Source organism: Lepisosteus platostomus, chromosome 5 (genome assembly GCF_059453375.1).
Source record: "Lepisosteus platostomus isolate fLepPlt1 chromosome 5, fLepPlt1.hap1, whole genome shotgun sequence".
Taxonomy (NCBI): domain Eukaryota; kingdom Metazoa; phylum Chordata; class Actinopteri; order Semionotiformes; family Lepisosteidae; genus Lepisosteus; species Lepisosteus platostomus.
Window position 1 is genome coordinate 65,140,939 of NC_142615.1, and position 144,179 is coordinate 65,285,117.

At 42.7% G+C, this 144,179-nt stretch overlaps 5 protein-coding genes, 1 long non-coding RNA gene, 7 other non-coding genes and 1 pseudogene across 13 annotated transcripts in view; 7 read left to right on the top strand and 7 right to left on the bottom strand.

Annotated features, from left to right (window-relative positions):
- Positions 1-7,959: 7,959 nt before the first annotated feature.
- On the top strand, positions 7,960-8,072 carry trnal-caa (transfer RNA leucine (anticodon CAA)). The gene is made up of 2 exons: positions 7,960-7,997; positions 8,027-8,072. It is a non-coding gene; the product is annotated as a tRNA-Leu (tRNA).
- A 3,692-nt stretch (positions 8,073-11,764) lies between these two features.
- Positions 11,765-11,883, bottom strand: LOC148671375 (5S ribosomal RNA; annotated as a pseudogene).
- A 537-nt stretch (positions 11,884-12,420) lies between these two features.
- Positions 12,421-12,539, bottom strand: LOC148671376 (5S ribosomal RNA). The gene has a single exon (XR_015938721.1). It is a non-coding gene; the product is annotated as a 5S ribosomal RNA (ribosomal RNA).
- A 537-nt stretch (positions 12,540-13,076) lies between these two features.
- On the bottom strand, positions 13,077-13,195 carry LOC148671377 (5S ribosomal RNA). Its single transcript, XR_015938722.1, has one exon. It is a non-coding gene; the product is annotated as a 5S ribosomal RNA (ribosomal RNA).
- Positions 13,196-15,707: 2,512 nt separating this feature from the next.
- Positions 15,708-15,872, top strand: LOC148671378 (U1 spliceosomal RNA). Its single transcript, XR_015938571.1, has one exon. It is a non-coding gene; the product is annotated as a U1 spliceosomal RNA (small nuclear RNA).
- Positions 15,873-29,128: 13,256 nt separating this feature from the next.
- On the top strand, positions 29,129-30,150 carry LOC148671379 (zona pellucida sperm-binding protein 3-like). Its single transcript, XM_088631790.1, has 5 exons — positions 29,129-29,253; positions 29,331-29,448; positions 29,647-29,745; positions 29,814-29,887; positions 30,055-30,150. Exons 1-3 carry the CDS (start codon positions 29,129-29,131, stop codon positions 29,695-29,697), a joined length of 294 nt encoding a protein of 97 aa, XP_088487916.1. The 3' UTR covers positions 29,698-29,745; positions 29,814-29,887; positions 30,055-30,150.
- Positions 30,151-32,596: 2,446 nt separating this feature from the next.
- Positions 32,597-32,669, top strand: trnaf-gaa (transfer RNA phenylalanine (anticodon GAA)). Its single transcript has one exon. It is a non-coding gene; the product is annotated as a tRNA-Phe (tRNA).
- A 108-nt stretch (positions 32,670-32,777) lies between these two features.
- Positions 32,778-32,850, top strand: trnav-aac (transfer RNA valine (anticodon AAC)). The gene has a single exon. It is a non-coding gene; the product is annotated as a tRNA-Val (tRNA).
- Positions 32,851-65,892: 33,042 nt separating this feature from the next.
- Positions 65,893-66,786, top strand: LOC148671382 (uncharacterized). Its single transcript, XR_015936665.1, has 3 exons — positions 65,893-66,104; positions 66,355-66,464; positions 66,675-66,786. It is a non-coding gene; the product is annotated as an uncharacterized LOC148671382 (long non-coding RNA).
- Positions 66,787-71,305: 4,519 nt separating this feature from the next.
- Positions 71,306-72,455, bottom strand: LOC148671383 (uncharacterized). The gene has a single exon (XM_088631777.1). The coding sequence runs from the start codon at positions 72,386-72,388 to the stop codon at positions 71,432-71,434; it is 957 nt and encodes a 318-aa protein (XP_088487903.1). The 5' UTR covers positions 72,389-72,455; the 3' UTR covers positions 71,306-71,431.
- Positions 72,456-72,458: 3 nt separating this feature from the next.
- Positions 72,459-84,658, bottom strand: LOC148671384 (uncharacterized). Its single transcript, XM_088631045.1, has 3 exons — positions 83,970-84,658; positions 72,555-73,029; positions 72,459-72,465 (listed from the first exon to the last, which is right to left on the bottom strand). Exons 1-3 carry the CDS (start codon positions 84,547-84,549, stop codon positions 72,459-72,461), a joined length of 1,062 nt encoding a protein of 353 aa, XP_088487171.1. The 5' UTR covers positions 84,550-84,658.
- A 3,405-nt stretch (positions 84,659-88,063) lies between these two features.
- trnaa-ugc (transfer RNA alanine (anticodon UGC)) lies at positions 88,064-88,135 on the top strand. Its single transcript has one exon. It is a non-coding gene; the product is annotated as a tRNA-Ala (tRNA).
- Positions 88,136-90,887: 2,752 nt separating this feature from the next.
- Positions 90,888-116,609, bottom strand: LOC148671386 (antigen WC1.1-like). The gene is made up of 10 exons (XM_088631046.1): positions 116,552-116,609; positions 100,362-100,679; positions 98,900-99,214; positions 97,248-97,559; positions 96,143-96,286; positions 94,506-94,604; positions 94,042-94,113; positions 93,488-93,574; positions 93,021-93,107; positions 90,888-91,006 (listed from the first exon to the last, which is right to left on the bottom strand). Exons 1-10 carry the CDS (start codon positions 116,607-116,609, stop codon positions 90,888-90,890), a joined length of 1,611 nt encoding a protein of 536 aa, XP_088487172.1.
- Positions 116,610-142,800: 26,191 nt separating this feature from the next.
- LOC148671387 (uncharacterized) overlaps positions 142,801-144,179 on the bottom strand; it is a 3,165-nt gene continuing 1,786 nt past the window's right edge. The window contains exons 3-4 of the mRNA XM_088631791.1: positions 144,169-144,179; positions 142,801-143,450 (exon numbers count right to left, since the gene is read on the bottom strand). The exon at positions 144,169-144,179 is cut by the window's right edge and continues 103 nt beyond it. Of these exons, the coding sequence (XP_088487917.1) occupies positions 142,992-143,450; positions 144,169-144,179 (470 nt within the window). The 3' untranslated portion in view covers positions 142,801-142,991. The remainder of the gene's footprint in view (positions 143,451-144,168) is intronic.

A 144,179-nucleotide genomic window follows, 5' to 3' on the forward strand; every position in this document is an offset into this window, starting at 1 on the left:
GTTATCAAAAACGACTTAGAATCGATCATGTTGCGATATTTTGAAATATAAAAGTCAATTGATTGTCCATAATATCGCTATTCTATTTTTTCGAAGAAATGTTTGTTAAGAATATAGTCCAGCACTGGCTGGATTTGAACACACAAGCTGTGCATTGTTAGTCAGGCACATAGACCAATAGGCTACAAGACAACTCGCATGAGCAGGGAGGCGAAACAGCCCTACACAGCCCTGTCGCAGTACACGAATATAATCATATCGTCATTAAATTCTTTAGATATGCGATTCCATATTATATTCCCTATTAATCTCTTTAGTTAAAGACTTCGATGCTTAAAATGTTTAGGGAGAAATGGAATACTGGTGTGTATTTTTTTCTTTAAAGTACCAAGACCAGCTATACACAGTACTGTATGTTTATGTTCCAAAATTAATATAGTTTATGGCCTTCACACGCGTTACAGTATGCTCCTATTCTTTTTCTGCTCAGCTACTAAGATTTCCCTTCAGTGGTAAAATTCAATATCTACAACGGGCACAGTAAAGACATTTACTGTACAGTAAGTCTTTCTACGACAGATCAACGGACCACGAGTGCCCCTGTCGGTCAACCGATCACGCACCGCGGTACCCCGCGTCATCTTACGTCATGATACGCGACACCGCAGCCAATTACCTGTGGTACGTGTCTGTACCGCTCACTTTGAATGGCTGCATCTGTATAGTGAACAAAATAGCACCCCTTCTGCTGAATTACTTTTTCCCTCCTTCCTCGTTACCAAAACATCTTAGTATTCTGACACTAAGGTAAGAGAGACAAAATCACTCATCACGAACATTTGTAATTACAAAACTTCACTGTTGCATTTCTGCGTTGTGACATTCTGAACATGGCATGTTAAAGTATATAGAAAACCTAGATCAGAACAGGCTAAATGTAATTCATAGTGATTTATATTTTTTTAATTCTTTCTAAATGAAAAAATATGTTTTTCAGTGATTATGACACTTCGGTTTTACATAAAATATGCTTCAATGCCAAAATAAATAATAATGGAAAAAATACCCACAGTGGACATTCATAGTTGTGATTATAGGAATGTTATATATCAGGTGGGTAGCTGTGTCAGCATGCGTAGGCTGCAAAGGAAAAAGTAAAGGATTATTCCATGCTGAAAAGAGAAGAAAGGAAACATAACGTGTTGGCCGTGGAGCCTTCTTCAGGTGTGAGAAAGACAGGGCAGTAAGCAAAGATAATTTCCTTTATCTTTGCTTGCTGCAGTTTATCTTTGATTACAACATCAAGAACGTTAGGAATTTTTACGGCTATCAGCTCCACATCAACTTCCTTTTATAACTAACCTCATCAGATCCCTTTACTCCCAACTCTTCCAATTTCTCACTTCAGAGAAGGATAAAAAACTCAATCATCCTCTACAAAGAAAAACCACCTACGACCTCCACCAATCCTAACCTTGTTTTTACTATACCCTCTGACCTTTCCCTTTCACCCCTTTGCATCCTCAGCTAACATATTTTAAAATTACAATATACTGTATAGTATTTATGTTTAAAATTAAGGTAAATATGTCAAAATATCAAAATCCAACTGCACAGTGCTATCGTAACAATGCTTGTCAAGTTCTCAAACAAACCTGCATTGTATTTTTAAAATATTTCAGCAGAGGATTCAACTGGAGTATAAATGAAGATTCGACTATATTTTTTCTTGGGTGAATATGGTTTTCTGGGGAGTTGCAATGTTGGGCATTATTGGACATTTCCCGGTGACCCTGACACGTGTTAAACACTCGCATTTCCTGCAAATATTAAAATGGTTATGGCTTCGCTGAGAAATCTAATTGACTGAAGACAACGTTTACATCGCAGAAGAAACGCGTCCCCGGGTGGACGCAAACCACCAACCTTTCAGTTAACAGCCAAACGCGCTAACCGATTGTCCCACAGAGACTGGCGGATGGGTACTTCTCTCGAATCACAAGTTTTCGGTTAAAAAAAATATCTTACCGTTTATTTTGCCAGCCGGTAATATTTCTTCTGCACTGATAACCAAGAATTGAATTTCATTTTTCGCAAGCTGTGTGAATTTAATCAAAAACAAGTTTTCCAGAAAGGAAATTAACACCTGCATTTAACGAAATTAAGCCCTTTGTGATTGCCCGAAATGGACCGGGGTAAAGTTAGCTCGAAGTTCGAAAATGATTTTGGCACGCCTGTAGCGCTTTCACGAAACCTCTTAGAGTTGCGAGAATGCTTGTTTTGTGTATAAAATACATTGTGGATGCTTTCTCAGCCTTTACTTTTTCGATTTTATGACATTTTTTTGACCATGCACGAATATTCTTTTGTCCATATCTTCGCAATGGAAGCACAGAACGCCGTCAAACCAAATGCATTTTAAAGACCACGACTTGTGGATATTTCCACAGCCTTTACATCAAACTATCAGTGAGCTAATTATCTTTTTTTAAACCTCCGGTTTTTCATCGATGCGTAATTACGCACGAACTGGAACCCGGGGGACCGCTGTGTGCACACGTTCACAACGCGAGAAATACTGTTCAATACGGCTTCATGCCAAAAACCCGTATATGACCATAGGAAGCAGAACAGTGCAGTCTCCCATTACCCAGACTGTAAGCACGGGAATAAAGCTTTGTTTGATTTCTGAAACCCTTCCTTTACGCCCTGTTTTCATTCAGGTAAGGGTCAACTATATTCACAATACTACTGACAGCAGGAAGATTAAAATATTCTTTTCTCAGCAGCTTATTAAAAACAGCTCCCATGATGTTCAAACCGATTTTTTACACAGAACACTGACACAGCTTTGCATTTTGAATCTCTTTTCTCATGCTTTTATTTAATATGGCACAATGCACTGGGATAGGGGTATTCTGTTCACAAACCAATAGCATTTAAACCACAGCACCCACAATGCAGCAAGTGTTTTGGACACTAAGCAGGTCCTCTGACTTTTCCCAGCTTTGTTTTGGGTTGTGGAACCTTTCTTTATATTTTTTAGGATTTTCTGAAGATAACACTACAGGTAATACACTGGGATAGGTGGGTCATCTTCATGGCTCAATAGCATTTCAAATACAGCACCCGCACTGCTGAAACCAAGTGTTTTACACACCAGACAGGCCCCAGAACCTCGTACAACCTTGCTGTGGCTGTGGCCCCTTTCTTTATTTTTTTTATGATTTTCGGATCATAAGATTGTAGGTTCGACTTCTAGCTGGTTCGTGTAAATTTTAATCAGGCTCTTCAGTAATAGATTATGTAATGAACCACACCTGAAAGCGAACGTTGGGTCTGTTTCCTTAGTTTTCCAGCATGAAATAGCAAATCGTTACAAAAAGCACCAGCTAATGTCCAATAGCAGTTTTTTTTTCAAATTACATTTTCAGGTTTAAGACACTGTTTAATAAAACAGTGTCCTTAAAATCTCCAACTTTCAGGTTTGTTTTACTTTATAATAAAGGAGATCTGAAACTTCCAGGATTCCATTCTCTGATGTAGCTGTCTCTAAAGAAGGGGGTGATGATTCACAGATGTGAACCGTGCCTTTTCTCTTGTATTCAAGGGTATTCGCTGCGTAAGCTCCTAAATGCGTGTTCTTTATTACTCTATTTTGTGTAGATTATCTATGTGGTGTACAGATAGAACTCAACTACATGGTATGAATTCCATGTTCAGCACAAGCAGAACTTGAAAAACTAATAGCTGACCTCGACATGATTTGAACACGCAGCCTTTTGATGTGAAGTCAGAAGCGCTTCCGTTGTGCCACGAGGTCACGCCAAACAGCTACTTTTAAGCCCCCATCAGCGTCGTGAATTTTTTTTTCCTCCTGTGAGGAGTGCCGCTCTCCCAAAGAGAGTCTCTTCTTCCCAGACCACATTTTATTCTTGCCTCACAGCTCTTGAGCAGGTGTTGTTCTCGACAACAGATCCAGGAACACTGATTGTTTTTTTTTCATTAAGTACCCCATGGTGCAACGGTAGCACGTCTGACTCTAAATCCGGAAGTTGAGTGTTTTAAGTACATGGGAGTCAACTGATACTGAACAGGTTCTGCTGCTGAACCTGCAGCCTTCACCATAAGGTCCAATTCCCCAGCCTTCTGACCTTATATGTCCATCCCTTCTCGTCAAAACACAGAAATCGCAGTATAGAATGAAAAAACTCCAATAAATCTCAGCTGCTGTTGGTAATTTTCCTTTAAAAACAAATGAATCTCCAAAACTTTTACGGAGTGTATCACTTGCACTGAGACCGAGACGTGTTAAGCTGTACATGAGTCTTTGTGGCTCGGGTGTTAACCAAAAGGGTGGTGGTTGGAGCCCTCCCAGGGACGCTATGAGCCTTTTAATGAACACAACCTCCTCACTTCATTTCTCCACGGGCGGTCTCGTACCGCAATCAAATACAGAGCCTGTAGGGGGCAATAAGCTTGCAAATATAGCTCGCTGTGTATATATGAAGAAGCAGAGGTTAGTTTCTCATCTGCATGTTGCAGAGCCTTACGAAACTCGTACCAACAGCTGGGGTTTGATCCCTGCACGGGCTATTAGTTAAAAGGCCATTGTAAATGACGTGTAACAGATTTTCCAGCTGGCTTTTCTGTTTCACACTAAATTGCAATCTTGAAACTAAAAGAATAAGAAATATGGAACACAACTGTTGTTCCCCAAGAAGGAAAGCTGTTCTACACTGATGTCACTCCTTTTAATAAAATCCAGATTGTGAAGACATCTCCGTCCTATCAAAAGAAAATGTTATACAAAAGTTGGAAAGCACACTCTCAATCCATCTGTATATTTGATTTTTGCCATCCATTCAAGGGTGCTTGGTGCTTTACAAACAAATCATTTCAGGGAAGAAACTTAGTTTAGTGAGCTACTGTTGTATTTTCACTGATTGAATTTGATCTTTGTACTCTCTTTGCATTCTCATATATAATATTTCAGAATTACAGTTCAAATTTGTTGGAAAACTTCACAGGCATTATTAGGTTAGCACTGTACAATTGTATTTTAATATCTTGGTATATTTACCTTCATTTTAATATAGAAGTAACCATAAATGTTGTTATTTTGTACTTTTGTCGCACTTTTTAAAACATTTTAGCTGAGGATGCACGGCGACAAGTGCATGATATTATTCCTTGATATCGATGATCACTTGAAGGATTTGAAGAAACTATCAAAGAAACAGCAGCAATAGCAGATGATTTTGGTTTTTTAACCCATCTTTACACCTCAATAATCCATTTGTCCTTGAAAAAAAGAAAAGACAGGCATGTTTTGAGTTTTGAGAGGAATGATCCTCTTCTCGTTCAAAAATAAACGTATAAATTTGATTGCTTCAGTAGAATTTTGGATTTTCTTTAGAAGATCTCACAAAGTATTGCCAGGATCTATATTTAGTGTTCAGTAGTGATAACACTGCTGATATTGATGGAGTAGAAATCTATGATGTATTGACAGCTTTATCTGAAGCAAAAAGTCCTAGAACGCTGCCAATGAAGTTTTGGGATTCATACCAAGAAATACCTTTTGTTTTCCCACCCAAAATGCTACTATTACAATACACATTATGCAAACATTACCAGTTTTAGTAGCTTCTGGGTGCAATTTTCCAAACCTGAAACTAATTACAAATTATTTAAGATGAACCATGTCCAAAAATTGTAAATCAGGATTAATATAATATCAACTGAAATTACTACAGAAGAAAATATTTAACTGAAATATCAATAAGACTATGCAAGCCTAAAAAGTAGAACAATTCAATTCATATAACTTTTATTTGTTATTTTTTTACAAATGGGCTCACACACCGGAAAACACTAACATTTCCTCTTTATTAGAGAATGTGAATAACAGTTTAACCCAAAATGTTTTTAATTGTGATTTTGTTCAAATTCAATCATCTATCTATAGTGAGAAATTAATAAGAAAGTAAGAAATTGTGTTATTTCATAAACTGTAAGACATGGAGACATTGACAGGTTATAACCTTTGCTTTGTGTTTTAACATAAGTGTTCAGGATCCAAGCCCATGTTCGGACAGTTGTGTTTCTCTTGTAATCATCAAATGTCATTGTTTTGTCCGTCAGTTTCTTTCTTGAGTTGTACCATGGATATTTTATACCATCAATACTTTTCATGCTCTTTTGCATTTTCCTTCACATATGGAAAAGAACTCAAGGCGTTCTTGTCACTGTGCTACACAGTACAGGATATGCTGTGAGGAATTCGCGCAGCTTTCAGCGGAATCCAGAGGGAGGACTCGCTCGGTGAATGATCTCTCAGGAAATCCCGGGTGAGATTCAACATCCCGGGTGAGGTTTTTCTGCACCAGCCACGACAAGTTTGAAGACGTTCTCTGGATTTCCTGAATGTGACTTTAAATTAGTTCACATTCTTTGGTAGTTAACAGAACTAAATGCTTTGGAGGTACATTTAAAACTGCAGAGAACACTGTAGCACTTCGAGTTTAATTGTGTAAACCTGGCTCTCTATGAACACGAGCAAAGAGTTCTCACTCAACAGAAGACTGCGATGTGAGCACAGTAACATAAAACACTTGGAGATGCCAGAGATTGAACCCGGGACCTCATACATGCAAAGCATGCACTCTACCCCTGAGCTATACCCCCGACATAGAAGGCTGTGGAAGTGACTTAGAGATGTGCAGGTGCTCACAGAACACAATCCATCTTTTGCATCTTTTAAGTGCTCTTGATTAAACTATGCATAGAAAAACAGCGGTACTGATGATTTTCATGGACTGATGCACACTTGTTCTGTACAACTCCAGTGATAAAACCTTGTCTGTAAATATTGTAGAACGTAAAAGGGTGAAACAACGCTCCAACCGCAGGAATGGTAACAGAAAGGATCATTTTCTTATTTAATACGTCCTTTTGAGATGCCTTGTCAACGCACACAGACGTCAGAGCTGAACAAATATTTTGTACACAAGACGGCAGTGCGATATTAGAATTCCTGTCTTCTTGATGGATTCAGACTCTTTCTCAGAGGTCCATGCTTGCCAAATAACTTTACAGCTGTAGCGGCAATGCTTATTAATAAGACAGAATTAAGCGTTGCTGTGCTTTCCTAAATGAGGCCCCATCTCACTCTCCCTCTCTGTGGTGCAGCCACAGAGAAAGTATTCATGCAGGCTGATTTAAGATGTTTTCTTCTGATAAGGGACAGCTCCCAAACGGAGATCCACTTAGCTAAGCCTGGCTATCATGATCTATGGTCATCCATTGGCGCCTATCTGTCTAGGGAGTGCCGAATGGACATCTGGACTGCATTCCTAAGTGTCAGGAGTAAGTGACTCATATCTCACCTTGATCAACCAATCAGGGATTGGCAGGGGGTGGTAACACCACGTGGGTCTCCAATGCCTCCAATGTATTTCTGATGGAGCGCTATGAGCAAAGATTTAATAAGCTACTCCTGCCGATGATTCAGTTTAAAGAAGTAAAAGCTTTGCAAACAAAAGCAACTCGCTACCACAGCCAATATTAAATGTACTTGGTGGCACATTGCCATTTGCACTGGCTCAAAAGTGATCTGGCAGAGGTTGTTCCCTACGTAAAGCTGAAAGCCACAAAGAGCATTTCCATTGAGAAAAAAAAAATCTGCCTTGATGTTAAACATAGAGAGCCTGCTTTTTAGAAGTTCTCCCTCTAAACACCTTGTGCAGCCTCCCGACAGACTAACAAAAAGCGCCTTTTCACCAACTCAATTTATAATACGCCCCTCAAAACTCACAACCAAATAACAATCCACCCGTATATTTGATTTTCAAGATCCATTCAAGGCAACTTGGCTCTTCGTAAGCAAATAATTTCAGGGAAGAAACTCAGTTTAGTCAACTACTGGTGCATTCAGCACAGCACTTGCTCTTGCTTGTCAGGGTGGCCGAGTGGTCTAAGGCGCCAGACTCAAGGACATGTGTCTTTCCAGTGGGCTTGGGTGTTCTGGTCTCCAAATGGAGGTGTGGGTTCAAATCCCACTCCTGACAGCTTCTGTTTTTACCTCTCTTGAATTGTTCCAGTGCTAGCTGACAGTGAATGACTGAAATATAAAAGCAACAGAAGAAAGCAAGCAAGTCAGTGCAATTTATGAGTATTCTGCACTGTTAAAATGCACAGGTTTTCATACTTTTTGGAATTCATAGCTCAAGAAGTGACTCCTGTTTCATTTTCTATTCACCAACTTGATTTGCATTCCGCCCTCACACCTCACAACAGAATAACAAACGGCTGTTTCGAACGGAGTTTAATGTCGGTTTTTTACTTTATTAGAGAGAGGCACTGAACTTTGGGGAACGTGACATCCACCCAGTATTACTAGTAGGTTGATAAATATAAATGTTCTTTTTCCCCCCGTATGATACCTCGCGAAATATAACGATGGCCAACTCCTTAAGTCGAAATTTAAACCCTTCTCACGCTACAAGATAGTCCGTCAACATCGCCGCGGCCCGAAGCGCGACCTTCGGTATGACGTTGGCGGAAGGGGGTAGGGTAAGTACGTCACAGCCAGGGGAAGCCCCTATCACGTGAGAGGGGTGCGGCGGGCAACTAGCCCACGGGGGCGAAGAGAAGTTGATTTGCGTGGAGTGTGGAAACACTACACGACCGGGCAAGCGAGCCGTTTTTTTTTGTTTTGTTTTTTCCAGAACATCAGAACAACCGCAAAGATGACCATCGATCCACCTCCGGACGTTTCCTTTTTTGTCCTCTTTGGCCTCCAAAATAAAAAAAAAAACTGGGATCCATCGTGGCGTTGCCAAATTAAAACGTCAACCACTTTTCGGGCTTTCGTGCTGTCCATAATGAAACCGTCATGGTTGTGTAAGCATACGTTACGTCACAGACCGGCGGCGCTCGGACGTGAGGAGTGTCGTTACGTTTTTGAAATGGCACGTCAGACAAGATCTCTGACAAGCTCTCCGAAAAACCCAAACCTGTAAAATTCAATTTCAATTCAGTTTTTTTATATAGCGCCTTTCACAACAAGAATGCCCCAAGGCCCCAAACAAAGGAGTTGTTCCACACCCCCGCCACCCTCTGAGTACAGTAGAGCCCCCTGTAATGACTGGAGGAGCTCACCCAGCTGTGTCTGGAGAGAAGCCGGGGTATCGGCTTCAACCACAGGGCTGGGCGGCTTGTTCCCCACCCCCAACCCCTTCTGTGTACAGAAGAGCCTCCTGTCCTGACTCCAGTAGGAAATGTCACCTGGAGGCAACACACCGGCTTCTTTTAACAGATGACCTCGGGAATCGGGAACAACGGAGCTGTGTGCGGCCGTCTGTACGGAGGGGTTCAGCGCGGTGGGGCTCCGGGCTCGTGTCTGGACCCGGGGGGGGACTGTCTGTGTGGAGTCTGCATGTTCTCCCTGTGTTCTCCGGGTCCAAAGACAGGCTTTTGGGCTAATTGGCTTCTGGGAAAACTGGCCCTGGTGTGTGTCCTGTGATGGAGTGCTGTCCTGTCCAGGGTGTGTGAGTGAGTGTGTGTTTGTCATGTGATGGACTGGTTCCTGTCCAGGGTGTGTGAGTGTGTGTGTCTGAGTGTCCTGTGAGGGACTGGTTTCCTATCCAGGTTGTGTGTGTGTGTCCTGTGAAGGACTGGTGTCCTGTTCAGGGTGTGTGAGTGTGTGTGTGTGTCCTGTGATGGACTGGTGTCCTATCTAGGGTGTGTGTATGTCCTGTGATGGACTGGTGTCCTGTCCAGGGTGTGTGAGTGTGTGTGTGTCCTTTGAAGGACTGGTGTCCTGTCCAGGGTGTGTGAGTGTGTGTGTCTGTGTGTCCTGTGATGGACAGATGGTACCAAGCCTGGACACCCATGAGACACTGGCTTCCTCAGAAGACTCTCACGGAGGGCACACTGTCCCTAACCCGGGTCCAGAAGAAACTACAGTGATCTATAATTCCTGCGCCTCGGAAGGGTTTATGACGTCTATGTCCGGCGCCCGCGACCGCGGACCGGCGGTTTGGCGTCGCGCTCCGCAGTTCGAGCTTCGGTGCGAGGCAGGGCGGGAGGGAGTCGATGTGGCCTCGGTGCCATCTTTGCTGGTGAGTCAATTGTGACCGTTGCGGTACAATAAACCATCAATAAACCTTTTCCCACCCCGTCCAGTATTTCTGTCGCGGCCCACGTCCCTTACAATCGACAAACTATTAAAAAAAAACAGTAGCCCTTCGCAACATTACACGCCATTTTTTTTATTTTAAACGTCCACTAGATACGCAGGTGGCTCGATACCTGTCTTATCCTCGCCGGCGTCTTTATACCGGCAAGTGAATTTTATTTGGGGTCCCTCAGAATTGTGACAGAAATGTCAGTGAACCACAATAAAAAACGAAACTTTTTTTTTAAAGGCGGTGAATGGATTTTCTGAGTAACCGTGTAGCGACTAACATAAGGAAAAAAAAGTTGTCTTTTCCTACGAAGACGTTTTGGTACAGGACTTTCTTTAAATATCAGTTGTGCATAGCGTTTTACAAAAAGTTGATGATGATCTTGGAGATAATTGCAAAGGAAAATTGAGATAACTACCAAAACGTTACGTGTGAAACGACAGGACAGAACTTTGAACCCACAAAGAAACAAAGGTATGAAATATTGCCTCGTCATGGGGGGTTGATAATTGTAGTAAGTGTTCCTAATTTTCGTAAAGAAATGTATATTATGGGAGTCACACGTGAGATTTAGTGTATATACGTTTCATATTGTGCATACATACGTGGTTAAAAAGTGGAATGAGTATGATTATAAACTCGTGTGTCCTATAATCAGATAATTTTTGAACAAGCTTTGATTAGACAGGTGAAAAACAACATCAGATCCTTTTTTTAATATATTCTCACGTCTGAATATAAGCTTCTCCCCTCTGGCCAACATTTCAGGGCTCCCAGGTGTAGATCCCAAATTGAAACAAATATTAATTTGTTACCCAGTTAAACAGTTAATAGAAGTGAGTGACCAGGGTAAATAAAGGTGGGTCAGTGTAAACTGTTTATTCTGGACCAGACTTCGTCATGTGTGATATGTCATGACTTCTTATATTAAGTTTTATCTTTATATTTAGTTCTACATGTGTAATAGATGCGATGTGTGTCCATAAAAAGGTTTCTCCAGGGGAAAATCAAGTTCGTTTTAAAACCGTGTTTCCTTTTTAGGGTACGTTTGCATTCCAAGTGTGGGGTTTTTGCCTTTTTATCATATTTTGGATGTGAATCCGTGGTATTTTTGCTGAGACAAGTTGCCTTTCTAATACGCGGAGGGATCTGCTCGTGAGATGTCCGCTTGGTCCATTTCTGAGCTCAGTATAAGGTGTAGAAAGCACGACTGTCATCATCACCCGCCTCTCACCCAGGTGTGGAATAATGTTGTGACTATTGCTTCAGCAATAACATGCTGATTGCATGTTTCTAGATGGGTATAACAGAGATCTCAACTACTGAGGGGCCTTATTAATAAAGTCTCCACAGCCGAAGCGCTGTGTCTCTTTTCAGCTGGCGATAAACCTTTCCTCGATCCTTTGCTGACTTGTAAAACTGTTCCTGATCAGAATAAAAAACGCTCCCGCTAATACACAAGCACCCGTGTCTCGCCAAAGCTGACAAATAAACAGACGGACAAGCCGCACTGCACGTGTGAACAGGGGAATGAGTGAGCGAGCGGGGATAGGGCGCCTCCTGCGCTTAAAAGCTTGCAGCACCTGGTATACCCAGGCGGTCTCCCATCTAAGTACTAACCAGGCCCATCCCTTTTTAGCTTCCGAGATCAGACGAGACCAGGCGTGCTCAAGGGGGTGTGGCCGTAAGCGAGAGAAAAGCTCGCTGGCACCCTTCTTATTGAGAGGACAGCTCCGTCACCTCTTTTACGACGCTGCTTTTTTTCCCTTGCGTTTTTCTCTTCTTCCCACGTTCTCTCTCTTCCCTGCCTTCGTCCCCGCTCTATTTCACTTCAGCCTTTCACTCTTGCTTCCTTCCAATGAGGACGGAGCTGCGGGAGAAAGGGCGCTATAGAGGATTGCTGTGGAGAGCTGCTGCTGTGCTTTGACATCTGAGCTCTGTGGAAAACGATCTCAAAACAATTCTGAAAAACGCGACTCTCCGAACGCCAGCCGAACAAGTCTCCACAGCCGAAGCGCTGTGTCTCTTTTCAGCTGGCGATAAACCTTTCCTCGATCCTTTGCGGACTTGTACAACTGTTCATGACCAGAATAAAAAACGCTCACGCTAATACACAAGCACGCGTGTCTCGCCAAAGCTGACAAATAAACAGACAGACAAGCCGCACTGCACGTGTGAACAGGGGAATGAGCGAGCGAGCGGGGATAGGGCGCCTCCTGCGCTTAAAGGCTTACAGCACCTGGTATTCCCAGGCGGTCTCCCATCCAAGTACTAACCAGGCCCATCCCTGTTTAGCTTCCGAGATCAGACGAGATCAGGTGTGCTCAAGGGGGTGTGGCCGTAAGCGAGAGCAAGGCTCGCTGGCACCCTTCTTATTGAGAGGACAGCTCCGTCACCTCTTTTACGACGCTACTTTTTTTCCCTTGCGTTTTTCTCTTCTTCCCACGTTCTCTCTCTTCACTGCCTTCGTCCCCGCTCTATTTCACTTCAGCCTTTCACTCTTGCTTCCTTCCAATGAGGACGGAGCTGCGGGAGAAAGGGCGCTATAGAGGATCGCTGTGGAGAGCTGTTGCTGTGCTTTGACATCTGAGCTCTGTGGAAAACGATCTCAAAACAATTCTGAAAAACGCGACTCTCCGAACGCCAGCCGAACAAGTCTCCACAGCCGAAGCGCTGTGTCTCTTTTCAGCTGGCGATAAACCTTTCCTCGATCCTTTGCGGACTTGTACAACTGTTCATGACCAGAATAAAAAACGCTCACGCTAATACACAAGCACGCGTGTCTCGCCAAAGCTGACAAATAAACAGACAGACAAGCCGCACTGCACGTGTGAACAGGGGAATGAGCGAGCGAGCGGGGATAGGGCGCCTCCTGCGCTTAAAGGCTTACAGCACCTGGTATTCCCAGGCGGTCTCCCATCCAAGTACTAACCAGGCCCATCCCTGTTTAGCTTCCGAGATCAGACGAGATCAGGTGTGCTCAAGGGGGTGTGGCCGTAAGCGAGAGCAAGGCTCGCTGGCACCCTTCTTATTGAGAGGACAGCTCCGTCACCTCTTTTACGACGCTACTTTTTTTCCCTTGCGTTTTTCTCTTCTTCCCACGTTCTCTCTCTTCACTGCCTTCGTCCCCGCTCTATTTCACTTCAGCCTTTCACTCTTGCTTCCTTCCAATGAGGACGGAGCTGCGGGAGAAAGGGCGCTATAGAGGATCGCTGTGGAGAGCTGTTGCTGTGCTTTGACATCTGAGCTCTGTGGAAAACGATCTCAATACAATTCTGAAAAACGCGACTCTCCGAACGCCAGCCGAACAAGTCTTGAAGTGGATATCCAATAAGTAAATTGATTCTTAAAATGTAGAGAGCTTTCAAATAAATATATTGGGGCTTTTAGATAATATATTTCAAGGATGTAATTGCTGTGCTACAATACGTGCAGAATTTTAGAAAACAGTGCGTCAACAAAGTACACTGTTTAGGTTACTTTAGAAGACAATTTACCAAAACAATATATGCTGTCTGGGTCGTTAGAATTAGCTGAAAGTAACTGAAAAGCTTTGAATAACATATCTAGTGCTTCTTCTTTCGCTTTTTGATGTAATCTGTTTTCTCTTAGGGAAAGTGGAAGTTTTAGAAGGGACAAAGCGCTGAGCTTTTTTCCAGCGCAACGTCTTATGAAAACCCTGTACTGCCTGTAACAAATTGAGTCTCTGGTCGCTCCCAATATTGAAATAAAGACCTTACTCAGGTGAGAACTCTCTCTTGTGGCTTCCTTGATAGTTATATTTCCATGACACCGGTTTTAATGTCTGTAGATTGTATCTTATTTTTATTTTTTGTTTTGTTTCATGTTCATATTATGTGTTTTCACCCAGTTGACTCCAGTTAATAACAGTTCATCCAGTTAATAGCCACTTTTGATGCGCGAAAAACGGGTGATCTTTCTATCTCGTGATCAGCTTAGTATCTTTCTGTAAATTTTTTTCTGCTTAATTAAACGTTTAAAATACATGAATTTCATAAAGACAACACACGTTTCGAACAGAAAAAAAATCATATTCTGTTCTCTTCCTGGTATGTATAACAGATCAGCAGGTCTTATTTTCCCAATTGCTTTTTTCCACTGTATTTATCATAATGGCTAGCCAATGTCTTCTCTTAGCTAGGTAATGTTACTTGTGGATGTGCTTCTGCGTTGCGCAGAAGCACATGTATCCATAGAAAGTATATTATACTACTATTTGAGCTACAGTACATAAAAATAATTATATCGTTATTAATTTCTTTAGGTACGTGATTCCATATTATATTCCCTATTAATCAAATTCTAAAAGTATGCTTTTGTTTACTCCGATAACGAGCACATTCACAGAAAATGTGAATATCTTATGACTTTTCCCAAAGTATATAAAGTTAAGATGGTCAGAAGGAGCATGTAAAAACGTTTCCGAAACGTGGTAAAATCTTACTACATGTAAGACTTTGATGCTTAAAATGTTTAGGAAGAAAGTGGAATACTGGTGTGTATTTTTCTTTAAACTACCAATACCAGCCATATACAGTTTACACTATATGTTTATGTTCCTAAATTAATATAGTTTATGGTGGTGTATCGTGGTTGTAGAGGTTTGATGGGTTTACTGAGACAATTATTAATTGTAGCAGTAATCACGAGGTTGTTCGTTGTGGCTTTTAGAAAATCAATCGTCAGAACAACTAACAACGCACACACACGGGTTCAATACACGAGATACATTTATTCATATAAATTGTGCACCAAACATATACTAGTCTGCCTGGATACGAGCGGCAGACCTTACTGTGAGGGTTATCAATATACAAGGTATATAATCTCGAAGAGATGCCAACACAAAGAGATACACAACAGAGAATATATGTCAATATATATCGTTCGGTTACCAAATCGCTAATCAGTGTTATTACCCACTGTTACTCTACTCGGAAGTAAATACATTACTCATGAATTAAATTGATAACAACTTGTGTTGAGGTACAATTGAATTCTCGAGACACAATGTAGAACATGGGGTTTACTTATCCACTGTGTATGGATTTGGAATCTCCCGGCACGAACACCAAACCAGCTGAGCCGTGGTGAACAGTGGGAAAGACGCCCTGTGGAGAGTGAGGAACATGGGGCTGTTCAAAGGCATCGAGGTCCCAGTCAAGGCAGCAGGTAGCCTGGCCCTGTTCATCACCCGAGAGAACTATTACCTCAGAGATCTGTGGAGAGAAGGGAGAGAGGAAGCACGCCCCACTTTTCATTTTTTATTAGTTAAAAAAGTTTCAAAAATCCAATAGATTTCGTTCCACTTCACAATTGTGTCCCACTTGTTGGTGATTCTTCACATAAAATAAAAAATTTATATCTTTATGTTTGAAGCTTGAAATGTGGCAAAAGGTTGAAAAGTTCAAGGGGGCCGAATACTTTCGCAAGGCACTGTATACTGTTTTAAGTATGTATATTAATGTAAAGCTTTCTAATTTGTGATGTCCTGTATTTTTTTGTGAAAAGAAAATAAAGTTCTTAAAAAATCGATTCACCCAGGGCGAGGCTCGGCCATTGCACTCCGGCTGTCCTGACCCCTGCGAATTCCCCAAATGTGGGAATCTCGACTGCATAATTTCTGGTAGTGGGGGACTGCGTTCGCGCTCTCTCCTGATGTGCTTGGTCCAATATCAGATACGGGAGAGTTAGGACACCACGAGCTGTGATAGGATCCCAGTTCGAAAGGAGTCGATGCCACTGCTGGTTCCCGGTTTCTTTTAGTTAGAGGTCCGGAGAAGCATTTCAAACTGGTTACACTACTCCTTCCGGACATTCATTCCCTTTTCAAAGTCAGTCGTTTTGCTGTTGTCTGCATTATTAGGCTGATTATCGAGGTTAGCCTTTATTTGGTCATGGGGGCCTCGGTACTGTATGCTAATTCTCAAGACAGTTTCACCCGTTTTCTGATTGCTAGGTTCTGTACCAGTGCAGACATGTCAAACAGTGAATGGCTGTACCTCTATTGTATCCGTGCTCAATGAATGAAATCAGTAATAAATGAATATATGTATAGTTATACGAAAAACAAGTGGTTTATCGACTCATCTTCATTTGCAGATTTAGAGGCAGCTTCGATATTCGGGGGAGGTGTAAAACATGGTGCTGATCTTTGGAAAGCAGGAGGCAAAACTGACACGTTCTCATACAAGGAGCTGAAACCAGGCCACCTGGGTGAAGATCAGGTATCGTAACCGCTAGACCATATGGGAGCATACAGCCATGTTGTGCGTGCGTCATGTAAGCAAACTGTAATTGCTGCCTTCATGACCTGCTTGATGGAGAAAACACACAAGAGAGTTGGCACTCAGAGTGTCGAAGGGTTGATGTATACTAGGGCTCAGTTGAAATGCAGTGTCAGGACTTTTCCGACTAGTGTCACACAAAGAGAGTACATCCTTTCCTACTGGCTGTGTATGTCTCGGTAACTCGCTGTGATCGTATAGTGCTCAGAATTTGTGTTGTGGCCGCAACAACCCCGGTTCGAATCCGCATACTGGCAGAATAGGAGGAGTACTGCCTGACTGGATCGTTGATGAACGACAGAGGCCACTCCGACCTCCTCTTGGTTTTCTTCAATGACTTACTAAGGATCTTCTTCACATTCGCCCATGCAGGAGAAGCCAGTTACACCAAAGCAAACGCAGGAAAGTGCATTTCAAGCAGAGACCAGGAGGGACTTGTTTACACCGAGAGTGGTCGGAGAATGGAACAATGCGCCCAGCCCTGTTGCTGGAGCCGATTCTTGATGAGATCTTGGGCTCACTAAGAGGCCCCCGCTGGATGCTAATCTTTCTGTTGTTCTTGCAGGTCCTGCGCTGCTTTTGAGCCGACAGAGCTCGTCCTGGTCTGTCGGCACAGCCCAATTGCAAACGATCGGCTCCACGTACAGAAGGAACGTGCGTTTGGTACAAGAGTGCACGAAGGCGCCGGAAATACATTGGGAACAAATGACCGGTCGTTCAAGACCTCTGTGAAGTACATGAGCGTGCAAAACAAGGCTGCTTCCACCCGGTCTCGAACCGGGGACCTTTCGCGTGTTAGGCGAACGTGATAGCCGCTACACTACGGAAACCTGCAGGGACTGCTGCAGGGACTCGCTTGTGTTTCAGGCTGAGAAAGGGACGCGTCACTTTAGGCAGGGGGCGCTGGAGAGAGGAACAAAGAGCGCGATGAAACAAAATGCCGAAACCCGGGATCAAACCAGGGACCTGTAGATCTTCAGTCTAACGCTGTCCCAACTGAGCTATTTTGGCGGTGCGGAGAGCCCACAGCCACCTGCTCCAGCCTTCCTGTGTTGCGGCATGAGCGCACCAAGAGTAGTGGGAGAGTGTTGCAGGAACGTCACTCTGAAGGAAAGCCACCCAGGTGCGCCCTCTGAGCTCTGTCCAGCGCATCTTCCTCGCATGGACTCCTGCCTGCGACGGGCAGGAAACAATTAGCAAGAACAGAACGACACCCCATGGGTGTCTCATGACCGCACCTTAGGTTGTGACACGTGCAGGTGTGAGGGGTTGCCGGGCTACTTTGGAGCAGAGCTTGGGCGGAGGGGGGGCGGGAAAGCAGACAAAGAGGTGACACCTCAAGGTCTGCACGATCACAGCTCTCAGCCGCCCCAGGCTTCCGCTCGATAAGCTACTGGACACACCCGCCCCTCCTCACACAGACCGTGGAAAAGCCCCCGAGTGGGAGGGCTCTCTCTTCCTCCCAGGAGCTCTTGGACACGACGCACAGACAGGGCGCGGGGAGCTGCCGCCTGCAAACACGGCTCCAGGCAGGACTCCACTCCGCAGGAGCCGCAGAGCAGAGGAGATGGGGGCAGCTTAGCTCCTGTTCAGAGACCTGAGCTGTTGTTGCTGCGGACGCTGTCTTTTCTGCACTCGGGGTAGGAGTGAATGTTGAGTTGCCCTTAGAAATGAAGCAGAGCACTTCAACGGCACGGGTGTGTGTGTGTGCGTGCGCCCTGGTGATTCTGGGAGACAGATCGAACCTGGGCTAAAAGAGAGGGGGCTTAGCCCTCTTCCATTTGCTAGTTCAAAGTTGTACAACCCATTTGTATCTGCTAGGTGGCGCAGTCGTCGTGCACAAAGAACGCTTTGAAAAGCGTCAAAGGCAAGTCATTCCGAGTTGGTCGTTTGTGTTTTCCGTTCAGACGCGAAATGCTGAAATGATCTCTCGGCTCCTCGGTTGTCATCCCTGACATCCCAACCCCGCCACTCACTGTGTAAAGCAGTGTCGTATGGCCCTGACATCACACCCCCACCACTCTCTACGGAAAGCACTGTCCCTGACATCACACCCCCACCACTCTCTACGGAAAGCACTGTCATATAGCCCTGACACCCACCCCTCCACTCATTGATTAAAGCAGTGTCATCAAGCCCCGACATCCCACCCCCGCCACTCTCTACATAAAGAAGTGTCGTATGGCCCTGATATCCCACCCCCACCACTAACTGCGTAAAGTAGTATCTTCAGGCCCTGACATCCCAATCCCGCAACTCTCTGTGTAAAGAAGTGTCGTATGGACCTGACACCCATCCGTCCACTCTGTGCTTAAAGCAGTGACATCAAGCCCTGACATTCCACCCCCTTCACTCCCTGCGTAAGGCACTGTCATATGGCCCTGACACCCACCCCTCCACTCTCTGTGTAAAACAGTGTCGTTTAGCCCTGACATCCCAACCCTGCCACTCTCTGTGTAAAGCAGTATCGTCGGGCCCTGACATCCCACCCCTGTCACTCTCTGCGTAAAGCAGTCTCGTCAGGCCCTGACATCCAACCCCCGCCACTCTCTTCGTAAAGGAGTATGGTCAGGCCCTGACATCCCACCCACGCCACTCTCTGCCTAAAGCACTGTCATATGGCCCTGACACTCACCCCTCCACTCTCTACGTTAAGCAGTGTTGTCAAGCCCTGACATCCCACCCCCTACACTCTCTGCGTAAAGCACTGTCGTATGGCCCTGACATCCCAGCCTCGCCGCTCACTGCGTTAAGCACTGTCGTATGGCCCTGACACCCACCCCTCCACTCTCTGCATAAAGCAGTGTTGTTAAGCCCTGACATCCCACACCCTCCACTATCTGCGTTAAGCACTTTCGTATGGCCCCGACATCCCACCCCCGTCAATCTCTGCGTAAAGCAGTATGGTCAGGCCCTGACATCCCAGCCTCGTAGCTCACTGCGGTAAGCACTGTCGCATGGCCCTGACACCCACCCCTCAACTCTCTGCATAATGCAGTCTCGTGAGGCCCTGACATCCCAACCCCGCCACTCTCTGTGTAAAGCACTGTCGTATGGCCCTGACATCACACCCCTCCACTCTTTGCGTTAACCCCTGTCGTATGGCCCTGACACCCACCCCTCCACTCTCTGCATAAAGCAGTGTTGTATGGCCCTGATACCAACCCCTCCACTCTCTGCATTAAGCAGTGCTGTCAGGCTCTGACATCCCAACCCCGCCACTCTCTGCGTAAAGAATTGTCGTATGGCCCTGACACCCACCCTTCCACTCTCTGCATAAAGCAGTGTCCTCAAGCCCTGACATCCCACCCCCGCCACTCTCTGTGTAAAACAGTATCGTCAGGCCCTGACATCCCACCTCTACCACTCTCTGCGAAAAGAAGTGTCATATGGCCCTGATACCCACCCCTCCATTCTCTGCATAAACCAGTGTCTTCATGCCCTGACATCCCACCCCCGCCACTCTCTGCGTTAACCCCTGTCGTATAGCCCTGACACCCACCCCTGCACACTCTGCATAAAGCAGTGTTGTCAAACCCTGACATCCCACACCCTCCACTATCTGCGTAATGCACTGTCGTATGGCCCTGACATCCAACCCCCGCCAATCTCTGCGTAAAGCAGTATCGTCAGGCCCTGACATCCAACCCCCGCCACTCTCTGAATAAATAAGTGCCGTATAGCCCTGACACCCACCCCTCCACTCTTTGCATTAAGCAGTCTCGTCAGGCCCTGACATCCCACCCCCGCCACTCTCTGCGTAAAGCAGTATCGTCAGGCCCTGACACTCACCCCTCCACTCTCTGCATTAAGCAGTGCTGTCAGGCTCTGACATCCCAACCCCGCCTCTCTCTGCTTAAGGAATTGTCGTATGGCCCTGACACCCACCCCTCCACACTCTACATTAAGCAGTGCTGTCAGGCTCTGACATCCCAACCCCGCCACTCTCTGCCTAAAGAATTGTCGTATGGCCCTGACACCCACCCCTCCATTTTCTACAAAAAGCATTGTCTTCATGCCCTGACATCCCAAACTCACCACTGTCTGCGTAAAGCAGTATCATCAGGCCCTGACATCCCACCCCTGCCACTCTCTACATTAAGCAGTCTCGTGAGGCCCTGACATCCCAACCCCGCCACTCTCTGTGTAAAGCAGTATCATCAGGCCCTGACATCCCACCCCTGCCACTCTCTACATTAAGCAGTCTCGTCAGGGCCTGACATAACACCCCCGCCACTCTCTGCGTAAAGCAGTATCGTCAGACCCTGACATCCCACCCCTGTCACTATCTGCGTAAAGCAGTATCGTCAGGCCCTGACATCCCACCCCTGCCACTCTCTGCGTAAAGCACTGTCATATGGCCCTGACACTCACCCCTCCACTCTCTCCGTTAAGCACGGTCGTATGGCCCTGACATCCCAGCCTCGTCGCTCACTGCGTTAAGCACTGTCGTATGGCCCTGACACCCACCCCTCCACTCTCTGCATAAAGCAGTGTTGTCAAGCCCTGACATCCCACCCCCGCCACTATCTGCGTAAAGCAGTATCGTCAGACCCTGACATCCCACCCCTGTCACTATCTGCGTAAAGCAGTATCGTCAGGCCCTGACATCCCACCCCTGCCACTCTCTGTGTTAAGCAGTGCTGTCAGGATCTGACATCCCAAACCCGCGACTCTCTCCGTAAAGAATTGTCGTATGGCCCTGACACCCACCCCTCCATTCTCTGCATAAACCAGTGTCTTCATGCCCTGACATCCCAAACCCGCCTCTCTCTGCGTTAAGCAGTGCTGTCAGGCCCTGACATCCCACCCCCGCCACTCTCTGCGTTAACCCCTGTTGTATGGCCCTGACACCCACCCCTCCACTCTCTGCATAAAGCAGTCTCATCAGGCCCTGACATCCCAAACCCGCCTCTCTCTGTGTTAAGCAGTGCTGTCAGGCCCTGACATCCCACCCCCGCCACTCTCTGCGTTAAGCACTGTCATATGGCCCTGAGACCCACCCCTCCACTCTCTGCGTTAAGCAGTTTTGTCAGGCCCTGACATTGCACGCCTGCCACTCTCTACGTAAAGAATTGTCGTATGGCCCTGACATCCCACCCCCGCTACTCTCTGCATAAATCAGTGTCAAGTAATAGGTTTATTCCATGCTGAAAAAAAGAAGAAAGAGAACACAACGTTTCAGCCGTGGAGCCTTCTTCAGGTGTGAGAGAGACAGGACAGTAGGCAAAGGTAAAATAGCGGGAGAACAAAGGCTGGGAGAAAGGAGGAGTGAAAGGCGGGAGCAGGGGACAGAAAGAGAGGCCAATCAAGAGGTTTGAAGTCAGATTGGGTGCAGAGAGGTGTGAAATGAAACTTCCAATGAATGGAGAAAATTTAAAAGAACAGTAGTCTGTCGTTAAGGGAAGGGAGAATGTGTGATCCTAGCTGCAGAATAATTTTAGTTTCGGTGGTCTTTCTGATGTATGAGTTTCTGAAAACTGTCTTTGAGAACACATACAGAGAGATTAGAGTGGTTGTGGCCGTCAGAGGTAAAATGAGAAACAATGGGCTTGGAGACATCTTTAATCTTCACAGCCCTGACGTGTTCTCTGAAGCGGTCTTCGAGTCTCCTTCCTGTTTCTCCAATGTAGATGGCTGGGCATTTACTGCAAGAGATACAGTAAATAAGGTTGCTGGAGGTACAAGATGCTGTCTGGGTGATCCGGAAATTGTCCTGAGGGGCCTTGAATGAGTGTTGTGGTGGCTGTGTACTTGCAGGTGATACAGCGAGCTCTGTTGCAAGGGAAAGTGCCTGGTGTGGATAATAATAATAATAATAATAATAAACTTTATTTTATATAGCGCCTTTAAAGGTGGCTTCTCAAAGCGCTTTACAGGATGACAATAACAATAAATAAGAAGACTACAACAATAAATAAGAAAATTTCACAAGACAGGACACAATTATAATTACAACAATACAACAATAACAATAGAGGAGACCGTGGAAGATGGTATTAAGAAGAGCAGAGGGGTGAAGAATGGAACCAGTTAAGTAAAGGCTTTTCTGAAAAGGAGGGTTTTGAGTCTGGATTTGAAGGAGTTTAGAGAAGGTGACTCTCTAATATCCTTGGGCAAAGAGTTCCAGAGCTTGGGGGCATAGCAGGAGAAGGCCCTGTCGCCCATACAATGTAGACGGGCTTGGGGGACAGTAAGGAGGGCAGAATTTGAAGAGCGGAGGTTGCGAGGTGGGGAGTAGGGCGATAAAAGTTCAGACAGGTATTGAGGTGCCAAGCCATGTAAAGCCTTGTAGGTGAGCATGAGGATTTTAAAGTCTACGCGGAATTTGACCGGAAGCCAGTGCAAGGACTCCAGGATAGGAGTAATGTGAACACTTGCACTAGACCTGGTCAGGATTCTGGCTGCTGAATTTTGGACATTCTGCAACTTGTTCAGAGTAGATTTAGATACCCCAGGGAGCAGAGCATTGCAGTAGTCAATTCGAGAGAATACAAATATGTTGATCAGCTTTTCAGCCACAGTTAATGATAGCATAGGGCGTAGTCTTGCGATATTTCTAAGGTGAAAAAAAGATGTTTTGACAGTATGCTGTACATGTGGGTCAATGTTAAGCCAGAATCGAATATAACCCCAAGGTTTTTCCATTTTGATTGAAGCTCAAGTACAGAGCCATCTACAGACAGGGTTACATGGTTGTTGAGGGCGGTCAAGGGAGCTGTGAACAAGGAGGTTACGCAGATTAGGTGGTCGGCGATATGAGATGATAGGGCGATCAGAAAAGAGGGCCCCAATGGAGGGATCATCCTGTACGATGGAAAAGTTCTGGTTAATGGTCCTGGGGATAGGAAGTGTGTTAGGGTGGTAAGGAAGCACCAAAGGAATGCAGTTTTTACGGCGGGAGTTCCTGATCGGGTTGATGGTCCGGGGGGTGTTTTTGGCTCGGGCAAGGGCCTTGTCAATCACATTGCTGGGGTATCCTCTGTTGATGAAAAATGAGTACATTTCGAGGGCTTGGTTCTCGAAGTCGATGTCGTCGCTGCATAATCGTCGTAACCTAAGGAATTGTGAAAAAGGAAGAGAGTTTTTAGTGTGGTTGGGGTGAAATTAGCTGTACAGGAGGTAGCTGTGTGAATCCGTGGGTTTGTAATAAACTGAAGTGGACAGTTGGTGGTAGTTGATAGACAAGTGGATGTCTAGAAACGGAAGAGTGGTGGAAGATATGTTAACCGTATATTTGAGGGACGGGTGGAAGTTGGTGAAATGGTGCAGGAAGAACTCAAGCTGATCGTTGGAGCATGTCGCGGCACCGACGCAGTCATCAATATATCGCTTGTAGAGGTCAGGGACATAGCCAGTGTAGGAAGCGAAGAAGCGTTCTTCTACCCAGCTGACAAAAATGTTGGCATAGCTGGGTCCCATTCTGGTGCCCATGGCAACTCCACTGACCTGTTGGTAAAAAAGATTATTGAAAGAGAATGCGTTTAGTGCGAGGACCAATTCTGCACGGCGTACCAGGGTGTGGGTGGGTGGATCAAGCACTGTGCGTTTGTCCAGCGTGTGCTTGAGGGCTGTAAGGCCGTCATTATGGGGAATGACGGTGTACAGAGATGTGATGTCCATGGTAAAAATGTAGCATTCGGTACCCTGAAATTGGAAATCATTAAAAAGTTGGAGCGCGTGGTTGGTGTCTTTGATGTATGAGGGAAGATCTTCAACCAGCGGTCTCATGAGGCTGTCGAGAAAGGCTGAGATGTAAGTAGTTGGACAGTTACATGCTGATACGATGGGGCGTCCAGGGGTGTCCGGTTTGTGGATTTTGGGGAGGAGGTATAATTGAGATACCTGTGGATGTTCCATGATGAGCCGGTTCGCCTCCTGGGGGAGCTCGTTACTGCTGATAAAAAGGGAAATGGTGGAAACCACTTCCTTTTGGTAGTCAGTGGTAGGGTCCTGTTGGAGAGGGAGGTAGCAGAAGTGTCAGTTAGTTGTCTAGAGGCTTCAAAGATATATAGATCCTTACGCCACACCACAACAGCACCTCCTTTGTCCGCTGGTTTGATGACAATATCATCCCTGTTGCGGAGAGACTGGAGCGCCTGATTTTCTCCTTGGGTGAGGTTAGACCTATGTTTACTGGGTATAGGGAGTGCCTTGGGAGCTTGATTAGTGCATTGGTTGATGAAATAATCAACTGGTGGAAAACGGCCAGAGGAGGGAGTCCAACAGCTCTGTTTGGGATTAATGTTGTTAATGACATCAATAACCGGGTTGTTATCAGCTGCCTGTGAAGAGAAATTGTCGGCAAAATGTGCTCTGAGACGGATCCTTTAAGCGGTTAAGGTCGACATTGGTCTGGGTGATGTCCAGTTTCCTGGGAACTGGTACAAAACTGAGCCCTTTGCTGAGGAGGGATCGCTCATCCTGTGAAAGGGAAAGGTCAGAAGGTATGGTGACAACAAGGTTAGGGTTGGTGAGGGTGTTCGGGGTGTTGATGGTTTTCTTCTGTAGAAGATGACTGAGTTTTTTGTCCTTCTCTGTAGTGAGAAACTGGTAGAGTTTAGAGTTGAGAGATCTAATGAGGTAAGTTATGAAGGGAAGATGATGTGGAGCTGTCAGCCGTAGAAATTCCTTAGCCTCTTTGATGTTGTTGTCGTAAAGGATAATCTGTTTTTTGAGGGAGAAAATGGTAGAGAGCATTAGTTTCCTAGAAAATTGTTTTAGAAGTCTCTGAGTGTTACTCTGGGTGGTATCAGAGTCAAAAGAAAAGGTATTAAATTTAAGGCGAAATCCTTTAGGGATGATATTATGTCGACGACATCTGTAAAGAAATAGAAGGTGGTTAGAAAGCCTGGTCTTGGAACAGATTTTTCTCTTTTTTACATAACACGCTTTCGAGAAATAGACTGTCTTGTAATGAAAGCTGCATTAGAAAATGTGTATCTAAATTAAAATCGGGAATATGTCTTTTGCGTTATTCAGCTTTCTTAGCGCTTGGGTCTCGATTCAGATATTGCAATGAAAGCAACAGGGGAGTAAGTTTTCCTTTTCTAAATCAAAGGTGATCTGCTCACAAGGAAGTATAAAAACTTCAGCGTTTACTTTTTGAAGACCGCAAATTGTCGAAACACTGTTGCTTCATAAGCTAATAAGTAACATTTCTGAGCACGCATTGTATTACTAATGCTATTATTAATTAAAAAAAAGCTTAAATTCACATAATGGAATTTGGACGGCTCAAAGTAGTCTATTCCTTGTACACCTTTACTTGCCCGCTGAGTAGAGTTTTAACCAACGGCAGCAGAAGTAGCAGTAATAGCAACATCGTGGTTAGAGTGTCACAATACACTCTATGAAAGAATTGCGGCTTCAGATCGTTTTGTTCTGTTGAAGCTGCCTACAGGCTCCGATTTGCTGACATTGGCTGTGATCTTTTTCATGAAATTCTTCACATATTTGAAATATTTAATTCGGGTTCGCCTAATACACGGTGCAACCCGTACCTGCAGCAGAATGCTGTGGCACATGAAGCCGTTTTGTTTATCGGTTGTAAGGATTGAGGAGCGTACTACAAATCGAGCAAGCGAAAAGAAAATTAAACAGGAGTCAGGAGTTTTTGGATTGCTAATCCATTGTGCTCTGCTCATCTAGGTTCAAATTCCATTCTTGTCATGGTTAAGGCCTGAGACGTGTGTGTTTTTTCTAATCGGTGTTTGCATTTGTTTCCTCCTTTACTCCTGTAAACTCAAGATTTTTTTTTCCTTGGTGGCAACAATATGCTTCTGCAATACAGTAAATGGTAGACTCTGCTTTCAAATTAGCTGCACCAGGCATTCGGATACAGAAAAACACAGGGATTTAAAATTCAGGAATATGAATGGCCAATTGCTTACAGCTAGGGTTTTTACGTTTTCTTATTTAGCGATTTGTGTATCAATCTTTTAACAATTCATTAAAATGCTAACAATATGTAAAATCAAAACAACAGCACCTTTAAATGCTGGGGAGACAGGTAGTTGTTTTTTTCATCAGATGCCAATCTCTAATGCTGTGTGTGAGAGCTTACGTACCTTTCCTTTTCTCACATTTTCTGACAACTATTCCAAAGGGGCACCCTGTCAGCTCCTAATACTTTTTAAAAGTCTGCCTGCATGTTTGATTATTGTCGTTTTATTTAGAAAAAGTTCAATATTGATCATAACTAAAGAAAATTAGGATCACGAATAAAAAAAGGGCTGAAGATGTGAGTCGCTCTTGAATCAGAGCTGGGCGACACGGGCTTCTGTTCTGATATGATTGTACGAAAAGCAGGAGGAATCTCTTCTCTCCTATGGAGCATGAGCTGAATCAGGAGTGACACATTTCGTATGCTCGTGCATATGTTAACGCATGACCTACATCGTAAAACTAAATTAAAAACTAACATTAAGTTGTCAAAGACATTCATTTATATACAAACAAGAGACACACATAGTAATCATTCTACATTAACTTGTCCTGCACTGATCAGACTACTTGAAATGTATGAAAGCCCGTTTCCGCCAGGGAGTTACAAAAAAACGCGCTATGGTATCGCAGAATTCCGGTTAAGTAACTCAGAATTGCGACTTAGTAACTCACAACTCCGACTTTATATCTCACATTTGCAACTTCGAAATAGCCCATATTTCATTGTCTGTCCTTTTGTTATTGTAACGGATTCGGGTTCTAGCCAGCAAGACCTGGGTTTGAGCCAATACGGGATTTGAGGCACGAAGTAGGGTCGGAGCGGCGAGGGCACAAGCCCTAGAACCCGAATCCGTTACAATAACAAAAGGACAGACAATGAAATATGGGCTATTTCAAAGTCGCAAATGTGAGAGATAAAGTCAAAATTCTGAGTTTTTAGGTCGCAATTCTATGATTCTAAGTCACAATTCTGAGATACCATAGTGCGTTTTTTTTACTCCCTGGCGGAAACGGGCTTCCATAGGTTCTCAGTGCTGCGAAGCAAAAGCAATCTCTGGAAAATCAGACAAATTATTATCAGATCATGTCAAAAGCTGATCAGTATTTCTTTACTGGGAAGCAAAGAAATGCTTGTATTACACATTTTAATATGACATGCAATTACACATGAAAAATAGTAAAATTATTTTCATTGCGGTACGTGTTGATAGAACAGCCCCCTCGATAAAAGAAAGTGTGGACGGACGTGTCGCATGTTCCGTACTCTGTCTGACAGCGAGTTTAACACACTTTCCTCGGAAATTAGAAACTAATTGAACAATAAATTAATCTGAGCAAATTTTACACGTGTGGGTGATTTAATTCTGTCGAAATTGCGTGGAACTCCTCCGCTGAGGTCAGATACACACGGGAAAGTGTTCAGGCGGCTTCACGGAGTCCCGCCTCAGACTGGAAGCAGGTTCTAATTAGACGCTGAGAACAATCCGGGTCTCTGTGTGTAATTGTGTTGATTGAGCGGTAGTGTGACCAGGTGTGCGGTAGCAGGTCCTGCCAGTATAAAAACCTAGTCACCGCGTTCACACTTTATGCTTTCTTGCTTCAACACGGTTTTGTGGTTTACTTATTTTACTCCTGTAGCAATTAAGCGCGACGTTAATTTGGCGATGCGCTCGTTTCTCTTTGTGCTGTGCCTGTGCGCAGGGGCCGGGCTCCCTGCTCCTGAAGACGCAGCCCAGTTGGAGGACTTGAACCTGGCAGATGCGCCCTCCGAAGACCTGTCTGCAAGCGAGAACGACTCGCAGTCCTTGGCTCCCGACTTTCGCCGCCTTCCCGTGTCCAGAGACGCGTACTCGCCCTACTTCGACAAGGAGAAGATGAAGCCCGAAGCCGGCAGCCGCCCCTTACCCGCCTACATCAAGAGCGTCCTGTTTCCTCCCCAGCGAGGGCGGCAGCCGGCTCGCCCGGCCATCGGGGGCACCCGAGGAGTGGCTGTGTGGTGCGACTCCAGCAGGATGTACGTGGGGGTCAGTCGGCTCCTGTTCGGCTTCAGCTGTCGGCCATCGGAGGTGACCTTGGGCAACTGCAGCGTCAGCCGAACCACACGCCATTACTTCTACTTCATCTACGGGCTTCAAGAGTGCGGTACCGAGCGATCGGTAAGCGGGTCTTCATCTACAGGCAATGTATCGATGTGAACTGTAGGGCTAGTGTCGGGGTTGCCTTTCCTGGGAATACCCCTTCCTCTGTGACCTTGCAGGTTGTCCAGGGCTGCCTGGTGTACTCCAACACTCTCCGCTATGCCCCACCCTCCTCCAGTGCATCGCTTCATTCCCTTCTCTGTGCCGGTCAAGTGCTCCTACAACAGGTAGGCAGGGCTCTGCTGCTGCTGCTGAGAAGCCGCTGGGAAAGTGTCCAGAAGCCCCTCCTCTCCTCTGTCCTGCAGGTTCCACTACTCCTACAAGGTTGGCTATGTCCCCACGTGGGCCAGGAGAAGGACCTTCTTCAAGGACCTGAAAAACAAGCACAGCTTTGTCCTGCTCACCACCAACTGTAAGCTCCTTGAGCGAGTGGCTCCTCCTGCCAGCAGGGGGTGCTGTGTGCAGGTCTAATGCTGCCTCTTTCTCTCCAGCCCACTGTGTCCGGCTCTCTCCTAAGGATGAGTACTTCCTGGGTCAGCCCATGTACTTCCAGGCCACTGCCTACTTTGCCACAGCGGAGCAGAGGCTGTACATCCACTCGTGTTGCATAACCGAGAAACCGGACCAGCACTCGCAGCCCCGTTTCCCTGTGATCGATAACTTGGGGTACGGCCCCTTCTGGGAGGGGAGGTGGGCAGGAGCCCTGAGAGCCTGCAGGGGTTCATCCTTGTCCTTGTCCACCATGCACCTGGGGACAGCAAGGCAGATGGCTGCCTGTCCAGGTTTGTCCCCTCCAAGCAGAAGGATGTGCTCCGCTTCACAATTGATGCCTTCCTCTTCCAGAAGAAGCTGTCCAGGAAGGTACTGCTCTCAAAGGCTGCTCAGCCTTCTTGCTCTACTGATCCATTGTCTTCTTTTCCATCCATGATCTAGATGTGAACCAGACTGTGGCAGCTGTAGTGCCTAGAGCTGCCAGCTTGCCTTCACTGATGGCAGAAGGTCTTTCTCTGTCCCTCTATTGGCCTTGATCCCTTAATGCTGTGACCTTCCCTCTTGCAGCATGAAGTGACTGAGCTGTACATGCACTGTCATGGCTGTGGCTCCTGCTAAAGCAACACCAGGGACCAAGTCCTGCACCTACAACAGGGAGGCGAAGAGGTACTTCTGCAAGGAGCCTGCTCTGGGACATGCCAGGTGGAGGCCTCACCTGTCCTCCTCTCCTCCAGGTGGGAGGAGCTGTATGGTGACCATGAGGTCTGTGCCTGCTGTGAGTCCAGGTGTGCTGGCAGTCGGAATGAAGGTGGGTCTGATTCTCTATCCCTTGTGGATGCATCTCTGCCCAGGAGACAACCATGCTTGGATAAATGAGGAATGATCCCATGCTGGACAAAGGGACTGTTTAGATGAGTAGACTGTGGGTCTCTGGGTATAGCAGATCCCTCACACCTGGGTGTTACTTGTCCACAGGTACCAGGAGCCTGGTGACCAGCAGTCGGGTGGCTGTGGCACCAGTAGAAGCTCCTCTGGATGTGGGAGCTGACTGGACTAAGGATGAGGAGGGAGACCCTCCGATCTCCAGTGAAGATGCTGAGAGCACCAGTGAGGATGTGGAGGGAGCAGAGGACTTTGGAGATGTTGGCCAGTGGACAGGTAGGGTCTGGCAGGAGGAGCCCCAGTAGGGGTGGGTGTCCTGCAGTGTAGCTGGATTGTTCTCCTTCTTCCTCCCCAGGTGCCTGAATGAAGGCTCCAGCCTGGCACTTGTGACTCTCCTGCCTCCAGTCGCCTTGTAATGGCAACATTTCAATAAAGCTGTGAAAGACCCTTCTGCCTGCCCTTGTTTCTTTATGGTTTACAGGTTTGAATGGGGTGGAGGAATTCAAGGGAAGTGAGACCCATTAATAAATTAAAGTACTGTATTTGTGGGGGTTCCACTTTCAAGAATGCTTCCTGTATTGCTGCCAATGAGGACTGAAAATAGCTGGAGTTATAAAGCATTGTACTGGGGGAAGATGGCCGCACTATTCCTTTGGCAGGTCATTGTGACTTTTTTTTTTTTTACTGTGGGAGCGACAGAGGTGTTCAATATACTGGAAATCCTCCCGTTTCCGAGAGGGGTAGTGGTTATGGAGTGAGTTGCTACTGTAGTGCCCAGTAAGAGTGAGATCTGATGTCCTATTCTGGGCTGCACAAACTGACTAAAATAAACACAAGGAAGGAATTGTCAACAGGGGCTTGGTGTAAAGTAGGCCTTCCTTCCTTAGCAGAGGAACAATACTGGTGTGTGAACATCAGTGAATAATGGTACAGTGAGAATCTCGGAGGTCTTATGTTATGGGTGTCGGTTTCACAGCAGTGGTAGTGGACAGTCATGAGAAGTATTAGGATTGAGACTGGAGATCCCAGTACTTGATCCGGAAGACAGGTGTTCACAACTACCTCTACCAGCAGCACAGATGGTGTAGATTGAGACTGAACGCTTACTACACAAAGCCTCTCCACTGCTTCAGTGTCCCGTGTCATGGATTTCAAGTGAATCCTAGTCTTCCTCTGTGACTACCTATAATTTGCACCTCCGGTTTTTCATTGATGTGTAATTACGCACTAACTGGAACCCGGGGGACCGCTGTGTGCACAAGTTCACAGCGCGAGAAATACTGTTCAATATGGCTTCATGCGAAAAACCCATATATGACCATAGGCAACAGAATAGCGCAATCTCCAATTACTCAGACTGTAAGCACGGGAATAAAGCTTTGTCTGAATTCTGAAACCCTTCCTTTACGTTCTGTTTTCAGTCAGGTAAGAGTAAACTATATTCACAATACTACTGACAGCAGGAAGATTAAAATATTCTTTACTCAGCAGCTTATTAAAAACAGCTCCCATGATGTTCAAACAGATTTTTTACACAGAACACTGACACAGCTTTGCGTTCTGAATCTCTTTTTCTCGTGTGTTTATTTAATGTGGCACAATGTACTTGGATAGGGGTATTCTGTTCACAAACCAATAGCATTTAAACCACAGCACCCACAATGCTGCAAGTAAGTGTTTTACACACCAAGCAGAGAGCGATGTCTTCCTCGTTAGTATAGTGGCAAATATCCCCACCTGTCACGCGGGAGACCAGGGTACATCAGGACATGCATTGAAGTGAAAGCAGGATGCGCTGCGACATCCACTGTGCAGATCCCGCCACACTAAGAGGTGAGTGGGTCTGTTCGATCACAGCACTAGGCGAATCCTCCAAACAGTCTGCGTGGCAACAAACGAAAAGGGCCTGTTTCCGCCCGGTTTCGATCCGGGGAAATCGGGCCCAGTAGTGGCGGGATCTGTACAGTGCATGTCGCAGCGCTTCAATGTGCTTCCTGATGTCCTACCCCGAGAAGAGAAAGGACAGCGTACACAGCAACAACAGATCAGGTCTCTGCACTGGATCTAAGCTGCCCCCATCTCCTCTGCTCTGCGGCTCCTGCGGAGTGGAGTCCTGCCTGGAGCCGTGTTTGCAGGCGGCGGCCCCCCGCGCCCTGTCTGTGCGTCATGTCCAAGAGCTCCTGGGAGGAAGAGAGAGCCCTCCCACGCGGGGGCTTTTCCCCGGTCTGTGTGAGGAGGGGCAGGTGTGTCCAGTAGCTTATCGAGCGGAAGCCTGGGGCGGCGGAGAGCTGTGATTGTGCAGACCTTGAGGTGTCACCTCTTTGTCTGCTTTCCCGCCCCCCCTCCGCCCAAGCTCTGCTCCAAAGTAGCCCGGCAACCCCTCACACCTGCACGTGTCACAACCTAAGGTGTGGTCATGAGACACTCATGGGGTGTCGTTCTGTTCTTGCTAATTGTTTCCTGCCCGTTGCAGGCAGGAGTCCATGCGAGGAAGATGCGCTGGACAGAGCTCAGAGGGCGCACCTGGGTGGCTTTCCTTCTGAGTGACGTTCCTGCAACACTCTCCCGCTACTCTTGGTGCGCTCATGCCGCAACACAGGAAGGCTGGAGCAGGTGGCTGTGGGCTCTGCACACTGCCGAAATAGCTCAGTTGGGAGAGCGTTAGACTGAAGATCTAAAGGTCCCTGGTTCGATCCCGGGTTTCGGCATTTTGTTTCATCGCGCCCTTTGTTCCTCTCTCCAGCGCCCCCTGCCTAAAGTGACGCGTCCCTTTCTCAGCCTGAAATGCAAGCGAGTCCCTGCAGCAGTCCCTGCAGGTTTCCGTAGTGTAGCGGCTATCACGTTCGCCTAACACGCGAAAGGTCCCCGGTTCGAGACCGGGCGGAAACAGCCTTGTTTTGCACGCTCCTGTACTTCACAGAGGTCTTGAGCGACCGGTCATTTGTTCCCAATGTATTTCCGGTGCCTTCGTGCACTCTTGTACCAAACGCACGTTCCTTCTGTACGCGGAGCCGATCATTTGCAATTGGGCTGTGCCGACAGACCAGGACGAGCTCTGTCGGCTCAAAAGCAGCGCAGGACCTGCAAGAACAACAGAAAGATTAGCATCCAGCGGGGGCCTCTTAGTGAGCCCAAGATCTCATCAAGAATCGGCTCCAGGAACAGGGCTGGGCGCATTGTTCCATTCTCCGACCACTCTTGGTGTAAACAAGTCCCTCCTGGTCTCTGCTTGAAATGCACTTTCCTGCATTTGCTTTGGTGTAACTGGCTTCCCCTGCATGGGCGAATGTGAAGAAGATCCTTAGTAAGTCATTGAAGAAAACCGAGAGGAGGTCGGAGTGGCCTCTGTCGTTCATCAACGATCCAGTCAGGCAGTCCTCCTCTGTAAAGCGCCGTTCGTTCACATCGATTGGCTTTTTTTTGCCTTCATTTGTGCAAGTAGTAAAAGCAGACGCCCCTTTAGGGAGCCTGTCAGCATCCGGAGTTTTCCCCTTCTGTAAGCTCTCCATAGCCTCTCAGCTCTTCTACTGTCAAATCCTCCTCAAATACTTCCCCATCTTCTTCACTCAAAACGTTTTCTAGCTTTGAGGTAAAAAAATGAATTTCTTCATCCTTTACCTCTGTAGAGCTGTACAGTCTTGTGTAGAAGTGTCACGCCCTCTGCAGCCAGAGGGCGGTCCTCCTCTTACCTGTCCCTAGTTTCTGGTCTGCTGTCCTTCCTGTCCCTCTCTTTCCCTTGGGCTAAATATTTCCGGGTCTTGCACTCTGTCCTCGCTCAGCACTGACGTTTGGATGTCCTGAGACCCGCCTAGCACCAGGGCGCCCCACGTCCGCTCCTTGAGGGCACAGGTTTCTATACGGCATTCCTGAACTCTTTGCACTAATGAGCCCGGGCCTTTTTCCCGTCTCGCCGCTACGCATATGGGTCTTTTTCCGCCCTCCTGCTCCCCACGGTTAGGCCCCTTGGACGTCCGTGACAAGAAGGCCTCAATGCAGGAGAGGATAGCACTCAGCTCTGTACTCTCTCTTCCCTCCTCATCAACTACACTTTCCATGACAGACTTGGAACCTACCACTTTCCTGAAAAAGAAGTGAGTACACTTCTCATTTTCTTCCAAGAACTGCACTCAGCTTCTTAACAGCACTCCTCGACTACTTTCTTCCGCTACGCTCTGGATGTCCTTTTTTAAAAGGGTGATATCCTCGAGCACATCGAAGCCACTGTGCAGCATCGTGTAGAGACGCTGCAGCTGCCTCCTCTCCTGGCTAGCACTCCTCTCCGTCTGGCAGCCTTCCTTCCCTCAGCCATGAAAAAGGCCCTTGTCCTCACCTTCACCTCCTCCCACCACTCTCCTACTGACCCATACAGACACTGCAAGGACAGCCACTGTGATAGTTTCTCCTTGTAGCGGGATACTACCCCGTCGTTCTCTAGCAGCTTTGTGTTGAGTTTCCAGAGGCCTGGGCCAAAGACAGTCCCGCCCTGGAGTTCCACTCTACACCCTAAAGCTTGGTGATCTGAGAAGAAGTCAGGCTGAAGAGTGACCCCAACAACTTTCACTCTCTCTGAGACAAAGCAATAGTCAATTCTGGAGCTGCTATTCCTCCCTGACCATGTATATCCTGCTGTTGTGGGATATATACATCTATATGTGTCTGAGAGTTTAAAGTCTTGAACTAAGTTTTGCAGGGCCAGTGAGCTGGAATCCAATTTTATCCGCCTTTTGGCTAAGATCAAGTTCAAGTGGCATGCCCGCAGTTCCTGTCTTTCCAAAGTTCTAGAAGGCGATCGAAGATCCTGAAGAGTGCTTGAGCTGGTATCGCCCTAGGTTGAGCCTAGGGGGTTAAGGCCAAGCAGCAGCTGAGCTGGGTGGGATCCGGAAGCAACGTTCTCTCTCTCTGCTCTCTCCTCTCCCCTCCCCCTTTCTCTTGCTCCACCTCCTTGGCCTCTTGGCTGGGAGTAGGTACTCGTGGCCTGCCCGCGGTGCTTGCTTTCCACTTCGAGACTCGGAAGCATTATCCGCTCCCTCTCTCTCTCCTCCTGCGCCTGCACCTAGCTGGGCTTTGCCCTCAAGGACAAAGGCCAGGGCTCCCTCGCTGCTCCTTTAGCAGCTAAACCCTCCTCTCCACAGGACCTTGCTCTCTCTCTTTCTCTCCTTTTTCTTTTTTCTCCTTTCCAGATGGCAGACAAGAAGACACTGATCCGGTTCCACTGGACCAAGAAAACAGAGACCATGCCAACTGCGAAATCCTTTTTCATTACCTTCCTGAGAGGGATCCTGCAGTTGGTGGCCGGAGATCTCTACTGCCTGCAAGACAACAAGGCAGAGAGATACATGGAGGCCTACATGGCGCCTCATATGAAAAGGCAACGAAAATGATCAGAGAAAAAGGTAAGCACCCCGGTTTCTCTGATTTCAGGCCGGAGCCTATGAGGAAGACAAACCAGAGGACCATCACAGTCCTCATATACAACCCCTACGAACCAATGGAACTGGTAACAGCGTACCTAGGGAGGTATGTAACTGTGGTGGGCAAACCGACGGAGATCAGGGACAGTTGCGGCGTCTGGTACGGCAAACAGTACCGAGTCCTCCTGAACGAGGACCCAGAGGGTGTCGACAGTTTCCAGCACCCCCCCGACCGCTTCAACATCGGAGCCGACAGGGGGTACCTTTACTACCCCAGGATGCCACAAGGAGAACAACTGTAACAAAGAGGGGCACCTCCTTCACCAATGCAAGGTAAGCAAACCTTCGTTTGCGCAGGTGGTGGAAGCCGGCGGGCAGAAACCGGTCTCAAGACAAAGGGAGAGAGGTGAGAACAAAGAACGTGCACCTCCCCCGCAGAGAACCGAAACTGCAGAGGCCACACCCCCAGCTGCACCAGTGCCACAAGATGGCTGCCAGGACGATGGACAAAATGGCTGACCGGAGAAAGGGCCCTAATTACTCCCAGCAAGAAGGGAAAGAGAAAGCGGGAGAAGAGATGCAGGGCGGATCCACCTTCGGAAGGACAAAAGAAAAGAGTGGTAAGGGAGAACCGTTTCCTCGTCCTAGAGGAAACGGAACTTTCTTCCCCCAAGGCCCAGGAACAACCGGAGGAGGCAGCCCAGGAAATGGAAACCCTCCCCCCCGAGTCCCACGGACAACAGGAGGAGGCAGCCCAGGAAGAGGTAACCCCCTCCCCCGAGGCCCAGGGACAACAGGAAGAGGCAGCCCAGGAAGTCGGAACCCCCTCCCCCAAGGCCCATGAACATCACGAAGAGGCAGCCCAGGAAGTGGAGCCCCCCTCCTCCAAGGCCCAGGAGCAACTGGAGGTCCCCGAAACTCCTGGAGAAAGGGAAGAAAAAAGCCTTCTCAAAGCGGTGGTGGAGAGTATCCTCAAGGAAGACGAGGATTACTTTGAAGCCGCCCTGGAGACGGGACTGATGGTAGGGCTGGACCTGTCCAGCATGTTTACCTTTCAGTCCCCAGCGAGACCTGGAGGGAGCCCAGCATATTCCCCCCAGGACCCGAACGAGAGGAGTTACATCTAGGCTAAACAGTGCCCAGATGTAGACTCCCAAGTTTTCCACTGTAAGCACAAAGAGAGGAGGTTCAACTTTCACTTGTTTAATCATGATTGTGAAACTTACCTTTCTAACAACTAACGTGAGAGGGCTAATAGACCCATTGAAAAGACGGGGAGTCTTTCATGATCTGGCCTCAAAGTCTTTCTCAGTTTGTTTCTTACAGGAGGTCCACCTGAAGGATGAAAGCGACAAGCTGACATTCACCAGGGAATGGACGAAGGGAGAATCATGCTGGAGCGTAGGAGGGGTCCACTCTTCCGGAGTGGGAATCCTCCTCGGAAACCCAGAGATGACGCTGGTTTCCTCCTTCTCGGTGGTGCAGGGCCGGATCCTGGTCGCACACATCGACTGGAGGGGGCAGAAGTTGAGAGCAATTAACGTCTATGCTCCAACAGAACCCTCTATCCTGAAGGAAGTGTTTGTTGACCTGGCCAGCTGCTGCACCACCAACAGACAGGTGGTGCTTGGCGGGGATTTCAACGTCGACCGGGAGAAGGGGAGCGACACTAGCTCGGCAGAGCTGGAGTCGCTACTCAAGCAGTTCTCCTTGGTAGACGGTTTCAGACGGTGCCGCCCTAACGACGCCGGAACGACATGGAAAAACTCCCGGGGAGTGTGCAGCCGCCTGGACTACATCTTTCTGCACACAACCTGCTCCCTGGAGTCGGCGACGGTGTCCCCGGAGTGGTATTCCAACCACGAGCGCTTGACGGTGGTGGCTAACACCAACCTGCCGGCATTCGGTCGTGGGTACTGGAAGCTGAACCGGGAGATACTGGAGGAAGACGACCTCAAGGCACTGTTCCGTAAAGACTATGCGAGCTGGGTCGATCTGAGAGATGGCTACAGCTCCATGGTGGAATGGTGGGAGTCGGTGAAAGACAGGACCCGAACCCTGGCGCAGACGTACTGCAGACGGAAGGCGGCCAGGGACAGGAAGGAAGCTGCACGACTCCAGAGACAATTAGAGGAGGAGTACAGCTCGACTAACGGGGGAGGAGCCTTCAATTCAGCCCGGGCACGGGACCTGAAGGAGAGGCTCCGCAAACTCAATCAGGTCCGAGGAGCCCAGAAAAAGAGGGTGATCCACGGCCTGAGACGGGGAGATGGAGAGGAAGTGCTGGACGAAAGCCACAAGGTAGAAGCGGCCACCGCTTTCTACACGGAGTTCTTTTCAGAAAAGCAGACGGAGGTGGAGGCAGGCGATGCTTTTCTGGAGGAGCTGAAGGCACGAGTACCAGAGGAGGTGAGGGAGGACTTGGAGGGTCCGATCACGGCCGAGGAGCTGAAGGCGGCGCTCTTGTCCATGGAGAATGGCAAGGTGCCGGGGCCGGACGGACTCTCCAAGGAATTCTACACCTGCTTCTGGGACACCCTGGCGGCAGATCTGGTGGAAGTGGCGCAGGAGATCTTCCGCCGGGGAAACTCAGAGACACCATGAGGGAGGGCATCATCTCCCTGCTCTTCAAGAGCCCTTAGCAGAGACGGTGTGACGGGACCCTGGAGATACCGGGAGGCGCGGGGGAAACCCTGAAGATCTCCCATTACGCCGACGACACGACACTGTTCCTGAGGTCGGACAGGGGGTTGAGGAGGGCCCTGCAGGTCATGGAGCAATACTCCAGAGCCTCGGGGTCGAAACTCAACCGCCGAAAGAGCAAACTGAAGTTCTTCGGGCCCTGGAAGCACAGGACGACGGCGCCGGAGGGTCTCGAGCTCTGCACGGAGCCCCTCAAAATACTGGGGGTTTCCTTCCAGAGCTAGGACAACGAGACCAACAACTGGACCAAGAGGATCGCCAAGGTGAACGCGAAGCTGGGTCTGTGGAAAACGCGGTCGCTGTCCTACACAGGGAAAGTGATGGTGTTGAAAGCAGACCTCCTGCCGGCTTTGGTTTACCTGGCGGTGGTGTACCCGCTGCCGGCCAGACTCAGACGAGCGCTGCAAGGGATGATCTTTGGCTTCGTCTGGGGCGGCAAGTACGAGTACATCACAAGAAACCGGATGTGTCAGTCGGTCGAGGAAGGGGGTCGAGATGTCCCACATTTCCCCCTGAAACTCGACTGCATCGTCTACTGCAAGCTCTGTCGGGCGCTGCGGGAGCCCGTCGGCCACAAGTACCAGTACTTTGTCAGGCTGTGGCTCTCCGTCCCAATGAGGCACTTGGTCCAGTGATCAAACACTGGGCCCAAGGCAGAGATGCGACCGGAGTTCTACATCCATGCTGTCAAGTGGATCAGGAGGTACGAGGCTACGAGACAGCCAGAGCTCTGCACCAACCACAGAGCCCTGTACAAAGAGGTGAGGGGGCATTTGGTCACTGACGAAAGGCTGCAGGTTCCCAGACAAGTCTGGGAAAGGACGCAGCCTAAAGAACTGGACAACGAACTGAAGGACCTCAACTGGATGGCCGTACACAAGAGACTGGCTACCAGAGAGGTCCTCTACAGACACTCGCTTACCAGGAACCCGCATTGCCCCCGGGACACGTGTTTCGTCGAGGAGACTCAGGAGCACGTGTTCTGGAGCTGCCCCTTCGCCAAGGCGGTGTGGGGCAGAATGGACAACACCATGCAACTCCTGGGGACGGGTGCGGTGCTCAGTTACCAGTACATTCTGCTGGGGCTGGCACCTACCGGACTGGACAGAGGGACGCAGTTCCTGATATGGCTGCTGCTGTCCCTCAAAAAAGGCCTGTGGGATGCGAGGAACAATCTCATCTGGCACAACATCGAGTGGGGAGCGAGAGAGCTGGAGGAGAGGATCCTGGCAGACCTCAGGAGAAGGATGAAGCGTGATGTTGCTAAATGGGGTTTCCCCACGGCAAACGAGCGCTGGAAAGGCCTATGGACCCTGTACAGGGATTAATGGTTTACAGCAAACGGTAGGGTTTGGAGGGACACTCATAATAGCGCAAATCCGCCCACCCTTGCAAAGATTGATAACGGACAATCACCGCCGTTCCGCCGTTGTTTTAATTATGTGAAGTGATGATGTGTGAGATGTTTTCTTTTTGAGCTGTGTTTTTTTTGGAATAAAGTATATTTTATAAGAAAAAAAATATGCGAGCTTACTGCCTCCTACGGGCTCTGTATTTGTTAGCGATACAAGACCGGCCGTGGAGAGATGAAGTGAGGAGGGTGTGTACATTAAAAGGCTCATAGCGTCCCTGGAAGGGCTCAAACCACCACCCTTTTTGTTAACAACTGAGTCACAAAGACGCATGTACAGCTTAACACTTCTCGGTCTCAGTGAAAGTGATACACTCCGTAAAATTTCCAGAGATTCATTTATTTTAAAAGGAAAATCATCAACAGCGGCCGAGATCTACTGGAGTTTTTTCATTCTATACTGCGATTTCTGAAGGGTACCCTGTGAAAATACGAGTTTTGACGAGAAGGGATGGACATATAAGGTCAAAAGGCTTGGGGAATTGAACTTTAAGGTGAAGACTGCGGGTTCAGTAGCAGCAGAACCTGATCAGTATCAGTTGACTCCGATATACATTGAAAATGAACTTGGGGATTTAGAGTCAGACGTGCTACCGTTGCACCATGGGGTACTTAATTTAAAAAAATAGAAAAACCAATCAGTATTCCTGGATCTGTAATTGAGAACAACACCTACACAAGAGCTGCGCAGGAAGAATAAAATGTGGTCTGGGAAGAAAAGACTCTCTTCGGAAGAGCTGCACTCTTCACAGATTTTTCTTTGTGAAGCTGATTTGTCTCCTTTCGGGAATTCAAAGGCACAGACAGTTGTGACTTCATGGTGCAATGGTAGCGTGTCTGGCTCCAGATCAGGAGGCTGCATGTTCAAATCACGTCGAGGTCAGCTGTTACTTTTTCAGGTTCTGCTGGTCCTGAACACGGAATTCACACCATGCAGTTGAGTTCTATCTGTACACCACATAGATAATCTAAACAAAATAGAGCAGTACAGGACACGCAGTGTGGAGCTCACACAGGCTTACAGTCTCCAGCATTGGAGTGAAGGGGAAAAAAATAACTTTTTTTTTTAAGTGAAAAGGCACAGTTCACATCTGCTTAACATCACGTCCAACTTTAGAGACAGCTACATCAGATAATGGAATCCCGGAAGTTTCAGATAACTTTTTTTAATACAGGTTCAAGCAAACCTGAAAGTTAATGTGTTTCCGGACACTTTTGTTTTATTAAAAAGTGTCTGAAGCCTGAAAATGTAATTTGAAAAAAAAAAAACCGCTATTGGACATTAGCAGCTGCTTTTTGTAACGATTTGCTATTTCATGCTGGAAAACAAAGGAAACAGACCCAACGTTTGCTTTCAGGTGCGGTTCATTACATAATAAACATTATTACTGAGGAGCTTGAATAAAATTTACACGAGCCAGGTAGAAGTCGAACCTACAATCTTATGATCCGAAACCAGACGCGTTGTTTATTAAACCGCTGGCATTTCCCATGACCTGAATTCCCCCATAGGGTGCTTAGCTTCGCTACTAGTAATGCACCGCTCCGTCTAAAATTTCAAACTGAGAAACATGTGTTTTCTGATTTTTTATGAGTTTTAAAATATTATCTCTTTAAATCAGAAAAAGGGTTTATGTTTCGCACTGAAATTCCCATTGATTGAGAATTCAAAGAAAGACTGTTTTCTTCCACAACACCGTATAATTATCACATCCACCAGACTCTCCAACCTCTCCAGACCTTGCTGGTTGAGCATTTACTCCGATAAATTAGGTCACGTATCATGTTAAATTATTTCTTCTCAACACAACATTTCCTGGTGCACGTTTTCTCTATGAAAAAAAAGACATTTTTTCCCTTGCATGATTTCTCGTTTTTTATCAAAGCGTACAGAAATAAAAAAGAAGAAGAAATAGTGTGGCAAAAGAACTCTGTCGCCCTTGGGAGATGTCAAACGCATTTGACATGAAAATGCCAGATAAAAGCCAGTTCTCTTCGTTTCTCAGTGTCGGGGCTGCTATGTAAAAGAGGCAATTTGCTCTGAGCGCAGGTTAAGCGCTTACTGAACGCAGATGTCTCAGAGCGGTGTGTCCAAGTGGCTGTAAAAGGTGATGGGTGTCCTGTCACCGTAGCCTAGTTGGTTAAAGCGCTTCTCTATTAAACAAAAGAACCGGGATTCAAATCCCAGCCGTGTCTTTCTTCCTATCTTGTAGTACAGAACGTACCATTTCGGGCAATCACAAAGGGCTTGATTTCGTTAAATGCATGTGTTCATTTCCTTTCTGGAAAACATGTTTTTGATGAAATTCACACAGCTTGCGAAAAATGAAATTCAATTATTGGTTAACAGTGCAGAAGAAATATTACCATCTGGCAAAATAAACGGTAAGAGATTTTTTTTTAACCGAAAACTTCTGATTCGAGAAAAGACCACACCAGTCAGTTTCTGTGGCGCAATCGGTTAGCGCGTTCGGCGAAAGGTTGGTGGTTCGAGTCCACCCAGGGACGGGGTTCTTTTGCGATGTAAACGTTGTCTTTAGTCGATTAGATTTTTCAGCGAAACCATAACCATTTTAATATTTGCAGGAAATGCGAGTGTGTAACACGTGTCAGGGTCACCGAGAAATGTCCAATAATGCCCAACATTGCAACTCCCCAGAAAACCATATTCACCCAAAACAAATTATCGTCGAATCTTCATTTATACTCCAGTTGAATCCTCTGCTGAAATATTTTAAAAATACAATGCAGGTTTGTTTGAGACTTGACAAGCATTGTTAAGATAGCACTGTGCAGTTGGATTTTGATATTTTGACATATTTACCTTAATTTTAAACATAAATACTATACAGTCTATTGTAATTTTAAAATATGTGAGCTGAGGATGCAAAAGGGTGAAAGGGAAAGGTCAGAGGGTATAGTAAAAACGAGGTTAGGATTGGTGGAGGTGGTAGGGGTGTTGATGGTTATTCTCTGTAGAGGATGATTGAGTTTTTTATCCTTCTCTGAAGTGAGAAATTTGAAGAGTTGGGAGTTGAGGGATCTGATGAGGTTAGTTATAAAAGGAAGTTGATGTGGAGCTGTTAGCTGTAAAACTTCCTAACATCTTTGATGTTGTCATCAAAGATAAAGAAAATTATCTTTGCTTACTGACCTGTCTTTCTCACACCTGAAGAAGGCTCCACGGCCAACATGTTATGTTTCCTTTCTTCTCTTTTCAGCATGGAATAATCCTTTACTTTTTCCTTTGCAGCCTACGCATGCTGACACAGCTACTCACCTGATATATATCATTCCTATAATCGCAACTATGAATGTCCACTGTGGGTATTTTTTCCATTATTATTTATTTTGGCATAGAAGCATATTTTATGTAATACCGAAGTGTCATAATCACTGAAAAACATATTTTTTCATTTAGAAAGAATTACAAAAATATAAATCACTATGAATTACATTTAACCTGTTCTGATCTAGGTTTTCTATATACTTTAACATGCCAGGTTCAGAATGTCACAACGCAGAAATGCAACAGAGAAGTTTTGTAATTACAAATCTTCTCTTACCTTAGTGTCAGAATACTAAGATGTTTTGGTAACGAGGAAGGAGGGAAAAAGTAATTCAGCAGAAGGGGTGCTATTTGTTGACTATAAATCCTCACATGGCATGTTCAGAGGGTCATATTAAAAAAATGGTACAGTAAATTTTCTTATACTTCATGATTTTCATAATTTGTTACATTGTGTCTCACACCTTTGTGTCAGAATTCTGAGATGTTTTTTTTCTAAACAGGGGCCATCGCAATACAACAGAAAGAGCAATTAGCTTTTCCCTATGAATTCTCTCATGCCATATTCAGAGGGTCATATTTTAAAAATGGTACTGCAACATTTCCTGAAGTTCAGGATTTTGAGAGTCTGTTACATTGTGTCTCACACCTCAGTGGCAGAATTGTGAGACAATTTTATAATCAGGAGGGAGGGTCATAGCAATAAGCAGAAAGTGTCATCACCCTTTGCTCATCTTCGGTTAACCATATATTCTCATATGTCATGTTCTGAATGTCCCATTGTAAACTGCTATAATAACATTTCTTGCAAAATGCAAGATTTTGAGACTTCACGTTTTGCCTTTGTCTTATTTACTTGTTGTCTAACATGCCAGTTTGTGTTATTGTGAGTTTTGAAAATTGGTTTTCGATTTTCTGAAATGTGTTTCATACAAAAATGCAATTTGGATAATCATTACTTACATATTCCCCTTTACTGGGGATATGTGCAGTAATCAACTCGGATTAGTATTTTTAAAAATGACTATAGAGAGCCATCTACAGGCAAAAGGCGGCATAACATCACAGCAGCAGCACTTAAGCTGGCAAATAAGCAGCCAACTTCAGCCTCGTTAATGCAATAGGATTGGGTGAGGTAGAAAAATATTTCTTCCTCTGAATCCTAACATTTTTGTAGGTGTTCTAGGACTTCTCGCCTCAGATAAAGGTGCCAATACATCATTTATTTCTACTCTATCAATATCAGCAGTGTTATCAGTACTGAGCCCTAAGTGTAGGTCCTGTCATCATATAAAAACTTGAATGTATCGACTGCATTCACCTGAAAAAATCTGATAAAATTGAAAAATACATCGGAAACAAATTTGCTTGTTTTTTTTCAGATCCAGAAGAGAATCATCATGAGACTCAAAACAGACCTCTTAGTAGTATAAAGCGACACCTTTCGTCAAACTTTTGACAGGTACCACGCCCCCTTTTCCAGCCAATGGTCGTCTGCGGTGGTTGGCTGTCCCGCCCCCTTGCCAGCCAATGGCGTGTTGTTATTTGTGCATTTCCCACCCCCTCAGGAGCCAATGGTGTGTCGTTGTTGGAACTCCCGCCTCCCCCCCGGCCGGTCGGTCCGGAGCCTCAGGGTCCCAAAGCCCCAAGGCAGTGCATCCCTCGCTTTAGGTGTGTGAAAGTGTGTATTGGTTTGTAAGGGGACCATGTCTGCCGTGGGGTTGAGTGCGCTCTATTATAACCCTAGGAAATCGGGTAGTTACGGCGGCGCGGGGAGTCTGGTGCGGGCCGCGAGATCCCGGGGTGTGAGCGGCGCTAGCCGCGGCCGGGTGGCCGAGTGGTTGTCCGGCCAGGCTGCTTATACGCTGCACAAGCTGAGTCTCAAAAGCAGCAGGGGTGCAAGCACACACACACTGACTGCGTAAAGTCTCACGGAAAGAATTCGCAGGACAAACACCACGTGAAATGTGAACCGCTTTATTTCAACAGGGGGTTTTCAAACACAGAAACAGCGCAGCAGCACTTTTTACACAAGTTACAGACTCCAGTTTGCAAGTATGTGAAATGTGAACCGCTTCATTTCAAGTGGGGGTTTTCAAACACTGAAACAACGCAGCACACACGCGTTACTGGCTCCTGTTTGCATTCAACAATTAAATGTTGGTGCGGAAAATTAGTTCGGTACACGTAACCACCACCCCAACATTGCTGAGAAACTTTGCGGCATCTGAAAAAGCATTCATAAACCCCTTCCGCTCCCCGTGTCTAAAGCCATGCGAACCACACTGGGCGATCTGATCTAGCAGGGCAAAAAAATTTGCCTGCGTAATCAGCGGGATGGTGTTACCACAGGTTCTGTGCAAAAGACGCTGTATTTTGGAATACACACTGTAGAACCCCCCAGTGTTTTTTTCTGTTTGGGAGTGTTAAAAAAACCTTATTTTAAAACTGCTTAGCTTTTAAAGTTAAAAGCGACTGGTCTGTGCGCGGGTCTATAGGCCGTTAACCACGCCGCTTGACCCAGTAGCGCCACCACAGCCGTAAAGGAAACCGGTGTAACAACATGTCCGGGTAACTTGTTCCATTCACCCGCAGCCCTGTGTGTAAGGATGCGCCACATGTGTGGCGTTTTTATCATAGTTATCGTAGTTTTCTGATTTTGACAGTTTAGATTTCATTGATTGTTGTGTGGAAAAGTCTTTTATTTTTAACACCGTGTAGTTTTCTGATTTTGAGATGTGGAGCATTGGCGTGGTAATAAAAAGTCTTTTATTTTTTCACACAGCCGCTGTATCGACGAGCGGCGAAACAAATGTGGCGGAAACGTCGGACCCTAAGGTGGTGACTGCATCGGAGACGGCTGTTAAGACCCTGACCAAAGCCAGACGTGTCAAGCCTGCGGAGAGAAATCATAACACGCCTAAAGACTTGGTGTTGGGTGATGTGCTAGATTCAGTGCACGGTATTACACAATCACTATCAACGGCGATCAGTAATGAGGTGGCCAAAAAACGAGCTTTAGAGCGTCTAAGAGCGGTTTTAGCCGGTGTACAGACCTTGTTTCCAAAACAGATCCAGGTTTTCACCGCTAACCTCTTAGATATAATTTCTACAGAAGATGCCGCTCTAAGCTCAGGATTTCAGACCATGATGATGATATTTCATGCTTCATTGGTGCAAAACCCCGGTGATAAATGACTAAACATGCGGTCTAAAAAGTGTTTAAAAGACCGAGCGCTTGCCAACAGCAAGCGTTTGTACATAAATAAAAGAATTAAACTGGCAAAAGCATGTTTGTTGCGTCGTCAAAGATTCAGAGAGAGGCATCAGATTTCCCAAGGGCTGCCCGAACCACGCAATGAGAATGCCGTGGTAGAAAACAACTTAAGGCCCGAGGTTGTTGTAGCAGAACAGGATGTCGGTAACCGAGAACCGGTTGTACTGAACGATCTGAATCAGGTTGGTGGCGGTGCAGGGGCGAATAGAGACCCCTTAGTTTTCCTGGAGCGTATACGTAGTTATAACAGGTCTTATAATAATTTTAGAGCAACAGAGCACCATGAAGAATTTCGTTTTGTTAATCGCGACAGAATAACCTCGTATGTACAGGCTATAGACGCTGTGCATGGTGCAGTCCAGAGAATATTGGATGAACTTTCTCCAAACATCGGGGCGAATGATTTTGTACAGCTGCGTTTGACTGCGGGTGGTTTTAACAAGCCCTTGTTCTCACGCAGGAGACACCCCGGAGAATTAAATGCTGCCGATTTGTTAAGCCACATCTCGGACCTCTTACAGAGCCACACAGAGGTTCTCACCAATGACAGCCACCGCTTAGTGGTGACGATAGTTAGAAATATGCAGGGGGGTGCCCGCCGAAGATTTAAATCCGTTCTGTACAGCCGGGTAATTGCTCAGAAAAAAGCGCACCTTATCGACTTACATTACACGGGCGGTAATCTGTGTTTCGCCGGGTGTGTGTACAGTTTGTTGAATGAGGGTTGTACCGATGGGGAAATGTTACAGGGCGCTAAACGAATGCACAAAGAGTTGAGTTTTCCAGAGAATCGGAAAATTAGTTTGTCAGACATTACCGCTTTTGAAAAACATTTAAAGGTGGTCATTAAAATTTTGTACCACGACCAGGGTGATTGGAAATATTTTACAACGGGGCCCACACCACCAAATTTCTAAAATACTTTTTGTTCTACTGCATGAAGAGCATTTTTATGGGGTTTTAAATATTAAAGCTTTTGTGGGGGCGGTGTATTTTTGCACTAACTGCCATGCGGCGTATAGCCACAAGAACGCACACGCCTGTGTTAAAGCTTGTAAAACCTGTTTAGATCCCCAGTGTTGCAAAATTGATGCCGAAATTCAGAATTGCCCGGCCTGTAAGGTCTTTTGTCGTAGCTCAGTGTTTGGCGAGACACTTTCAGAATGCGGCAACGGGTGTGAGTAAGTGTGAGCGCAGGGTCTTTTGTGAGAAATGTGGGGTTTATAACCTCGCAAGTCACAAATGTAAAGAGAAACTGTGCTCGCGTTGTAACAACGTGATCGACACCCCTGACACACATTTGTGCTACATACCGCCTTTGGACAACCCCAAAATTTCAAACAAGTACATTGTTTTCGACTTTGAATGCATGCAAGAAACGGGGACACACATACCAAATTACGTCCACGCCCTTCATATTGACAATAAACGAAGCTGGGAATTTTATGGTGAAACTTGTCTAAAGGATTTTGTGTGTAAATTTATCGATAGACGTTTCAAAAACCATACGTTCATATTGCACAATGGCAAGGGATATGACAATTACCTAGTGATCAGACAGTTGTTAGCTGAAAAGATGGACGTTGAACTAATTAATCAGGGTGGTAAGATAATGTGTATGACTGTAAAAGCTCTGAACATCAGATTTATCGATTCTTTAAACGTTCTACCTATGAAATTAAGCAAACTGCTGGCCGCCATGGGGTTCCCTGGGGCTAAGGGGAATTTTCCACACTTGATGAACACTTCAGAAAACCAAAATTATGTCGGACCGATGCCGCCGCCAGAACTTTACGGCGTTAACTACATGCTGCCGAGCAAAAAAGCCGAGTTTTTGGTTTGGTAAGAAGAATGCCGGGGAAGTGTGTTTAACTTACAGAGAGAGTTGAAACGTTACTGCCAGTTGGATGTGGCAATTCTAAGAGAAGGCTGTATCAGGTTTCGGGACGAGGTCATGAATATGACCAGACAGACACGCGTGACTGAGTCAGGGGCCGCCTGTGTTGTCTGCATCGACCCCTTTCAGTTTGTGACCATCGCTAGTGTCTGCATGGCCATGTTCAGACTTATGGTTTTACAGGAAGAGACGATTGCGTTGCTACCCCATGAAAATTACCACCGCCAGCAAAAATGATTTTCTACACCCAGCATTCAATGGCTTATGTACATCGAACACACAGAGCCCGTTAAAATCCAACACGCGTTAACCACGGCCGGTGAGTTCAAGGTTGGCCCATATTTTCTGGATGATTATGCTGTAATTGACGGAGTGCCGACAGCCTTTGAGTTCAACGGTTGCTTTTTTCACGGTTGTAGCGTTTGTTATTGTGAAAACGATTTCAATCCGCTGACAAACACTACTTTTGCTTGGTTGTACAGAAAGACGATGGTTAAAATTAATTTTCTCAAAATGAGAGGTTTTAAAGTGCGTGTTTTGTGGGAGCACGAGTTCAGAGACATGCTTGTTGAAAATGGAGACTTGGGTAAATTTCTAACAGCTGCGCAGTTACCAGAGCCTCTGCAACCGCGCGAGTCGCTTTTTGGGGGGAGAACAAATGAGATTTGTTTGCATTACACAGCGCATTACATCAAACTGCATCTGAAAGGGAAACAGGAAGCTTCGGGGTTTCCAGAGGGGTGTACAGATGTCGCGAAACAACAAAGATATATCAGCGAATATTATGAAAAAGAGGGTGTCCGGCTGGACCCCGGCAACATTAAAAAGAATCCGGCCAAAAGACAGCTTTCAAAAATTGCCTTGAACAGTTTGTGGGGGAAGTATGGACAAAGAGACAATTTACCACAGACCACCATTGTGAGAAACCCCGATGAATTGTTCAGGTACTTATTTACGCCATATCATGAGGTGTCAGCCTGCAAGTTTATCAATGAAAACACAGCCTGTGTTATGTGGAAACACACTAAACACTAAACACCACAATACAGGCCATTCAAACACTAACATTTTCATCGCTAGCTTTACAACCGCCTATGCCCGCTTGGAGTTATACAATCTGCTAAATGCTTTGCAAGGCCACTGTCTGTACCACGACACAGATTCCGTTATCTTTGTGAGCCGGGAGGGTGAGTGGAATCCGGGGCTGGGTGACTATTTGGGTGAGCTGACCAGCGAAATCGATGCTGGACAACACATCACCGAGTTTGTATCAACAGGACCCAAGTCGTACGGGTACAAGCTGTCTGGTGGGAAAGCCTGTTTAAAGGTGAAAGGCATTACGCTCAATGTGAACAATTGTGAAAAAGTTAACTTTGAGAGTCTGCGGGACTTGGTTTTTGACTATGGCATTAATCCTTATGCAGAGTGCCGGGAATTTAAACACATTTCTATTCAATAGCCGATGATCGTGCGTGTTAAAAAGGATTGGCGCAGTGAGACCCGGACCTTAAAGAAAACCCAGAAGGTGGTGTACGACAAGCGGGTGCTGCAAGAAAATTTGACATTGTTGCCCTACGGATATTAAGATGGATGTCAGGTTAAAACACCCTTTTTCATGCATTTTGTCCTGAGCCTCGAATTGCGGTAAAAGTTATTTTATAAAACAGCTCTTGGAGAACAGTGATACCGTTATGACTCGTAAACCCGAAAACATAGTCTGGTGTTACAGCTGCTGGCAACCTCTATACGCTGAGTTGCTTGTGAAATTTCCATACATTCAGTTTATAGAAGGACTACCGACGTCGTTTTCCGACGACCAGCTACTGCCGCCAGGTAGAGTAAATTTGATTGTAGTTGATGATTTGATGGAGTCTGCGTGTGAAAATAATGAGATAGAAAAAGCTTTTACAAAATACGTACACCACCGAAACCTCAGCATCATGTATATCGTCCAAAATGTGTTTTGTCAAGGCCGGAAAAGTAGAACCATAGCGTTAAATACAAAGTACATGGTGCTGTTTAAAAACCCTAGAGATAAACTACAGATTACAACCCTGTCACGGCATATGTATCCCGGTAAAGCCAGATTTTTTTGGAAGCGTTCGATGACGCTACTAAAAAACCTTTCGGTTACTTGTTGGTGGATTTAAATGCCGACACCCCAGATGACTATCGCTTGCGAACACGTCTTTTCCCCCCAGATGTACCCATGGCTTATGTATTTAAAAAATCTAAAAGTCGGTGATCTCGCAACCACAGACTCAGTCGAAAAAACAAGTTCGGGGCGTCGTCATGTCTTCACGCGTTCGGAGAAACCTGACTCTCTTAAATTTTCTGGTGAAAGCCGCCCCCAAGCAGCGGAAAGCTATTCTCTGCGGGGCTACAAATGATCTTATACAGGCCATAGCTGAAATCGCCTTGAATACCTTGAAAGGGAACATACCGTTATCTGCTAAGCAGTTTGGGACCCTGAAGAGAAAGCGTAAGCTTATAAAGACTTTGAGTCGAAAGGGTCTTTCTCTTAAAACCAGAACCAGTCCAGCGGTTTTATCGGGACCCTATTGAGTATTGCAGTACCATTGATTATGGGGCTTGTACAACGTCAATAATGGAGCACGCTGAAAAATGTACCTGGTACCTCAGAAACAGCTCGATCGACTCTGAGAGCGGTCTGGGTTCGAAAGCGATGTAAGAAAAAGAACAACCCGTCAGTTGGATGATGAAATGAGAGACATTCTTCAGAACTCATGTCTGGCCGAATATGAAAAAGTGAAATTGTACAGTGAGGTGTTGCAACGGTATTTGACATTAGTACGCCAGGGGACTTCCGAAAGGGGGACTTTAACTGTTGTACTACCGGAAAATGCACCCGCCGAGCTATCACGCACGTTAGCACAACCGCCGTCATCGAGCGACGCTGACTTTGGGTATATTTTGGACAGCGTGTCTCAGCGGTTCCGGAGAAATGCCGAGATATTGTTAAAGACCATGGCCCGCAATGAACCATTAATAGCCTGGAATGAAAAGGGGGAATTTGTGTACAAGGGGGCACCCGTTGAGGGCTCTCACATGATTGGTCTTGTCAGGGCTCTCACGCAGCAGCAAGCATTTGTGGTCGGTAAGTAGCCAAAAGGTTGGGATGTGTTCATGGAGGCTATGGCAGAAATCAACATGCTGGGCACCTTGCTAGCCAACGCTGATAACCGAGAGCTACTTGAAAAACTCAAGGCTGCCCCACTGGGGTGTGCAGCATCGGTCAAAACGCCCGACCCGGTCTCTAAGATAACCGCAGAAAGGAGATGATCATTAATACCTAGACCCACATGGTTGACTTTGTAACATTTTTTCTGTGGGTATGTGTGTTTGTGATAAATGACTTGAAATGTATATTAAAAAGCGTGAGCAATGTAGTTAAAAATGTTTGTAATAAAATGGCTTGAATGTAACGTATTAAAAAAAGCTTGAGCAATATAACCGCGAATGTATAATAAAAATATTGTATTGATTTTAAATAATATTTTGCGTTCTTTTTTAAATAATAACCACACAGACAATAAAATGTTTCGATTTCATTTTTATTTTAGACGGTCGATTAACATTTATGATGTAATGTAGTGTGCTCTCTGGGGGCACCAGTTCTGTAGGGTTTGGGCATTTACTGGGACAATTATTAATTGTAGCAGTAAATCACAAAGTTGATTCTTTTGATGGCTTTAGAATCCAACCATGCGACATAACTCAAACAACGCGCACACACAGGTACTAATACACGAGGATACATTTATTAATACATAGAATATCCATATAAACCTAACAGATCTTATCGAGAGGGTTATCAGAATACAAAAGGTATATATTCAGTCAGTTACAAAGTGTTACACATATCAAGAGGACATACGTTCAGTATATCATTCATTTAGACAGGTTCGTAATTGAACTTGGTTAAAACTTCTACATTAGATACTCAAAACAAGTACATAACTCTTAGGAATTAAATTGATATCAACGGGTTGGGATAACAATTGAATTCTCGAGCAGTAATGTAGTGAAGTTGAATACTCATCCAATCTTTGGGGATTCAGATCTCCTGCGGGCACAAAGAAGCAGTTGCAGGCTTGTTGCTGTCCAATCCGCGCTCTCTGGCTCGGTGCCAGGCTGTGCTGTGCAGTTTGCGACGGTGCGCTGCTGATGCTCACTGACCGGCTAGTTAGTGTTGGCTTTAACTAGCACAGTTTGTGCACAGGAGAAAAGATGACTGTGGGTCCCAGCAAGTCAGGAAGAGGACCGGTTCGTTCCTGATGAAGAGCTAGTTCTGAATAGTGATTCAGCTGTCCACAGTTCCGACCTGTTCACGAGGCCTGCTGCTGGTGCTAACCTCGGGTGGATCCTCTGGTTACTCTCTGGCAACCTCCGCTCTAGACTCTTAGAACAAAGGAAAGTTCTGGCACTCAGACACACTGGCCGTTCCGTGGTTGTCCTGGCTGAGTCTCAGGATGGTCAGGAGGCGCGCTGCGAGAATGTCCTGCCCTTGGGAGCCTTCTGCTCCTGGGCCGTCCTGCCCTGGAATTCTCCTTTGAATTCCCTTTAGAATTGTCCACAGAATTCTCCAGAAATCCCTCAGGCTCTCTGTGTTGCCTGTTTTTACCTGGAGGAACTTCAGCTCGTTCATTGGCTGAAAGTTCCATGGGCATCAGAGTCCCACGTGGGTTACTCAGCCCTACCAGTCCCTGATTGGTTGATCAAGGTGAGATATGAGTCACTTACTCCTGACACTTAGGAATGCAGTCCAGATGTCCATCTGGCACTCCCTAGACAGATAGGCGCCAATGGATGACCATTGATCATGATAGCCAGGCTTAGCTAAGTGCATCCCCCTTTGGGAGCTGTCCTAGGAAACCTTATCAAAGGAACCTTAAATCAGCCTGCATGAATAGTTTCTCTGTGGCTGCACCACAGAGATGAACAGAGATGGGACCATTTGGGAAAGCTCAGAACACTTAATTCTTTCTTATTAATAAGCCTCACCGCTACAATGACATGTTTTAAATTGGCATAAACACCCGCATAATTGAACATTCCCAGTGGGCAGTGATTCGTCGAATATACGTATATTCTCGTCGAAAATCTGGCTATACGTATATATACGTCGCCGCGACGTATAATCAACGTCGAATTGCAACCGTAAAATCGACGACATTAATAAACGCATATATGCACTCTGCACAGTGTACGAAGTAAATTATTTTCGCAGTAATTAATTAATGTATTATATTTATTACTATATTTATTATACATGTGTAAATAAATTAATTACTGCTAAAATAATTTACTTCGTACACTGTGCAGAGTGCCGTATACTCCTAGTTGCGGCACACACGATATATACAGTAAAAAGCCTCAGGCACTGTGTTAGATGTGTTTTCGACGTTATATATGCGTTTATTGATGTCGTCGATTTTACGGTTGCAATTCGACGTTGATTACACATCGCGGCAACGTATATATACGTATAGCTATATTTTCGACTAGAATATACGTATATTCGACGAATCACTGCCCACAGCTTGGCATACAAGGGTTTTGCAGAGGGGGTCTTGCCACCTGCCTGAAAAAAACAGTAAAATGTTTGAGTGCCTATAGAGTTTCTATTTTTATTTTCTTGAGAAAAGTTGATACCATTTCCTGGACACCCCGTCCCCCATCAGTGCGCGGTGCCCGGGGAAAACTCTGTAGGGGAGTGTCTGAACTTCTGAGGGGGGGGGTGATATTTTGGTTGAAACGGAGCTGTACGGTGCAGCTACCCAAATGAAATCTCGCAGCTATGCCATTGATTAGTGCTTCATGATAGAAGATAACGACTAGCAATCTGGTATTTGCGATGAAGTTCAGTTTCACATTTTTTGTCACTCTCGTGGTTTGTATTGCCTGGAGCGAAAAGTACTATAAGCGTTCATTTTTGCAGCTACATGGAGGTTCTGAATCGTTAAGAAAAAATTGTTGTTAAACCAACAGAAAGCACAGACTGCTATAACTAGTCCTAGTTATATAACGATTTTAAGTATAATGATAAACTACTGCAAGGAATCTGTCCACCTGAGCAAACAGGATCGTAATGTTGACGCTCAATAACGACACTCCTGCACATCAAACAGTCCGAGTGACTGTTAGTGTCAATAAGTGTTGTCTGACCATTGACAAACTACAACTATTTTTGAAGGGGCGACACTCCTCCCTCACCCTGTGATGCCAGGCCTTTCCCCATCCTATTCCATAATGTCATTATACTGTATATAATACAACAGTGACCGATCCTTACTAACTGTATGCGTTAAAATTGCACATCAGCACATAGCAGGGGGCACATAGCCGCGATGTATTATCAATGTTAAATTTCAACCTTAATATCGACAACATTAATAAACGCATACGTTGAGAAAAAATCTAACCCAGCATATTTTCCAGTTATATACCACAATGCATTGCTAGTATTCGTTGGTCGCCATTTTGGCCACGTTTTTCAATCATAGAAGAAGTCCACGAATATCTCAGCAATCCTCTTTTGACGAGTAAGTATAAATAATAATAATAATACTATCTGAACACATACAGATCTTACTTAATATTATTTTGATTAAAATAGTACGTTAATAAGCAAAAAATGGCACATAAAAATAGTGTGAAGGGGAAGATTACACAAAATCGTTTTGCTGTTTCTCTAATTTGAGAATCAGAAAAAACAGCACATGTTCAACGGGTCATTGAAAATAAGTATGTAACATGTACCATTAACAACGTCAATGCTAAACAACCCTTAATGTTATAGTACCCCATGGATTTGTAAAGTATGTGATGATAATTTTCTCTGATTCTCCTAAAAATATATGGATATTCTTAGAAATTAGAATTGCCTCAGCAAGATAACGATATGTTTTTATGGGAAAAAAATAATCGCGGTGTTATACTCCTTTCTGTGTGATTTCTGAAATAATGTTATTGTTCTAAATTTAACTAGGCAATGATACATGGGAAATACCTGAGTAGTGTGACCTTTCTTACTCACCCTTTTAAAGTTAACAATGTTTTTATCGCAGTCATTTTGTTCTTTTAATCAAATTAGATTATATAAATGTAAACAGTAGAAAATCTCTGTTAAAATCCCAAAAATAAAGCTGATGACAAGAATTGCGGGAAATTACCGAGCGTACGGTACGGTCTAAAACGTGCAACAGTGCTGTACAGATGCAGCCATTCAAAATGGGTGAGGTATTTCGCGTCGCCTTGTAAAACCACCAGGGGGAGCTTAACCTCTCATGTACAGCATTTGAGCCTTTAATTTTGAACTGTGTATTACAGCATGTTAATCATCAGTCATTAAAATGTTGGTATATTTTATGAAAGCAAGATTGCTCAGTTGGACAAAAGTACACAACCTACCTTTATCAGAAATATTTATGCATCAAAGCCTTTACTGAAGATATTACTAATAGCATTAATAATGGATGACTTTGGACAAGCTGTATACTCAAAGTATAATTTCTTTAGCACATTTGTACAAGCACTTGGAATCTGTCCAAGCCATACTTTGTCAGGCATTTTGTTTAACTTCAACGGGGCATAAAAACTTCCTTGCTTTTAACAGGACGTTTCATAATTTCTAGCTACGAAAATGATTTAAAATGCGACACCTATCATTCAACTAGAGCTTAAAATATCACAAGGAAAAATCCACACCGGTATTCCATTTCTCCCTAAACATTGTAAGCTTCGAAGTCTTTAACTAACGTGATACCGGAGTCAACAAGCATACTTTTAGAATTTGATTAAAAGGGAATATAATATTCTAGGTGCGTGACTACCAACTGGCAGGTTGTGTGTTCGAGTCCAGCTGGTGCTGGACTTTTATTTTAACAAACATTTCTTCGAAAAAATAGGTAAGCGATATTATGGACAATCAATTGACTTTTATATTTCAAAATATCGCAACATGATCGATATTTGCGATATTTTGAACATATCTTCCCTTCTGACAGCGGTTCCTGCTTCTATTGTGTGTGTGTGTGCAACAGTAAATTTTTATAGAGGAATGGAGGCTGGACATGCGTTACAATATAAACATTTATATTGATTTAAATCGTGTTCTGATTTAAATCGCAAACGCGTGTTTAATTATGTGTTTTTTAATCATGATCAGGCTAATGCATTTCTACATTTTCTGTATGAACCAGCTTAGAGGTTCATATAGAAAGACAGCTTGTGTTTAAATTGAGTGTAAGGTAATTTATGCTTCTAAAGTCATGGTCAGTATTGTTGTACTGTGCTGTACTGTGTCACATTATTTTATAGCGTTTTTATTGCGTTATTAAATCCGGTGGCGCTGTGTTAGTTTCCTGACTCACATTATTTAAACTGCGACACTGATCATTCATCTCTAAATAAACTTTATTTTATATAGCGTTTTAAGCGAATAGGTAATTAGATTGCTCATAAACCTAATCACTTTTTCTACATAAACACAGCGTGATTGCTCTCTGAAAATGCTTTTCCTTTATTTTTAAAGTAGGCTCAGATTTCAACTATAGATCGTATTATTATAAACTTTCTTGGAAAAATGTATTTTATGTAAACCATGTTTGCTATTAATTCATTTAGGGCTAAAATACGTTCATTGTCTTCTAATCGAGTCGAGTTGACATTGGAAGCCTGCCACACCCGGACCATTAAACCAACGCATTAGCACGTCAAAGCCCATTGAGCCAGTATTGGCTTTAGTATCCCCCCCTTCTCCCCTCAATTCAATTCAATTCAAGGTGTTTTATTTGCATGACAGATGGGTACAAGCAGTGTTGGGTACTGTATGTATATTGTAACGCTTACGGCAGACAGGCACTGTGTAGGAGCCGACGCACCAGAGCAGCGCCTGCAATTTTTATATTTATAACTTAGTTTTTAAAATTAGTCAAGCAATACGAAGCATCTCCTTTTACTTAGTGCCTGAGCATACTGCAACGCGTGTGAAGCCCATAAACGATATTAATTTTGGAACTTAAACATACAGTATATGGCTGGTCTCGGTACTTTAAAGAAAACATACACACCAGTATTACATTTCTCCCTAAACATTTTAAGCATCGAAGTCTTTAACTAACGCGATACCGGAGTCAACAAGCATACTTTTAGAATTTGATTAAAAGGGAATATAATATGGAATCGCTTATCTCCAGAATTTAAAGACCAGACAATCGCAAACTCGTTTTCAATAAAAGTATTTTATTCATTCAGCAGTTTGTGAGAGGGACATCCAGACAGGGAGAGACACACACACACCGGTTTTCATTGACAACATTGTTTTTTTTTCAATTCCTCTTGTCTAACAGGAATGTTTTGTTTGTGGACAGACTGTTAGACAAGAGGAAAAGACCGCCTCCTCCTACGAAGCATTTCGTTGATCCGATCACGAATTCTTTTCCAGTCGTACGCAGCAAGGGTTGAGAATCTCCGATTCACCATCGTACTAATGGTTTCCCGGAGATTGCAAGGCAAGGCACTTTTGCCTCTGGACCCATCGAAATTTACAGACGTGGTCCACCCCCAGTAAATTTCAAAAGTCACAAGATTTCGAAACACGAGGGCGGCGTAGCGGTCGGCTCTTGCTTTCCCGTCTATGCCGATGCACTGCAAGTACAACCCCCCCTCCATCTCCTGGGTGATGGGTAGCAGTTGGACATCTGGGAGAATTATTTGTCCCACTGGCATCTGTGAATTCCGCTGTGCTTCCTGGGGGGAGATAGCCGGCGGGGACAGCATCAACAGATTCCTGCGCGGTGGTGAACTGAGAGGCCGGGATGGAGTGTCCTGAGGCGGTGTGTGCTCTGCGGGGGGCAGAGCTTCCGCCAGGCATTGCAGCCTGCGCGGCGGGGGAGGCACTTTTCGGGAGACAGCTGCTCAACTGTTTGACTGCTGGAACTCTAGCCTCCCAATCCTCCCCAGTAATGCATCGTAATGCTCCCGCTGCTGCCGAAATGTCTCCATACAGGTGCTGCTTCTACAGGTTGGCACCCTGGCCAGTGGCCGAGAGCAGAGACCCACGGCCTGTGGCAAAATAACATAATTCATGTAAGAAATAAAGTCACACAGTAGTATTCATCAGTCGCGGAACAGAAGTTAAAATAAACTTTTCTTTTTTTCCGTCTTACCGCTTTCTTTTTTACTGTCCTGGTGGTAGATCATTTCGCCCGTACGGTGTTTTCTTGAAGAACAGGCTACGAAGAAATAATTATAATTGAATTTAAAATTCAAAACGGCAATAATACCTTGTAATATGCGCTGTAATCGCGTATTTCAGATGAAGTCTGCTGTATTTGCTTACCCTTCGCTCTTTGGAAGCTGGGGCGGCAGAAGCACCCCGTCTCTTCCCGTAAAACGCCTTGGTCTCCATACTGTACTATGGTCGCTGTAGTGCAGGTTCGCAGTTTTTTTTTTTGATGGGAGCTCACCCAATCCCTTGGTGTCTTTTATGCGTCACACATACTGTATTTCAGCGCCATATATTTCATGGATATTATGGAATATAATGGATGGATATCTTAGTTATCTTTCTAGTTCACAGGTTTGCATGCATAATTTAATTTTGAAAGCCACTGAGACATCAGGTACTACTGTTGTATTTATGAAAAAGAAACAAAACAAAAAACATACTAACAACTGTGCCATCCTACTCCTTAGTTAATACATTTTATTATTCATAAACAGTTAACATTGTTAGCAAAATATTTTGAATTATATTTAACCCTATTTTTTCTTTAGTTTTGTATTTAACTTATTATATGATAGTCAGACTTAATGTATATTTGAACAATGAAAATATATTTTTACAAGATTTTACATTAAGCACTTAAAATGAATATGGTTAATAATAGTAAACTGTAACATGCTGTAACAAGATCGGTTAAACTGCAAAGAAAATGCTTTCAGAGAAAATGTTTCAACCAAACCTGTTCCCACACACCCCGCCCCCACTACCATTAGAATATACACATTTTAGCGTTTCATTCTGAGCAGAAGACCCTCACACCTGAAGAGTGCTGGCTGTGATGAATTAAACCGGTTTTACAGGTTTCAATCACAGACCATGTGACATGGGACTCAGTAAACTACAGTAACACCGTATTTGATAACGCTTTAAAAACGCTATAAAATAATGTGACTTGGCACAGAACAAGTTTACAGCACAGTACAAAGATAAATGCTGACCATGACTTTAGAAGCATAAATTGCCTTACACTCAATTTAAACACAAGCTGTCTTTAGCCCTCTAAGCTGGTTCATACAGAAATGTAGAGATCTAGGCTCAGAACACACAGCTTCATTAGCGAATACATATGCAGGACAACTAGAGAAGACGTTTTACAGAGGATGGATTTTTAGAAACATCCCATCAGACATCCCATCATATTCACAACGTGAAATCTAGAAAATAATATTACATAACCAAAATCCGCAATATGGAAACAGAACCTGTGTAATTGTTGATAGATGATGTACTCGTAACATTTTTTCAAGACGAACTACAACATTTAAAAAATGACTTGTATGTACTTGATATCTCTAATCAATCCACGGGTCCCAGCACAAAACGAAAGTAAAACGCATACCGTTTCGCGCATCTTATTAGTTGCTCAAAAGTAATTTGACCGTATGAAATGCATAATATAAACCTAGAAACATATACGTGAGCAGTACTTAAGCACTGTAGTATCGGTGTTAAGACATACCTCTCAAATACTGTAAATCAAGTTAAAAATATCTCAAGACCGATTCTGGTCGTAATGAAACCATGCAAGGGAGTTTTTATGTCCGTTGCAGTTCTTTTGCAACATGAATATAATTATATCGTTATTAATTTCTTGAGATACGCGATTCCATATTATATTCCCTTTTAATCAAATTCTAAAAGTATGCTTGTTGACTCCGGTATCATGTTAGTTAAAGACTTCGAAGCTTACAATGTTTAGGGAGAAATGGAATACCGGTGTGTATTTTTTTCTTTAAAGTACCGAGACCAGCCATATACTGTATGTTTATGTTAAGATTTCCCTTCAGTGGTAAAATTAGATATGAATATTCAATACTTAAACGGGCACAGTTAAGACATTAAATATACATATACATATTGTATACAGTACAGTTTGCATACGGTAATATGTTTATGTTACGCGATTAAAAAATAAATAAATAAAACTGGAAGGTCCAGCACCACCATTATGTTTATATGGTTGTTTTTGTTGGTTGGTTGTTATTATGGTTATTAATAATACGATCTATAGTTGAAATCTGAGCCTAAATAAAAAGAAAAAGCAAGTGATTAGGTTTATGAGCAATCTAATTACTTATTCGTTTAAAACGCTATATAAAATAAAGTTTATTATTAATTTGCTGGACAGAGCGGTGAACATTATTATGCATAAGACAAACATAACGATCCTGATCAGTTTAGAAATCTGTGTACGCTGTAAGGTTTTTACTTCTTAAACTTTTAAAATACACGTTTTGAATAGAAAGAAATCCTCTTCCTGGTAGTGTGTATAGCACACCAGCACGTCTTTTTTCTCCAATCAGAGGGGTGTCAGATAGTGTCAGCCAATCACCATTCTGCATTGGGTAGCAACGGGTGACTGTTCTCAGGCGGAAGATGTAAACAGCTTAATGTTCGTGTTAAATATATATTTTTTTAATTCAATTAAACGGGCACAGTTAAGACATTAAATATACATATACATACTGTATACAGTACAGTTTGCATACGGTAATATGTTTATGTTACGCGATTAAAAAATAAATAAATAAAAATGAAAATTCCAGCACCAGCTGGATTCAAACACACAACCTGCCAGTTGGTAGTCACGCACCTAGACCAGTAGGCTACAAGACAGCTCGCATGATCAGGTAGGCGAAACAGCCCTACACAGCCCTGCCGCAGTACACGGATATAATCATACCGTTATTAAATTCTTTAGATACGCGATTCCATATTATATACAGCCCTACACAGCCCTGCCGCAGTACACGGATATAATCATACCGTTATTAATTTCTTGAGATACGCGATTCCATATTATATTCCCTTTTAATCAAATTCTAAAAGTATGCTTGTTGACTCCGGTATCACGTTAGTTAAAGACTTCGAAGCTTACAATGTTTAGGGAGAAATGGAATACCGGTGTGTATTTTATTCTTTAAAGTACCAAGACCAGCTATATACTGTATGTTTACGTTCCAAAATTAATATCGTTTATGGCCTTCACACGCGTTACAGTATGCTCTTATTCTTTTTATGCTCAGCTACTAAGATTTCCCTTCAGTGGTAAAATTCAATATCTACAACGGGCACAGTAAAGACGTTTACAGTAAGTCTTTCTACGACAGACCAACGGACCACGAGTGCCCCTGTCGGTTAACCAATCACGCACCGCGGTATCGCGTGTCATCATACCTGCGGTATCTGTACCGCGGAGTCTGTGCCGCGCACTTTGAATGGCTGCATCTGTATGTAATTTATTTACACAGCTTTGCATACAGGGGTTTCGAGAGGGGGTCTTGCCACCTGCCTGAAAAAAATGTAATTATATGTTGATTTCTTTGAATGACAATATTTCTATTTTTATTTTCTTAAGAAAAGTTGATACCATTTCCTTTTATATTCCATCGTCCTTACAGTACCTTACATACAACAGTCACTGTTTATTTACTGTTTATTTGCATGTGTTACAATTATCTGTAGGTGCACATCAGCACGCAGGGGACACACCAAATCAGACTTTATGTCAAAGGACTATTTATCCCGATGGAGGAAGCGATGTGCAGAGATAAATGCTCTTGCAGAATCCAGCAGTGATGATCAAGATGACAGTTTTCACATAGATGACACCACGGACGAGAATGTGGAACAATCGTCTGGTGATATGGGTGCTTGTGTCAGTGATGACATTACACATCAGGATTCAAATGACTATGGGTACACTGAAGAAGTTATTACTTCTGAAGAAGAAATCTTGAATAAGGTTGAAAAGTCTGACTCTGATGAATCTGATGTAACTGACCCCAGTTCTGAATCTACTGACCTTGTAGATGAGGCACAGACTGATCCAGCAAGGCCAAATCTATCTATCGAACTTGTAGCTTGGTCTGCAAAGCATGGTTGTAAAAGACAGTGTTTCAATGATTTATTGGAGATATTAAGACGTCCAGGACTCTCCTACAAACACCTAATAAAGTGCAAATCAGTGATAAATGCGGTGTTCAGTACATTTACTTTGGATTAAAGAAAGGAATCCTGAAAAACAACTTCTAAAACATTCCAAGAAGGCATGCATTATGTAGACCTGTGTATCAATGTTGATGGAGTTCCTCTCTTCAAATCTACATCTATGCAATTTTGGCCTATTTTGTGCTCTTTTCACCAATTCCAGCCTTTCATAATGGCATTATTTTGTGGAGGGTCCAAGCCTGATCCAGTTGATGATTATGTGAGTGACTTTTTAGAGGAGTTAAAGTTACTCACCAATAATGGCATTCACTTTGAAGATAGAGTATTTAATGTTACTGTGAAGGCTTTTATATGTGATGCCCCTGCACACTCATATCTGAAATGCTGCAAAGGACACAATTCGTACTTTGGCTGCAAAAGATGCAAAATTAAAGGGAGCTGGGAGGGAAGAGTTGTTTTCACAGGGGAAGAGGCATGTAATGATCATACAGATGAACAATTCAAGAACTTTGAGTACAAGGAACACCAACAAAGACTTTCTCCCTTAGCTGCTGCTGGAATTGGGTGCATAAGCCAATTCTCCCTTGACTACCTGCATCTAGCTTGTCTTGGTGTTGGCAAAAGAATTCTTATTTTCTTAAAGGAAGGACCAGCTAAATGTCGACTGTCTGTCAGGCAGAGGAAAGAAATTTCTGATAATTTGGAAATTCTTAGCGGAAAGATGCCTGGGGAATTTACTAGACAGCCAAGATCCCTCTCAGAGCTTGACAGATGGAAGGCTACAGAGTTCCGCCAGTTCCTTTTGTATACAGGCCCCATTGTGCTTCGTAATGTTGTATCAAAGGAACTATACACCCATTTTCTGACTCGGACGAAAGAAAGAGAAATGCCTATCTCAACTATGCCCAAAAACTGCTTGATACCTTTGTTGACAATGCTCAGCATTTGTATGGACCAACATTTGTTGTATATAATGTGCACAGTTTGAGATATCTACATCAGGATGTGGTACAATTTAATTATCTGTATTCCCATTTGAAAACTTTTTACAGTCCTTGAAGAAACTAGTGCGGAACAGTCATAACCCTATAGCTCAAGTAGTAAAGAGAATGAAGGAGAAGGAAAGAGTTCAGAGCAACTGTGATGCATCTGGTTGACGGATGTATATTTCGTCAAGACAAAAAAACTGTTGTTTCCTGTTGGATAATGAGGACTTTGCATTTGTGAAGGAGAAAAGAGCAGACAGAAGTCTTCTATGTGTTGTTGTACGACAGACTCAGACTTGTAACTTCTTCACTGAACCCTGTGAGTCAAAACTGCTTAATATTGTATATGTTAATAGTCTGGAGGTGCATGCAAGGGAGAAATTCCTCTCTGTAAAAGAGCTGCACAGAAAAGTAGTGTGTCTCCCATATGGTGCTGGTTATGTCCTTTTCCCTCTTCTACATGGCATAGAACTTTGATTCACACAGGATGCTTCTGTCTGCTCTTTTTTCATGGTTAAGTTTAAATTTTAAAGTTTTGAGGAATTGCAAGTAGTGAATACCATCTAACTAAAAATGTATAAATAAAGCAGAATGTTTATTATTGAATTATGTGTTTCATTGAGTATAATCATTATAAGCAAACACAAGTGTAGTAATCAGCACCGCAATCTGAAATAAGACTCAAAATTAAAATGTGTATGTCTGTTTCAGGTGATGTGGACACGTGCCGTTTGGATAGAGCAGGAGTGGGAGGTTGAGGGAGTCCTGCCCTCAAACTGGGTGGATGCCCGAAGAGAGTTTGTGTGGTGGCCGAATGATCCAAAGCAGGCCACAAAACTATACAAAGAGAAGGCCAACCCTAATAAAGATACTTGGGTTACCTTCAAGCTCGTTCAAGTTAAACATACATCAGGTATAGCTTTCTTTGAAAATAAGAGCAAATTCCTGTTAATTATTATAAATTCCGATTGAATATTTACAGTAACTGTCTATGTACATGCATCAGTGCAACAATACCTTTTTCATATTTGATCATACGTAATGTAAATATAATTATTTGTAGACAAGAAATCAGAGTGTGATCACTTTGATTTAACCACCTCTGTTACGGATGCTGAAGACGAGGAGGAGACACCCAATCCAAAACGCAAAAGTAAGAAGCGGGTGTTCTCCGATTACGTTGATGGTATGTAAAAGTAACAATCTCAATAGCTATATTTTTAACCAGTTATTAATATCAACTGATGCCTCATTTAGCTTGTACCTTGTTATTGATTTTTTTACAACCCTTTAAAATAAGTCATTTTGAAAGGTGCTCTGTATGAAAATGTTAAAAATCTTATCAGATTTGTTGATCATGGAAATTGCTAAGAATTTTGGTTAGCTTATTCTATGTTAAACTAATTTTCAGTATTATATTGAAATATGATAATTTTCTATTATATTACAGACTTTGATTCTGATGCTGCTACTCCAAGTAAGTCCATTTCTCTGCCTTTAAAGTTCCCAAAATAAAGGAAATAAATTTATTGTAAAAAGTTACAGATCAAGTTGATTAAATAATTTAATTTGATATGAAATATTTTACTGCCATATCTGGTCCCCAAAACTGAGGTTCTCTCCTAGGAAGAGTGTCTCCCAGACCTCACTCAGCTGTTCAAGTACGCTTAAAGGTAGGTTATTGCAATCAAAGTTAAAATGTTTTCTTAATGTCCTTAGAAGATAACCATCATCAATCATATTTAAAGACAAGTTAACACCATTCTTTATGTTATTGAAGCCCAACCATCAAAGGTGAGAACTTCCCCAAGGAAAAAAAACGGTGCTGAGTTCTGGCTTCAACATTCCTGAAGTTATTACTACATTTTTTGCCTACATCTAATAACTCTATGAAATTGAGATGAAATTCACAAGTTAATTTTTTTTTATTACGTCTGAGGTTATATCACTGTACTTTCCTAAGTCTGGAGAACAGTCTACCATAAGCGAATTATATTCAAAGATTATTGGACTGGTGAACATTTTACGTCCATACTTAAATATTAAATTAATCTGCAATATTATATTAACAGCCCAGGTAGTCCAAACTGGGACCTCACCACGCAAAGTTCGAAGCCCTCAGCAAGTTATAATACCAAAGTCTTCAGCCGAACCCCAGAGTCACCATGCCTCCTCAGTACTTAGTACATTACTTGTATCATATTAATTAAATTATTAAATTTAAGAATAGTTTATGATCCCTCTGCAAATGATAGATTTGTTAAGTATGAGATTATTGTTAACTTTTTAATTTCTAGTATCAAACCAGGATTGGCCAGATGGCAGAAATGATCCTGGAAGACTGTCAAAAAGTATGTCTTTTTTATTGTATAAAGTAATAAATAAAACTACCCATATTACAGTTTTACACAGAATGTATTTTAATTATGTGTAGGCTCGTATACAATATAAAAATAAGTTGTCTTTTACCACAATGCTACAAACGACATAAACATATTCAACATATCCTATTTTAGATAGGTCATAATTTTATAGCCTACATCTGATTAATGATCCATCTCTGGCATACGTTCATATTTTTAGTTTATAATGTATAATCTTGCTTATCCTTTAATGGCAAATAAATAAATAAAGTGTTTTCATGTTCTAAAAAGTTACTACATTTTTTTTTACTTTGAAAAATGGTCACTTTGTATTTATAGACTGAGAAAATACTGCAAAAAAGTGCAGTTAATATGTGAAAATGTGTTTGTTCCATTGAATGTGTAAATGGGTATGTCTGATTAGTTGATTAATGAAGATCTAGTAGCTTCTAATATTATTTCTAATATAATATTATTTCCAGATAAACCAACTTCGGAGAGTAGGTGGCAGTGATGTCAGAGTGTGTTCACAGTCTTGTCAAGGTATTGCTTATTGATTTTTTAAACATGTTTTTACATTACATTTTTACTTTGATCAAGTTCAAATATCCACAGAATTGAGCTTATAGATACCTATGTGATACCTGAATGTGCAAGGTGTAAAACTGCAAAATTGTCTTTTAAAATATAAGGGTTACAGTACTACATTTGATCCTAAATATTTGAGTAAATAAATGTTGAGTGGAAACTCACTTGAAAAAATGTCTAAACTCAGTGAAAATTTGGTTTTCAGACTTATGACAAATGAACTGATGACAGAATTCAACTTCGCTGGCACAAACCGAAAAGATAAACAACAAAAGAGGGGCCTGGGAGACACAAATCTTTATAGAGTAATTAAAGGTACTCATATTCTATGTTGTACTTTCAAACTTTGGGTACTCTTTAATTAGGACAGACTTTATTGCTCAACTGCTATGATGCAAGCCAAATTTTATCCGTTTATTTCAGCTTTGAGCTTAGTAAACCTTAATGGTTCATTTTTGAGATTATACTCAAGAAGATAATAATCATCATTTATTTGAGTAGTAATATTATATAATTTTCTCCTAGCTGCAGTGCCGAAGTCCCACCCTACATCAACAGAAAAAGAAATAAAGGAGCATGCAATGTGTTACTTGAAGAATGCATATGCAAGGCAGGGAGTCAGGAGATCTAGACACTGAAAATAATAGGTTTCTGGTTCTGTTAGGACAATTAGACAGGGTTTGCAAATGGTGGACAAAAATCGTCTTAACTTCCACAGTAATATTTTTTTTTCTTGGAAATATAGAAGTTGTACATTTTAAAATTTATATTTGAATCAAAATGTGGTTTTGAGTTAGATAGTGTGTTAATGTAATTAGTTTGTGTTTGTCATTACTATACTGTATATTGATGTTACCAGAATTTGTAGCTGAAGTTTAAGACTAGTTGTGTTTTTTTATGATTATTGCCCATATGTTGATTGTTGATTGATTGTATACAATGTATAATTTTAAATACATATTTTTCAGATGTGAATGTGTATTTTCAGAATACATTTCTAAGCCAAATCATTGGCTTGGTTTACTAGTTTCTACACCTATAAAACCTATCTTTGATGTATAATAGACCTCTACCCATATACGTATAATAGTCCTCTTAAGTTATCTGTATAATAGACCTCTAACCATATACGTATAATAGTCTTCTAACCATATATGTATAATAGTCCTCTAAAGTTATCCGGAACTCCAACCATATATGTATATTAGTCCTCTAAATTTATCCGTATACTAGAACTCCAACCATTTATGTATAATGAACATATAATCATAGATGTATAATTGACGTATAATGATAGACGTATATTTAATTCTAGACGAATTGCGGACCACATTTAGATGTCTAAAGTATGCGTTTAATAGACGTATATTATACATCTTTTGCCCACTGGGTCACTCGTATTTAATACAGTCTCATTTTAATAACTTCCCCCGTTTCTCTGGTAAGTCCAGGTTTTACTGCTTGTTTCAATGTGTTTTCATTCTTTACATTTCATTAGTGTGAAAGATGTGACCCTGTACTGGATACAGCGCATAGAAACTGGACGGACCTCTGTTCACGACTGAAGACACTCAGGATAAAGAGTTAATTAATTGTAATTAATGTCATGAGCTGTAATGAGTCCCGGTGTCAGAGTAAGTGTAACTGATAACAACACAGACAGTATTATATTAGTGAGAGTAACAGTCAGGAGATCAAATCTCTTTCTAATAAAATGGGACATCACCCGACTAATCAAATTCTGGAAATTTTAAATAGTTTTCTTGAGATTGAAGTAACGGGACACTTTAATCGGAAAGTGTGGCTATAAAAAGCGAAGTTCCGGTTTTTATACTCGTCCAGAGACTCTCCCTGCTCTGACCTCTCCTCCAGGTCGTTTCTAATGTGTCTGTTCTGGCAGGTTTCTGTCTAAAAACATGTTACAGGACTCCCATCTCCTGTGGAGACACATGTAGGGTCGTGTCAGAGCAGAAATCCCACATTGTAAACCAGTTTAAACTGGGACGGGGTACAACTTGGATCAAGACAAGAACTGAGAGGTTCATCAATCAGCCTCAGGACTCTCTCCCACTGGTGTCCTTTCCTCTCTCTCTGTGCTGTTTCCTAAAAACCCCTCTAATACCCCATGTACAAAAGAAGACTCGCTCGTCACTCCTGTTCTGTCCTGGTGTCGCAGTAACTGGGACTGAAGCAGACGGAGAGGAGATGCGCACTTCCAGAACTTTCCTTCCCGCTCGGTTCTTCCAGCTGAGCCCCAGACGGACTTTTCGCCTCCTGAGGAAAGAGCATCTTCCCACACAAACAGCCCGTTTCTCTCGGAAACACCAGCAGCCCACAACACACACAGCACAGGGAGCGTTTTTACCAGCTGCACCGCCACACGGACACCAGGACTCCCCTCGTCTGTGTCAGGGAACCTATAGGTAGAATTGGAGGATCCTTATGCGTGACCGGAATCCTACAGAACGCAAAGTAGCAAAGGGATGATCCAAAGACGAAATCCAAAGGCTGGGTCGATAAGGGAGGCAAAGGGTCTGGTAATGAGAGATATCCAAAAACAATCCAAAATAAAAAATCAAGAAGGCGAGGTCAAAAGGCATGACGTGAGATAAGGAGAAAGAGGCAGAAGATTTGTAACAGGAGATCAGTCAAAAGGCTTGGAAACACGCACTGGAGAATACTACAAGAGGCTTCTCAATAGTGAGCGTGGGGATGTGTGTGTGAGGGGAGTTTAAATACTGAAAGGAAAGGGGTGTGATTGGATAATTGGTTAGGGAGTGAGAATTTGAGGAATCTGATGGGTTCAATCAGGGATGAGATTATGAAACAGTGGTTCTGGGAATGCAACGCCGTTTGCGAGGGAGAGTGTGGGGTGTGACAGGGATAGAACGGCGTTTCCGAGGTAGAGTGTGGGGCATGACACCACAAAAATTAAATATATTATTCTGCTTACTTCTCATGCAGTCTTCTCAAGTCTTTGGAAGGACTATGAATTGGCTTTCCCGCAGATTAAATGAAAAACTTCTCCGTCTCCCTTCACAGCTGCTGACCTGGGCATTACAGCTTAGTTTAAGATTAAACATCTGATAAAACACAAATAAAATGCAAGAAAGGTACATTCCAGATTTTCTCAAAATACTGTAAAACATGGAAGCTATGGAGGTGGAGGTCGGTTGTTCTGTATTGACATGGATTTTAATGGGCTTCTATGAAAATTGGCCATGGTGTGAGTGAGTCCTGTGATGGACTGGTGTCACATTATCTGCGATAGTGCTTTGCACCCACTGCTTGCCAGGATTGTTCCAGTTCCACCACAACCCTGAATCGAGTGGATGGATATATGAATGTATATTAATCATCTTACATGTTCCTGTTCTTCACTCTATAGGCATCCTCTCACGAGGCACCAGTAAATGTAGGGGTTTTGCGCTTAACTGGGACAATTATTAATTGTAGCAGCAAGTCACAAAAATTATTCTTCTGATGGCTATTAGAAACAACCTTGCAGGATAACTCAAACAACGCACACACGCGGATACTAATACACGACAATACATTTATTAATACAAAAAATGTGCGAAAACATAACAGATCTTATAGTGAGGGTTAGCAGTATACAAAAGGTATATATTCAATCACGAAGAGTTACAAACCAAGAGGGACATGCATTTCGTAATATCATTCATTTAGACCGTTTTGTAAATGAACTTTGTCACAACTTGTACATTAGATACTCAAAAGCAAGTACATGATTCATAGGAATTAAATTGATATCAACTCAGGTTGAGGTAACAATTGAATTCTCGAGCTGTAATGCAGAATGTTGAATACTCATCCCCTCTGTGGGGATTCAGATCTCCCACGGATGCAAAGAAGCAGTGGCAGGCTGTTGCCGTGTCCAATCGGCGCTCTCTGGCCCGGTGCAAGGCAGTGCTGGTTCGACGTGAGAGAAGGAGAAGGAGGGAGAGATTTCTGCTGCAGTACGCTGCTGATGCTCTCTGAAGACCAGCTAGTTAGTGTTGGCTGAAACTAGCAGAGTTTGCACACAGAAAAGTCACAATCTTTAGACAGGAAGAAGACCGGTTCGTTCCCGATGTAGCACGAGTCCTGAATACTGATATTCAGCTGTCCACAGTTCCAACCATAGTTTACTCGTTGATCAGGTGAGCGTTTGCGGTGGGTTCACGAGGCTTGCTGCTGGGCTAACCTCGGGTGGATCCTTTGGTTACACGCTGGCAACCTCCGTTCTCAACTCTTAGAACAAGGGAAAGTCCTGGGACTGGGACACACTGGCCGTTACGTGACTGTCTGAGCCGAGTCTGAGGATGTCCAGGAGGAGCTGGAGTTGTACCTGGAGGAACTACGGTTGCTCATTGGTTAAAAGATCCATGGGCATTCGAGAATCATTTTGTGACTTACTGCTACAATTAACAATTGTCCCAGTAAATGCACAAACCCCTACAGTTATTGGTGCCTCGTGAGAGGATGCCTACATTTATTGGTGCCCTGTGTGAGGATGAGTAACCATGAACTCTGACCTTGGGGTTGTAAACCACTTGGGATGAGACTCTCCCTTGGAATCTCCCAGACAGTGAGGCACCAAAGATGACCATTCATTAGGGTGGTTGATGTGTCTCAGCTTAAGGAGTTGTTCCTTATCAGAACACTCTATCAGCTAGAAAAACACCTTAAATTTGAACCAAATGGAATGGCTTCTCTGTATCAAGCACCACTTGAGATGAGGGAGAGAGAGACTGGCAAGGGAGCAGCAAACTTAATTCCTGTATTTTAATAAACCTTGCCACTACAATGGTCTCTCTCCTGTGTGAATGCGCTGGTGGGTTTTTAAGTCACTTGACCGACTAAAACTCTTCCCACACTGACTGCAGCTGAATGGTCTCTCTCCTGTGTGAATGCGCTGGTGGGTTTTTAAGTCACTTGACCGACTAAAACTCTTCCCACACTGACTGCAGATGAATGGTCTCTCTCCTGTGTGATTGCGCTGGTGGGTTTTTAAGTCACTTGACCGACTAAAACTCTTCCCACACTGACTGCACCTGAATGGTCTCTCTCCTGTGTGAACGCGCTGGTGGGTTATTAAGCTACTTGACTGACTAAAACTTTTCCCACACTGACTGCAGATGAACGGTCTTTCTCCTGTGTGATTGCGCTGGTGGGATATTAAGTTACCTGAGTGACTAAAACTTTTCCCACACTGACTGCAGCTGAAAGGTCTCTCTCCTGTGTGAATGCGCTGGTGGGTTTTTAAGTGACTTGACCGACTAAAACTCTTCCCACACTGACTGCAGCTGAACGGTCTCTCCTGTGTGAATGCGCTGGTGGGTTTTTAAGTGACTTGACTTACTAAAACTCTTCCCACACTGACTGCAGCTAAACGGTCTCTCTCCTGTGTGAATGCGCTGGTGGGTTTTTAAGTCACCTGACCGACTAAAACTCTTCCCACACTGACTACAGCTGAACGGTCTCTCTCCTGTGTGTATGTGCTGATGCCTTTTTAAGTGACTTAACTGACTAAAACTCATCCCACACTGACTGCAGCTGAAAGGTCTCTCTCCTGTGTGAATGCGCTGGTGGGTTTTTAAGTCACTTGACCGACTAAAACTCTTCCCACACTGACTGCAGCTGAATGGTCTCTCTCCTGTGTGAACGCGCTGGTGGGTTATTAAGCTACTTGACTGACTAAAACTTTTCCCACACTGACTGCAGCTGAATGGTCTCTCTCCTGTGTGAATGCGCTGGTGGGATATTAAGTTACCTGAGTGACTAAAACTCTTCCCACACTGACTGCAGCTAAACGGTCTCTCTCCTGTGTGAATGCGCTGGTGGGTTTTTAAGTGACTTGACTGACTAAAACTCTTCCCACGCTGACTGCAGCTGAAAGGTCTCTCTCCTGTGTGAAGGTGCTGGTAGGGTTTTGAAATGCTAGACTGACAGAAACGCTGCTCCTCCCTGTGCCATAATATCAGTTTGTCCACTCCATCTGAGCAAGGCCTTGAGTGATTTTTCCTCATCCTCTGATCGTGCTGGGGTCTCTTATTCTGCAAATGCTCCGTGGAATGGTCTTGCTCCGTGTGCTGAAACAGAGCTGTATTTTCTCCATCGTGTCCTTTAGTGTGCTGCTCAGCAGTGTGAATCATCTGGGACTCCATCTCCAGCTCTCTGAGACTTAAACCATCCAGTTCATTCAGTTGTTCCTCTCTTTGCCCAAGAACAGACATACTCTCCAGTTCATTAAAACTTTCAACAATTTTCTCAGTAACCAGATTATTAAACCTGTGTGTTAAGTCATCAGATGCTAAGGGATTACACGATTGTTTGAGACTGTGCAATGACAGTCTCTCCACTTGAACAGAACAAGGCCTAATTATCAATCCCTGTAGGAGCTGCTGTTGCTCCTCCCTGTACTGACTCTCCTCTTGGTGCTGTATCTCAACACTGTTCTCTTCACCAGGTACATCAGTCTGCTGCTCTGCACAGTCAATCAACTGGGACTCCGTGTCCTGCTCTGTAAGATTAAAGACATCCAGTTCTTCACTGTGCTCTTGTACAGAGACACAGCCCAGTTCATTACAACCTTGTGTAATATTGTTCGAGTCCAGATTATTCATCTTCTCTGTAAAATCATCACATACTAAGAGCCCAGGTGTCTCACTCTCAGGGTCTGTCTTCATCGTGGGCACAGAGTCCAGATCCTTGACACTCTGTCTGCTCTCTGTGTGCTGCTCCCTGAGTTTCTCTTTCTCTTGTGCGGCAGTGAGCACTGTCTCCTGCATCAGACTGGAGCCCCACTCCTCCTCACTGTGCTGCTGTTCAAGAGGAGCCCTTTCCCCAGCTTCAGAGAGAGTACTGGCCTCTGAGCCTGTAAACACAGGACAAGAAAACAAGACCTTTATAATAATAATAAAAAAACTATTTTATATAGCACCTTTAAAGGTGGCTTCTCAAAGCGTTTTATAGAATGACAACAACAAAAAATACACAATATAAGCACGATGAAAATACAGTTAGAGGAGACAGTAGATGGTGGTACTAAGTACAGTAGGAACAGAGGGGTAAAGAACAGTTAAAGGCTCTTCTGAAGAAGAAGGTTTTGAGTCTGGATTTGAAGGAGTTTAGAGAAGGTGACTCTCCGATGTCCTTAGGGAGAGAGTTCCAGAGCTTGGGGGAATAACAGGTGAAGGCCATGTCACCTATACAATGTAGACAGGCTTGGGGGACAGTAAGGAGAGCAGAATTAGAAGAGCGAAGGTTGTGAGGTAGGGAGTAGGGTGATAACTCAGACAGGTACCGAGCCATGGAGAGCCTTATAGGTGAGCAGGAGGACTGTTAAGTCGACAGGAAACTTGACAGGAAGCCAGTGCAAGGACTCCAGGATAGGAGTAATGTGAACACTTGCACTAGACCTGGTCAGGATTCTGGCTGCCGAATTGTGGACATACTGGAGTTTGTTCAATGGGGATTTTGAAACCCCAGAGAGTAGAGCATTACATCAGTCGATTCAAGATTAGACAACACTTTTCAGCCACAGTTAGTGATAACATAGGGTGTAGTCGAGGAATATTTCTGAAGTGAATGAAAGATGTTTTGACAACATTCTGCGCATGCGGGTCAAACGTCAAATATCATCCCCAAGTTTTTCAATTTAGACTGAAGCTCAAGTACAAGACCATCTACAGATAGGGTTTCACACTGATTTTACAAAGTTGATGGGTGGTGCCAATAAGCATGGCTTCAGTCTTGTCACAGTTAAGATGAAGGACATTTTGAGTCATCCAAATTCTTATGTCAGAGATGCAATTAGAATAGAGACAGCCACATCTGCGTTGGGACTGGTATGGATGTATATACGAGTAACAATAGCATAGTAATGATAGCTGAGGCGATGTGATCTTAAAAGCTTCAAGCTAAAGCTGTAAGCTTTACGCTACACAAACACACGTCTAGTATACTCGCAATCAATTTGGGTTGTTTAAGCATAGAGGAATAAGAGGGTTTAAGGGGGTTTCTGATAATACATAATTTTAGATATACAAGCTTTGTCAGAAACCTACCATGTAAAAAGTAAGACTACAGAAATAATAATAATACATTACATTTACATAATACAGACACACTGACTGCACACTACAGTACATTTACACTACACTGAGAGTGAGGGATTCATACAGACACACTGACTGGACACTCCAGTACATTAACACTGCACTGAGAGAGAGAGGGGTTCATACAGACACACTGACCAAACGCTACAGTACATTATTACTGCACTAAGAGAGTGGGGTTAATTTGCTCCGTGAAGTTGGCCCCTCTACAAACAGCACAAATGATTAAACTCACCTCATTCGTTAGTGTTACGTTTGTGGCGTTAAAAGTAGCATTTGTGCTGCTTTCAATTCCGAGATATAGAGCCTTGTTTTTTCGGGGTCGTGACATCTCTCAGCCCCCCTACAAGATCGTAGCGGAACCAGACTGGTCTCATTCGTTAGTGCTGCTTTTGTGCCGGTTTGTGCCGTTGAAAGTAACTTCCCAGCTACTTTCGTTCCTTAGATATAACATCTTCTTTTTCAGGTGGTGACGTCACTCAGCCCCCCTACAACGTTGTAGGGGAACCGGACCGGTCTCAATCGTTAGTGCTGTGTTTGTGCCGTTGAAAGTAGCGTTTGTGCTGCTTTCATTCCCGAGATAGAGCGCCTTGTTTTTCCGGTGATCACATGACCATGCACGGTGACTTGGACCTCCAGTAACACCGTCTGCCGAGTTCAAGCACTCTGTTACCAGCACGAGAGTAACAATTCTGCAACTCTGTTCCTCTGTTTGCCCAGGTGAGGGTATGGATTTTGCATTTAATATCATTATCTTCTATGCGTTTGTGTGAACAGGAAAATTAAAATTGTTTCCAATATCATACCCGTATCAGAAGAGTTGCAGGTGTAGCCTTAAAAAGCGAACATTAGCAAAATTGTATATTCTTACAAAGAGGCTTTAACGAACAAGTCTTAATACCTCGTAGCGGTGACCTTTTTTAAAAATCATAAGAAGTAATCAGTTTCGCATTGTCTCCTTCTTAAATAAACAGGCATCAAGGGACGTGTGAACATTCGACCTGTCTGTCGAGCCACGTATTTAAAAAGACTTGAATTTGCAACTTTCTGGACCACTGTTGCTCTTTTTTATGCAAAGCACATTCGCCAACGTGAAAAGGAACCAGGACTTCAGGACTTTTATTTTTAAGGGGCAGTATGTACAAAGTTTACACAAGTTCATAACACATCCTAGAAACAAGAGTCTATCATCTCACACATGAACACCGTGGCAATATTGGAAAATATTTATTTTCATAGAACAGAAGTGAACATATATCTAGGTTCTTTGAAAAATTGGCATTATCCACGTGTTTGTATTAACAAGGGTCTTATGCGCAAACATGAAACGATTAGCTCAGTCCTTTTATCTGTATTTCTGGTCAGTCCTTGGTGTAGAAAACAGCATGAGGGCACACCTTGAGCTCTGAAGACACAGATATGACTGTCTATAAGGACATTTACAGGTACCAACACACTCGGTACTTAAATTACTGGATGTGATGAAAACAATGAATGCAATTTGTTTTCCGACTTTGTCTGGTCGGGTGGGGGTGGATGTTTTACATTTTAATATAGTGCCTTCTTTTTCTGGCCGTGACGTCACTCTGTGCCGTCGGCACCATACAAAAACCACAAGTTCAAGACCACCAGATCTTTCAATTGTGATCTCTTGATCAGCTGACCCCAGCCTTTGCAGTTGATGTTTGATTTATTATCTGCATCTGTGGCGAAGACCTCTTCTTCCAAATCGTAAGTTTCTTTACAAACTAGAAATGCTATACTGTAATTATGATGCTACATTGACATCCCCACAAATTTATTTTAAAGTAAAGATATTTGAGAAACTTATTTTGTTTTATATCATGGGGAATACCACAAAAAATTAGTAAGCTTTATTTGTTGTTATCCTGATATTTCTACACATGCAAGTGAAACTTGAAATGACTTGTCACACTTCTGAATTTAAATTATAATGTTTTGTTTCTGTACATGTTACAAGGAGAATTGAACCCCAAAAAATCTCTGACATGTTACAAATTGCGGATGTGAAAGCTGAAATGAAAGAAGTGGTGATGGGCCTTGGTATTGCAGTTAAAGTGAGTAGGTGGGTCTAAAAAATATTAATTTATCAATTTCTATCTACATATACAGAAACATTTTGATGTGCACTTAAACTGTAATCCATAACAATGTAAAAAACTTAGTTATATTTTCATTTACACAGTGGAGGGAAGTCCCCATTATCTGTAGGGCACTTTCACTGGGGTTTCCAGAGAAGCACTTGTAGCGGTGAGGCTTATTAATAAGGCAGAATTAAGTGTTTCTGTGCTTTCCCAAATTAGGCCTCATCAAACTATTCATGCAGGCTGATTTAAATATGTTTTCTTTTGATAAGGGACAGATCCCAAAGGGGGATGCACTTAGCTAAGCCTGGCTATCATGATCAATGGTCATCCATTGGCGTCTATCTGTCTGGGGAGTGCCAGATGGACATCTGGACTGCATTCCTAAGTCTCAGGAGTAAGTGACTCATATCTCACCTTGATCAACCAATCAGGGACTGGTAGGGCTGAGTAACCCACGTGGGACTCTGATGCCCATGGAACTTTCAGACAATGAACAAGCTGAAGTTCCTCCAGGTAAAAACAGGCAACACAGAGGGCTAGAGTGGAATTCTGTGGACTTTTCTAAAGGGAATTCAAAGGAGAATTCCAGGGCAGGACGGCCCAGGAGCAGAAGGCTCCCAAGGGCAGGACATTCTCGCAGCGCGCCTCCTGACCATCCTGCGACCCAGCCCGGACAACCACGGAATGGCCAGTGTGTCCGAGTGCCAGAAGTTTCCTTTGTCTAAGAGTCTAGAGCGGAGGTTGCCAGAAAGTAACCAGAGGATCCACCTGAGGTTAGCATCAGCAGCAAGCCTCGTGAACAGGTCAGAACTGTGGACAGCTGAATCACTATTCAGAACTAGCTCTTCATCAGGAACGAACCGGTCCTCTTCCTGACCTGCTGGGACCCACAGTCATCTTTTCTCCTGTGCGCAAACTTTGCTAGTTAAAGCCAACACTAACTAGCCGGTCAGTGAGCATCAGTAGCGCACCGTCACAAGCCGCACAGCACAGCCTGGCACAGAGCCAGAGAGCGCGAATTGGACAGCAACAGCCTGCAACTGTTTCTTTGTGCCCGCAGGAGATCTGAATCCCCAGAGATTGGATGAGTATTCAACTTCACTGCATTACAGCTCGATAATTCAATTGTTATCCCAACCAGTTGATATCAATTTAATTCCTAAGAGTTATGTACTTGTTTTGAGTATCTAATGTAGAAGTTATAACCAAGTTCATTTACGAAACGGTCTAAATGAATGATATACTGAACGCATGTCCTCTTGATATGTGTAACACTTTGTAACTGATTGAATATATACCTTTTGTATTCTGATAACCCTCTCGATAAGATCTGTAAGGTTTATATGCATATTCTATGTATTAATAAATGTATCCTCATGTATTAGTACCTGTGTGTGTGCGTTGTTTGAGTTATATCGCATGGTTGGATTCTAAAGCCATCAAAAGAATAAATTTTGTGATTTACTGCTACAATTAATAATTGTCCCAGTAAATGCCCAAACCCTATAGAACTGGTGCCTTCAGAGAGCACACTAAATGTGTATAATTGTAACAGTGGAACAGTGAGTTTTTATCCTACACACTATATAACTGAAAGGATATTATTAATCACGTGAAAATTTGGAAGAAGAACAGTTGAAGCCAGGTTTGGTGAAATTCATTTTTTGTTACATTTTTGAGTGTTAATCAGACTTCTCTATACTTTGCATTAAACATTTCTCATAATACCCGGGCCATGGGTCTAGCTTGGGATTCAGCCATCACATGAACGCTGAGATTAAAGGGTGACATCACGGAGCTAACAAAAGAGTAGTGTAAAGCTCGCCACGATTTGTTGTTTGAGACTTCAGTTCTAACCAATATACAGTGTTTTGCATTCATCCTTATTTCTTTCTGGGGATTTAAACTACTCATCAATTGTTTGATTTTTTTTAAACCTTGAGCTTTTCAATTCCATGTACTGCACTACATATTTGTAATTTTTGATTGTTAATTCTTAATTGTGTATGAAAGTAGATATCAGACCTACTGCATGCAATAGCTTATTGAGGAGCTGTTGCCTTTCTATTGTTCCATTACCTGTAGAGAGGGGTTTATAATGTACATTGAAGTACCTGCCTCTTTGAAGTTCTGAGCATCTTTGGGAATGTTTGCACGGTTTACGTTGTTTGTATCATGTCCCAGAAGCAGCAGGCACGAAACTGGTGATTCCACTATTGTAGTAAATGTAGTAGAGTTAACCATTTGACAATAGATTATGGTCTGCCTTCACAGAGCATAGAACAGGATAAAATGAGTTTTGTGAGCTTTATTAAGTTATACCCTCACACAACAGAGTATATTAAGGAAGTACAGAGTTGGTATAAAATTGCATCATTTGGTGTGTTACACTGTTACCACACTTAAGAGACCAAGTAAATGTACTGGATTAAAGCTCTGCATTGTTCATTGTTATTCTGACATTGTTAAACATTTTACACATTGTTTGGTTACGAAAGTCGATGTGAGGACAGGATTTGTTTTTTTGCTGCCAGACATAACCTGACAAAAGAATATACCCAAGTGCTGCCGGGCTGCAAAGGTAACAAAGAATCAATGTTTACATGCATAACAGAGTAACTGCAAACTATAAAATCACACTTAAAACCTCACACTTAGAACAAAAAAATAGCAGAAGGATACGATGTTTTTCCTTCTGATGAAGTTCTAGAAGAAATAGGTGAAGCAGGGGACCAAGAGCCAAGCTGTACCCTTGATGCATGCCCGACAGCATTGGAAGACTGGGTAACAGAAATCTGTGAAGAATGCAGGTTGCTTGCTGTGGACAGTGGTGATAGAGATAACCTGCATTTCCTACCGGAGATTGTTCCTCATCTCACGAGGCTTGCTTGCTATCTCCCACTCAGGACTGGCTTAATGGTTGCACTTTTCAAAAGTGTGAACATCACTGCAAGCTCAGCCAGTGTGGAGGTGGATTTCAAAAACCTAAAACAATCAGTGCTGAAGCATGAGTTGACAGGTTCCTTATGAAGCACCTAGCACCCATAGAAGGTATGAGAATATCAATGGGTGCTCATGGTGTTTCCCAGCAGTGTGAGAGGGCCGTTATCAGTGCTACCACCTGTGAGGCAGAGACATCCAGCTCTCTAGAACAGCAGAGCGGAACACTTGTTATGAGTTCTGAAAAACAGACAGAGCTCAAAAAGGACAAAGAACTGGTGTATCCATCAAATCTGAGTTGCCTGGAAAATTGGAGAGGGCTTGCTGCACCACCTAAAAAACGGAAACCATCTTTTTATCTTGTGCCTCATTCTGAGTGGTTACAACATAGATTGTTCGGTTCCTGTGAAAAAGGCTGTAGTGGCTCTGATGAGGAACTGAAGCAGCAGAGACCTGCCCCCAGTAAAGGTGAGTGGAGACACTGTGAGTGTACTGAACACCTGTGCCTTTGATGTCAGTGCCTATGCAGTGCCTATTGCAATAGCAGGTCTTATAGCAGCTATGTTAATCAGGCTGTAGATAGCATCTACAACTGGTGAAACATTTGGCCCAGAAAGGTGTGCACAAAGATGTTTATGTTCTAAGAGCTAAAATTTTGAGGGACATTTTTGGTGCAACGAAAATAGTCAGGGCTGCAACAAGTGAGGGCTGAATGTAACATTCCAGAAATCATAGCAAAAGTGTTCTTAACAGTGCCTAGTGTGGTAGCACTGAGTCGGCGCTCATCGCCAAGTTGCCCCCTCCATTGTGGAGTCACGCAATATCCCATTTGTTTCTGTAGATTTGAATACGCTGAGAGCAAGAGGAGTAACAGGGCTATAGGAGGCTGTACAGAAACAAATTAAATTAAGCCAATCCAAATGTCTCTCTCAAATTGGTGACATGGGAGATTGGCTGAGTCATGAAGAAAACACTGTGCAGTCTCAAAATATCTTTGAGAGTCAACTTTCAGATTTTCCACATAACCTGGAATTAAACTGGAAGACCTTCAAATTAAGAGGTGTCACTGCGGTCTGCCCACCTGCCAGCAAACATGTCCTAGGTCGTTACATTGCATACTGCAAAAGACACGACTTCATCTGGGATAAATCTGATGATCTAACAAAGACAATCAAATCTGTGTCTTCAGTGGTCAAGGTGTGCCCTCACGCTGTATTCTATACCAAGGTCTGACCAGAAACACAGATAAAAATCTTCACATATCCCTTGATGCCTATGTTTACTTAAGAAGGAGACAATACGAAACTGATTACTGCTTCAGATTTTTAAAAAAAGACAATGCTATGAGGTATTAAGACTTGTTCATTAAAGCCTCTTTGTAAGAACATACAATTGTTTGCTAATGTTCGCTTTTTAAGGCTACACTTGAAACTCTTCTGATACGGGTATGATATTGGAGACAAATGTAATTTTCCTATTCACACAAACACATAGAAGATAATGATATTAAATGCAAAATCCACCGCCGCCCCCTACCTGGGCAAACAGAGGAACAGAGTTGCAGAATTGATACTCTCGCGCCGGTAACAGAGTGCTTGAACTTGGCAGACGGGGTTACTGGAGGTCAAAGTCACTGTGCATGGTCACGTGATCACCGGAAAAACAAGGCGCTATATCTCGGGAATGAAAGCAGCAAAAAAGCTACTTTCAACGGCACAAACCAGCACAATCCCAGCACTAACAAATGAGGTGAGTTTCATTGTTTGTGCTGTCTGTAGGGGGGGCAAATTCACGGAGCTTACTATTTGAATGAAGAATCTCTATCTGCTTGTTTGTTTAAGTGTTTAGAGAAAATTCCCACGACACTACTCAAAACTTTGCCCCTCTACTGAGCATATACTTTATTTTCCCAATATAGGAAACAGAGGAAATAAAAGAATTACCATTTTACTACATGCAATACCAGATGCAATCTCTTACCATCTTAAGAGCAAGAGTTCACATGATAGTAAATCAAAACCTGATAGTTTCCACAAAAAAAGTCTCTCTTGCGAGATAAATATTCAAGAAGCTGCTACAAAATATCATCTGGTACCTATTTTTCTATGTATATCACCATTCTCTCTTGTGTGTTAGACTTTCAGCAAGGAAAAGTATTTTTTGTACGATCCAGAACCTTGAATTGCAACAGAAAATGGTTTTATATATACACACTATGTAGCAAGATCTCTCAGTAACAAAAACAAAACCACAATAATTATTATAAGAAGGAGACATATTCTCCTGGTTCTGTGGCTGACCTATATATACATACAACAAAGAATATGCAAAATCTTTGTTTTAATCTGAAATTTTTTATACAAATGTATAACGCAATAACTTTTTCACACAGGGGCATGTAGGTTTGGATTTTTTTTCCCTTAATAATAAAAACCTTCATTTAAAAACTGCATTTTGTGTTTACTTGTGCTATCTTTGTCTAATATTTCAATTTGTTTGATGATCTGAAACATTTCAGTGTGACAAACATGCAAAAAAATAAGAAATCAGGAAGGGGGCAAACACTTTTTCACACCACTGTACATATCACAACCTGTTAAATATTCACTTTAAATTCATGAGCTCTTAAGCCCTATCTGGTAGTGAGGATGAATCAGATGTTAAATTGAGGAACAGTAGCTTGAGCCCCACCCCCCAGACAGACTGAGAAAGGGTTCACTGTCACACAGATGAGCACATTTGACAATGCAAGGCTCCGAACCGCAGAAGCCACAAATCCTGCTCTTGTGTCAATGTTAGAGGGTTTATAAGACATTCAACACACATTTTTGTATTGATTCATGGCGTAACTTGTCCTCCCTATTCACTAACATTATAAGAACACGTCCCAATTTTCAAACTTTACCCTAAGCCCTTCCTCCAGGTCCACACCTCCATGACACAGCGTAAATGTGGACTTCAAGTACATGAGGATTTGAGGGGCACCGTTACAAAAAGAGGGGATGGGACACCCTGCCACGTGATGTCACCGGTTTGTTACGCGGGTCAAAATGCTTCCTGTGGCTGTTGCTGCTTTTGCAGTGACTGAGTGCATGTGGACAGAATTTTGCAAAAAAAAATTCCTTCCTCCATTCGCAGGCTGATGAACTTGAATCTCACCGCGTCTATCCCTGAACCAAAAGGCAGTGACGCGTTGTGTTCATTCGTGTTGAGCAGACTTGACTCCAAATAGGAAAAGGAAACAAGGGAAAACTTGGTGATACCGCCCTGTTTATCCGCAGCTTTGCGTTACTAAATAAATTTAAACTCGACTATCCCAGTACACAAATGACAGTAGGAGGAAAATCATTCATTTGCTTTTTTTCAATGCAAACTAGGCTGGACCTCAAAGCTTTGTACTATTGAATATGTCTACTATTAAATATTCCATCTACAAAATATACTGCAGGTTAACCAATATTATATTCATCAAAATGGGGTGGCGAAATCAAATCTTTACGTCAAAACATTGTACCTAGAACACAAACAGGATGAATCTGAAAGTAATACATACTCTACAGATGTAAATAATACATACAGCATGAAAACCTAAAGTAGTTCACGTAGGGAGCTGCATCAGTATGCGTAGGCTGCAAAGGAACAAGTAGAGGTATATTCCTGTGCTGAAAAGAGAAGAAAAGAAACAACATTTCGGCTGTGGAGCCTTCTTCAGGCGTCAAAACCTTCTTCCACAGCTGAAATGTTGTTTCTTGTCTTTCCAGCAGGGAATAAACCTTTACTTGTTCCTGAACCGAAGGTAGTCGAATTTATGTAATTTTGTTTTACATAAAATATGCAAGTTTTAAAACCGCAAAAAATTATATTTTACTTTCCAATTGTGGGGGGAAAGCAAGCGCTGTCTTGATATTAGTGGTTCTATAATAATTAAGCCTGCTTTTACTACACCAGCTACATCACTTCTTCGTTGGATATTCCTCAGACTATATTCAGAAGACGGCAAAACAGAGCACAAAGCAACTCATCGTAGCAATTAACAGGGTCTAGGAAGAGAAGCTGACCGAACAAAGTTGTAATAATTTTCGTAAGACTCTTTGTGCTCTCCAGAAGATTGAAAAGGACAGCGGAGGACGGTCGGGGATGTAATTTCGCGAAAATTTTTGTTCTGTCTAAATTGCCAGTATTTAACACTGCACTGGAGTGGGGTTAATACAGACACACTGACTGGACACTACAGCACATTAACACTGCACTGAAAAAGAGAGGGGTTCATACAGACACACTGGCTGACTGGGCACTGCTGTACAATGCAGTATATTAACACTACAAAGAAGGGATAGTTACCGCCACGTCGATAAATAATCTGCCCACAAACATATTTCCAAGACTCCAAAGTCTCCTAAATTGCCTTTCACATGGAGAAAGTGTATCAATTGACGACATATTTCTGTCCACATTTAAAGAACAGTAATAACATTAATGAGAATATAACTAGACCACAACTAGTTTAGTTCGCAGAAAAGAATCCCTCGGCAACATCACAAACCTTTCCTACTTCGCTCTGCATCTCTCCACTACAGTTTCAACAGTGAGGGAGTTAAAAACACCGTTTTTAAACACAAACGTTACTAATTAAAAGTCACTGCACTTACCCGACGGCTCCGTTTCTTCATTTGTTTCTGCAGTGATTTCACAGGGAGGCATGAGTCCAACATGATCTGTCCCTCCCTGATCTCCTCCTGCTCCCGACTCCTTCTCCCACAGCTGCAATCGCACTTTAAAGGTCTCGTTTTCCTTCATTCGCGTTATTTCTGTCCCGAAACTGTCCTCCACACACTGTGTGATATTAATCACGGCCCGACTCACCAGGATCTGGGAGACGCTGCGGAGTTTGTCTTGAAACTCGTTCTCAGAGTCAGACATCCTGTTTCGGAAAACTTTTGAAACTTCATACACGAACGATTTGAGCAAAACCTCCACGAAACAGTGAAGCTCGTTTTCCTGTTTCATTTGCGCGATTTCGGCACCGAAAACATTGTCGACAGACATGATTTTAATCAAGACCCGTCTCCCCAGAACCTGGGAGATCTGGCGGAGTTTTTCTTCAATCGACTTCTCGGAATCATCTGTCCGGTTTCGGAAAACTTCCGAAACTTCATGCACGATCGATTTAAGCACAGTCTCCACGAAAGAGTGCGCCTCAGTTTCCATATTAAGCAACAGATTCTCCATTTTTTTCAGAGTCGATCTGAAAAACACAAACAATTCCTGCAGCTGCAGTGGCTGTAAACACGTGGGTTTGAACACAGAAAGCGAAACGTGGTCAAACAGAGGACTTCCGGGTTATCAGATGAACTTCCTTAGTGACCGTTGCTATAAACCACAAAAATAAATAATAATAAAATAATAATAAAAATCTGAAAAAAAAAATAGTCCAGAATAGATGTTTGCGTTATATTATAGTGTAACGTATACGGTCGACATTTTTTTTTTATTAAATGTGTAAATAATTTACAAATACAACTAGAGGAGCAGAAACAGATACAAGAGAAAAAAAACACGAACAGAAAAAAAAATTAACTGGCAGAGGTAACGGAGTAAATTATATTTTTTACATATATCAAATGTTTTCCTTGCTTAAGCATTTTTTTTCATTTTTATAGAATTTAAATAATATTTCAACTCCATCTGAAAAGTACTAAAAAGGGGAGTATTATTGGACCATTTTGATTTATGAATGTGAAATTTACTCAGAATGACTAATAAATTTGCTATAAATAAATTCTTTTTAAAAAAAGTTCTCTTACACAGTACAATATCAAAGTCCTTAAACCTAAAAAAAACACCTTTAAATGCCTACAAACAAAACTCTGCAAGTCCGTCCAAAACAACTTCACAAACACACACCTTACAAGTAAATTTAGACAGTACTTATTTAACTGGATAAAACCTATGAACAATTTTAAATTATATCTTTTTAGCTTTATTTGTAATTCAATATCCATCAGGAGTTATCCAAACTAACTTCCAATTTATATTTTCAAATGGTGCACTCCGAAAAGATCAACTTGACACGCACACCTTTCCTGTATAAAATAAAAATAATCTCTCATTTTTTTACAAAACAAATTGCTTTTCTTTTTACAACATTTCGAATACCGTTAATTTAATAGAAACATCTACCTTAATTTCTTATTTATTCCGCACATCTGAAGTCACTGTTTACATGTCTGCATTGTTTACTTGTACGTTGTCTACTGTTTGTACAGTATATTGTCTTGATGCACTGTCTGTACTTTGTGTAAAGTATCTATATCTATGCTCTCACAGTCTCCTTCCTCACCGCTCCTGCTCGCTCGACACTCAGTCTCTATACCTGGGTTCGTTGAATCTCTGTCCAAGTCTTTTGGATCTTAATGACTATATGAACAAAAAATAATTTCAGGTTAACAAATTTGACACCCACTCAATTCAGAGTGCACATGTTTCTTGTTACAGAGGGGAAAAAATGCACATGAAATTTCTCATGCTCACCTATAAGGCTCTGCATGGCTTGGCACCTCATTACCTGTCTGAACTATTATCGCCCTACTCCCCACCTCGCAACCTTCTCTCTTCTAATTCTGCTCTCCTAACTGTTCCCCAAGCCCATCTACATTCTGTGGGTGACAGGGCTTTCTCCTGTTATGCCCCCAAGCCCTGGAACTCTCTCCCCAAGGATATCACAGAGTCACCTTCTCTAAACTACTTCAAATCCAGACTCAAAACCCTCTTCTTTAGAAAAGCCTTTACTGAACTGGTTCCATTCTTCACCCCTCTGCTTTTCTTAGTACCACCATCCACGGTCTCCTCTATATATTGTAATTGTGTTTTATCTTGTGTATTTTTATTTATTGTTGTTGTCATTCTGTAAAGAGCTTTGAGAAGCCACCTTTTAAGGCGCTATCCGCATGTACCCCATGTATTAAGAAGACCCCCCTATTCCAGTATATTACCTGTAGTGTTATATTCAAAAAATCATAAAAAATAAAGAACACTTTCACAACCCAAAGCAAGGTTGTATGAGGTGAGGGGGGCTGTCTGCTGTGTAAAACACTTGGTTGTAGCATTGTGAATGTTGTGCTTCAAATGCTATTGAGTCATGAAGAGGACCTCCCTATCCCAGTGTATTGCATGTCTAAACGGTGCCGTATTGAAAAAATCATAACAAAAACTGAAAGAGGTTTCACAACCCAAAGCAAGGCTGGGAAAGGTCAGAGGACCTGCTTAGTGTGTAAAACACTTACTTGCAGCATTGTGGGTGCTGTGGTTTAAATGCTATTGGCTTGTGAACAGCATCCCCCTATCCTAGTGCACGGTGCCACATTCAATAAAACCATGAGAAAAAGAGATTCACAACCCAAAGCTCTGCCAGTCTTCTGTGTAAACAATCATGGACATCATGATTTGAACATCATGGGTGCTGTTTTTAAAAAACTGTTGAGTAAAGAACAGGAATTTTCCTGCAGAATGAAAACAGGAAATAAAGAAAGGGTTTCAGAAATAAAACAAAGCTTTATTCCCGTGCTGACAGTCTGGGTAATTGGAAACTGCTGTTCTGCTTCCTATGGTCATATATGGGTTTTTCGCATGAAACTCTATTGAGCAGTATTTCTGCGTTGTGAATGTATGTATGTATACAGCGGTCCCCCAGTGTTCCAGATGGTGCGTAATTGCGCATCAATCAAAACCCTGACTGTCAGAAAAGGATAATTAGCTCACTGATATGTTTATGGAGGGGTTGTGAAAATTTTCAAAGTCGTGGTCTTTAAAATGCATTTGGTTTGAAGGCGTTCTGTGTTATATGATATGTGATATGGACACAAGAATATTCGTGTGTGGAATAAAAAGACAAACTGAAGGCTGTGAGAACATTCACAATGTACTTTATACACAGAGCAATTGTATATACAAAGCAATTGTTTCATAAAAACGCTACAGGCATGCCAAAATCGTTTTTGAACTTCAAGCTTACTTTACCCAAAAGTGATGAAGACACAGACATTCAATGAAAACGAATTTGATTCACTCAAGGCTTCACTCTTTTGTTGTGATGTCATTTTAATTAATGTTAGCTGTGATTAGGTGTCGTTTTTGTCTCTTTTAACTTAAGAGTTAAAGAGTTTAAGAGTCTGCTCCTTTCTTCCTGGTATAGAAATAACATGTTCCATGTTTACAACCACCACTATAAATTATTTGTTCAGCTCTAACACCTGTCTGCGTTGACAAGGCATCTCAAAATGACATATTAAATAAGAACACGATCCTTCTGGTTACCATTCCTGTGGTTGGAGCGTTGTTTCACCCTTTTTCGTTCTTCTACAATATTTACAGACAGGGCTTTATCACTGGAGTTGTACAGAAGAAGTGTGCATAGGTGAAAATATTCCATGAAAATCATCAGTACTGCTGTTGTTCTATGCGTAGTTTAACCGAGAGCACTTAAAAGATGCAAAAAGGTTTCAAAGAAAACAGAATTGAAAGACAGTAGAGTAAGGAGGTAAAAAAGTACTCCCCCGTCGAGGAATTAACCACCATCGCCCGTGTGACTGGATATAAAAATAACTGATTCATTTTTGCCCGGTCCCTGGAAGCTTCAATGCGATTACTTTTCCTTCCTTATTTCTTCATTCCCATGAATTTACTCTGTAGTAGAGGAAACGCGAAAGTGGGAAATTGCAGGCATTCTCCATGAGCCCACACCACTGGGGATGTAGCTCAGTGGTAGAGTGCATGCTTTGCATGTATGAGGTCCCGGGTTCAATCCCTGGCATCTCCACGTGCTTTATATTATTGTGCTCACATCGCAATCTTCTGTTGAGTGAGAACTCTTTGTCGGTGTTCATAGAGAGCCAGGTTTACACAATTAAGTTCAGTCACACAGTGTTACAGTGTTGCTCTGCTGTTTTAGATGTACCTCCAAAGCATTTAGTTCTGTTAACTACAACAAATGATTTGAACAAATTTAACGTCATATTCAGGAAATCCAGAAAACGTCTCCACACTTGTCGTAGCTGTTGAAGAAATCACCTGTTAAATCTCACTTGGGATTTCTTGAGAAATCATTCAGCGAGCGAGTCCTCCCTCTGGACTCCGCACTAAACTGAAAGCTGCGCGAATTCCTCACTGCGTGTCCTGTACTGTTACAAGTGCTCTCGTGTAGATGTGGAGCACAGCCATAAGGACACATTGAACTTTTTCTGTATGTGAAGGAAAAGGCAAAATAGAATGAATAGTATTAATCGTATAAAATATCCATGGTACAACTCGAGAAAGTACTGAAGGACTAAACAACGACTTTTGATGATTACAAGAGATTCAAGAAACACAACCGTCCGCACACGGGCTTGGATCCTGAACGCTTAAGTTAAGACAAAGCGAAGGATACGAACTGGAAACTCTCTTCACGTCTTACCGTTTGTGAAATAAAAAAAAATCTTACTTTCTTAATAATTTCTTACTGCTGATAGACGATTTATTGCATTTTAACAAAATCACAATTACAAACATTTTGGGTTAAACTGTTATTCACATACTCTAACGAAGATAAACGTTAGTGTCTTCCGGTGTGTGAGCCAATTTCTAATAAGAATAAAAAATAAGTTATATAAATTGAATTGTTCTACGTTTTATACTTACATAGTCTTATTAATATTTCAGTTAAATATTTTCTTCTGTAGTAATACTAGTCTCGATTTACAATTTTTGGATATGGTGCATCTTAAATAATTTTGTTATTAGTTTCGGTTTTGGAAAATCACGCCTAGAAGCTACCAAAACTGGTAATGTTCACAAGATGTGTAATGCAATAGCAGCCTTCTGGGTGGAAAACAAAAAGTATTTCTTGGTATGAATCCTAGCTCATTTATAGGCGGTGTTCTAGGACTTCTCGCTTCAGAAATCCTGTCAACGCATCATACGTTTCTACTCCATCAATATCAGCAGTGTTATCACTACCAAACGCTAAGAATAGATCCTGGCAATACTTCATGAGATCTTCGTTGGAAAATTGTCCAAAAAGTCAAAATTTTCAATTGCATGCAACTGATGAGATCTCTCTTCGATGGAAGTTATAAGTACATCCAAAATACGTTTCTTGTGGATCCAGAAGAGGATCATTATGAGGCTCAAAACATGCCTGTCTCTTCTTTTTTTGAGGACGAATTGATTATTGAGGTGTAATCATTGGTTCAAAACCCAAATCATCTGCTATTGCTGTTGTTTCTTTGATAGTTTCATCAAATCCTTCAATTGATCTTCGATATCGAGGGATAATATCATACAAATTGTGGTTTTCTTTTACTCACCAATTTTATTAAAATTTCACCTTCTTTTACTGATGTCTTGCATGTATCACAAGATATAACAGTCCCCTTGTGTCCTCAGGTAAAATGTTTTAAAAAGTACAACAAAAGTACAATATACTGAACAGCATTTATGGTTAAAATGAAAGTACATATACCAAGATATTAAAATACAATTGTACAGATTTTTGAAGTTTTCCACCAAATCTGCACTGTAATTTTGAAGTATTATAGCTGAGAATGCAAGGTGAGTATGAAGATCAAATTCAATGAGTGAAAATGATTTTCTTGGAAGTTGCCGATGTTGGTCATTATTGATCATTCCAGGTGATATTGACTTAGGTCCTCAAATGTTTACTTGTTGTAGCTTGAAATGTGCAAAACACTCACATTTCTTTCAAATATGAAGATGTTTTACTGTATCTAGTGCTCTGTACTCGTCAATCTGGGTGCTATAAAATACCTATGGTTTGAGGTGCAGTATAAAGTGAATATTGGGGTGTCTCCAGTACTGTGGGATGCTGCATTTTAAATTGAGCAGCTCCTGAAGGCAGGACAAGGAGTCTTAGATAGATATTCAATTTCTTCTCATGGGATCAATAAAGTATCTATCTATCTTAACCTTTTCATTTGAAGGGAATGTAAATAACAGCCAGGTTGTCTCTTTGGTAGTGTTGTATCTGGCTCTGTCAACAGTGCCTTTTGCTCCTTGTGTGGATTAAATCATACTTATGAATTGATCACAAACATTTAGGCATTCTCTCCTTCTGGGGTTGATTTTATCATTGTGAGTGGCCAAAGGTTCCTTATATATTTAATTAAAGTCTTTAATTGTACAAAATTAAGAAATTACAAATGAATGACAAAATGGTTTTAAAAAGTTTATTTTTAAAAAGGAAACGTTAAGAAAATGTCTATACATTTCTGCACATCAGAAATGTTACATTCAGAATTCTATATCAATTAATAGTTTTATTTCAGAAACATATTGTACAAGAAAAAAGACTGAGTGGAATAGGGAACTTTAAGGTCTCCCTGTTTTAAAACACAAACTGCAGGTCCTGTAGACAAAGTCAATGAGGACAGTGACTCACTGGTCAGAGCTCTCAGGTGACAGACAGTGTCAGTGTGGAAGCAGTGGAGTGAAGTGGACTCAGGTCACAGACAGTCTCAGTGCTCAGAACTGTTGTAAGACTGTGTGACTCTGTTGGTGAAGCTCTTCTGTGTCTAGACCTGCTGGAGGAGGATCTCCCAGACAGCTCTGTCAGTCTCACAGCGCCCATCCTCTCCCTGAGCGTCATCCCACACATCATCGTAGTCAGTCCTATCAGGGGCAGGGGCTCCTTCTTCAGAGGGCAGTGTGGGCAGGACCCTGTCCACTCCAGGGCCAGGCTGGAGGACACCTGACAGAGAGACAGACTCATGATTTGTCAAATGAGCCAGTTATTGAAATAATATTGTTACAAATTAGGATTATGAAAATTGTGAATATCAAAAATGACTGAGTAGATAAATTAAAAAATAAATTAATCATAACCCCCAACTTTTAAAGATTTTGCCAAGAATATACCCAAGCATTTGGTATAGTTAAAGGCACATAAGAGATTTGTTCTTTGGAACAGCTTTATTGAAAAAAGTAATAGTTCAGACAATTAGTTAAATATTTGTTAACAACACTACACACAACATAAACATACAACACGCAATTACAAATTTGCTAACAAGGTGTTTTAGACACCTACATCCTAAACACCCAGAAAATCCTCAAACTGCTACCAAGTATTCAGCTTTTACAGAACACCTACATAAAAGAAAGAGAAAAACCAAACCTTCTAAACCAAAGACATTACAACCTACAGTTAAATCTCTTTCTTTGTGAACCCAATTGCTACAAAATGAATGGGAACCTATCTCCCTGTTCTAAAGATGCTCCCACTAGCCAGGAGAGGCACTTTTTAACTAAGGGATTATATAAAAATAAAAGTTTCTAAAAACAACAGAAAGGCAAGCTCTCTTTATGAGGTTCAAAGACTAAACTCCAGTCTGGTCTTCCCAGTTGATCTTGACAAGTAGTAGAAGCAAGAAGTAGCTCTCGCCTTCTATCATTGACAGTTGATTGACAATCATTTACCCAGAACTTTATGGTTGCTTTGATCTCTGAATCTCACACCTCAGCATCTCAGCAAACATCTCCTTGCTTTGCAGCCACTAGCCATGTACTGTAATTGGAATTGGAATTGATGACATTACCCAGGTGTACCTAGATTTTTTAAAACACTTACATAGTCACAATAGTGTAGTGAATGGGGATTTTAATTTTCTGTAACAATCAGAAATTATAGCAGTATATTTTGAGAGTACTTGTAGACTTTTAGGAACTAATCAAACATAATAATCTATAGTCTCACACATGCATTCTAACCAGACAATATACAATTTATTGATATAATCATAATTTGCATAACAAACAATAAGCATAATAAAACATACTGTATCTGAGAAGTACTCTGCTTTGATATCAATGACTATTAGTGGGCTAACAGTTATAGTATACAGAATAGATGTTACAATATTGTACTCAAAAGCGTTTAATAGGTTTTTTTAATTAAATTGTATCTTTTTGGAAGAATTGATGATTCAGTGTAGAATTCACTTATACTTATGAAGTATCAATGCTCTAAAACCACAGTGAGGAAGACCTAGTAATTTCTGAGCCTAGTGATTCTCTCTGCAGTCAGAGAACAGAATTCCTCGTCTTGGGGAATCTAAAGCTTTGTTCTGCCCAGACCTCATTCTCTCATCATTAATCAGCTGTTGATCAATTTAAATCAATTTAAATCTGATTGGCTAGGTGTGTCAGTAGGTGGGTTTCAGTGACACTGTGATCTTTGTGATCTAAGTTTGTACAATTCAGGTCACTCAGTCTTTATTGGCTGTTATTGATCCTTGTAGGACATGATAGAGTGAAGCTACTGCTACTGCAAAATGCCTGATTCCCCCCTGTCTTGGATGACAGTGCAACAGAGATGGATTACTGGAGGTTATCTTTCCCATCCCTGAAATACCTAACCCACACTGAGCCCCCTGGCTGTACTTTTACCTGAAGTGGGGTCTTCCTCACTGCTGAATACATCACTGTACCCAGAGGGTGTCTCATCAGAGAGGAGTCTCCCTGTGAACAGAAGAGAAGGTCAGTAATGGCTCTGTCATTCTGACACAGACTGGCCTGTCAGAGACCTCTTCTCTTCTAGGTAGTGTTTATTTGAAGATATGAAATTAGGTTGAGACTAATTTCTAATGACAAAGGCTACTGTGGGCTGGTACAGGGGGTACTCCTTAGTCTTATTTATAATAACTCACCTGACACAGTGTCTGGATTCTGGGGCACAGTGATGGCATCATCATAGTACTCAGGGGCCTCTTCTTTCACAGAGGACATCAGCTTTCCTAAAGCACACAGAGCACAGCTTCACTGTCACACATCAGCACACTGAGTTATCTAGAGCACAGGACTGCTGGAGCTCATCAGAACACACTGATTAACTCAACATCACACAGGAACTAAAACTCCAGGCTCTACGTACAGGAGATCAGGGGGAACCTGATTTCCAGTCCTATTCACAACTGTAATAAATGTAAAACAATTCCTAGATTTTCAAATAAGATGTTGAAGGACAACAGGGCAGAGAAAGTTTGAGGATTTTCTGGGTGTTTAGGATGTAGGTGTCTAAAACACCTTGTTAGCAAATTTGTAATTGCGTGCTGTATGTTTATGTTGTGTGTATTGGTGCAGAGTTTCCTCATGTGATTGGACTGAAATAACCCACCTGACAAGGCATCTGGACTCTGAGGTACAGTTACAGCATCATCATAGTACTCTGGGATCTCTTCTTTCACAGAGGCTATCGAGTCTCCTGAACCACACAGAGAGACAGAGAATTTACACTTCAGGACTCAGACTTACTTTGACCATAGAGCTGCAAAGTAATTGGAAAGTGTGATTTTAAATGTTTTGTGGTGTATAGTTAAGCCAAAACTCTAGGGTCGCTGATTAATCTGATCTGAAAGGCCGTTTTTACAGCATGCTGTTCCGCAGTCTCCTTTTCTATCAAAACCAATGAGAGCAGCACCCTGTTTACCACCCCAGTATTGACCAGGTCTAGTTTTGCTCAGCATCTGTGATTTGCTGAGATAAGACTAGTGTGAGGCAACACTGAAGAGCTGGCTTTATAAGGTATCAAACACATTTGGTTTTATTTGTATAATTCAGAATTTTCTACCTAAGTTCTCTAAATATCAGCCTGGTTTGAGGTGAGAGTGAGTACTGGACTGAAGACCTCCTTACTCCCGCACTGAGCCCCCTGACTCCATCTCCCCTCACCTGGCACTGGGTCTCCCTCACTGTCCTCCACATCATCGTATCCAGAGGGCAGCTCGTCAGAGAGGAATCTCCCTGTGAACAGGAGGACAGATCAGTATTACCTGCAGTCAGACAGCAGCCTCATTGTCTTCCACTGGCTGTGGAAGAAGCCAGGGTGTGAGCAGTATCTCAGAGTTTGTGTGTATAAGGCAGATCAGGAACTGTGAACTGTGGTGTCAGTTACTTTGACACCAGTTGAGAAAAAAAAATCCTACAGTCAGTCAGCACTGTCTCTGGGAGAGAAGCCAGGTTGTCAACAGAAACACAGAGTTTATGATGCTTTTCTTCACTTACTTTGACAGCAGTTGAGAAAGAAAACTCTACAGATTTAAAACCAGTATGGTGTGATGTTCTACAAGTGTTAAGTCCTCAGATCTTCCTCAGAAGATGGAGACTAATCACTCCTGAAGACTCTCTCCACTCACCTCTCCTGGGGGCGCTGTAGGTTCCCTCCCTGGCCAGTTTGTACTCTATTTCCTCGTAAACAGCATCATGATAGGGGGCGAGTGCTCCCTTAGATAGGGCTGTGTGAGAAAACAGACACTCAGGGTTAACATGCAGGGAGAGGAGTACAAGATCAAACATTGACTACTAAACCTTCTTTGGACATTACAGCACATAAATGTTATGCTTCTGGATTTGCAAATTTCCTGATATCTCCATCTGTAATTGTTGATAATCTTTTTTAAACTTTAAATGGTTTTCTCTACCAGGTCTCTACCAGGGCACAGCCGGTGCCCCTCAAGGCTGTGTGCTCAGCCCACTGCTCTACTCCCTGTTCACCCACGACTGTACTGCTAAGTTCAGCACAAACACCATCACCAAGTATGCTGACAATACCACAGTCGTGGGCCTGATCACTGACAACGATGAGGCTGCCTACAGAAAGGAGATAAAACAACTCGCAGACTGGTGCCGAACCAACAACCTATGTCTCAACATCAGCAAAACCAAAGAGCTGATTGTTGACTTCAGAAGACAAGGAAAAGTTCACTCCCCCATCTACATAGAAGGTTCTGCGGTGGAGATGGTGAATAACTTCAAATTCCTAGGCGTTCACATCTCTAAGGACCTTACATGGACACTGAACACCTCCAGTCTCATCAAGAAGGCACAACAGTGGCTGTACTTCCTGAGAAGGCTGAAGAAAATACACCTACATCCACAGATCCTCACCAACTTCTACAGATGTCCCGTGGAGAGCATACTGACCAGCTGCATCACAGTCTGGTACGGCAACTGCACCACATCCGACCGTAAGGCACTACAGCGGGTGGTCAAAACTGCCCAACACATCGTCGGCAGTGCCTTACCATCCATCCAGGAAATATACAACACCAGGAGTCTGAAAAAAGCCACCAAAATTATGTCTGACCCCACTCACCCCGGTCATAACTTGTTTGTTCCCCTACCATCTGGCAGAAGGTTCCGGTCACTCCAGTCGCACACAACTAGACTCCAAAATAGCTTCTTCCCAAGAGCTGTCAAGTTGGTGACGCCCCCACTCCCTTCCACCTTATTATGATCTCTCCTTACATCCTCCTGTACCCACAACCACTGTACTCCTACACCACCACACACACATGTAAGCCGAAATTGTACTGTCCCCTCGATAGCCCAGTAAAATTGTAACAGGCATAATAATATTCAATATTAATTAACCATACTACTTTTAACCACTGTTTTTTTGCACTGTTCCAAGAATTACCTTGCACTGTTTTTGTCCTGTTAAATTTTCTCTGCGGAATTTTGCACAGTTTTCGATTACTTGATTACATGTTATTTATGTTATGTTATTACGTTACTTTTATTGCTATTGTGTAACTGTCTTATTGTGTAACTGTCTATTGTCTCATCTTCTGTCCTATTTATATACTGCACCTGAGTGACTTTTGAGAAACACTTTTCATTATACTATGCACCTGTGTAAGTTTAATGACAATAAAGTTGAATTGAAATGAATTGAATTCTTCCTCAAGGTAATTATGTAAATATAAGTTCCATGTGAGTGACAGAACTGACCACTAGAGGTCACTATGTGGATGGAGAGTTCCCTCCCTACCTTTCCTCAGATTCCTGTTCTGGATCAGCTGCCCCACTAACAGGGCCAGCACCACGAAGAGCAGAGCCCCCAGCAGCAGGAGGACCAGGGGCGAGGCAGACAGGCCTCCCAGTGGCTGTGTCTGGGGTGTTGTCCTGGTTCTGCCTGAGAGAGGGGGAGACAATGGATGATTGGTTGGTCAGGGATCAGGAGAGGTGCTCTTGGGCTCATATACACTTCGACACATGTCCTGTTCTCCTCCTGTTCCGATATGTGGCTCTCATGGCTTCAGGGTGAACCCAAGATCAATGAAGAACAGTTAAGGATTCCCAATCTAACCCATCAGGACTGTCACTAAATCAGTGTGGAAAGAGAGGACACTTGCACAAGATCTACACTGGAAATCTGAAAACACTGATCTTCACTCTGAGAGAGGAGAGGAGACACTACAACAACACTGGGAATCTGAAGAGACACTGATCTTCAGACTCAAGGAGGAGAGGAGACACTACAGCTACACTGGGAATCTGAAGAGACACTGATCTTCACTCTGAGAGAGGAGAGGAGACACTACAACAACACTGGGAATCTGAAGAGACACTGATCTTCACACTCAAGGAGGAGAGGAGACACTACAACAACACTGGGAATCTGAAGAGACACTGATCTTCACACTCAAGGAGGAGAGGAGACACTACAGCTACACTGGGAATCTGAAGAGACAGAAAGACAGGAGTTATCAATGACAAGGAAGATTTCTGTTCACCTGTAGCTGTTGCTGGACTGGCTGTTGTCTCTGACAAACCTGTAAAAGAGATAGGAGAACTGTCATTATTTTGTCTTTGGTTTTAAAGCAAGTTGAATCCAGAGTGGTCTTAATAAAAAGAAAATCTTTACATTTGTTCCTTGAGGTCAAATCTAGGATTGCTGGATGAATTGTGTCTTGTTCGGAATTAAAGCCTAGTGTTGTTCACATACACAGGGCTACAAAACATCCCAATCTTGTGACTGATGATCTTAGTTGGTTCAGTTAGTTATTAAGCAGTGATAGAGTATGGGTGACATCAGTCTAACTTCTCCATTGATCTGCTACCTTGTTTATCTACAGTTCTAAGACTATCCTCACCTGTACAGGTAACCCCTGCATCCTCCTTGTGTCGACAGTCACTCTGATTTAGTCCAGAGTGACAGCAGTCCCACAGGTGAAGTTCACTGCCTGTGCAGTTCACCTCGTCCAGCCAGATGGCGCCATTTCCTGGTCCGAATGAGGCCTCTATTGCTGCGCTCACTGCGTCCCCACAGCCCAGCTGTCTGCAGACCACCTGGGCATCCTGCAGGTCCCAGGAGTCGTCACAGACTGTCCCCCAGGAGCCCTCATACCGCAGCTCCACCCGGCCAGAGCAGTTAGTGCCTCCAACCAGGCGCAGAGCCAGTGGGACTGAAAGTCAACAGAAAGGTTAACGAGTGTCATTAGATCTGTGACTGTAGACAAGAGTGAGGTATTGAGTGGCTCTAGAAGAGAGCTGTATGGTTACTGTTCCTCAGCTCAGGGCTGCGGTGTCCCTGTCTGTTTTCCACACTGAACTCACCTGGGCAGTGCTGCTGTGGCTGCTCTTCCTGAGGGGCTGGAGTGCTTCTGTCAGCTTCTTTTCTAGGACCTTCAAAGATTAATAATAATTATTTCATTTTATACATGTTTGGAGATAAATTAATAAGAATTCAGTTTAAAGCTTTTGTCTGTTCTAAATATGGCAAAACACTAATTTACAGAGCATTACTCTTCCCTCTGTACCTGAGCAGGTGATCTCAGCCACTTCCCGATCTGTGCAGTCATTCTGACCCCAGGGGGAGGAGGGACACTGCCACAGGGTGGAGTCGTGTTTGCGACAGGAGACAAAGTCCAGCCATCTGGGATCAGGGCTCAGCCTGGAGTTTGTCTCTCTGACGGTGCCCTTGTCTCCACAGCCCAGCTGTTTACAGATCACTGCGGCTGTGGAGTCAGTCATGCCGTTCTGACACACACTGCCCCAGGTGCCATTGTAGTAAACCTCTGCCTGTCCTGAACAGCCTGCAGACAGTCTCAGGAGAGTGTGATCTGTCAAGACAGCAGGGAAAGTCAAAGGAAACAAACCCTGACAAGACAGCCCAACGTTTAGTTCTGAACTGGAAAGAAACAACAAGCAAACAATGTGAACAGCAACCAGTCTCATTTCCTGTACTAATCCAGTTATAACTGACTCACGTAATGAAACAAGGACAGCTGTACAATAACACAGTTGACATGAATGTGACTGTGTGGTTCTGTTCATTCAGAACCTGGACAGTGCATCACACAGAGCTTTAAAATCCCATTACATGAGCAGGTTCTGACCCAAAATGTAATTCTGATCAGCTTGGCTATTCAGCAGCAGCACAACTAAGAGACTGAGGCATGAAAGTAGAATTTATCTTGAGTTTCTTTCTCTCTTTATTTATTTTTGCTGGGATGTGAATATGTGCATTCACAACTGTATCATAAATATAAATATTTATTTTAAAATTAATTCTGCATCCAGCTCAGTCTTTTCCTCAACAAGATGTATTTAAGCACTCCAGATGCAAACCATATCCACAACGTGGAATTTAAGAATATGGATTATTTTACTTAACTAACTTACTGAACACAAGATTCTCACATCCTCACAAGTCAAACATATCTAGGCACTCTAGATGCAAGCCATATCCACAATGTGGGATTAAATTATCTGAATCATTGTAATTTTAATTATCTCCCCTTACCTGAACACAGGATTCTCACATCCTCCTTGTGTCCACAGTCGTGCTGTCCCCACCATGCTGAGGGACACTCCCCCAGGGACGACTCATTCCCCAGACAGCCCACCTCGTCCAGCCAGATGGGTCCAGTTCCCTGGCTGAAGGAGGCTGGCACTGGGCTACTGAGGGCCGTCCCACACTGGAGCTGCCTGCACACCACCTGAGAGTCTGCCAAGTCCCAGGAGTCATCGCAGACTGTCCCCCAGGAGCCATTGTGATAAACCTCCAGCCTCCCAGCACAATCATCTCCTCTCCCAACCAGCCTAAGGGATAGCTGATCTAGGACCAGAAAATTAGAGGTCAGGGGTCAGAGATCAGGAGTTCTAAGAGATCACCATGACCTCATGTTACAAGTTGGCCCACTAGGCACAGCAGATACAGTTCAAGTACAGTGTTTCTTGACTTTTGATTAATTTAATATATACACTTACTGTAACAAATTGTTCATAAGCAGTATATATATAATATTATATATATATATATTTAATATATACAGTAAGTTTAACATATTCCACATTGTTCATAAACAGTATACCAGATAAGTTATTTTTTCTGACCCACTGTTGGGCATAGAGACAATAGCTCCACCAGTGTCAAATTGCATTATTCAGATAGATGTGTTTCCTGTAGATCCCAAAGACCCGAGTGTGTTTGTGACACACAGAAAAAACTGCACACACACAGCTGTTGCCTCACTGACTGATCTGGGATTCCACTGAGCAACAGAGACATCAGCACACACTGAGAGCCCTGGAGATACAGAACAGGGGTTTATTCATACCTGGTGTTTTGGAAGAGGGAAGAGCTGAAGAAAGGAAGTCTGTGAAACAAACAGAGAGAGAGAAATCAGACTGTTAACCTTGTGTGAGAGGAGCAATTTAACACCAGAAATGAAACTACAAATAAAACAGCACTGATGTGATTAAGACAGTCCTCATTCTCTCTTTACCTGCTCCAGGTGAATCTCTGGTCATATTTGAGTCTGTAAAAGAGAAGAAAGGAGCTCATTTCTGTCAACAGGAGTGATGTTTCACCAGTGGAATGTCAGCTGTGTGTGGGGCTCAACTGCACATAACATCTGTAAACTTTGACTTTCTGAGACTCACTTTCTTTTCAGGCTCCTGTTTAATTGGGCTTTTAGAGCATTGATATCAACATAAATATAAAACTGAGCTTTAGTCCTCAGTGTATTTGTGCATCTATCCATCAGAAAGAAAATAACAACCTAATAACACCTTGAGGGAATATTTGAGATAGATATGACATGTTTAAAACACACTCACGTTTTAAGGAATATGTGTTTTCATCTTTGCATCTCTTACATAACTGGGAGTGTGTAACAGAGCAGATATTCAATAATGAAAACAGTGTGCTTCTGTGTGTAAGCAGAGGGAGTGTCACTGTGTTTTAAATACACGATTCTCACCAGAGCAGATTACTCCTGCGTCCTGTCCATGAGAGCACCCTGCTCTCCCCCATGTAGAGACAGCGCAGTGTGAGAGACGGCTCTCATTGCCCTTGCACTCAAACACATCAGCCCTTACTGGTCCACTGCCCTGTCCAAACCAGGCCTGTCCTGGTGCTGCTACAGCCTCTCCACAGCCCAGCTGCTGGCAGAGAGTCCTGGCATCTCTCAGATCCCAGTACAGGTCACACACTGTCCCCCAGTCCCTGAAGAGCCACTGTAACTCCACTCGGCCAGAGCAGGAGTCAGAGCCGTTCGCCAGCCTGAACCCTGTGTATCCTGCAGATAGGAGAGAACTTCACCAGCATGACACCACAGCAGGCCACAAGAAATACAACAAATTAAAGTACCAATACAGTGAAAAAAACTATAAGATCCAGCACATAGTGAGTGAGAAACCAATAGCAGGCATAGAATAAGGACAGATATTGTGATGCCATAAGGGATTGTTTCCTCAAAGGGTGCTACTTTCCCTGGGGACTCATTTTTCCACGTTTTCCCCATACGTAAGATAACGATGTGCAGCTCATAGGAGACAATTAGCACCCTGCTCTAGGCCACATGAAACCAGGAAGGACTTGGAGAAGACAGAAAAATTCCCCAATAATTGCCTCAGCCTGGCACATATTGAAATAAAGTATTAATAAACCGTCCCCAAGATGAAGGTTTTCACTTATATTTTCATCTCTACAATTCCAGTCTTAGGCCTGAAGAATAGCGTTGATATTTCTGTAACAGTCCTTGCCATCACACTGGCTGTTTACCTTACTTTTCCTAGCTTCATTGGTGAGGAGCTTTGTTACAATTGAAAAATCTACCTACTACCTGCTAACTGTACTTTTTTTCCCACACAGTCTGAGGGCTGAAGGGTAGGCTGCTGCTATTAAAACAGGCTTTGGCACAGCCTAGGCTGATTCGTTTTCCCAGCCTCAAGGCTGAAGGGCAGTTTTCGCCATTGCACAGGCTGTAGATACACGTTTCACAAGACAGCCCAGGCAGAAAGCACCATCCCCTCAGTTCTTACACTGAACCACCTGTGTTATTTTCTTCCCCTAGCAGTTTCCACACCAGGCGCTGATGGGAACACCGACACAGCCACAGGGACTGTCCTATGGTCACTCACACTCCCCTCTGCCACACCCTGGTTATCCGCAAAAATGACAACATCCTCAAAAACAACAAGCTCCTATGTCTAGTGTGCCCGGTCCAGGTCATATACTGTAAGTTCCAGCTAACAAATCATGTTTTAAATTAAGTCTGGTGTGTGGGGTGTGTGCTTGGGACCCTGCCTAGAACATGCCGATTGCGTGCTACCCCACTCGACACTCCTCAGGAGATCACCCACTCTCCTCAGGAGATCACTCAGTCTACATCAGAGATCACCCAATCAAAATATGTATCATTTATGACTCTATAACGATTGTTTCCATGAAGGACAGTGATGTGACTCACTTACCTGTACAAGTCAGACCCACAGCTCTGTTCTGGGAGCAACTCTGCTCTGGCCTGGCTGCAGTGGGGCAGTGCTGTAGCTTGGACTCTTGTCCTGTACACTGGAACTGCTCTGACCCGACTGGACCCTGGCCCTGTCCGTAATGAGCGCCTCTGTGTATCACTGAAGGAGCCCCACAGTCCAGGTCACGACAGACAACCTCTGCATCCTGCCAGTCAAAGTCAGAGTCGCACACTGAGGTCCAGGTGTTCTTGAGATTCACCTCCACTCTACCAGAGCAGAGACTGTGTCCGTTCACCAGCCTCAGGAAACCTGCAATAGAGAACTACAGGCTGTCAGTCTGAGCAGGTAATCTCTCATAGTGCAGCTCATTGCTCACTGCCACTGAACCTGGTGCCTGTGAGAATTAAACTTACTACCCTATGAAAATAAATTACCTTCATGTGAAAAATAGATATCATAGATTCTCAATTTAAATCTTGACTTCTTATTGTTCCATTCATAAATAGATTTACACCTATGATTAGGCATAGAAAATTACATTTTATAAATGCATATACTATTACAATCAATTGTACAATAATGCAAAGTGCTTTCAATAAGAATATAGATAATAGGATATAAAAATTAAATGAAAGAGAGGAGTGTTGGAAGAAAATCTGAAAGGTCAACGTCAAATAGTTAAACCAAAAAATATTTTGTGGCTGAATGTTTTAACTGAAAGTAAAATTGATTAATTTCTTCCAGAAATAATGTAGATATATGTTAATCAAATAATTTTAGATGTATATTAAGATCAAAGAGGCTAAATCACCAATCCCCACCTCCACCTCCACCTGTTCTCTAAACTGTGTCTCTGAAGAAACTCAGTGCATTATTAGCATTATAGCACAAATAAAACTCACAGACACCAAATTGATCAGTCTGTGGAACATTACAAAATACCCAAATTATCACTATCATTCCAGCTGCTCAACATGCCCATAACTATTACTACAGCGCTGACAGTAGTGCTACATGTTGCACACCGACTGCTGTGAAATCAATCAAAACAGAAACTGATAACAAATCCATCCATGAATTCTGCTTCTTCCAATTCAGTGGAGCCAGAGGTATGAAATTAATAACTACAGAAGAAATGGCTGATCATTATCATCTAATTCACAAAAGAAGAGCAGCGTTACTCCAGGCATTATAAACCCAAGGAACAGAGATCTCACATCCTGGCACTGCTGGAGCAGGACAGTCTGACCTGGGCACTGACAGATACTCTGGAGATGACCAGGACCGTCACAGCCTGGCACTGCTGGAGCAGGACTGTCTAACCTGGGCACTGACTGACACTTTGGACAAGACTAGGACTTTCACAGCCTGGCATTACTGGAGCAGGACTGTCTGACCTGGGCACTGACAGATACTCTGGACAAGACCAGTACTGTCATAGCCTGGCTCTGCTGGAGCAGGACTGTCTGACCTGGGCACTGACAGACACTCTGGACAAGACCAGGACTGTCACAGCCTGGCACTGCTGGAGCAGGACTGTCTGACCTGGGCACTGACACACACTCAGGACAAGACCAGGACTGTCACAGCCTGGCACTGCTGGAGCAGGACTGTCTGACCTGGGCACTGACACACACTCTGGACAAGACCAGGACTGTCACAGCCTGGCACTGCTGGAGCAGGACTGTCTGACCTGGGCACTGACACACACTCTGGACAAGACCAGGACTGTCACAGCCTGGCACTGCTGGAGCAGGACTGTCTGACCTGGGCACTGACACACACTCTGGACAAGACCAGGACTGTCACAGCCTTGCACTGCTGGAGCAGGACTGTCTGACCTGGGCACTGACAGACACTCTGGACAAGACCAGGACTGTCACAGTCTGGCACTGCTAGAGCAGGACTGTCTGACCTGGGCACTGACAGACACTCTGGACAAGACCAGCACTGTCACAGCCTGGCATTACTAGAGCAGGACTGTCTGACCTGGGCACTGACACACACTCTGGACAAGACCAGGACTGTCACAGCCTGACACTGCTGGAACAGGACAGTCTGACCTGGGCACTGACACACACTCAGGACAAGACCAGGACTGTCACAGCCTGGCACTGCTGGAGCAGGACTGTCTGACCTGGGCACTGACACACACTCTGGACAAGACCAGGACTGTCACAGCCTGGCACTGCTGGAGCAGGACTGTCTGACCTGGGCACTGACACACACTCTGGACAAGACCAGGACTGTCACAGCCTGGCACTGCTGGAGCAGGACTGTCTGACCTGGGCACTGACACACACTCTGGACAAGACCAGGACTGTCACAGCCTTGCACTGCTGGAGCAGGACTGTCTGACCTGGGCACTGACAGACACTCTGGACAAGACCAGGACTGTCACAGTCTGGCACTGCTAGAGCAGGACTGTCTGACCTGGGCACTGACAGACACTCTGGACAAGACCAGCACTGTCACAGCCTGGCATTACTAGAGCAGGACTGTCTGACCTGGGCACTGACACACACTCTGGACAAGACCAGGACTGTCACAGCCTGACACTGCTGGAACAGGACAGTCAGACCTGGGCACTGACACACACACTGGACAAGACCAGGACTGTCACAGCCTGACACTGGTGGAGCAGGACTGTCTGACCTGGGGACTGACAGACACTCGGGACAAGACCAGGACTGTCACAGCCTGACACTGCTGGAACAGGACTGTCTGACCTGGGCACTGACAGACACTCAGGACAAGACCAGGACTGTCACAGCCTGGAACTGCTGGAGCAGGACTGTCTGACCTGGGCACTGACACACACTCTGGACAAGACCAGGACTGTCACAGCCAGGCACTGCTGGAGCAGGACTGTCTGACCTGGGCACTGACACACACTCTGGACAAGACCAGGACTGTCACAGCCTGACACTGCTGGGACAGGACAGTCAGACCTGGGCACTGACACACACTCTGGACAAGACCAGGACTGTCACAGCCTGACACTGCTGGAGCAGGACAGTCAGACCTTAGCACTGACACACACTCTGGATAAGACCAGGACTGTCACAGCCTGGCACTGGTGGAGCAGGACTGTCTGACCTGGGCACTGACAGACACTCTGAACAAGACCAGCACTGTCACAGCCTGGCACTGCTGAAGGAGGACAGTCTGACCTGGGCACTGACACAGACTCTGGATAAGACCAGGACTATCACAGGACTATGAGACTGCTAGAGCAGGACTTTATGACCTGGACATTGACAGACCAGGACTACCACAGCCTGGGACTGCTAGAGCAGGACGGTATGACCTGGACACTGACAGACCAGGACTATCACAGACTGGAAATGCTAGTGCAACTGTCTATCCTGGAACGTTGTTTTTCAAAGGGAATTTGTCTTGCACATCACAAGCTCACAAACATAACAAATACAAGAAAAGTCCAACACCATAACTCAAAATAACATTCAATTTGTATTCCTACAAATTGGAATACAAATTGTGCACTCCTACAGTACCATAAGGTTAAACCAACCAAAAAAGAGTACCTTCCAATGAGTCAGACAACATTAATATCTCTACCTGCAAACATTTTTCGATTGTTCAAAAACTGAATGCTTTTAGTTGTAAAGAAGATTAATGTTTTCTTAGTGTTAATACAGGGAATTGGGTACCCCCTCATAGATTCCTGAGACATCTAGTCCTGAAACTGTCCACACTGACCAGGATGGAATTTCTCAGTCTGTTGTAACTGTCAAACAACTGGTCCTGAAACTCTAAACACTGACCAGAACAGTCCCTCAGTCAGCTGGACCTGAAAATGTCCACACTGACATGAACAGAGTCCCTCAGTCAGCCGGTCCTGAAACTGTCCACACTGACCAGGATAGAGTCCATGTGTCAGTTGGACCTGTAACTGTCCACACTGACTAGAACAGAGTCCCTCTGTCAGCTGGACCTGAAACTGCCCACACTGAAGGATAGAGTCCCTCAGTCTGCTTTAACTGTCAATCAGCTGGACCTGAAACTGTCCACACTGACCAGGACAGAGTTCCTTATTTAGCTGAACCTGAAACTGTCCACACTGACCAGGATAGAGTCCATGTGTCAGTTGGACCTGTAACTGTCCACACTGACTAGAACAGAGTCCCTCTGTCAGCTGGACCTGAAACTGCCCACACTGAAGGATAGAGTCCCTCAGTCTGCTTTAACTGTCAATCAGCTGGACCTGAAACTGTCCACACTGACCAGGACAGAGTTCCTTATTTAGCTGAACCTGAAACTGTCCACACTGACAAGGATAGAGTCCATCAGTCAGCTGTTCCTGAAACTGTCCACACTGACCAGGATAGAGTTTCTCAGTCAGCTGGACCTGAAACTGTCCACACTGACCAGGATGAGTTTCTCAGTCAGCTGGACCTGAAGCAGTCCATACTGACCAGTATAGAATCCGTTAGTCAGCTGGACCTGAAACTGTCCACACTGACCAGGAGAGAGTCCGTCAGTCAGCTGGACCTGAAACTGTCCACACTGACCAGGATAGAGTCCCTCAGTCAGCTGGTCCTGAAACTGTCCACACTGACCAGGAGATAGTCCCTCAGTCAGCTGGACCTGAAACTGTCCATACTGACAAGGATAGAGTCCATCAGTCAGCTGGTGCTGAAGCTGTCCACAATGACCAGGATAGAGTTTCTCAGTCAGCTGGGCTTTACACAGTCCACCATGACCAGTATAGAGTCCCGCAGTCAGCCTGTCCTGAAACCGTTCAGAGTGACTAGGATAGAGTCTCTCAGTCTGCTGTACCTTAAGCAGTCCTCACTGACCAGGAGAGAGTCATTCAGTCTGCTCTAACAGTCAAACACTGGGAAAAACTAAGATTGCTGCTGGAAGAGGTGTAAGTGGGGCCAGCAGGGGGCACTCACCCTGCGGTCCATGTGGGTCCTAATGTCCCAGTATAGTGACAGGGACACTATACTCTAAACAGGCGCCGTCCTTCGGATGAGACGTAAAACCGAGGTCCTGACTCTCTGTGGTCATTAAAAATCCCAGGGCGCTTCTCGAAAAGAGTAGGGGTGTAACCCTGGTGTCCTGCCCAAAATTTCCAATTGGCCCTTACCAATCATGGCCTCCTAATAATCCCCCTCTATGAATTGGCTACATTACTCTGCTCTCCTCCCCACTGATAGCTGATGTGTGGTGAGTGTTCTGGCGCACTATGGCTGCTGTCGCATCATCCAGGTGGATGCTGCACATTGGTGGTGGTGGAGGGGAGTCCCCATTACCTGTAAAGAGCTTTGAGTGGAGTGTCCAGAAAAACGCTATATAAGTGTAAGCAATTATTATTATTATTAAACAGCTGGTCCTGAAACTGTCCACACAGACCACAACAGAGTCCCTCAGTCAGCCTGTCCTGAAAATGTCCACACTGACAAGGAGAGAGTCCCTCACTCAGCTGGAACCTGAAGCTGTCCACACTGACCAGGACCGAGAACCCTTAATCAGCTGGTCCTGAAACTTTACATCCTGACCAGGACCAGACAAGACCACTGACCAGACCAGAGTCTCTCAGTCAACTGGTCCTGAAACTATCCATACTGACCAGGACAGAGTCATTCAGTCAGCTGGTTCTGAACCTCTCTGAAGAATATATTCTTTAGATGAGCACTATTGAGACTGCATCAGAGATGTGAGATGACCACAGTGTGATATCTCCCTGGAATAAAGGTGACTGATGTTGTCTGTAAAGTCAGAAGACTCTTAGCTAAGGCCAGTGACCAGTAACCCTGTTCCTTTCAATGCAGGTACAAATGATATTGGTGTAAATCATATTGTTATAAATAACATTCTTAAAGGTGTGAAATTCAGACACATTGGCAACAAAGAGAAGAACATCACCAGATTTTCTCAGTAGATCTACAAAATCCAGGGTAAGGAAAACTACAAATTTCATTCTGTGAACAACATACTGGATGTGTTAACACATTGATATGCCAAATAGGGCACTGATCCAGGTGGGTGCATGTGGTCAACACAGACTGTTGGCTCATTTTTACTCACTCTGCTTCAAGAATATGGGTATCATCAAAATCCCATCTTTGGAGAACAGGATTCGTGGTGACCACAATTCCCTTTAATCATTAACCAAACTGACGATCTCTAATCCCATTGCTCACAATACCCTAGGCTACACCTCAGTGGTATAATTGTTTTCTTACCTCTTTCTGCTCTGTAATCTCCTCCAAGGTCATGCCCGAGGTCTCAGAGCAGAGAGACATGGACAGCTGCCTGTCACACTAATCCCCTTGTGGGGTAGTAGCAATGCAAACCCTCTTCCAGTAGGACCCATTTGTCCTGAACTGCTCTACCTCCCTCATTACCTTACCAGTGGTCCAAAAAGGCAATGACTGAGCCTGTTTGTGTTTCAGAGCCTTCTGCAGCTCCTTGGTGCATCACTCTCTCTGAGAGCCAGGCTCCTTGGCGCAGCACTAACACACTAGCAGGTGTGTTCTGCTAGGCTGCTCTTCAAAATTGTGGTGGCATACAGCTGTCAGCACCTCAACCCTGTGACACCAGGCTACAGTATGTCTCACACATACATTAAATGCTAAATTACAGTAGGCATATGCCACAGAGAAATAACTGCGGATAATAATATTCCAACACTGTGTAATGAAATTAAGAATTTATTTTGAAGACATGGATTTTATGAGAGACTTTAACTTTCCCCATATACGTAGATTAGAAAAAACCTATAAGAAATGTAGGAACAGAAAACAAAATGGAAGATGGATAGTGACAGCTTTCTTGTCCAGTTGGTTAGAGAATCTCCAAGAGGAAATGCTTATTTAAATCTATTTTTTTAACAATCAAGACAGAGAGTAACAAAAGTGAGAATAATTATGGAACTGCAATAATAGTATGGTGTGCTTTGAAGTACATTTTGAAACTGAACAGGTTGAGACCAATCTCACAAATTTACAGAAAGCAGATTATGAAGCAATTCTGAGGCAAGTAGAACATCTGTTGTAGCAGAGATACAACAGATATTAATATGCAGATCTGACCAATTCAGCACTGTTTAATGAAATTAACATACTAGAGTATGCAGCCCAAATGACAACATGTGGGTCATATTTTATCCTTTTTTAAGTCACTTGAGGGACATCAGTCACTTCATGTTAACAAACAGGCACTAGCTGATCCCTTTTGGCCAGTGTCTCTGTACCTTTATCCCCTGACACAGTGGTGCAATTCTGGTCACCGCTTAGGAAAAACAAAATAAACCGCTACACTAGTATCAGTCCATAAAAGGATAACCAGATACATATTGGGGTATTAAAGGATATTCTACACTGACAGGCTGAAGGAACAACACCTTTCTAGTCTTCAGGAGAGAGGGAAACTGACATATGTATTTAGAAATCCTCATGACATGGGCCATGGCAATGTTAACCCTGTGGACGTCAGAGAAACAAGGTGCAGAGGACAGAAGTTGAAACATTTAAAAGTGAGAACAGGATGCAGCTCTTTACACAAAAGGATCTGGGGGTTCGGAACAAGATACCTAACAATTTTGTTGTGGCCAAAACCCTGCTTTCCTTTAACAAAGGTCTGAGAAAGAAAGAGGTCCCTGGATTAAAGAAAAATAAAATAAGATAAATGAACTCCTCACATTTCTAAATAGTATTAAATTATTGTTATATTTAATGTTTTATTTCTTATTATTTAACCGAGATATATGTATTTTTATAAGTTAATATTCATTGTTGAATGCAGCCTGTTACCTGAACAGATTACTCCAACATCATAAATATGGGAGTAAACTTCTGATTCTGAGCCACAGTCCCTCAGCGTAGACTCTGACCCGCTGCAGGAAATGTGACTCAGCAGGATTGATCCAGACCCTGGTCCAAAGTGAGCTCCTCCTGGTGCTGAAACAGCAGATCCACAGCCCAGCTGTCTGCACACCACTGCAGCATCATTGATATCCCAGTCACTGTCATCAATCGTCCCCCACTGTCCACTGTGATGAATCTCCACTGTCCCCTCACAGGGACTGGCACCATTCACCAACCTCACATCAGTGCTGCCTGGAGAGAGAGGACAGGATCTAATAACACAATGTCTGGAGAGACAGACAAACTGATTAATACACACACTGACTCACACAACTAATGTCATTGACATGAGAGAAAAAGATTGAATTGTATGTTTGAAAAGATGGAAATATTGCTTCATTTTTTCTGTAATCCAGGAGCTGTTGTCATGACAGTGACAGTAATGCCTGTATGACATCAGAAATCTGTGACTTGTGTTGCAGTGGTTCTGGGAGCTGGGGTTACTGCACTGGACCTTGGTTATATTGACTTCATGATGTCAAAGTGCTGGGACTTGTGTTACTTGCATTTTGGGAGCTATTGTAACCACGATAGACAGTGGACAGCTGTAATGACTGTATGACTTCAAACAGCTGAAGCAGTGTTTAAGCATTTCCGGAAACTGTGATCACTACGGAGGACAGTGGTTTTAATGACTGTATGACTTCAGAGGGTTCCATCTTCCTGGGTTTCTGGTCACTACAGTGGACAGTGCCTGTAATGACTATGAGTTCAGGGGGCTGAGACTTCTGTTTCTGTTTTTTTTAGTAAGCTTTGGTCACTATTGTGACTAATGACTGTATTATTAGGATTCTGGGAGCTGTGGTCACTTCAGTGGTCTGTGGCTTTAATTACTTTTTTACTTCAGAGGGCTGGGACCTGTGTTCCTTTATTTTTTCTGGGACCTGTGTTTACTAACGTGGACAGTGTCTGTAGTGACAACATGACTTTCTGGGGGCTTCGATTTATGTTTTTTTTAAAAAAAATAATTCCTTACACTTATATATCGCTTTTCTAGACACTATAAGAGGACCAGAGGAAGGGTCATCCAGGACAGGTATTTTAGGAACGATCTGCTCACTATACTTGACTTGGACCTGACCAAGATGGTCGCTAAGAGAAACCAGCTGACCCGCAGATGGAAAGGGCTCAGTCTGAAAGACAACGAGACGCAGGTGGGTCTCATCAGGAAACACAATATATTATGCCCCGAAAAATAGCGAACCGGCACAGAAGCCAGTAGGTGAATGCGTTTTGGAGGAGATAGTGGAATCAGGTTGGTGTGGATAAAGATTTAAGGACAATGGATTTACGGAATAAATAAAGGATAACGGTATACGGTTTGTGATTTGGACTCGGCGCGGATTTGTGGGGTTTTACGGACTTTTGGAACATGGACTGAATAAGGATAGAGAAAACGGATTGCGGACTGGTTTGGAAGACAGACGAACGAAAGAAAAGGCGAAAACTTCACGATCTTTCCTGAAAAGATGTCTTAAATTGTGGAGGACCTTGATGGTCCCTGTACTTTAGTGACTTAAACTTCATTCCACTCCCTGAACTCTCAGGTTTCCTCCTCTCCTCTTTTCGAAATTCCCCTCTCTCGTCCTTAATCAAGGCTTCTGTGGCATGCTGTCGGTCCACTAAATCAACCGCCTGGTCTAAGGTCTGGGGATCCCCATCACTCACTTTTCTTTTCAAGTGAACAGGCAGACTCCTCACAAAGTGGTCCAATACTACTCTTTCTACCACTTGCCCCGAGTTTAGTTCTTCTGGCTGAAGCCATTTCTTCACCAGATGTACCAGGTCAAACATCTGAGATCTAGTGGGCTTGTCTATTTGATACTTCCAGTTATGATCCGGACTGCTCGTATCACCGTGGTTACCCCTAATCTTGCCAAAATCTCATAGTTCATAGTTCTCAGCATCCTCTTCTTTTAAATCATAATAAGCCTTTTGGGCTTCCCCAATTAAATAAGGCGCTACTCTCCCTGCCCATTGCTCTCTGGGCCATGCATTCCTGGCAGCTGTTCTCTCAAAAGTGGTTAAATATGCTTCCACATCATCGAGCTCTGTCATCTTTTGAAGCCCAATTTCTTCCATCTTACTGGGTTCTCTCCCTGTTACTGAGGACCGTCTAATTTCTTCTCCTAATCTTTGCAATTCCAAATTCTGCTCTTCTATAATTTGTTGATTTGTTTCCGTTTCCATGCTGTGCCTGTATGGCTACTTGTTGTCCCTTTAAAGCCTGGAACTGGGCTAGGGTGGCTTGGGACAATTGTTGTATCAGTTGTTCCATTGTTCTTAGCGAGAGTTCACACCCAAACCGAGAGAGAAGAGAAAAAAAAAGTAAATTTTTTATTTCCACAAGTCTTAGTCCCGATCAGCGGGTTGGCCGCATCCTCCACCAATTGTGGTGCCTCCGGGGGAATAGGTTAATGTACTAAATACAAAAGTACTCAGACAACACACTCTTCTTTTATTTTAGTGAAGTTTTCGCCTTTTCTTTCGTTCGTCTGTCTTCCAAACCAGTCCGCAATCCGTTTTCTCTATCCTTATTCAGTCCATGTTCCAAAAGTCCGTAAAACCCCACAAATCTGCGCCGAGTCCAAATCACAAACCGTATACCGTTATCCTTTATTTATTCCGTAAATCCGTTGTCCTTAAATCTTTACCCACACCAACCTGATTCCACTATCTCCTCCAGAACGCATTCACCTACTGGCTTCCGCGCCAGTTCACTGTTTCCGGGGCATATATATTTTGTTTCCTGATGAGACCAACCTGCGTCTCGTTGTCTTTCAGACTGAGCCCTTTCCATCTGCTGGTCAGCTGGTTTCTCTTAGCGGCCATCTTGGTCAGGTCCAAGTCAAGCATTGTGAGCAGATCGTTCCTAAAATACCTGTCCTGGATGACCCTTCCTCTGGTCCTCTTACAACACTCTACTCAAAGTTCTTTACAGGTAATGGGGACTCCCCTCCACCACCACCAGGATGATGCAACAGCAGCCAGTACACTCACCACACATCAGTTCTCAGTGGGAAGGAGAACGGAGTTGTGAAGCCAATTCATAGATGGGGATTACAAGTAGACCATGTTTCATGAAGGCCAGAGTGAGAGTTGGCCAAGACAAAGGGGGAAAACACCTCTACTCTTCTCAAGATACACCCTGGGACTTTCAATAACCAAGAGATTTTACGTCCCATCTCAAAAACATTGTTTTTTTACAGTAGAGTGTCTCCATCACTATACTGGTGTGTTAGGACTCACACTGACCATAGAATGAATGCCCCCTTACTGGTCCCATTAAAACCTCTTCCAGCAGCAACTTTAACTTTCCCAGGAGGCAACCCACCCAGGTACTGGCCAGGCTCACACCTTCTGAGGGGGTTTCCAGGTGTCAATTGCAGGGTTATATAGCTGATGTAAAAGCAACTTTTTAACTTATGGTCATTACAGCAGTCAGTGGCAACAATGACTGTGTGCCCCAGTTTCTGTATGGTGTGCTTACTATAGTCAACAGTGACTGTAATGACTGTGTTCCTTCTTGGTGCTATGGTCACTATAGTGGACAGCGACTGTAATGACTGTTTCCCTGTGTTCCTATGAGCTGTGGTCAACACATCAACACACCGGTCAGTAGATTTAATGACTGTGTTCCTAGTTTTTGGGAGCTATCGGTACCTCAATGGACAGTGGCTTTAATTACTATATTTTTTATCTGTCCCAGCTCCTGTGACAAGAGGGGTTTCACAAACACTGATAATGACAGTCATTGTATGATTGTGATGTTGAAAAACTGCTAAAAAGTCCTGCAGTTATGAATCTCTACATGATTACCTGTTTAATATTTCAAAACTTAAATCATATTATATTAAATAACTAAATATACTGATGGAAAAAAGAAATGCAACACCTCCCCTCCACACTCTGGCCTGGCTGGAACAGGCTGAAGAGTGACTCATTCGTGAAGAGGACCTGATGCCACTGCTGATGAGTCCATCGCAGCCCCTGTCTGGCCCAAGCCAGTCGGGTGTGACGTCTAGAAGGTGTGAGCAGAGGGCCTCTGACAGGTCGCCTTGCTCTAAGGCCAGCACCATTGAGCCTCACTCTCCTGTCACTGATGCAGGCATTATAACTGCCGACAGTTTCAGCAGCAGTACAGGTGGTAGATCTGAAACAATCTCTCAGATGGTCTGATGTGGCGGTACTGCTCTGGTCTGGTCACTTGAGGGTGACCGGATCTTGGACAGACATCTGTCCTGCTGGTGTGCTGAAACCTTCTCTGCAGTCGGGACACAGTGGAGCGGCTTACTCCATAGTGTCTGGCAACGTGGGCACATGACATGCCTGCCTGCAGCATGCCAATGGCCCTCTCCTTTGCTTCTGGTGACATTCGAGGCATTATGGAATGCACAGAAAACTAAGAAATGTGGCCTTTATCTTGCAGTGACTTAAGCTTTGAATTAAGGCCTTTTTAAAGGTGTACTGCTCAGGCATTGTTACACCTGTACCTCATTGGCTAAAAGTGCACCTAACGAGCTTTTGTGTGATTGGAAAGTTGCAATGCCTCACTGCACAAGCTGTATTGCTGGTCAGAGGGATTAAAACAAAGTGACAACTTTTTTGTGAAAGGACATAAGTTTTAACTATGGTATTCTCATTCCAGAAATGTTTATTTTTTCCATCAGCATATTTAATTGGCATTACCCTTATGTACATACATATTTTTATACATTTCTAATGTACACAGAACAAATACACATTCTTTTTAAAACCCCACAATATGCAAAAATAACCCCTGTTATTATGATACTAAGATAAGATCTAAAAACACAAACTAAATTAATTAGCTGTGAAATAGCAGTCAAATCCTGTATTAACATAAATCACAACTTCCATTTTTTAATTCTTGTTATAATATGACATTCTACTGTAGCTCTTAAATTATTGCTATTACACCTCAGTTTCTAATAAGACACCAGTTTCTAATAATGCAGCATCCATACTAACAATTTTCACAACTGTTATTAAATTCTGCATTTTCTGACTTCCAAATCAGTAAAGAATGTTTCATTTGCATTACAGCATGCCTCTTCAATGTCTTAACACAGAAAACCTGGTCTACATGAACCAGATACAGTAGTACTAATATTTTAACACTTTAAAAACTACAATTGTCCTAGCACTCCAGTACTTTACATTTTTAAAACATAATTATATAACTTCCTATCACAATGGAACACCTATTCCTGTAAAACAGAGGAAATATTTGTTTTCACAACAAATGAATCTCACACATCTTAAAGACAGATTCATGTGAGATTCATTTGTTGTGACTGTTTGAACAAACAAGTGACATAATGAAAGCATTAAAACTCCAGTCTTAATTATCGCACGTACATGCTTTAATATTTAGTTGTTAATAACACACTTACTGTTTATCTATTAAAACATCAGTCTTTAATACTAAAATATCAGAATCTCAAAAATATTCCAGTCTTTAATAACACACTTATTCTATTACTATTTCTGTCTGTAATAATAAAATATCTGTGTCTTAATAATACTCTAGTCTTTAATAACACACTAATATTTGTTAATACACCAGTATGTAATAATAGCTTGTACAATGTTCAGCACAATAAAACAATAAACATCCCAGGTAAATATTTCTGATTCACCCTGTATGGTATAATATTATTATAGAACCATTTTTCTTTATTGCTCACACTTCTTCTGTTTTCACGTAAATGAAGAATGTCTCACATGTTCCAGCAAATCACTCAAATTGCTGCTACTATATGAAGAATTGTATTATTGTTATTATTTGTACATAACGTTTTAAGAGATTAGCACACAAAATATTTTCACAAATTATCAATAGAGGATGATTGTGACCAACCGCTACTATAGATGATTAACACGGCAGCAAAAAATAACCCAATCCTGACCCAGCCTGACACAGTGTAGTGTATTACCAACGTGAATATGGAATTAACTGACAAGTAATTAAGTAAATTAAGTGCCTTGGGGTAACCCTGTTGAGAAAGTCATGATATAAAAATAAATTGAAGTGAATTGAAGTATACTGGGGAGATGAGTGGAGTACATGTAGCACCCATGGTGTAAATATTAATTATGTTTCCTATATGAAATTATACTAAATAAATATTAATAAAATTATTGTAGATTGTTAACTTTTTTGGAACTAACAAACCCAGAAAATGTAATTTGGAACAAATTTTGATAAAATACCACAGTTTCATTTAAAGTAAATTCTCCATTTTCCAAATTCTCTCATTTTCCCATTACTTTTTTGCTCCATTTCCATCTAAAACTATAACCATATGATTGTACATTGATGGAAATGAAATTATTCATACAGTGCTTTAAAAAAATTGTTCTGGGCAATAGCTTTTTTTCCTGAATTGTACTATCAGAATAAAATTAATTATAATATTAATAATTTCAGATGTATTATTTTAATAATATTTAAATAAAATCCCATAGAGCTGAATTTAAAATAAACACAAAGATCTCAACTTAAAACGTTTCTAAGCAACTAATTATGTTTCTGCACACACAGACTTAGAAAAAAATACATAATTATTTTGAAAAATACAGACACATTTTAAGGTAAATAATTAATTTTTCTACCCACTTCTTGCTACTTTTCCATCTAAACTTTAATTCCAGTTATTGTCTGTCTGTCTGTCTGGACCTCGCAACCCAAACTATTTAAAAAAAATACTTTTTCATCTAAAATATTAATTGCACTTGTTGTCTGTTTGGAGAGGAGAAGACTGGACACTTACTGGCTGAGCTGTGCAGCACCAGGACAGCGAGAGAGAAGATGGACAGGCAGCTCTCCATTGTCATCAGGACAGAGCGCAGCTGAGACCCCTGTCTTCACCCCTGAACCCACAGGGCAACTGAGCTACTGCTCTGCACCCTGGACCCCCAGTAACAACACAGCCCCCTGCCCCACCAATCACACACAGCACTGCCTTTTCAGACTGACAGCAGGAACCTCTCACACAGGCGGGACGCCAATCACACAGGGCCCTTTCAGTCATCTCCATATATATCAGAGACACATCACTGTTTCCTCTCCCTGAAGACACTCCCAGCAGTGCGGAGGAGAGGAGAGACAGGAGCAGCTCTGTGTCTCACTGGAGGAAACACAGATACAGATACAGACAGCAGGGCTGCAGGTGCTGCAGGGGCAGGAAGAGATCAGATATTAAACAAAAAAAAATCTTTGCAGTTCTAGACAAGTATTATAATTGAAAATCAGTATCAAGATAATCAATTATGTATATATGGTCCTGTAATTCTTGTTGTCTGTATCAGGAAGTGTCTAGAACTTGTTCCTGTCTTTCTGTCTGTGTAAGGCAGTGTCCAGTGACTGGTGTCCTGAATATGGTCCTGTCTTGCTGTCTGTGTCAGGCAGTGTCCAATGACTGGTGTCCTGCAGTGACTCACAGAGTTGTTGTGTCTCCAGACAGTAATGTCTTCTGGTCATGGTCAAGGGCAGTGTGAGGAGAGCCTGTGCTCAAGGTGGTAGTGAGGTCACTCAGGTCAGCACAGGAATACGGAGACAAGGTGGACTGAATAAGAACTGGCTGTCCTGTGACTGTGATCAATAATTTAAATGAAAAAGAAAGAAAGCCCAGCAGTGATTGTCCCTTATGTATTGAGCCTGTTGGACAGCAGCTCTTCCAGTTGACTCCCTCAGACCCTCAGTCTATCTCTGCGCAGCTCCAGTCCACACAGATGTTCCAACCCCTCCAGCTGTGGCCCCAGTGTCTCTCTGTGTGGAGCCGACTGCATGACTGAGACTCTCTAACAGCACAGTGGAGCTGAACTGATACTGATAGACTGATGCACCACCAGGCTGAACAGTGTGATTGCACAGCTCACATCCTCTTCCTTATTATTATAGGTAGTAGAAGCAGTAGTAGCAGCAGTAGTATCAGTGGCAGCAGCAGTTGTGGTAGCAGTAGTAGTATTAGCAGTTATGCTGTATTTAAACTCTCCTGTTCAATATAGCAGAGTTCTTGTGTTACAGCTTCACCATAATAGCTGCAGCAGCAGGAGCCACAGAGTCAGTTTCAAATTTGAAAAAGCAACAAAATTATGAAATAAAAAAAGTTCAGTCCTTGTTAATACAGTGGTGATTTAAGGCAGAGCTGTACTGGAGCTACAGGTCAGGCTCTGCAGTGAGACTGTGGTTTGTGCTCCTCCGAGCTCTTCCAGCACAGGAAGCCAGGCTGTACTGTGAGGCTGTGGGTGTCAGTGTGATGAGGCAGTTGAGAGCTGAGCTGTACAGGGAGACACACAGGGAGCCCAGTGTTCAGAGCTCTGCTGTTGTACAGGGACACACAGGGAGCCCAGTGTTCAGAGCTCCAGTGCTGCACAGGGAGACACAGGAGAGTCCAGTGTTCAGAGCTCTACAGGGTGACAGGTCCTCTGCCTACACAGCTCTCTCAGTGTGTCTCTCAGGGCTGAACAGGAGGGGCTGTTCCTGTCAGAATGGAGACTGACTCTCAGAGCCCCAGTGTCAATATGAGGAGAAGCTCTCAGACCTGACTGCTGCCAGAGCCTCTGAGCCTGAGTGGCCATGAGCACTGAGCTCCTCAGCAGCTGAGAAAAGCCTCCTGTCTCCTGTGGTCACAGTGTGGTTGAACACCTGCACTGTCTCCCTCGCTGTGTGTGCTCTTATCTGTCTAAATCTCTCTCCTCTTCTCTCACTCTGACAGACTGTGCAGAGTATCTGAAGGGGATGTAACATTGCTTGACAAAGGAAAAGACTTCTCAGAGGCAGAATAAAACTCATACTCACACACAGAGCTCTTGGTCCCTCAGTACTTTACCCAAACTCCTCCCTCCTGAACAGACAGAAGCTCATCTCCATGCTTCTCTTTATCCTGACAATTCAGAACCAGAGGACATTCAGACAATCAGTGCTGCTACATGAACAATATCAGACAGAACAGCCTGGACTCAGGTCACATCTCCCCCTTTTCTCCTTCCTCACAGCCTCTTAGTGTCAGAATATGTGATTATCTCTTATTATTATTTTTTACTGATTTAATGAACAGCAGTATTGCTACTCTTATCAGTGTAATATGATTATCAGCAGCAGCAGACTGATGGTCTTGTCTACAATAGTGACCAGTTGACCAGACTGTAGCTCTGAGCAGCGGGACTCAGATCACACAGAAGACCTGTCTGTGTGTTATTCCACACCAGCCCTGGGATTCATCGTCTCCTACACGGCTCTCACGGAGTCTTATAAATATACAGTTAAACAGAGTCTAATAACAGTTATACAGTTAATTAAATCATCAAACTGGCTGAGGAACTGAGAGTGGAAATAAAACCAGGAGATGCTCTTCAACCTCCAGGATCAGGAGTCTGATCCTCCTTGCTTCTATTCTGTGGAGATTCGTGTAAAACGCTTAAAAGCGCTTATTACAGGGACTTGTGCCCTTTCTCTTCTGCTCTACGGGAGTATGCTATACAACGCATTAGTCTGCGAAGTAAACTATTTTTTTTGTTTCATAAATTGTATTCCTCGGTTTGTCGCTCTCCATTTCCAGCTGTTATGAATTGCCTTTATTTTTGGAAATGTTATATGTGTAAGAAAAGCCCCCCGGGCTCCGGACAGGAGTCTCCTCCAGCGGAGACGCGCTCTGCTCTGTCAGAAAGAGCGCTGTGGCGTCACAGACACCAGCCAGAGCGCCGGGATCAGAGAGCGAGACCGCGGGAGGCGCGAGGATGCGCACGGAGGAGACTTATTGATCACTTATCTATCGACAACCAATTAATTCAACCGAAGAACCATAGAATAATCGATTAACTTCACTGATTGGTGAGTACTGATTCTTTTCCCGTTTTGACCCTGTTTTAAATATCTAGAAAACAGTCAATACAGCCTGTATCGATCAATTTCAATAGCGCCTTAGTGTTAATAATGTTCAATCCAAAATTAAATAATTATTATTCAAATGATTGTTTAGGAATTGTATGCTAGAGCTTAAAATTATATTCCAAGTTGATAAATACTTAAAAACTTTATTCCAAGTTGATAAATTTGTGTAAGTAAAAGCTTAAATGCATTTTTCCACTGTTTACAAATCATACGTATGGTAACCACGGCGACAGGCGCCACGTCACTGTGCACTGCTAGGTGTCTCGCCTTCGTCACAAAGAGCGGTGTGACGTCACGGATAGCAACTAATACTAATATTGTCTTCATGTTAATATTAGTGTGAGTACAGTCGGTAGTTTTAAAATTAATGCTAGTGTTCATGTGAGTATTAATGATGATAGTGCTACTGATTGTTTTAATGCTAGTATTCCTGTTAATATTAGTGATAATTATAGAGATAAGGTTAGATTATTTACACTAGTAGTCATGTTAGTTTTAGTGATAGCATTACTGTTATTATTAGTATTATAAGTGTAGTAGTATTTTGTGTCAGTGTTAGTGATGATGATAGTGTAAGTCTTAGAGATAGTGTTACTGTTGCGATATAATTGTTATTTGTATTAGTGTTATTTATAGTGTATTTGTAGTTATGAGCGTATGTGTTTGTGAGTGTGTGGTGTTTGTGAGGAGTGTGTGGTGTCTGTCAGTGTGTGAATTTGTGTTTGTGAGTGTGTGGATGTGTGTCTATAAGTATTCGTAGTGTCTATGTGTGTGTCTGTGAGTCTGTGTGTGAGTGTTTGGATGTGTCTGTCAGTGTGTGATAATGTGTGTGAGTGTGTGGGTGTATATCTGTCAGTGTGTGTGAGTGTGTGTTTAGGTGGGCTTGGGCTCCACTGGTGTGTCTGACAGAAGTGACCCATCAACAGGTGTTGAGGTCCAGAGCTGTTTGCGAATGGAATCACTTTCTAGAGTCCAGACCCACATCCACAGATCTGTGAGTGCCCTGTTTTTATCACTATTACTAGTATTGACAGCAGCAGTAGTAGCAGGAGTATTATAATAATAATAATAATAAACTTTATTTTATATAGCGCCTTTAAAGGTGGCTTCTCAAAGCGCTTTACAGGATGACAATAACAATAAATAAGAAGACTACAACAATAAATAAGAAGATTTCACAAGATAGGACACAATTATAATTACAACAATACAACAATAACAATAGAGGAGACCGTGGAAGGTGGTATTAAGAAGAGCAGAGGGGTGAAGAATGGAACCAGTTAAGTAAAGGCTTTTCTGAAGAAGAAGGTTTTGAGTCTGGATTTGAAGTAGTTTAGAGAAGGTGACTCTCTGATATCCTTGGGCAAAGAGTTCCAGAGCTTGGGGGCATAGCAGGAGAAGGCCCTGTCGCCCATACAATGTAGACGGGCTTGGGGGACAGTAAGGAGGGCAGAATTTGAAGAGGTTGCGAGGTGGGGAGTAGGGCGATAAAAGTTCAGACAGGTATTGAGGTGCCAGGCCATGTAAAGCCTTATAGGTGAGCATGAGGATTTTAAAGTCTATGCGGAATTTGACCGGAAGCCAGTGCAAGGACTCCAGGATAGGAGTAATGTGAACACTTGCACTAGACCTGGTCAGGATATTAGTATCAGAATAAGTATTAGAATCTGAAGTCATGGTGGTAGTAGTAGTAACAGTAGTAGTATTAGCAGCAGAAGCAGTAACAACAGTGGCAGTTGGATTATCCAAGCAGTTACTTCAGAAACTACAGTTTTACACATTTATATTCTACTTTTCTATGCATGTTTTGTAAATTGCCTTGATGCTCTGGATTAATTAAATTAAATTAATTTTTATATAGCGCCTTTCACAATAACTAGGTTGCCCCATGGCGCTTAACAAAGGAAGTGACTGTACAGTGGATATAAAAAGTCTACACACCCTTATTGAAATTGCAGGTTTTTGTGATGTTAACCCAGAAATCAAGATAAATCATGTCAGATGTCTTTTCATCCTTAATGTGACCTTGCAACCAACAAAATTCAAGAGAAAAATTTTGGAAAAATAATTGAAACTAATAAACCTACAACACCCTGGTTGCATAAGTGTGAACCCCCCCAACTAATACTTTGTGGAAGATCCTTTTGCATTTATTACAGCAGTAAGTGTTTCTGAATAAGTCTCCATGAGCTTTGCACACCTGGACTTTGCAATTTACTCTGTAGACAAGCAAATCTGTTCAAGGAAGAAACCCAGTTTAGTGAACTACTGGTGAATTCAGCACAGCTTTTGTCATCACTTGTTAGGATGGCTGAGTGGTCTAAGGTGTCAGACTTGAGAACTGATGTCTTTCATCTTGGTTGGGTGTTCTGGTCTCCGAATGGAAACATGGGATTAAATCCCACTTCTGACAGCTACTTTTTTTATTTTTTGTGCATTGTTCCTGTCTTATTGTGATGACAATGACAATAGGAGGAAAACAGAGAAACCGCTTATCAAGAACATGATGGGCAGGAAAATGCTTCGTCAATACTTAAATGTGATTAGCAGAAAGGAACTTTTAGATGGGCTCCGATTTCTGCCTTAAGAACATTTTGAGCTGTCTGTAAGTAAAGAAAGATTTCCGGTAAGGCATGCATTCAAAAGTCAAAGACCGAAATATAAAAGCAGCAACACTGCGATTTGTGAGTGTTCTGTAGTGTTAAGATCCACAGGTTTCCATGCTTCTTGGATTTCTTAGCCCAAGAAGTGATTCCTGTTTCATTTTCTATTCACCAGCTCGATTTGCATTACGCTCCTCAAACCTCAAAACCGAATAACAAACGCTAATCAAAGTTGTACAAGGGCTACACTACTTTGCCCCATCTAAATACCATAATGTGAAATTAAGAAAAAGCAGTATTTTGACAAAGTGCGGTCTTCAAACAGTAAACGCTCATGTGTTTATACTTACTCGTGAGCAGATCACCCTCGATTTAGGAAAGCCTTTGCTTGCCCCTTGCTTTCACAGCGATATCTGAATCGAGCCCCAAAGTGGTAAGAAAGCTGAATTACACAAAGCTCATAAGACATCGGGTTGTCACTGTACCCTACCACGTCTTGCTTGCACTGTCCTACTAAAAAAATAGAGGGATCAGAAAGGACACAAACAAACCTTGAATCCACAATTCTGAACTTAAGGGTCACCAGCTCTACCGACTGCACCTCTCTTGCTCCTCTACTACAACAGTAATATTTCTAGCGTTGGTTGAACATGGTATAGTAGGCTGACAGCTGAAACACATGGCTCACAACCAGTGACAGTATCATCATCAGATATCGCTGCGGCATATTGGTTTGGAAGCAGGAGTAAATATCCCATGGAAACATGTATGCCTCCATTAACATTGTATAGTAGGTGGACATCTTGGCTATGAGGGTTCAAACCCTGTCCGTGCTTCTTCATTCTGCACCACGTTTCTTTATCTAGGTCTTCAAATTACTTGGCAAAACATTGGTTCTTGTTACTCTTTCTCTTAAGCGGAAGATTGGTAGTTCAAGCCCACCTAGAGGAGCACGTCTTGTGATTCCCATGTAAGCATAATATCTGCTCAAACTGGATTATTGTTCTCAGTGACACCTAAAACATCTTGTTATTTGCAAGAATTGCAAATATTGTGCTCGTTTAAAGCTACAAGAAGTAATCAATTTAGTACTTAAGTGAATATGATCTGGAATGCTCAATAACGACCAACATCAGCAGCTTCCAAGAAATTAATTTGAATTTCATACTCACCTTGCATTCTCAGCTATCATACTTCAAAATTACAGTGCAGATTTGGTGGAGAACTTCACAAGCATTATTAGGTTTGGACTGTACAATTGTATTTTAATATCTCTGTATATGTACCTTCATTTTAATATACATGTAACCATAAATGCTGTTTAGTATATTGTACTTTTGTTGTACTTTTTAAAACATTTTACCTGAGGACGCAAGGGGACTGTTATATCTTGTGATACATGCAAGACATCTGTAAAAGAAGGTGAAATTTTAATAAAATTGGTGATTAAAAGAAAACCACAACTTGTATGATATTATCCCTCGATATCGAAGATCAATTGAAGGATTTGAAGAAACTATCAAAGAAACAACAGCAATAGCAGATGTTTGGGTTTTGAACCAATGATTACACCTCAATAATCAATTCGTCCTCAAAAAAAGAAGAGACAGGCATGTTTTGAGCCTCATAATGATCCTCTTCTGGATCCACAAGAAACGTGTTTTGGATGTATTTATAACTTCCATCGAAGAGAGACCTCATCAGTTGCATGCAATTGAAACTTTCGACTTTTTGGATGGTATTGAAAATATTTTTAAAAAATAAAATAAACAATTTTCCAAAGAAGATCTCATGAAGTATTGCCAGGATCTATTCTTAGCGTTTGGTAGTGATAACACTGCTGATATTGATGGAGTAGAAACGTACGAGTGGAGTAGAAACGTACGATGCGTTGACAGGATTGCTGAAGCGAGAAGTCCTAGAATGCCGCCTATAAATGAGCTAGGATTCATACCAAGAAATACTTTTTGTTTTCCACCCAGAAGGCTGCTATTGCATTACACATCTTGTGAACATTACCAGTTTTGGTAGCTTCTAGGCGCGATTTTCCAAAACCGAAACTAATAAAATTATTTAAGATGCACAATGTCCAAAAATTGTAAATCGAGACTAGTATTACTACAGAAGAAAATATTCAACTGAAATATTAATAAGACTACAGATGCAGCCATTCAAAATGGGTGAGGTATTTCGCGGCATACCGCGACACGCCCACCGGGGTATCACGCAGTTCACGTGTGTCACGTGACTAACTATCCGGCGTCGCCTTGTAAAACTGCCAGGGGGAGCTTAACCTCTCATGTACAGCATTTGAGCCTTTAATTTTGAACTGTGTATTACAGCATGTTAATCATCAGTCATTAAAATGTTGGTATATTTTATGAAAGCAAGATTGCTCAGTTGGACAAAAGTACACAACCTACCTTTATCAGAAATATTTATGCATCAAAGCCTTTACTGAAGATATTACTAATAGTATTAATAATGGATGACTTTGGACAAGCTGTATACTCAAAGTATAATTTCTTTAGCACATTTGTACAAGCACTTGGAATCTGTCCAAGCCATACTTTGTCAGGCATTTTGTTTTACTTCAACGGGCATAAAAACTTCCTTGCTTTTAACAGGGCGTTTCATAATTTCTAACTACGAAAATGATTTAAAATGCGACACCTATCATTCAACTAGAGCTTAAAATATCACAAGGATCCTCAAGAGCACAGCAAAGATTGTATTAAAAGACACTTGTATTTATCAACGCTTTCTTTTCCGTATACCAGATTTTATGGAACCACTTCAGAGGGGTGTCAGCCTGTCAGATTCCAGGAATCGGCACTTTAAAGGAAAAATACACACCGGTATTCCATTTCTCCCTAACGATTTTAAGCATCGAAGTATTTAACTAGCATGTGAAATAGCGTGTGAAAAAGTGGTAGTTTTAAGCTTTTATGCTAATATAATATGGAATCGCGTATCTAAAGAATTTGTGTACTGCGACAGGGCTGTGTAGGGCTGTTTCGCCTGCCTGGTCATGCGAGCTGTCTTGTAGCCTACTGGTCTAGGTGCGTGACTACCAACTAGCAGGTTGTGTGTTCGAATCCAGCTGGTGCTGGACTTTTCATTTTTATTTATTTATTTTTTAATCGCGTAACATAAACATATTACCGTATGCAAACTGTACTGTATACAGTATGTATATGTATATTTAATGTCTTAACTGTGCCCATTTAAGTATTGAATATTCATATCTAATTTTTTAAAGGTATTTAGAAATGAGTTATTTCAAGATGAAAAAGAAAACATACACGAAACATGGTTTCAATACGTTTAAGTATTGAATATTCATATCTAATTTTTAAAGGTATTTAGAAATGAGTTATTTCAAGATGAAAAAGAAAACATACACGAAACATGGTTTCATTATGACCAGAATCGGTCTTGAGATATTTTTAACTTGATTTACAGTATTTGAGAGGTATTTCTTAACACCGATACTACAGTGCTTAAGTACTGCTCACGTATATGTTTCTAGGTTTATATTATGCAATTCATACGGTCAAATTACTTTTGAGCAACTAATAAGAAGCGCGAAACGGTATGCGTTTTAGTTTCGTTTTGTGCTGGGACCCGTGGATTGATTAGAGATATCAAGTACATACAAGTCATTTTTTAAATGTTGTAGTTTGTCTTGAAAAAATGTTACGAGTACATCATCTATCAACAATTACACAGGTTCTGTTTCCATATTGCGGATTTTGGTTACGTAATATTATTTTCTAGATTTCACGTTGTGAATATATGATTTGGGCAAACAGAGCCGCAAAGAAGTACACTATGGGTTGTTTTTTTTTTGCAGTTTTATCTAGAACAAGCGATGCTTAAACCTTTGTCTGATTCTTGTGAAACTATCCACACGACAGTTACAGTACCTAGGAGTTGACTTCAGTGATGTCACTGATGGGATGTTTCTAAAAATCCATCCTCTGTAAAACGTCTTCTCTAGTTGTCCTGCATATGTATTCGCTAATGAAGCTGTGTGTTCTGAGCCTGGATCTCTACATTTCTGTATGAACCAGCTTAGAGGGCTAAATACAGCTTGTGTTTAAATTGAGTGTAAGGCAATTTATGCTTCTAAAGTCATGGTCAGCATTTATTTTTGTACTGTGCTGTAAACTTGTTCTGTGCCAAGTCACATTATTTTATAGCGTTTTTATAGCGTTATCAAATCCGGTGGCGCTGTGTGTTAGTTTACTGACTCCTATGTCACATGGTCTGTGATTGAAACCTGTAAAACCGGTTTAATTCGTCACAGCCAGCACTCTTCAGGTGTGAGGGTCTTCTGCTCAGAATGAAATGCTAAAATGTTTGTGTATATTCTAATGGTAGTGGGGGCAGGGTGTGTGGGAACAGGTTTGGTTGAAATTGCATTGGAGATCTATGTTCTTCACACCTGAAACATTTTCTCTGGAAGCATTTTCTTCGCAGTTTAACCGATCTTGTTACAGCATGTTACAGTTTACTATTATTAACCATATTAATTTTAAGTGCTTAATGTAAAATCTTGTAAAAATATATTTTCATTGTTCAAATATACATTAAGTCTGACTATCATATAACAAGTTAAATACAAAACTAAAGAAAAAATAGGGTTAAATATAATTCAAAATATTTTGCTAACAATGTTAACTGTTTATGAATAATAAAATGTAATATCTAAGGAGTAGGATGGCACAGTTGTTAGTATGTTTTTTGTTTTGTTTCTTTTTCATAAATACAACAGTAGTACCTGATGTCTCAGTGGCTTTCAAAATTAAATTATGCATGCAAACCTGTGAACTAGAAAGAAAACTAAGATATCCATCCATTATATTCCATAATATCCATGAAATATATGGCGCTGAAATATGTGTGACGCAGTGGTGGCCTGACACGGTGAGGTGCCCTGGCAGCTGTATGATGCAGTGGTGGCCTGGCACGGTGAGGTGCGCTTGCAGCTATGTGATGCAGTGGTGGCCTGGCACGGTGAAGTGCGCTGGCAGCTGTGTGATGCAGTGGTGGCCTGGCACGGTGAAGTGCGCTGGCAGGTGGGTGATGCAGTGGTGGCCTGGCACCGTGAGGTGCGCTGGCAGCTGTGTGGTGTGACGCAGTGGTGGCCTGGCACGGTGAAGTGCGCTGGCAGCTGTGTGGTGTGACGCAGTGGTGGCCTGGCACGGTGAGGTGCCCTGGCAGCTGTATGATGCAGTGGTGGCCTGGCACGGTGAGGTGCGCTTGCAGCTATGTGACACAGTGGTGGCCTGGCACGGTGAGGTGCGCTGGCAGCTGTGTGATGCAGTGGTGGTCGGGTATGTAGAGGTGCACTGGCAGCTGTGTGTTGTGACGCAGTGGTGGCCTGGCACGGTGAGGTGCGCTGGCAGCTGTGTGATTCAGTGGTGGCCTGGCACGGTGAGGTGCGCTGACAGCTGTGTGGTGTGGTGCAGTTGTGGCCTGGCACGGTGAAGTGCGCTGGCAGCTGTGTGATGCAGTGGTGGCCTGGCACGGTGAAGTGCGCTGGCAGGTGGGTGATGCAGTGGTGGCCTGGCACCGTGAGGTGCGCTGGCAGCTGTGTGGTGTGACGCAGTGGTGGCCTGGCACGGTGAAGTGCGCTGGCAGGTGGGTGATGCAGTGGTGGCCTGGCACCGTGAGGTGCGCTGGCAGCTGTGTGGTGTGACGCAGTGGTGGCCTGGCACGGTGAAGTGCGCTGGCAGCTGTGTGGTGTGACACAGTGGTGGCCTGGCATGGTGAAGTGCGCTGGCAGCTGTGTGGTGTGACGCAGTGGTGGCCTGGTACGGTGAGGTGCGCAGTTCATTAACCCTTGTATGTGCTGTCCGCGCCCAAAATGCAATTTAAAAAAAATCAAAAACCGTGCTCAAATGCAATTTTCAAAGTGCAATGAAATACAATATTGTTGTTGCTGCTGTTCTGGTTGTTTTTATCCCGTAAAGCGTTTTGAGAATCCACCTTTAAAGGCGATATATGTTGTAGAACCGCTGATTCTTATGGAATGTGTTCCGCAGGAGATTCAAATTTTTATTTATTTTTTAATTGCGTATCTAAAGAAATCTCAGTATAACTTTGTTCATGAACAAACAGTGACATGTTACATTATCATTGTTTTTTTTAACAAGGCTCGCCAGCTAATGTGAATCGAAACCTGTCTTGCTAGCTTTTAAAGTCGTGCATGTGTAAACGACAATTGAAATAGAGAAAAAAAGACCTGACTGACAAGCCGATACATACTCTTAGAGTTTGATTAATAGGGAATATAATACAAAAATACAGTAAGGGACTTAAAAGTTAAAGGAGATGCTTCATATTGCTTGACTAATTTTAAAAACTAAGTTATAAATGCAGACGCTCCCTCGGTGCGCTGCTCTGGTGCGTCGGCTCTTACACAGTGCCTGTCTGCCGTAAGCGTTACAATATACATACCCAACACTGCTTGTACCCATCTGTCATGCAAATAAAACACCTTGAATTGAATTGAATTGAGGGGAGAAGGGGGGAATACTAAAGCCAATACTGGCTCAATGGGCTTTGACGTGCTAATGCGTTGGTTTAACAGTCCGGGTGTGGCAGGCTTCCAATGTCAACTCGACTCGATTGGAAGACAATGAACGTATTTTAGCCCTAAATGAATTAATAGCAAACATGGTTTACATAAAATACATTTTTCCAAGAAAGTTTATAATAATACGATCTATAGTTGAAATCTGAGCCTACTTTAAAAATAAAGGAAAAACATTTTCAGAGAGCAATCACGCTGTGTTTATGTAGAAAAAGCGATTAGGTTTATGAGCAATCTATTTACCTATTCGCTTATAACGCTATATAAAATAAAGTTTATTTAGAGATGAATGATCAGTGTCGCAGTTTAAATAATGGGAGTCAGGAAACTAACACACAGTGCCACCGGATTTAATAACGCAATAAAAACGCTATAAAATAATGTGACTAGGCACAGAAAACGTTTACAGCACGGTACAATAATAAATACTGACCATGACTTTAGAAGCATAAATTACCTTACACTCAATTTAAACACAAGCTGTCTTTCTGTATGAACATCTAAGCTGGTTCATACAGAAAATGTAGAAATGCATTAGCCTGATTATGATTAAAAAACACATAATTAAACACGCGTTTGCGATTTAAATCAGAACACGATTTAAATCAGTATAAATGTTTATATTGTAACGCATACTGTCCAGCCTCCATTTCTCTATAAAAATTTACTCTGTTGCACACACACACACACAATAGAAGCAGGAACCGCTGTCAGAAGGGAAGATATGTTCAAAATATCGCAAATATCGATCATGTTGCGATATTTTGAAATATAAAAGTCAATTGATTGTCCATAATATCGCTATTCTATTTTTTCGAAGAAATGTTTATTAAAAGAAAAGTCCAGCACCAGCTGGATTCGAACACACAACCTGCCAGTTGGTAGTCACACACCTAGACCAGTAGGCTACAAGACAGCTTGCATGAACAGGCAGGAGAAACAGCCCTACACAGCCCTGTCGCAGCACACGAATACCATTATTAAATTCTTTACATACACGATTCCCTATTATATTAGCAGAAAAGCTTAAAACTACCACTTTTTCACACGCTATTTCACATGCCAGTTAAATACTTCGATGCTTAAAATCGTTAGGGAGAAATGGAATACCGGTGTGTATTTTTCCTTTAAAGTGCCGATTCCTGGAATCTGACGGGCTGACACCCCTCTGAAGTGGTTCCATAAAATCTGGTATACGGAAAAGAAAGCCTTGATAAATACAAGTGTCTTTTAATACACTCTTTGCTGTGCTCTTGAGGATCCTTGTGATATTTTAAGCTCTAGTTGAATGATAGGTGTCGCATTTTAAATCATTTTCGCAGTTAGAAATTATGAAACGCCCTGTTAAAAGCAAGGAAGTTTTTATGCCCGTTGAAGTAAAACAAAATGCCTGACAAAGTATGGCTTGGACAGATTCCAAGTGCTTGTACAAATGTGCTAAAGAAATTATACTTTGAGTATACAGCTTGTCCAAAGTCATCCATTATTAATACTAATAGTAATATCTTCAGTAAAGGCTTTGATGCATAAATATTTCTGATAAAGGTAGGTTGTGTACTTTTGTCCAACTGAGCAATCTTGCTTTCATAAAATATACCAACATTTTAATGACTGATGATTAACATGCTGTAATACACAGTTCAAAATTAAAGGCTCAAATGCTGCACATGAGAGGTTAAGCTCCCCCTGGCGGTTTTACAAGGCGACGCCGGATAGTTAACCACGTGACACACGTTAACTGCGTGATACCGCGTGATACTGCGACACGTCCACCGGGGTTTGCCGCGAAATACCTCACCCATTTTGAATGGCTGCATCTGTATCTTTGCTTTCTAAAAGTGTGCCCGAGATGACCGTTAAGTCTAAACGGTAATCGCAGACGTCACTTTGAGCACTTGGTGTTTTATAGTACAAATCATCACACGCTGCTCTACATGGGCGTGTCTTCAATATCGTTGAGAACCAAACCTTTTGCTTTCCGAGGCAAATGAATCAGTGAAACGAAAATCAAACACATGTACACACTCGCGTCCTAGCGTGAAAGAAAAATCTACACCCACTTTTTAACCCTGAAAATGATTCAGGAAGTACAGCAAAGTTCTAAAACCAGCGAATGCATCTGCATACATAAAATGTCAATTTTTCAAAAGTAAAATCTTCAGCTTTGAAAGATTGTCATCCATATATTTTCGTTTTTCTCTTTTTTTACATAACACGCTTTCGAGAAACAAACTGTCTTGTAATTAAGGCTGCATTAGAAAATGTGTATCTTGGTTTGCTAAGTTAAAATCGGCACATCCCAGTGGGCAAAAGATGTAGAATATACGACTGTCAAACACATACCTTAGATGTGTAAATGTGCTCCGTAACTGGTCTAGAATGAAATTCTAATATACGTATGTTGTGGGAAATCCTTCATCCAAGGAGCAGGACACAGTCTTTGTGGATTCAGTTGTTTTATTGAGCTCAATAATGACATCAACGCGCGTTGGGTCTGCCCCGCAGAACAGACAACACTGGGTTTCCCAGCTCTTATATACAGTGTGATCTCAGGAAGATGTTTTGTTTTACTGCTTCATGTGTATTCGTCTTGCCCTTTTGATATGTAGCATGAGTTGACCAGTTGGTCCTGTCCCGAGTCCTGTCCTTTGATATGTAGCATGAGTAGACCAGTTAAGTCCTGTCCTTTGATGTGTAGCTGTCCTTTGATATGTAGCATGAGTTGATCAGTTAAGTCCTGTCCTTTGATATGTAGCATGAGTTGACCAGTTTGTCCTGTCCCAAGTCCTGTCTTTTGATGTGTAGCTGTCTTTGTTGGAGCTGCTTAAGATATGCTAAGACAGCCGACACATTACACAACGTGCTTGATTTAATACCGTAGTGTCGAATACAGATAAATTATATATATATATTTTCCATCAATAATATATATATAAGTGTTTTATGTTCCACTTCACGTATATCATTATCCGTCAATTAGACATCTATGATTATATGTTTATTATACATAAATGGTTGGAGTTCTATTATACGGATGAATTTAGAGGACTATTATACATATATAGTTAAAGGTATATTATACATCAAAGAAAGATTTTTATAGGTGTAGAAACTAGTAAATAAAGACAATGATTTGTTTTAGAAATTTATTCTTAAAATATACAATTATTCACACCTGAAAAATATGTAGTTCAAATTATACATTATATACAATATTGTAATCAACAAATGTCTCATCATCATAAAAAACACAACTAGTAAACTTCAGTTACAAATTCTAGTAACATGGCAATATATATATATAGTAATGACAAACAAACTTATTATATGAACACGCTAATATTTAACTCAAAACCACATTTCGATTCAAATATAAATTTTAAAATTTACAACTTCTTTATTTCCACAAAAATATTATTAATGTAGCACAAACGCTACTTTCTAATAAAGACAGAAAGAAACTGTTTGTTTTGTGTCTCATGGTGATCCTCCTCTCGATACTAATGCAATGTTTAATATGATCCCTCGAGAAACAAAAAGGAGTCCATTTCCGCCTGGAATGATTGATGCCCCATCAAACATTTTGTAATATCCCTGGAAGTTTATACAGTAGAATCCTGGTTCGTGGCTTAAATTCAAGGTAAACAAGACTAAGGAAACAAGTTGGAAACTTGATGTCGAAGTGAGATTTAAATCATCCGGAACATTTCACTTCATTGGGTAGTATGTGCCTGAGAGCAATCTCTGACATCTCTTCGGTAGCTAAGTTGGTATAGCGGAGGAGTATAGTGGAATCAGAAAGGAATCCTTAGATCGCTGGCTCGATGGAAAGTGCTTTTTGTGTACTTTAACCAAAGTGTTAAAATAGCGAATCTGTTTCATTCAGACATTGATCAAAAGCTCAATAAATGACGAAGTAGAGGTTCCTGTTCCGAATTCAGCCCACGTCTGATTGTCTTGTTTTGGCTAAGATCTGATCTTTGAATTAAGGGACTACACTGTCTGCTTTGAAATTCAAAAATACATACAAATGTCAAGTTTTTTGTAGATATAAAGGTGTTCTCTGTTTTCAAATGATAGGTACTTAATTGGCATAATGGTTTGGTATTGATTTTGTATCGTTGTATTATAAAGTTTGTGCTTTCTGTGTTTTTATCGTATTGTGAACTTATTTTTTAAACAAATGCTTACAAAGCCAAACACGACACACATCTGTTTATACCAGCGGTGAATTGTACATTTTTATTAAGTACAAGCTACTGTGCACTTCTGGGAGTATAACAGGTTCGATATAAAGTGGCAAAAATATAAAAGGGGAAAATACCCCACACTGCGTGTAAAGCCCTCGTTGTGACTGTTTTAGATAAAAACGGCGTACTGTGCACGAAATGTTGCAGAAACACAATCTGATATTTTGATACAGGTAGGCCAGTGCTTCCAAAGCATGCAGGTGTAGAACAGGACTTAATGCATTTTTATACAAAAATTTGTATTCTATATTCTGGTCACTTGCAGATTAGAATGGCATATGTTTAGCAATAATATTATTTATGGTACCTGAAAGTTTCAGATTGTTGCACAAAGCTAAGGTATGCGCATACGTGATCTGACGACTGGAATCAATTTCCTGTCGTTAAACTCTGTTTATTTTTAAGTTGAGGCCCAGGATCCAAATTTTCAGTTCTGATTTTTTAAAGTGATATCTTTCCTTCCTGTCGTGGAAGTCACACGATGTGAGCAATTGTTTTTTTTACGTTGCGATCCAAAGAGCCTCAGACGCACAGTCTAACAATAACCAAACCAGAATGGATTCTGCTGGGAGCCGGGCTAAGCTCATTCTCACTCCCTGTGCTGAAAACAGAATTATTTCTTCCCCGAACATCGTCTACAGATCACTTGTGCGCTTTTAACCTTCTCGCAGCTACGGGCGAGACTGACGCTCATGATATGAAGGCACCCACAGGAACACATTCTCTAACTCTCACAATCGCGACAGACTTCGCTTTTTTAAAAAAAAGTAGATATAGCACTGAAAAAAGCATTAGCTTTATCAGTTTTTACATTAATCTATTTTGAATCAAAGTTTGATTTTTTTATTGCATTTTACATTATAATTATAATAATCATTATTGCTTACACTTATATAGCGCTGTTCTGGATACTCCACTCAATGCGCTTTACAGGTAATGGGGACTCCCCTCCACCACCACCATTCTCCTGAATGATCACAGAGAGTCAGGACCTCGGTTTTACGTCTCAGCCGAAGGACGGCACCTATTTACAGTTTAGCGTCCCCGTCATTGTACTGAGGTATTAGGACCCGCATGGACCGCAGGGTGTGCGCCCAGCGACAAAAAACAGATGTGTGTCGGGCTCGGCTGCGAGCAGGACAATGACGTCACGGGGACAAAGTAGAGGAAATCAAAACGGTTCTATAAAAGACCTGTGTCAGCTGTTGGTTTTCACTCTGGACTCTAAATCCTTCGATCTGATTTTAAATCTCTCTAATACCTGAGCTGCAGCTTCTTCCGAGTATTTATTTGTATACTTATTATGTGTAAGTGTATAGATGAAACCTTTCATATATTGTTCAGTTTAAATCAAAATGCTTTACTAATACAAGAGGGAAGTATAGTATGAAGGATGTGACAAATGTATGATTTCTTGGAACAAAACGGTTTTTATTTGCATTCGAAATGAAGCGGAATTTTAGCACGACACACAAACCCTTTGTCTTTTTTAGAGAGTGATTTTTAAACAGACAAAAATGTAGAAAACGTGTTTTTTTAGCCCTGCAATAGCAGGGTCAGTGACGTAATGAATAACGCGTCAGGCCTCGCGTCAGAAAATTATAGGTTCGACTGCCGTCTGGCTTGTTGAGTTTATACCACTTACATTCTTTTATATAAATGAACTGCACCTGAAAGCTATAGAAAACACTTTGGGTAAGTTGTCTGCAGCCTCATGCGAATTTCGACAACTTACCCAAAACACTGTACTGTCTGGAGTTCAGCTCCAGCTCTGAACTCAATTGCAATGAAAAACCATGCGTAACAAAACTGGAGAACAGCTGAACTTGTGCTCAGTTCGGTGATGAGGGTTCAGAACTGCCCTTGTTGTAATTAGCACGAACTGCACAGGCTCTGAATCAGACCATGTCAATTAGTCTGATCAGTATAGGACACGTTAATGTAGAATTATTAATAGGTTTATTAGTTAGTTAGTTCAGGTTTACCCACCTGAACTAATGTAGAATTATTACTTGGTCTGTCTCTTGTTTGTATATAAATGAATGTCTCTGACAACTTAATGTTAGTTTTACGAGTTAGTCAGGCGTTGACATACGCACGAGTATACGAAATGTCTCACTCCTGATTCAACTCATGTTCTATAGGAGATTGGCGATTCCTCCTGTTTCTCGTACAACCATATCAGAACAGAAGCCCGTGTCACCCAGCTGTGATTCAAGATCGACTTGCATCTTTATCCCTTTTTTGTTCGTGATCATTATTTTCTTTAGTTATGATCAATATTGAACTTTTTCGAAATGAAATGACAATAATCAAACATGCAGGCAGATTTTTGAAAAGTATTCGGAATTGACAGGGTGCCCCTTTGGAACAGTCGTTAGAAAATGTGAGAAAATGAAAGTTATGTAAGCTCTCACACAAAGCATTGAAGATTGGAATCTGAGTGTAAAAAAGCTACCCGTCTCCCAATGATAGGCAGGGATACACACCATGACTCGAATAGACTCAGCGAACTTTAACACCTATGATATTACGAGTGCTTTGCACGTGTCGAATTTCAAGAAGGAACTACTACAACAGTTGTGGACATAATTCATTACCACCGGCAAAGTCCAATGCCGGCAACTTCTGAGAAAATAATGTTCACTCATGGAATTTGGTCTTTGAACGGCTGGCGGGAAAATTCATTTATACTCCTGTTGCACCCTCAGCTGAAACATGTTAAAATAACAACGCAGATTTGTTGGAGAACCTGACAAGAATTATTGGGTTAGCACTGTATATATTCTGGTATATTTACTTTAATTTTAATATAAATGTCAACATGCATGCTGTATAATCTATTGTAATTTTAAAATATGTTAGCTGAGGATGCGAGGGGGGCTATTATACCTTGTGAAACACGCAAGGAACTGTAAAAAAGGCTGGTATTTGAATAAAATTGGCGATCACAAGAAAACCACAATTTATGTGGTATTATCATCAATATCCTTCAAAATCTATGTTCAAATGAAGGATTTAAAGAAACTATGAAAAAAGCAACAGTAATAGCAGAAGATTTTGATTTTTGCTCTTCAAGTCAGTAGATCGACATAGAGTTGCACCCCTACAAACAGCACAAAGGATGAAACCCACCTCTTCCGTTATTGCTGTTTGTGCCAGTGAAAGTAGCATTTGTGCTATTGAAAGCATCTCAGAAGATGAAGGTGCAGTCACTTCCACATGTCATGATATCATTAGATCCAACGACAAGAGCTGAAGCCCCCGGCATTTTCCAAGCCAGCAATGTGAGGAAGATGAACATGGAGGAAGGTAGCGTGGCCGAGCGGTCTAAGGCGCTGGATTTAGGCTCCAGTCTCTCTGGGGGCGTTGGTTCGAATCACTGCTGCCAAATGTTAGTGTTTTAAGACCTGCAATACGATCAGTAAAAGCGCTTTTTGTTAGGCTGCAGGAGGTGTTTAGAGATAGACTTTCTAAAAGACAGGCTTAACATCAAGGCAGAAAAAATATTTTGTTTTCTCAACAGAAATTCTCTTTGGCACGTTCAGCTTTATGTAGGGAACAACATCTGCCGGTTCACTTTTGAGGCAGTACACATGATAGTGTACCGGCAAGTACATTTAATATTGGCTGTGGTGGTGAGCTGCTTTTGTCTGTGAAACTCTTAATTCTTCACGCCGAATCATTGGCAGGGGTAATAGCTTATCTTTGAAAATAGCTCTCCATCAGAAATACTTTATTCGTGCTCAAAAGAGATCAGAGGATTAACTTCATGAATTCACATAGCATACCTTACAGGAAAAAATTAAAAGGGGAATTGATTGTGCTTCCTGATGTTGTTCCTGTGGTTTCTTTGGATACAGAGGTGAATGTTCTTTGACGTTCTGCTAGAGTATCCACTGGGTGGGCTTTATCAATCAGCTCGGAGAGGTCATCAGTGCTCCGTCTCCGGAAAATAATCAGCACTGTCGTTTTTTCCTGTGCTGTCTTTCAAAACATATAAGATCACGAGTTTACAGATTTCTCCAAATAACAACTATACATTTTAACCCAGCGGTTAGCATTCCTTCAATCCAATAGTTTTACTCCTGGTAAAAAGCAGCGAAATATATAGAGAAATGATATTCAAATATTTCAACATTCTTTTTGGATTACCTGTATGGATATATCGCTCAGAATTCCTAATATGATTTTGAGTTCAGTTTTGCTTTAATACTTTCAGAGTCTTTTATTGACCTTGCTGAAGCAGAGAAGTGACATAATCACAAATGCGACCTACCTGTGCTGCTGTTTTTGGTTAATAATTATTAAAAAAACAGCTCTTGCATTAAGAGAAAGAGCAACCAACATGCTCGCTGGTTGTGTTTGGTATTTTTCAGGGTGCTCTTCCTCAGCTGCAAAGTTATTTGGCGAGCAAAAACCTCTGAGAAGGAGTCTGAATCAGTCAACAACACAGGAATTCTAAGATCGCACTGCCGTCTTGTGTACAGAGATCTGCTTTTTCCTTATAGAGTTTTTTGGTATTTAAGAACACGTATCCTACCTTGAATGCTAGTTTGAAAAGATATGTTACCGGATCACAGATTTTCTTGAAAAGATTTGGGGATGCACTTACCGGGATTCAAACCCGACTCGATTATTTAGAAGGCACCTATACCACCAATGCACTTCTGAGAAACACCGGCACATTTCCGCAATCCTCCCTCTCACCTACAAAATTATGAAGAGACAGACGTCCAATGAAAACTAATTTGATTCACTCAAGGCTCCGCTCTTTTATTGTGATGTCATTGTAATTAATGTTAGCTGTGATAAGGTGTTGTTTCTGTCTCTTAAAGTTTTAGTCTGCTCCTTTCTTCCTGGTTTAGAAATAACATGTTTCATGATTGTTTACAAACACCACTATCAATTATTTGTCCAGCTCTAATGCCTGTGTGCGTTGACAAGGCATCTCCAAAGGACATATTAAATAACATGATCCTTCCTGTTACCATTCCTGTGGTTGGAGCGTTGTTTCACCCTTTTTCGTTCTTCTACAATATTTGCAGACAGGACTTTATCACTCGAGTTGTACAAAACAAGTCGGTCCATGAAAATCATCTGTACTGCAGTTGTTCTATGCGTAGTTTAATCAAGGTAGTCGAGTGAGGAGGTAAAAAAGCACTCCCCGTCGATAAATCAATCATCGTCGCCCGTGTGTCTGGATATAAAAATAACAGATTCATTTTAACCAATCTCTGGAAGCTTCGATCCGGTTATTTTTCCTTCCTTATTTCTTCATTCCTATGAATTTACTCTGTAGTAGAGGAAACACAAAAGTGGGAAACTGCAGGCATCCTTCGTTAGTGGTGGATTGTGTTCAGAGAGCATCAGCACATCTCAGTTCCGTTAATAAGTCTTTTGGGGATATACCTCAGTGGTAGAGCGCATGCTTTGCATGTATGAGGTCCCAGCATCTCCAGGTGCTTTATATTTCTGTGCTCACATTGCAATCTTCTGTTGAATGTGAACTCTTTGCTCATGTTCATAGAGAGCCAAGTTCACACACATTTAAACTCAGGCACACTCGAAGTGCTACGGTGTTGCTCTGCTGTTTTAAATGTACCTCTAAAGCATTTAGTTCTGTTAACTACCAAATGATTTAAACTAATTTTATTAGTCTTCAGACGTGTCGTGGCTGTTGAAGAAGACACCTTTTGAATCTCACCCGGGATTTCTTGAGAGATCATTCAGTGAGCGAGTCCTCCCTCTGGACTCCACACTGAGCTGAAAGCTGCGCGAATTCCATTGTACAACCGAGAAAAAAACTGATGGACCAAACAACGACATTTGATGATTACAAGAAATTCAAGAAACACAACAGTCCGAACACAGGTTTGAATCCCGAACGCTTAATTTAAAAGACAAAGCGAAGGATACGACCTGTAAACTCTCTTCGTGTTTTACACGAAGTTTATGATATAAAAAAATCTTACTTTCAAAATAATTTCTTGCTGCTGATAGACTATTGAATTTTAACAAAATGTTTTTTAATTTTTAACAAAAAAGTGTGCACACTTATAGTACCTGAAAGGCATTGAAAGTTTTTTTTAATTTTTGTTCCAAAAAATGTTACATTTGTTTTCGTTCTTAATGTTTCTGATTAAAAGATCTTATTAAATGCGAAAAAATCTGAATGTGAAAAAAGGTCAAAATGCTATTGAAAAAATCAGTAATGTGAGGAAAGATGATTTGTGGGAGCCCCTTACCTCCCCATGTCATGCTGTATTTCTCACTCATTCTACTGGGAGTGGTGCCATCGCTTCTGGATAAAGTCTGTCAGTAGACATTCCAGACGGGTCAGGTACTGTATGACTGCGCTTCGGCACAAGAAGAGACATGTGACTTGCGAGGATCCCGACAGTGTCATTCACCATCTCGAGTCTGGGAAGCTCAGTCAGTAGAGCATCAGACTTTTAATCTGAGGGTCCAGGGTTCAAGTCCCTGGTCGGGCGTTTGTGTTTTCCTTAAGTGTATTGTGAATTTAATTATAAATCGTATTTTATCTTCCACTTTTCTAGCTGTACTGTCGATATTTTAAAAGTTAATCACTTGTATTTTCTTTAGTGTTTCCTTTCACAAACCGAAAATGTTCAAGAATATTTTGTCACCACACTCCACGTAGATAATCACAGGAAAAGAAAAGGAAACGCAGTGAGGAGCTCACACAGTGAGTACTCTTGAATATAACAAGTAGAAAGGCACACTGTACAGCTGCGGAACATCACGTCCGAGTTTACAGTGACGGCTTCTATTTCCACTGATGAATAAGGCAGATTCATGAGGAGATCCTACGCACAACTAAGCGAACACATCGCTATTTTGGTCTGATGTAGAGGCTCCATTTGTGTCAGCAGTACTATAAATGTAAGTCTTATACACTTTCAGGGGCTGCATCTGTAGCGCTTCATCTAAGAAGACTGTTTTACTTTACCACACGGTTACATTCACCCACCCAATTTATTCTCAGAATACCCAATGGCTCAATAACCCTGTTTTCCCCTGGGAACCACCAGTGTACAGTCCCATTCCATTCAAAAATATAACAAATATATTAAATTAATATATTCAATGAACAAATATATTCAATGAACTGTGTAACAGAGAGCTGGAACTGTTTTTCTGGATGGCTGAGTGGTTAAGGTGTTGGACTTAAGCCCAATAAGCAAATGTCTATGGGGGTTCAATCCCTCCTCCTGTAATTTGCTTTTGAAGTGACAGAACACTTTGAAGATTTACACTCTATTAAAATATGTATTTACTAAATTTCAGTTCTCTTCACTCCCTGGGATTACTGAACTCTCACTATCGCATACTTAAGGCTTTACATGCATTAGCTGTGATACAGCTCCTAATAAAGACAGAATGAAACTGTATCAATAATAAATGACATGTTTTAAACAAGTTAAGTGAAGTTGAGATAATTAACAATTTGTTGAATCCTGCAGTTACAGATTAAAATGTGAGAAGATTTTCTCTGGGTTTATCTCTGTCCGAGTGCCTGATGTGAATATGCTGAATGCAGTGTCTTTGATTTATGTACTCAAACAACCAAAGAATCCCATTCTTGTCATCCTATGGTTTGTCAAACGTGATTTTTTCAAAGTTGGTGCGATTTCGTTTAGTCTTTTGCTCTTGTACTAGAGCAGTAATGTTTCTAGACGCGCATGAGCATGGTTTAGCAGGCTGACAACAGGAACACGTGGCCCACAAGCAGTGACAGTATCAGAGGTGTCTGGAGTATGTTTGTTTGTGAGCAGCAATAAAATAAAATGCCGAGGAAGCAGGTGTGCCTGCATTAATAAAGCTCCATCGAGCGGAAAAAGTAACAGAAGAACCAACCTAAATCCAACAGAAAGTTTCTGCAGCTGAAATCACAGGCAAAACTGCCACAGGCTTGAACTCACAACCTCAGCATGACTTCACTATGTACTGCTATACAAGTACAATGCACTGATCAACTGTGCCACTGGAGCTGCACGATGTGTTTGTTACATGTCTTAGATGTATTTATTGGAAGGTTGCAGAAATCATAAATCACTGATTTCATTATCTGCATGTTTAATATCCAGGAGAGAGAACTCCTTCAGGTTCTACAGCTCATAAGTGCACTTTAAGAAGTCTGCTTTTGTGAGATGGATCTCCGAGGTGCAGCTTTTTTCTTATTACTAAAGATACCTCTACATTGTAAACTATTTGAAGACCTAGAAAAAGGAACATGGCGTTAGTTGAAATAAGCACTGAATGGGTTAAAACCCACGCTCTTTGAATTGCTGAAGCGATGCCTTGAGGAGAATAAATCAACATACTGTATTCACACAGGTCACTCGGCCACGGACAAGAACGATCAGCTACCACCACTATTATTATCATTATTATTATTCAACCATTTGGGGAACAATACAGTTGAACAATCACACTGTTCTTATGGCAAGAAAAATAACATGAGACCACTGTAAGAGGACGAGTGTTGTAATTGTTTGAACAATTGATTTCTATTTTTCCCTCTTATAGGCGACCCTGTGGTATTTCTTTTTCTCTTCGTTGTTGTGCACGGGCTAGTTCTGCATCGATATTTGCCGCAGAAATTTCTGCGCAGCTCCGTATTAAATCTGTTCTCAACTGCAATGGATAGAAGACGACTCCAGTAGATAGCTGTGTAGTTCTGTAGGACCACACACGACACAGTGATAGTGCGGCTCTTAATGGACTGGTACACAGACCACATGAGAGGCAAGCAAAACGCTTTTAAAATTCCAAAGGCTCACCAAGTCAGAGGAACAGCAATGAACTGAAAAGATCTGTTACAGACGTCTATGTCAACCTCTGTAGAGCTATAAATGCCATTTGTTTAATTTATCTGTAGATTAACACTCCCAAGTAACAGCACTTTACAGTATATTAATGTTAATTCTGCTGGTGGACATTAGCTGGTGTTTTTTGTAACAATTTGTTTGCTCTGCTGTAAGGAATAATAATAATAACATCACTTTATTAACCCTTTACAATTTATTGCATTAGGAATGATCTTTTTGCGTACCCCAGCTTGCTCTCCATGAGACACACAGATAAGGAGAGAGCCTGGGGTCAGAGCACAGGATAGTAGTATAAAGCGATACCTTTCGTCAAACTTTTGACAGGTACCACGCCCCCCATTTCCAGCCAATGGTCGTCTGCGGTGTTTGGTTGTCCCGCCCCCTTGCCATCCAATAGCGTGTTGTTATTTGTGCATGTCCCGCCCCCTCAGGAGCCAATGGTGTGGGTCGGCACCCCCGCCTTCCCCCGGCCGGTCGGTCCAGCGCCTCAGGGTCCCAAAGCCCCAAGACGGCGCATCCCTCGCTTTAGGTGTGTGCAAGTGTGTATTGGTTTGGAAGGGGACCTTGTCTGCCGCGGGGTTGAGTGCGCTCTATTATAACCCTAGGAAATCAGGCAGTTACGGTGGCGTGGGGAGTCTGTTGCGGGCCACGAGATCCCGGGGTGTGAGCGGCGCCAGCCACGGCCGAGTAGTTGTCCGGCCAGGCTGCTTATACGCTGCACAAGCCGTGTCTCCAAAGCAGCAGGGGTGTAAGCACACACACACACACTGACTGTGTAAAGTCTCACGGAAAAAAATTGCAGGACAAACACCATGTGAAATGTGAACCGCTTTATTTCAACAGTGGGTTTTCAAACAGTGAAACAACGCAGCAGCACTTTTTACACAAGTTACAGACTCCAGTTTGCAAGTATGTGAAATGTGATCCGCTTTATTTCAACAGGGGGTTTTCAATCAGTGAAACAACACAGCACACATGCGTAACCGGCTCCTGTTGCATTCAACAATTAAATGTTGGTGCGGAAAATTAGTTTGGTACGCGTAACCACCACCCCCACATTGCTGAGAAACTTTGCGGCATCTGAAAAAGCATTCATAACCCCCTTCCGCTCCCCATGTCTAAAGCCATGCGAACCACACTGGGCGATCCAATCTAGCAGAGCAAAAAAATTTGCCTGCGTAATCAGCGGGATGGTGTTACCACAGGTTCTGAGCAAAACACGCTGTATTTTGGAATACACACTGTAGAACCCCCCAGGCTTCCTTTTCTGATCTGAAAACATCAGATCTGTAATAATTTCACTCAAGTTCTCGACATACACATCTATCTCTTTAACAAATTTAAGGACATTAGCATTCGACTCTTTGTTTTGCATATCAAGTTTTGTAGAGAGAAGTGTGTAAAGCACTCTTAGTAAGAATTCAGACGTATACATTCGAAATTCTTCATTCTTCGGTCGATGGCACTGTAAAACTTCGGGTCTGTAAAACAGAGTGAAATCTGTATTCACATTTTACATAGATTTTTTTTTTTGGGTCTGTAAAAATAAGAATAGTGTTTCTTTTGCAACGCATCAAAAGTCACGTCTACTAATTTTTCATCCAGCTGTTCAAGGGTGGCGTGTACATGCTCGTATGGGGAGCGGACCTCAATTATATTTTTTAGCAACTGTTTTATGCACCGCTCAGTGTCATTTGTAATGGTGTACGAACCCAGACACCGGGCGGTGTACAGAACAGCCGATAAAATTCGGGCTAAACTGAGAGACTTATAAATTTCTAAAGCGGCATACGTCACGTCTTCACACCCATCTGCGTAGCAGCCAGACAGCCATGTGTGACCCCGCTGCCCGGGGTGGTCAATCAAACAGGCCGGGCAGTCATCAACCAGGACCCCCTTTAAACAGTGTTTGAAGATGCAATAAACTACTGCTTTCACAATCTGGGGCATAACATCGGGCTCATTAGGGACAGGGGCATCAGCTTTATTAACATTTGGGCGAACACACAAGCATAGACACGAGACATTCACATGTGTCGGTAGGCTGAAGATTGACCCGTCCACATCCTCTTTATTCTATTAAAGGAAAAAGAAAAGGAAGGCTTAACAAAATAGACATGCTTTGCACCTAAAATATCGTGCATTTAACGCACTTTTGAGCTAAGGTTTTTCATAATATTTACCATTTGTAGCG

Coding starts and splice junctions, on each gene's coding strand:
- LOC148671379 (XM_088631790.1), top strand. CDS start 29,129: ATGTACTTCCAGGCCACTGCCTACTTTGCCACAGCGGAGCAGAGGCTG. Junction 29,254..29,330: donor CCTGTGATCGATAACTTGGG/GTACGGCCCCTT, acceptor CCTTGTCCACCA/TGCACCTGGGGACAGCAAGG. Junction 29,449..29,646: donor AGAAGAAGCTGTCCAGGAAG/GTACTGCTCTCA, acceptor TCCCTCTTGCAG/CATGAAGTGACTGAGCTGTA.
- LOC148671383 (XM_088631777.1), bottom strand. CDS start 72,388: ATGTCTGTTCTTGGGCAAAGAGAGGAACAACTGAATGAACTGGATGGT.
- LOC148671384 (XM_088631045.1), bottom strand. CDS start 84,549: ATGGAGAATCTGTTGCTTAATATGGAAACTGAGGCGCACTCTTTCGTG. Junction 73,030..83,969: donor TGAAGAAACGGAGCCGTCGG/GTAAGTGCAGTG, acceptor CTGTGTTTACAG/GCTCAGAGGCCAGTACTCTC.
- LOC148671386 (XM_088631046.1), bottom strand. CDS start 116,609: ATGGAGAGCTGCCTGTCCATCTTCTCTCTCGCTGTCCTGGTGCTGCAC. Junction 94,605..96,142: donor GAACAGGAATCTGAGGAAAG/GTAGGGAGGGAA, acceptor TTTCTCACACAG/CCCTATCTAAGGGAGCACTC. Junction 94,114..94,505: donor CTACAGCGCCCCCAGGAGAG/GTGAGTGGAGAG, acceptor TCCTGTTCACAG/GGAGATTCCTCTCTGACGAG.